The sequence below is a fragment of the Podarcis liolepis genome (assembly GCF_965112155.1).
Source record: "Podarcis liolepis genome assembly, chromosome: 7".
NCBI classification, from domain to species: domain Eukaryota; kingdom Metazoa; phylum Chordata; class Lepidosauria; order Squamata; family Lacertidae; genus Podarcis; species Podarcis liolepis.
In genome coordinates this window covers 90,446,027-90,586,530 of record NC_139561.1, presented here as the reverse complement: position 1 = coordinate 90,586,530, position 140,504 = coordinate 90,446,027, and the positions used below count along the sequence as shown (strand labels likewise).

General features: G+C 48.4%; 6 protein-coding genes and 1 long non-coding RNA gene across 12 annotated transcripts in view; 5 read left to right on the top strand and 2 right to left on the bottom strand.

The window, feature by feature from the left end:
* LOC310712891 (uncharacterized protein) overlaps positions 1–5,867 on the top strand; it is a 13,875-nt gene extending 8,008 nt beyond the window's left edge. Inside the window, exons 5-7 of the mRNA XM_083516333.1 lie at positions 2,718–2,887; positions 3,913–3,989; positions 5,491–5,867. Coding sequence (XP_083372459.1) covers positions 2,718–2,887; positions 3,913–3,989; positions 5,491–5,617 — 374 coding nt within the window. The 3' untranslated portion in view covers positions 5,618–5,867. The remainder of the gene's footprint in view (positions 1–2,717; positions 2,888–3,912; positions 3,990–5,490) is intronic.
* A 4,354-nt stretch (positions 5,868–10,221) lies between these two features.
* On the bottom strand, positions 10,222–26,589 carry LOC310712899 (uncharacterized protein). 2 transcript variants are annotated; one of them, XM_083516349.1, is made up of 5 exons: positions 25,819–26,589; positions 16,201–16,463; positions 14,336–14,365; positions 13,847–13,967; positions 10,222–11,397 (listed from the first exon to the last, which is right to left on the bottom strand). In XM_083516349.1, exons 1-5 carry the CDS (start codon positions 25,874–25,876, stop codon positions 11,090–11,092), a joined length of 780 nt encoding a protein of 259 aa, XP_083372475.1. In that variant the 5' UTR covers positions 25,877–26,589; the 3' UTR covers positions 10,222–11,089. The 2 variants fall into 2 exon arrangements, with proteins under 2 accessions (XP_083372475.1, XP_083372474.1); XM_083516348.1 differs by lacking the exon at positions 25,819–26,589 and adding an exon at positions 24,457–24,699 and having other exon boundaries at positions 14,336–14,369; positions 16,205–16,463.
* Positions 26,590–27,361: 772 nt separating this feature from the next.
* CIPC (CLOCK interacting pacemaker) lies at positions 27,362–52,926 on the top strand. 5 transcript variants are annotated; one of them, XM_083516263.1, is made up of 5 exons: positions 27,362–27,461; positions 30,303–30,480; positions 47,329–47,539; positions 50,893–51,074; positions 51,258–52,926. In XM_083516263.1, the coding sequence occupies exons 3-5, from the start codon at positions 47,350–47,352 to the stop codon at positions 52,134–52,136; spliced, it is 1,251 nt and encodes a 416-aa protein (XP_083372389.1). In that variant the 5' UTR covers positions 27,362–27,461; positions 30,303–30,480; positions 47,329–47,349; the 3' UTR covers positions 52,137–52,926. The 5 variants fall into 5 exon arrangements, with proteins under 5 accessions (XP_083372389.1, XP_083372390.1, XP_083372391.1 ...); XM_083516264.1 differs by lacking the exons at positions 27,362–27,461; positions 30,303–30,480 and adding an exon at positions 37,383–37,986; XM_083516265.1 differs by lacking the exons at positions 27,362–27,461; positions 30,303–30,480 and adding an exon at positions 37,383–38,011.
* Positions 52,927–80,211: 27,285 nt separating this feature from the next.
* Positions 80,212–82,746, top strand: LOC310712924 (cytochrome P450 2C31-like). Its single transcript, XM_083516387.1, has 3 exons — positions 80,212–80,453; positions 81,561–81,702; positions 82,391–82,746. The coding sequence occupies exons 1-3, from the start codon at positions 80,301–80,303 to the stop codon at positions 82,585–82,587; spliced, it is 492 nt and encodes a 163-aa protein (XP_083372513.1). The 5' UTR covers positions 80,212–80,300; the 3' UTR covers positions 82,588–82,746.
* A 1,348-nt stretch (positions 82,747–84,094) lies between these two features.
* On the top strand, positions 84,095–102,440 carry LOC310712848 (cytochrome P450 2G1-like). Its single transcript, XM_083516259.1, has 9 exons — positions 84,095–84,547; positions 86,102–86,264; positions 89,046–89,195; positions 93,811–93,971; positions 94,191–94,367; positions 96,716–96,857; positions 97,881–98,068; positions 98,981–99,122; positions 102,077–102,440. The coding sequence occupies exons 1-9, from the start codon at positions 84,371–84,373 to the stop codon at positions 102,256–102,258; spliced, it is 1,482 nt and encodes a 493-aa protein (XP_083372385.1). The 5' UTR covers positions 84,095–84,370; the 3' UTR covers positions 102,259–102,440.
* Positions 98,075–120,916, bottom strand: LOC310712940. The gene is made up of 3 exons (XR_014529022.1): positions 120,689–120,916; positions 98,346–98,540; positions 98,075–98,201 (listed from the first exon to the last, which is right to left on the bottom strand). It is a non-coding gene; the product is annotated as an uncharacterized lncRNA (long non-coding RNA).
* On the top strand, positions 106,473–123,925 carry LOC310712847 (cytochrome P450 2G1-like). The gene is made up of 9 exons (XM_083516258.1): positions 106,473–106,716; positions 108,272–108,434; positions 111,244–111,393; positions 115,611–115,771; positions 115,991–116,167; positions 118,497–118,638; positions 119,645–119,832; positions 121,141–121,282; positions 123,562–123,925. Exons 1-9 carry the CDS (start codon positions 106,540–106,542, stop codon positions 123,741–123,743), a joined length of 1,482 nt encoding a protein of 493 aa, XP_083372384.1. The 5' UTR covers positions 106,473–106,539; the 3' UTR covers positions 123,744–123,925.
* Positions 123,926–140,504: the final 16,579 nt, after the last annotated feature.

Here is a 140,504-nt window from a genome sequence, read left to right as displayed (position 1 = left end):
GGGACCGAGCAACGGGAGCTCACCCCGTCGCGGGGATTTGAACCACTGACCTTCTGATCGGCAAGCCCTGGGCTCTGTGGTTTAACCCACAGTGCCACCCGCGTCCCAGTACAGAACAGCATCACAAACAGAAGTGAAACTAACTTCCAACCGTACTCAGACTTTCTGTCTCACTCTCACTCAGACACTCACATGATGTATACAAAACACATTACAACAGTACCACTCGATGGAGCAGCTCAGATAGATGAAAATCCTAACATATGCATGGCTGCTGCATTGCACCACGTACTATTTCAGACATGCGGATGATGCACTCATTAGGCGCACTATATTTAGGACACTTTCATTAATTTTCCCGTAACGGGGTGATTCTTGCCCAGCAGAACCTGCACGCAAAAGACATGTGCTCACACTTCCTGCGCTGTCTGTGCGACGGCGGCTGAGCACTCTTCATGCTCTGATGCTCTAGCAATTGTGGGCGATGAGCTGCGTCTCTGCCTTCATTTTTGTTGTCAAAACTGCCATTTGTTCATTTCTTCTTAGCTGCTGATTTCTCCCTAATGGCCACCACTCCTTTGTTTTACTTACCAGTATCCCCCTGGAACACTGGTTTTCAACATTTTGAGCCCACAGCTCCCTTGACCAACCACATTCTTTCTGCAATCCCCACTTGCGCTGGGTTGCGGTTCGTGAATCACCAGAATGAGTTTCCCCTGTTCTGCCCCCACTGCAATGGGAGATTCCCTTTTACTAGTGCTTCCCAAACTAAAGAATCTTTCCATATTGCTGGTAAAGATAAAGGTAAAGGGACCCCTGACCATTAGGTCCAGTCGTGGCCGACTCGGGGGTTGCGGCGCTCATCTCCCTTTATTGGCCGAGGGAGCCAGCGTACAGCTTCCGGGTCATGTGGCCAGCAGGACTAAGCCGCTTCTGGCGAACCAGAGCAGCGCACGGAAACACCGTTTACCTTCCCGCTGGAGTGGTACCTATTTATCTACTTGCACTTGACGTGCTTTCGAACTGCTAGGTTGGCAGGAGCAGGGACCGAGCAACGGGAGCTCACCCCGTCGCAGGGATTCGAACCGCCAACCTTCTGATCAGCAAGTCCTAGGCTCTGTGGTTTAACCCATAGCGCCACCCGCGTCCCATATTGCTGGTACCCAGGGGCAAAAAATTATGGAAGCAGAATGAATAAAGCAGATCTTCCCAGATGCCCCTATTTTCCAGGGACGGTCCCGGATTTACAGAAGCCATCCCGGTTTCCGATTTGATCCCGGAATGTCCCTCTTTTCCTTGGGTCATCTCTATATTCATCAGATAAATGTTGGAGGGTCTGGAGTTATGTGACCCCTGAGCCAAGGAAATAAGTAACTGCACAACCTTTAGAAGACACCTGAAGGCAGCCCTGCATAGGCAAGGTTTTTTAAAATGTTTAATGTTTGATTATGTTTTTATCTATGCTGGAAGCCACCCAGAGTGGCTGCAACAATTGAGTCAGATGGGCAGGATATATAAAATAATTTTTTTAAAAATTATTATTATTATTATTATTATTATTATTATTATTATTATTATTGAATAGGACATCTCCATTTTCATCAGAGAAATGTTGGAGGGTATGATAAAGTAGCAAGCAATGTTAGGCCAGGGCAAACATCAGTTGGCCATAATGACTGGCTGTCATAGGAGAATTGCCATCCGGGTTAACACCTGCCTTGATTTTACAGTTTTATATCTTCTTTTTTACCCAAATTGTTTTATTTATTGCAAGATCTTTTGTTGTGCAGCATGCAAATAAGGGTAGTAATTGGGGTGTGTGTGTGTGTCTTATTTCTAGCCTGAGACAACCCTGGAGAGGAGCAACCTTTGTGGCTTTTGGGTTTCTGCTAATATTACCCAAGTATGGGCTCTGGGGTAAATTAAATGTCTCACTGATGCCTCCATCTGTCTAAATGCATGGCTTTATAGTCAAGCAAAGAGTGCATAAGGGTATGTTTTTTCCCCCTTTCCCCTGCAAAAACCCGCTCTTTAGTGCTGAATCGGTGCAAACAGCAATCTTTGGAATACCTGAATCGCCATTTGTTCCAATTCAGCATTAAAGAGTGGATTTTCCTGGGGGGGGGGAGTGACTTGGACACAGACTGGAAAAATTCTGCCTAGGAAGTGAGGGGCAAAAGGGTAGTGCAGATGAGTCCTTAAAAGGTAAAGGGACCCCTGATCATTAAGTCCAGTCGTGGCCGACTCTGGGGTTGTGGTGCTCATCTCGCTTTATTGGCCCTGTGGCCAGCAGGAATAAGCCGCTTCTGGCAAACCAGAGCAGCGCACGGAAATGCTGTGTACCTTCCCGCCAGAGCGGTACGTATTTATCTACTTGCACTTTGACGTGCTTTCAAACTGCTAGGATGGCAGGAGCAGGGACCGAGCAACGGGAGCTCACCCTGTTGCGGGAATTCGAACCGCCGACCTTCCGATCGGCAAGTCCTAGGCTCTGTGGTTTAACCCACAGCGCCACCCGCGTCCCGGATGAGTCCATAATTGTTCCCAAACGAGCCCTGCCACCCTGCAGACGTAGCACAGATCAGTTTCTGGAGCTTGTGGCCTCTGAACAAATAGGATCCCACCACATTGGCCGGGGGGTCTCTGAGGTGCCCTGAGCCCAGCTGGGAAGAGCTGCAGCCAAGACCCTCTCCTGGCCCTTTGTGTCTCCTTCCCAGGCTGCTGCCCCCCTCAGTGGAAGCTCTTCCGATGGAAATGCCTGTGGGTTTCAACGGAAAAGAGGACTTGGGCAGAAAGCAACTTTGACTGTGCGATGAAGAAATCCCTGCTGCTTGTTTTGAGAGATCCCTGGAGTGCTGAGGAGCTGCAGCGTTCCCAAGTCTTAATGGTCTGGTGAAAAAGGGTAGCATGGCCTAATGGGTGGGGTGAGGGAGGGAGGGGCTCCACCGTCAATCCTGAAGGGGGAACTTGAAGGCCACTCCATGCTCGCAGCACAGAAAGGGGAAAGGCGAGGGAAATGTGGCGTTCACAGCCAATCTTAAAAAGCGGAAGGGACCCTGTTGCAACTTGGCCATCTCTCTTGGGGCCGTCTGTTGAGGGATGCATACTGACTGCAGATCAGAGCAGGATTGGGCCCCTGCCTTCCTGCTTTTTCCCTTTATGTCACTCCTCCTTGCCACCCGCGAGAGCTGTGAAATGAGGCAAGGCTGTGATAAGGATGTGCAATTTTTGAGGCTTCTGCTGTCCTGTGGCTCCTCTTGTCCCAGAGGAGGCAAGGGGTGAGAAGGTGAGAAATGGCTTAGTCATGTATAATGAGATAAGAATCCAATGTCTCTGTTCAGACCAGGTCTCTCGATGGTTTTAAGAGAAACACTTCAATCTCCCAGGACATTCTATACAAGATCTCAAAGTAGCTGTTTTACTACAAAGGAATTTCAGAAATAGACTCGAAAGAGAAGCTGCTGAATTGCAACTCATTACCAAACTTAAAACCATCGAGAGACCTGGTCTGAACAGAGACATTGGATTCTTATCTCATTATACATGACTAAGCCATTTTTCACCTTCTCACCCCTTGCCTTTTCCTGTAAGACCTATTACAGTCGTTAAGAGTCGTCAACAGGCTCATCTCAGCTATCTGCCAATCTCCCATTCCCACCACCCTTCTGAGTAATACCCCTCCCCACCTTCCCACTATATAGAAGGATCTGGCAACTTCTGTTTCAGTGTATCTGAAGAAGTGTGCATGCACACGAAAGCTCATACCAAGAACTAACTTAGTTGGTCTTTAAGGTGCCCTTGGAAGCAGGCACTCCCACCCAGCCATCATACTAGCAGCCCCCTCTCTCAGTAGACATGGCGTGAGGCTGGTCATTCAGGACTCCAACACTTTGCTTCTTCTCCTAACTCTAGAACTCGCTGCGTTCAACGCCATTTTGGATTGGGCTGCAAGGAATATTGAGATGGGTGGATAATACACTCTATTCAGGGTAAGTAGAGAGGCACTGAGCTGTTTGCCACTCACTAAGGACCAGAACGTAACATATCTTCTGCCCGGACACTGAGGTCCAGTGCCAAGGGCCTTCTGGTGGCTCCCTCGCTGCGAGAAGCCAAGTTACAGGGAACCAGGCAGAGGGCCTTCTCGGTGGTGGCTCCCGCCTTGTGGAACTCCCTCCCAGCAGATGTCAAAGAGAAGAACTACTACCAGACTTTTAGAAGACATCTAAAGGCAGCCCTCTTTAGGGAAGCTTTTAATGTTTAGCAGACCACTGTGTTTTAATACTTTGTTGGAAGCCGCCCAGAGTGGCTGGGGAAGCCCAGCCAGATGGGCGGGGTATAAGTAATAAATGATGATGATGATGATGACTTGGTTCTGCCTCCTTTTAATGCCCAGCCAGACTCTTGGCCTTTTATAATCTAGCTTGAATGGTTGCCCTTCTCCATTCTCTCCCAAGCAGAGGCATTTGCAAGGATCGACAACTCAGTGCAAAATCTCCCTTTTCCCAGGGATAATCCCAGATTTACAGAAGCCGTCCCGGTTTCTGATTTGATCCTGGAATGTCCCGCTTTTCCTTAGGGCGTCCTTATTTTCATTGAAGAAGTGTTGGAGGGTCTGGAGTTATGTGGCCACCAAGTCAAGGAGATAAGTAACTATGCAACCTTTAGAAAACACCTGAAGGCAGCCCTGTATAGGGAAGGTTTTTTAAAATGTTTAATGTTTTATTATGTTTTTATATACAGTCATACCTTGGCTCTCAAACACCTTGGCTCCTGAACAAATCGGCTCCCGAATGACCGAAACCTGGTTTTCGAACAATTTTTGGAAGCCAAACGTCCGGCACAGCTTCCGCGGCTTCCGATTGGCTGCAGGACGCTCCTACAGCCAACTGGAAGCAGCGCCTTGGTTTTCGAACGGTTCCGGGAGTCGAACGGACTCCAGGAACGCATTCTGTTGGAGAACCAAGGTACGGCTGTATGTTGGAAGCCACCCAAAGTGTCTGGGTCAACCCAATCAGATGGACTGCGTAACAACAACAACAACAATGGAATAGGACGTCCCTATTTTCATCGGAGAAATGTTGGAGGGTATGAAAATAAGTATTGGCCTGTGCAAGGCCACTTTCCCCCAGGGAAACCTGATCTTTACTGCTGAATTGGAGCAAATATCATTTGGGTTTTCTCTGGACTGACATTTGCTCCAAATTCTCACTAATGAGCTGGTTTCCCCCCGTGAAAAGTGGTGGGGCAGGGGCAAAAGCACTTGGACCCATGCCTAGAAAGCGCAGGGCAGCTGCTTGGACTCAGGCCTTATAGATATGGGGCCAGAGGGAGTGGAGGTGAGCCCAGGGCAGCTGACCTGGGTCACATTTGAGCTGTTTGGAGATGGTCAAATCTGGCTTCCAAAGTCACTACAGATAATTCAGAATGTGAGCATTACAAACGGCGAGGCAAGCTGTGACCTTTTTGCTTTGTTGATTCATTTTCTTTCAGACCTCTGAAACATAAACCTAATAAGGGCTGTGTGCAAGTGAGCCAAGAAGGCCTGAAACAAGAATCCTGTGCCAGAAAGTCTCTGTACATCTGTCAAAAGATAGCCAGGTCCAGTCCCTGGTCATGAACAGCTGAGAGTCAGAAGCTTTTTGGATCTGCTGCAAATCACCCAGAGATCTTGCAGGAGGTCCAGATCTATCTCCTCCTAACCCCTGGTCTGTCTGGTGGTGTGACCCCTCTTCTTTTACAAGATCCTCCTCGCCCCAGCCCACGCACACACCTTTCCCAGTATTCAAACGAAGGCTAAAGACAGCAATCGATATCCGTGTTTTTATGATACTGCCTATTTTGTAAGGAGTTTAAAATAAACTGCTTATCTCAGAAGAAATTGGGACTTGTTGTTGTTACCGTATTTTTCGCTCTATAACACGCACCAGACCATAACACGCACGTAGTTTTTAGAGGTGGGAAACAAGAAAAAAATTATTCTAAACAAAATAGTGGGTATATGATTTTTATGGTTCATGCTGTGGCCACAGACATGTGATCTGACAGTGAGTTTGGAGTAGCCCAGTGCAAAAATCCTGAGGATCCATGTGGATCCATGCTTTGTAACCACGGAGGAGGGAAGGAAGGAGAACCATGGATCACGACTGCAGCAGCTCTCCCCTGCCACCCGCAGGCATTCTCTCCATAACACGCACAGACATTTCCCCTTACTTTCTAGGAGGAAAAAAGTGAGTGTTATGGTGCAAAAAATACGGTATTTAGTCGTTTAGTCGTGTCTGACTCTTTGTGACCCCCTGGACCAGAGCACGCCAAGCACTCCTGTCTTCCACTGCCTCCCACAAAAAAACTCCTAAAAACTCTGATACCCCATTTTTAAATGCAATATACTCCCATACAGACTCCTTAGGTAAAGGTAAAGGGACCCCTGACCATTAGGTCCTGTCACGGACGACTCGTTTGTCCGCAGACAGCTTCCGGGTCATATGGCCAGCAGGACTAAGCCGCTTCTGGCGAACCAGAGCAGCGCATGGAAATGCCATTTACCTTCCCGCCAGAGCGGTACCTATTTATCTACTTGCACTTTGACGTGCTTTCGAACTGCTAGGTTGGCAGGAGCAGGGACTGAGCAATGGGAGCTCACCCCGTCGCGGGGATTCAAACCATCGACCTTCTGATCGGCAAGCCCTAGGCTCTGTGGTTTAGACCACAGAGCCACCGGCGTCCCTCTTCTAATCTAAGAAGCATTTATTTACAGAAGCAATAAATCAGCATTCCGGGAGGTCATCAGCAAAACCGAAAGTATTCTGTCTCACAGAACAAAGAACAACCCCCCCCCCCTATATGGGACCACCACCCCCAGCGGGCAGGACACACACTCTGAGCTATTAACCCTGTAAGCTCTGGTTCTCTTCACACAGTCTTATTCATTTGTAACAAAAAGAAGTTTACTCACACCCACACAGAGCACAGTGTGCTCCCTGAAGGCAGGTTTTAGGCTTAAAGTTACAAATACAGTAGTATCTCGGGATGCGAACAGAATCCGTTCCGGAGCCCCGTTTGCATCCTGAATAGAACGTAAGAAGCGACTGCACGTCTGCGCGTGCACAGGTCGCGTATCGCCGCTTCCGCGCGTGAAGTCATTTTGACCGTTGGCGAAACCCGGAAGTAACATGCTCCGTTACTTCTGGGTCGCAGCGGAGCATAACCCGAAAATACTTACCCTGAAGCGTATTTATCCCGAGGTATGACTGTACATAGAAATAGGTTTACCCCATATGGGAGATAACCCAGGGACAGTGGCGAAGCTAGCTGCTCGGGTGCGGCGCGCATGTCCTGCAGCTGGGGGCGGGGCAATCCGCCCATGGGGGCGGGGCGCGCTGCGTGGAGCCTCTCCGCCGCCTCCCCCTCTGCTGTAGGGCGAGGCGGAGGGCAGGCGCAAGTCCCACGCTGCCGTTTCAGGCAGCGCGGAGCCTGCAGGCACCCAAGCCACCATGTCACTCCCAGGAGAGACGCATGGCTCGGGCACACTGCAGGCCCCAGGAGTAAGTGCCAGCCCCCGCGATGTGGCGCCCAGTGCCAGCGGCGTTTTGTTACGTTTGTTGACTGAACTAAAAAGTTTCATGAGCCCAATTTATTTTTAAATTCATATTTTTGTCATATTGTCACCCCCCCAGTGATGACACCTGGGGCAGCCCGTACACCCGCACCCCCTTCCTCCCCCACTGCCCAGGGACTGCTGGCTGAGAGCAGCAGTGCAGTCTAAGTGAAGCAGGAAACAGGCAGGACGAAAAAGAAGGGAGCTGGTTTCGTGACTTGGCCTTTTACCAGGTCTGGAAAGATCCCGCCCACCTACTGCAAAGGAAAGATGCTACAGCCAGGTGTAACAGGAAGTTCAACTGGCTGGACCAACAATCCCTGCATGTCCACTCTAGCAAAACAGGTGATGTTGTACTTGGACTGCTCCAGTGGATTACACCCATCAGCCCCAGTTTGAGAGCCAGTGTGGTGTAGTGGTTAAGAGCAGTGGACTCGTAATCTGGGGAACGGGGTTCGCGTCTCCGCTCCTCCACATGCAGCTGCTGGGTGACCTTGGGCCAGTCACACTTCTGTGAAGTCTCTCAGCCCCACTCACCTCACAGAGTGTTTGTTGTGGGGGAGGAAGGGAAAGGAGAATGTTAGCTGCTTTGAGACTCCTTAAAGGGAGTGAAAGGTGGGATATCAAATCCAAACTCCTCCTCTTCTTCTTCTTCTTCTTCTTCTTCTTCTTCTTCTTTGCACAGCCGTATGATTCTGGATCTGATGGGAGGGGCAGTCCAAAGCACTTGCTGTGGCTGAACAAGTCTGAGAAAACTCAATCAGCGGTGGAATTTAGACCAGGAGAGGTTGAGCACCCCACATCTGAATGAATGAATCACCCACCCACCCAGCAGCTGGAGGGCCTTACCAATGGGTTTTTGGTTTTTCAACAACAACAACAACGACACAACAATACCCCGCCCATCTGGCTGGGTTTCCCCAGCCACTTTGGGCAGCTTCCAACACAATATTAAAATACAATAGTCTATTAAACATCAAAAGCTTCCCTAAACAGGGCTGCCTTCAGATGTCTTCTAAAAGTCTGGTAGCTGTTTTTCTCTTTGACATCTGGTGGGAGGGTGTTCCACAGGGCAGGTGCCACTACCGAGAAGGCCCTCTGCCTGGTTTCCTGTAGCTTTGCTTCTCACAATGAGGGAACCGCCAGAAGGCCCTTGGAGCTGGACCTCAGTGTCCAGGCAGAACGATGGGGGTGGAGACGCTCCTTCAAGTATACTGGACCGAGGTCGTTTAGGGCTTTCAAGGTCAGCACCAACACTTTGTATTGTGCTTGGAAACGTATTGGGAGCCAATGTAGGTCTTTCAAGACCTGTGTCATGTGGTGTCGGCGGCTGCTCCCAGTCACCAGTCTTTCTAGGATAGAAAGGTTCTTTTTAGATCAAAATCTCCACACCAGGGATGCTATATTAATGGTAAAGTTTTGAGAAATTATTGAGAGATCTGACTTATTTTGAGCAGTTCTCCCATAGCGCTGCACCACTTAGGAGCACTGAGCATTACAACTACGAATTCTCGTGGTGTCTCAAAGGCAAACAGGTTCATTATGTGTTATTTGCAATTGGCCGGTCTATGTATGCTTTGCACACAATGTGCTTCTGCAGAATGGCAATGGAACGTGTGCCAACTCTATGTCAAGTTCATGATGCGTCTAGTGATGTTTCACAACAGCAGTAATTGCTAATAAGCGATGACACAATCACCCAAACATTGCTTAGTCAATCAATAGCTGTAGTAGTACACAGGGAACCATTATTTCAATGTAAGCCTGAGGCAATAGAATCGAACATCCATAAAAATTGCAATTCAGCAGTTTGATGCTGGAGTCTCTTCCGGGAAATCAAGAACTGCCACGCTGAGGTCAGCAACAGAGGGTTGTCCTGGGAGGAGGCAAGGTTTGTCAGATACTGCCATTTCCGATGTCAGATTTGTGTGCATTTATTCTGTTGTGCGAGAGACGCGGGTGGCGCTGTGGGTTAAACCACAGAGCCTAGGACTTGCCGATCAGAAGGTCGGTGGTTCAAATCCCCGCGACGGGGTGAGCTCCTGTTGCTCGGTCCCTGCTCCTGCCAACCTAGCAGTTCAAAAGCACATCAAAGAGCAAGTAGAGGTACCGCTCCAGCGGGAAGGTAAACGGCGTTTCCATGCGCTGCTCTGGTTCGCCAGAAGCGGCTTAGTCATGCTGGCCACATGACACGGAAGCTGTACGCCGGCTCCCTCGGCCAGTAAAGTGAGATGAGCGCCACAACCCCAGAGTCGGCCACGACTGGACCTAACGGTCAGGGGTCCCTTTCCCTTTATTCTGTTGTGCAAAGACTGGCCTGCTGGCCCTAAGCAGAATACAGAATAGAAGCCCTGCGCTAGAAAGCCCTGAGCTAGAAAAAAAAGGGAATTTGGAATGTCCTTTATGCATCTTAGACTGGGTGAAGGGTCCTTGGAATGCTCAGGAGGTGGCAGATTTTCCTTCCTTGGAGGTTTTCAAAGAGAGGATGGACGGCTACCTGTCAGGGACTCTTTAGCTGTGGTGGGGAAGATTCAGAGATTTGGCCCAAGCACCCCTTTACGACCTGGAACCTACAGCTACAGACCACAGCTCTCCTGATAACAAAGACTTTAAAACAGGGAGAGAGCAGGACCCTATCTCCCCCACTGGTGGCACTGCACCAAGGTTAAGAAAGTCTGGCTACTAGTTTTCAAAGAAACCAGGAAGATCATTGGAAAGGAAGTTTCTCCTATAACCGCCACCCACCCTTTAAAATCTGTTTAATGGGGAGCTTAAAGGGTTGATTTCCCATTTTCTTACCGCAGCCGGAGCCATTATAGCTCGTTTCCGGAAACCTCTGAAGCAGGTGGACCTGGCTGCTTTGTGCTCTAAAGGATGGGAGACGCCCCTGTTAGAAAAGTTAACACACCAGAGAACAGAGCAAGAAAAAGAAAAAGAAAATAATTTTCTTCTAGTTTGGTATGGATTTATTGCTCATGTTAACGACAAAAGGCATGGACAAGAAACCCCGGCCGAATGCAAATGGGCATGGTTAATTCCGTAAGAATTCACGGTCAAACCTTGTGGTAGTTTTGTAGCTACACAATGCTTAGTTTTAGTCCTTTTGCTTTATGCTCTCCCCCCCCCCCACCTGATGGAGAAAGTCCTTTGTGCTCATTTGAACCCTTCGTGATTTCCCCACTCTCTTTGTGGGGTGATCCCATTACTCTCTTCTGTATTTCGTTGGCTTGGTTTTAAAAATCCTTCAATAAAAAATATTTATTTAAAAAAATGGGGAGGGCGGGAAGGAAAAGGAGGTAAATCTCTGAAGCAGGAACCCCCACCCTTTCCAAACAAAGGGCATGTGTGGGAAATGTCTGTGAGGGGGTGCCAGACGAACGAGTCCTGGGGGAGAGGGAGGGAGCAGAGCATGCCCTTTTGCCAGTTCCGGATTAGAAGGCCCGCGATTTAGCCCTTTAAACCTCTCCCTTTGGGGCTCCCAGGCAACGACAGAGCCTAGAAGGCGAACCCCCCAAAATCCACCATGTCTAAGTCCTGCTCCATCCCGTCGTAATCCAGGGGTGCCTCGTACTGCGGTTCGGAATCACAGGCCGACGGGTGGTAGCCCAGCTCCTTGAAGTCCGGCGGGTGGGGGTCTGCAGGGGGTTCGGCTGTGGATGAGCTGACCATGTGACCCATGCTGGGACCAGCGGCGGCGCCCCCCACCAGGAGGCAGGCGGCCTTCACCCCTGTGTTGGGGGGCTTGGGGCCGTGGCGGAGGCAGTGCGGGGAGCAGGTTTCGTGGCACAGGCTGGACCTGGGAACTGGAGAGAGAAGCAAAGGGCAAGGGGGGGGGTGAGAGGGGATAACCAGCCTCATATAGCCATCATGCTTGAGTCTAGTTAGCACATGAAGGGGTTAACGCCATAGAGTAACCTGTCCTGCCAGGCTTTGCCTATGTCACTTCCTCTCACCTTGGGAGGAAATGGGCAACGAAGCCTTTTGTTGTACTCAGCCTACATGTGGATTTGGCATGTGAGGAGCTCTGACCTGCTCCCTCCAGCTGCATGGCTTTAACCAGCCTCTTTCGTTCCAGACAAGGATGGAGTCTGAAACTCCAGCCTTTTCCTCCTATCCTGATAGTTTAGCAACTTTTACCGTTTTGTTACCAACTAACGTTTTATTATGGAAGACAGGAGTGCCTGGCGTGCTCTGGTCCATGGGGTCACGAAGAGTTGGACATGACTAAACGACTAAACAACAACAACAACAACAAATGTTTTATTGCCTGTGCAACTTTTTATGACTGCTGTACGGAAAATCACATGAATCTGACCTTTGAAGAGTTTGGTAAGTAAACCGTTTCATAGCTGACCAAATGTGTGGTCTATTCACGTGCTAGGGAATACTTCGGGGTTCACTAGAAAACACATCTTTTTAAAGGTTTTGCAGCCAAAGTTCCATGCTTTCCTATGCTGCCTATTTTGTGATTGTTAAATCTCTGGAGAGGTTCTCTCACCAAAGATTACTTGCCCCAGACCTGGGCCTTGGCATCTGCAAGGAGACTGTGAGACCCAGGAAAGAGGATTGGAGGAGAGTTAGCCTAGCTGGGCAGTTGTGGTGGATGGTTGTTGTGGTAGCACCCGGAAGGCTATACAGCCTGCCTACCAATGGGAAACCCCCGAGCAGGATCCAAGCACGAGAGCCCTCTCCCCTTCTGTGGTTTCCAGTGTGATAGGAATTTTAAAGTCTTGGATATATAATAAATGTTCATAAATGTACCAACCAAGCACGTACATAGGTCAGCACAGGAAGACCGACCTGATACCATTTTTGATTCCCAAACTGACCAAATGTTTCCTCTGCAAGGTCAAAGGAAAATGGAAACGCCTCCCTATTGTCTTTTCCTTCACAAATCCTGTCTTAAGGGTATGTCTATGTTTGAATAGGGTGAGCCTGTGACCTGGCTCAGGAACTAAGTATTTAGCATTACAAAAGACTGGCCAGGCTCCCCAGGGTATCCAATCAAGTGAGCATTAACAGGTAACCTGCCAGGCAGGAGGTAAATAATGCACTCAGATTTCTGCTGTAGACCACCTCTTCTGTGATGTAGGTATGATGTTTGTGGGGGTGGTGGTCTTGGGTTACACCCCTTCTGTGATGTATGTATGATGTTTCTGGGGGTGGTCTTGATCTACAGGGTGGCAATTTCAAAAGTCTTTATAAGGCCTTGCGCGCCATTGTTCTGGGTTCCTCCTCCTTTCCTGCGTATGAGGGGAGCACCCTGTTGTAACAGATCAATAAAGATCAGGCTTACTAGCTGCTTTGCTTCTCAATATTCTCTGGTTGGCCTCTGTTATTTTCTCCGACCGATGGAGAACCTGCAAAGGACTCTATAAGGGCTCTTGGATACCCCATAAGGGAAAAAGGGCAGATTTTTGTTTACAACACCAGCAACTGGGATTCAGAAGCACTGCTGCCCTCCAACTGTGCAGGGCAGAGCACAGCCATTGATAGTCTTCTCCTCCATTAATTTGTCTTAATCCTCTTTTAAAGCCTTCTGGTTTGGTAGCCATCACTGCTTCCTGCGGTAGCCAGTTCCACAAGGAATTGGAGATACGGCTGGGCTGGCTGGGACATGTTGTCCCAAACATCTGGAAGGCACCAGTTTGGGGAATGTAAAGCAAACCGGCTTCCTCTGTGCTCATTATGGTTGCCACCCCTCCAGCTAATCCCGTCTGATTGGCATCTCTCTTGCCCTGACCCAAGAGGGGATGTTAGAATTCCTGCTCCGTGATTGCAGTCATGGGATTGTTGACTTTCACATGATGGTATGTTTTGACTCCACCGAGTGGGAAGTGAGGGAGACAGGATGTTTGTGTTACTGTGTTCCGTGAAGTGGGACTATTGTCCTTTGTTCTTTTCCTCTTTTCTGTCTGATGCTGGAGAGAGAGGGAGCCGTGTTGCAGTGCTCCGTGTGTGTTTATATGTAAATAAAGTAGATTAGCCAAAATGCTGAGTTTCTGAGGTCTGTCACGCGAACTGCGAAGACTCTGCGGATCCCTAAGTGTGCCGGTGTCTGTTGGCATCAGTCGCTGTGATGTTCAGGCTGAAGAAAGCTTATGAAGCTCCCGAACGATTGACCAGGAGGGAGCGAACATGGCAGTTGGGCATGTGTCTCTACCAGGGTCCTACTTGAGAGTAGGCTGAGCTCCTGACAGGGATGCCCATATGTGGCCCACTGGTGCCCCACACAACCCCTGGAACCGCTACCTTCTCGTCTCTCCGTGCTGGGGCTGGGAGACCCGCTGTCCCCAGCACCTTTCCAGAAGCGTTTTCTCACCGGCGAGTTGATGTGGAGCTTGCAGCTGGAGGGAGATCCCTGGGAGAAGCTCTGCAGAAAGAAGCCGAGAATCATAGTCATCACAGAGAGTCATCTAGATCATGGGTAGGCAAACTAAGGCCCAGGGGCCGGATCTGGCCCAATCGCCGTCTAAATCCATGTTTTTACATGAGTAGAATGTGCCCTTTTATTTAAAATGCATCTCTGGGTTATTTGTGGGGCATCGGAATGCGTTCATTTTTTTCCCTTCCAAAATATAGTCCAGCTATATATTTTGTGAATATATAGAATCAGCAAGACTTAACAGCAGTAGTAAGAGGCCAGTCAGACCAAAAACTGATAGAGGAGTGGACTCTTGGATGCCCCATAAAGGAAAAGGGCAATTTTTGTTTACAACAGTTTCCATTTCAAATCCTCACCTCTTTGACTTTTCTCAAGACGTTGAGCCACTGTCTGCAGGAAAAAAGGAAAACAGGATTTTGTGTTATGGATGCCGTTGTGCCTCATCACGTACTCTGCCCCTGCAAGCATCACTCCGTTGACCCATCTGGCATCTTACGGTGCTGTAACTGCCTTGGCCTAAGGGTCAGAGTGTTGGACCAGGACCTGGCAGAGACCAGGGTTCAAATTCCCCCACTCAGGGCTTATCCACACTTGATCTTTCAAGGCAGTCTGAGCTTTGAAGCTCAGTGTCAAAGCAGCCCCCCCCTTTTTTTGTTCTGGAACTTTCCTTGCGGTAATCTGCTCTTTAAAGCAGGCCAATGGCCAGCGGTGGAAAACCCAAATTGACATTTGCTCCGGTTGAGTGCGAAAGTGCAGGTTTTCATGGGGAAAGTTCTGGGGCAAAGCCAAGCAAATCAGACATACAGTGGTACCTCTGTTTACGAACTTAATCCGTTCCGGAAGTCCATTCTTAAACTGAAACCGTTCTTAAACCGAGCCACGCTTTCCCTAATGAGGCCTCCTGCCGCCAGTGCCCTTCCATCGTTCGGATTTCGTTCTTAGACCGAGGTAAAGTTCTCAAACCGGGACACTACTTCCGGTTTTGTGGAGTTTGTAAACCGAATCGTTCGTAAACAGGGCTGTTCTTAAACCGAGGTACCACTGTATATCCAAGCTAGAGCCTGGATAGCTCAGTTGGCTAGAGTGTGGCGCCGATAACGCCAAGGTTGCAGGTTCGAAGCGGCTTAGTCCTGCCTTGTGGGGGGTTGGAATGGATGATCCTTAAGGTCCTTTCCATCTCAACAAACAGTTTTATGATCCTATGTCGCTTTTAAGCGCACACATGTGCCTGGGGCAAAAAGTCAGAGTGGTGAGCCCTCAGCCATTTTTTATATTGGCTGCATATGAAAATCAAGTTTTGATGTGAAAATGTCAGCAACATTGGTATGAATAAAATGCTTCTAGGCTCTGTGCCAACTTTACACCATGTATTTCACTACTATTTAAAACTGTCCTCCATATTTGTGATATAATAATAATAATAATAATAATAATAATAATAATAATAATAAATTGCATAAAGGTGCAACGATAAGTAAAGGTAAGGGGACCCCTGACCATTAGGTCCATTCGTGGCCGACTCTGGGGTTGTGGCGCTCATCTCGCTTTACTGGCCGAGGGAGCTGGTGTCCAGCTTCCGGGTCATGTGGCCAGCATGACTAAGCCGCTTCTGGCGAACCAAAGCAGCACATGGAAATGCCGTTTACCTTTCTGCTGGAATGGTACCTCTGTGGTTTAACCCACAGCTCCATCCACGTCCCACTGGTTTGCTGAATGCATTCCTCCTTTTATCCTGTTTTATCTACCCCAGAATGTATGCATGCTCCAGTAGGAAATAGTTTCTTTGTAGTTAAAAGACTTTCTTCTGATCTGATTTTGTCTCACGTGGGGTTTTTGAAATGCTCAGAGGAAATCTGATTGGTTCTTAAGAACACTGTGTAAAAAATTCTTTGGTGAATAAAACGACCTGGGCCGAGGAATGGAGAGGATGGTTATTATTGGCACCCCTCCCAGCGTCTTGCTGGTCAAGCCTTGTGTGTATTTTATTAATCAGAGTCCAATCCTTCCTTGCTTTGGGAACGCTACAGCTAAGTCACACGCAACACCATTATGCAATTGCATGGTGTGCAACAATGCTAGGAATGTTGGAAATCGCCTCCGCAAGTTGTAGTGACGACAACCAACTTGAATGGCTTTGAAAGGGGACTGGATGAATTTGCGGAGGCCCCTCATGCAGCCACAGTTCCCAGCACCCGTCATGAACTACAGAAGGAGGGCAGACCCACCTGCACACTTGGCCGTCAGGGGCGAGGAAGAGGAGGAACTTGCCATCGCGGAGACTCAGCCCCAGGCAGCTGTCTGTCTGGGCCCCCAGAGGAAGGCGCGGCAGGTCGCAGATCTCGCTGCCCTCCAGGATGGCCTCGCAGCTGCTGCCCAGGGAGATGCCCAGCTCGGCCGGGGAGTCGGCATCTGGGCAGATGAGCAGGCTGCCGTCCAGCGAAACGACAAGGAACTTCTCCTTCCACTGCTTGAAAAGGAAGCCTCCTGCAAAGGACTACTTGAGGTCAAGGTTGGCAAGGAGATAGACGTCAGAAGCGTGAGAGCATTTGTTTTGGTTCAAGGCCAAGGAATCTCAGCCGACTAGCTTCGAGGGCGGAAGGTGTGACTCGCAGGCAGATATGAGCCCCAGGACCTTTCCATTGGCAACCCAATTTGGTTATAATAATAATATAATATAATAATTATTATTTATACCCCGCCCATCGGGCTGGGCTTCCCCAGCCACTCTGAGCGGCTTCTAACAAAATATTAAAATAAAGTAATGCATCAAACATTAAAAGCTTCCCTAAACAGGTCTGCCTTCAGATGTCTTCTAAAAGTCTGGTAGTTGTTTTTCTCTTTGACATCTGGAGGGAGGGCGTTCCACAGGGCGGGTGCCACCACCGAGAAGGCCCTCTGCCTGGTTCCCTGTAACTTGGCTTCTTGCAGTGAGGGAACCACCAGAAGGCCCTCGGAGTTGGACCTCAGTGTCCAGGCAGAACGATGGGGGTGGAGACGCTCCTTCAGGTATACAGGACCGAGGCCGTTTAGGGCTTTAAAGGTCAGCACCAACACTTTGAATTGTGCTCGGAAACGTACTGGGAGCCAATGCAGATCTCTCAGGACTGGTGTGATGTGGTCTCGGCGGCCACTTCCAGTCCCCAGTCTAGCTGCTGCATTCTGGATTAATTGCAGTTTCCGGGTCACCTTCAAAGGTAGCCCCACTACAGCGCATGGCAGTAGTCCAAGCGGGAGATAACCAGAGCATACACCACTCTGGCAAGACAGTCTGTGGGCAGGGAGGGTCTCATCCTGCGTACCAGATGCAGCTGGTAAACAGCTGCCCTGGACACAGAACTGACCTGCGCCTCCATGGACAGCTGTGAGTCCAGAATGACTCCCAGGCTGCACACCTGCTCCTTCAGGGGTACAGTTACCCCATTCAGGACCAGGGAGTCCCCCCCACCCGCCCACCTCCTGTCCCCCAAAAAGAGTACTTCTGTCTTGTCAGGATTCAACCTCAGTCTTATAGAATGGTAGGGTTCTATAACACCCTTGCCTCTTGGGGACTAGCAACTTCCTCTGCTCCCTTTTGGACGGAAGTGGGGATTATGCCTTCTTGCCCTCTCCTCCGCTGTTCATCAGGCTCTCTCATTACTGAGTGGACGGATGGCTCGTTTATCCCAGAGAGTAATTTGCTACTAAGGAGATTCCGTTTCCATCAATCTGTCGCAGGCCGACGACGGGACAAACATCATGCACAGCAACAAACAGATTAAAACAATGATTAAATTCTCTCGTGGGCGCTTTGGGATTAGGATTCAATCAAATGCTAGCGGCAATAATCCCAAAAGGCCGGGGGGGGGGGGGAGAGAATGCAGTTTCATACCCTGCAACATTTATCCGACGAAAATAGGGATGTCCGATTCCATACTACTACTACTACAACAACAAATAATTTTATTATATATACTCCGCCCATCTGACTAGGTTGCCCCAGCCGCTCTGGATGGCTTGCAACATATATAAAAACATAATAAAACATTAAGCATTAAACAAAACCAGAGCTGCCTTCAGATGTCATTTAAAAGTTGTATAGACATGTTGTTGTTTAGTCGTTTAGTCGTGTCCGACTCTATAGACATACCCAAGGACAAAAGGAATATATTTTTGTATATAACCGCAGCCGCAAGAATACTTATGGCAAAATACTGGAAAACAGAAAAAGTACCACAAATGATTTGTGAGTTTGCCGAGATGGCAAAAATGACTCCATCAATCATGGGCTGCTCCAATCAAAAATTCTATACAGATTGGGAATGTATAGGTGAATACATGAAGAAATATGGGGTTAAAGCAGAACTCTTAATAGGCAATTGTGTAAGGATGAAAGAAGTAATTATAATTTATAAGTTTTCATGTTATTTTATTTTGTTAAAGCAACTAGATAAAATATTATGTTGGGAAGATCTCACACAGGTGAAGGGAAGCAGTGGGGAGGAGGGGTTAGGTTGAATTTGGGAAATAAAATAATATATGGGACGGCAAAGGATATAATAGATTCTTACAGAATAGTAATATATTGTAACCAGAATAGAAGTTCAAAAGGGGAAGTAAATGTATTTTTAGTATTTTCACTATTGTAATAGTTATTACAATGTTCAGGGAAGTTTTTAATATTTAACGCTGTACTTTTTTTAACACTTGATTGGGAGCCGCCCAGAGTGACTGGGGAGACTCAGCCAGATGGGCGGGGTATAAATAATAAATTATTATTGTATTATTATTATTATTATTATTATTATTATTATTATTATTATTATTATTATTATAGTATTATTATTTCTGATTGGTAGAAGGCCATGTTAACTCAGACTTCTTTGTTTTGCTGTCTGTATAATTTTCTTCCAGTAGTGATGTATGGAAGTGAGAGCTGGACCATAAAGGCGGCTGACTGCTGAAGAATTGATGCTTTTGAATTCTGGTGCTGCAGGAGACTCTTGAGAGTCCCATGGGCTGCAAGAAGATCAAACCTCTCCATTCTAAAGGAAATCAGCCCTGAGTGCTCACTGGAAGGACAGATCCTGAAGCTGAGGCTCCAAGACTTTGGCCACCTCAGGAGAAGAGAAGACTCTGATATTGGGAAAGATGGAGGGCCCAAGGAGAAGGGGAGGACAGAGGACAAGATGGTGGTGTTGGCTTTTTGCAGTATGGTAGCGCTGCAGAGAGCTTGCTGGGGAGATCATGCATTAAAAAGAAAGGACTCAAAAATAACTTAAAGAAGGTTTTACTAAGAAAAACAAAAACTCCATTAACACTAAATATATTAACAAACAAACATGACCCAACCACCAACCCATTCCCCAGGGTAATGGGAGAGCTAGGTGCTGCTCCTTATATACTCTACCCAGATGCTGACACACCTTAATCAAATACAACTCAGCAGCACCTGCTATGTTACACAGCTGTAAAGCTGGGTCTCGTTATCTTGCTCTGGCCCTTGCTCTGGCCCCTTAAAGACATACACATGGAGTGGAACAATGATGAACCTTTACATTTAAAGAAACCATTCAACATTTCCCCTGCGGTTCATCATTGTGGAACAAAAACATAAAACATACTTTGTACATGTTTTTCATGTGTAACCTTTGGAAGTGCTTCTTGTAAACTGCAACCTATAATGTTTGGTATGTTTAAGGTACATTACCACTCTCTTAAGAGCAGAGAAACATTGTGTAGTGGGCTTTTCTACATTGTGATGCATCTTTTAACAAAAGCTTAACTGCTTCATATTTTACACTTGGTGAATAACACAAATCATAATCTTCGCCTGGAATTTGTTGAAAGCCCCTAGCAACTAGTCTTGCCTTGTACCTTACAACTTCATTTTTGTCATTCATTTTAACTCTATAAACCCATTTTGAATCAATAAGTCTCATATCTGGGGTTTGTGGTACAAGAGACCAAGTGTTATGCTCTTTTAAAGAAGCTATCTCAGAGTTCATAGCTTTATACCAATTTACAGCTTGGTGCTTAGGTAAATTCTGAACATCATTGTAGCTTTTTGGCTCAAAAACCGCCTTATTGGCATACACAGTATTAAAATGTTCATCTGCGAAACGTTGTGGCTTCTGCCTCTTTCTATCTGAACGTCTCAGTCCAGAAGGAGAGTCAGACTCCTCAGACTTAATGGGACTGAGTGAACTACTAGTTTCAGGTTGTAAATCATCATTGTCAGACTGAAGAGGTGCCTGTAGGCTAAGCTCACGGTCAGAAAACTCAAGAGAATCTAACCTCCCCTCAGGTGCCTGTGACTTTAAGTCAAACAAATTATCAGATTCAACAGGCTTTTTGTCTTTTTCTATTAATTCAGAATCACCATTTCCTCCTGCTGCTGCTGCTGCTTCCTCTTCTTCCTCAGTATCATTTCTACCATCAGTATCTTGGAAAACAGCAACCCCATTCCAATTTACAGTTTGTATCATGCTTCTGGTAATATGAAATTTGCCAGTTGCTGGTATGTAAATTCTGTACGCCCCCTGCTGGTAGCCCATTAATTTTCCCTGAACACTACGTTCACCCAATTTCTGCTTAGCAGGATAATGCATAATTACATCTGAACCCCAAATACGTAGGTATTTCAGATTAGGGCGTTTTTTTAAACAACTTCTCATAGGGGGTGACATCTAAACCAGAATGATAACTGCGATTTCTAACATAACAAAAAGCATGGAGTGCTTCAGCCCAAAAGACTTTGGGCAGATTAGCATCGTGCAGATAAGTTTTAACCCCTGCCTGCAGGTCACGCTGCACAACTTCAACAAGCCCATTTTGCCAGGGACTTCGGGGGCAAGATAACTCATGAGTAGTCCCCTGCGCTTCCAGGAATTTCTCAAAATCCTCAGAAACAAATTCCCCGCCCCGGTCAGAAAACAGGTTCTTAATTGGTTTGTTAAAGTGCGTTTTTACCCAGTTGCAAAAAACCTTGTACTTCTCAAATGCTTGGGACTTCTCAGCTATTGCATAAGTCCAACAATATCTACTATACTGGTCTATGAGAGTAAGCCAGTACTTAGAACCTCCTAATGATGGTGGGAGTGGCCCAACTAAATCACAATGTACACGCTCAAATGGCTCAGTTACTTTCCTATCTGAGCACCTACCCTTGCGTGCAACCTTAATCTTATTCTTGCAACAGGATAGACATTGCATAAAGAATTTGCATGGTTTTAAGTTGAGGCCATTGACAATATTCTTTGTCTTAATTACATCAGCAAAATTCAGGTGTCCCAGAATTCTGTGCGCCACGTGGATACACCCAGAATGTGGCCTTACATTCCTCAACCCCTGGCTTGACTGTGCTGCTCTGCAATTTATAGACGATTGTGAGTAGGTGTGAAAATACAGTCTATATAAACCATCAGATTCCCGGGCATACAATAGACGTTTGTTCCCCTCGAAAAACTCACACATAGACTTTAAGAAACGCACAGTTATGCCTTGACGGGCAAAGCACCTTACTGACAATAAATTGTCCACTGACGGGCAGTAAATGCAGTTCGCTATTGTAATGTTTAAAGAGTCAAGTTTAACGGTACCCCTGCCAAGTGACTGCAAGACTTGTGAATTGGCTAAATGTACATTACCAATTTCCTCTTCGAAAGAAATAAACAAGCTTCGATCATTGCAGACGTGCTGAGATGCTCCTGAGTCGATAACAAAAGACTTCCACTTGGCACCTTTAGGTCTTTTACGATCTGTTGTCCGAGCATGAAAAGCTCGCGGCTCGTTTCTGTCTCTACTATATGATGCCGGCTGCTGGGCTGACGACCGTGATTGACGAACAGAAACAGGCTTGGGAGTACTTTGCTTTCTTTTGGCTCTGCAGTCCCTTGCAAAATGTCCTTGCTTATTGCAGAACCAACAACGCTTTGCAGCTTTAAATGCAGTTGTATCACCACAGGTTTGCATATGGCGTTCCTCATTCTTTCTGGAAACAGGAGTGCTTATGGCACAAGCCTCCCTTCTATCCAACTCGCCCATTAATCTTGCCGTTACCCCTTCCACAGTTAATTGTGCTGGTGGAACAGCAGATATCTGGCTAGCTATACCATCAAAGTCCTCATTAAGGGAACAAAGGATGATAAAAACATACTGAATATCAGGTATCTCCATGTCCCTTCGAATTAACTCGCCGCGTATTGCCTCCAGACGTCTCAAGTGTGCTGCCAAATCACCACCAGGCTGCAACTTTGTCTGGTACAACTGCTTGAAAAACGTCAATGCAGACGCTGACTCTTTTCTAACATGCACTGCTGCAAGACTGTCCCACATTTCTTTGGCAGTTTTCTTATTTCTTATATAGACTACTTGCTGGTCGCTGACTGCCAAATTAATTATCGCCCTGGCTTTTGCATCTCCTTTCGACCAAGCATTAGTTACAGGGTCAGGAGGGTCATCAGTTACATAGGTCCATACTTCTCTAGAGGTCAAAAGCGCCTCCACCCGAAAAGACCATAAACTATAGTTCTCATCTGTTAGCTGTGGGAAGACCAGAGCCTTCTCAGCTTCAGGAACCCGGTCAACCATTCTGGAACTCTTCCAGACCCACAAAAACTACGCTAACAGGAGAAGGAGTTTTCAAACCTTTCTCAGAGTCCAAAAATATGCAGTCATCCACTCAGCAGCTGGGCCCATAACCAAAGATGTTGGCTTTTTGCAGTATGGTAGCGCTGCAGAGAGCTTGCTGGGGAGATCATGCATTAAAAAGAAAGGACTCAAAAATAACTTAAAGAAGGTTTTACTAAGAAAAACAAAAACTCCATTAACACTAAATATATTAACAAACAAACATGACCCAACCACCAACCCATTCCCCAGGGTAATGGGAGAGCTAGGTGCTGCTCCTTATATACTCTACCCAGATGCTGACACACCTTAATCAAATACAACTCAGCAGCACCTGCTATGTTACACAGCTGTAAAGCTGGGTCTCGTTATCTTGCTCTGGCCCTTGCTCTGGCCCCTTAAAGACATACACATGGAGTGGAACAATGATGAACCTTTACATTTAAAGAAACCATTCAACAGGTGGGACAGTGTTCTCAAAGCTACCAGCATGAGTTTGACCAAACTGCGGGAGGCAGTGGAAGACAGGAGTGCCTGGCGTGCTCTGGTCCAGGGGGATATCATAGAACGATAAAAAGCTTTGTTATTTCCTTTTGCAGGCCAGGAAGATTACCCAGCTGACCAGAGGAGCTGGGGCAACTCAGTCATATGGGCCGAGTACAAATAAGAAAATTATTATTGTTATTACTGTGCTAAATTTGGGCCTGGGGTACCCTCATCATCAGGGTTTGGGGTGAGCTGATCCTTTTGCACAGCTGGGAGATCTGGTGCTTTGGGTTTAATCAACTAAATTATGCAATTAATTAATTAAAGCTCTAGGAGCAGATTTTTTAAAAATGTAATTTAAAAGCATCCTGATTGACCTAGAAAGTTGTGTTTTTTTCTCCTGCTTGGTGAGAAAAACTCTTTGTGTTCATCTCCCCAAAATCCTCCCTATGAGAAATGGGACACACAACAAGGGCAGAATCAGCCAGTTGCATCCCTTGCCTGGTGGAAGAAGATGCAAGACTGGTGGGATTATAAACCAATGGTAGGGGTTTATTTATTTGTGCTGGGGCTCAATCCTGGCACCTGCTTCCACTCCAGTAGCAGGAATGAGCCCTGGAATGTATGAAAGAGGAGCCGTCCCTGCCTCTGAGCAGGTACAGAGTGTAAATCGCTCTCACTGAGGATGAGAGGGAGCGTTCACTGCTTTCTAGAAATTGCCACAATGCAAAATTAGCCCCCCTGTTGGGTGGAAGCTGCCTAGCTGTGGAATTTTTAAAATAAAGATGAAATAACCCACAAAGTGTGGCTGACAGAAATTCAACAGACACAGCTCATCACTATAACCATTCTGCTCCCCCCCTCAAGGCTGAAGGCATCCTCCACCTGTTGAATTTCTGCCTGCATAGCTGCTGGCACAACACTGACTTATTTACACTTAGCCAGGACTTTAGGAATCCCTGGAGTCTGGGAATCTCAAACGGCAGATTCAAAGGGAAGGGATCTCTTCTTCTTAATCTCAGTTCTAATTCTGAATATTCCCCAAACGCTAAATCAACAAACCTACTTCCAGGGCTGAGCCAGAGAACAAGTCTCCTCCAGGGCTGAATCCCATCGCCTCATTGTTCCTTTGCTTGCTTGCTTTTGTATATTTATCTATTTAAAGAAATATCTGTATACCGCCCTCTCATGAAATATCACGGCCGGCACAACAATATACGGAACAAAACTCATTAACAGAAGTACAGAGCAAGCTTCAGAACGAACAGCTACTTGGGAACAATCACATATCTATCCTCTTCTTTCTTGCAAAACACTGCATTTAGATGTCCCCACCCTCCAAAAAACACCCCCAGCTTTGATTAGAATTGAGAAAAAGAACAACCTTTACACATTTTAAGCTGGAGATTTTTAAGCAGCCTGAGCACCTGGGCTTCTGGTTGAGAAGTCATTAACCTGTTGTTATGGAAAAGACACAATGAACTGCTAGGAAAGATGAATGGGCCCTTTGAACATGTGCAGAGCGCTGTTTTGTGCAACCCTGAGTTCCTACACAGCCGGGATTAGGGAATGAAGCAGGCATCTTCTGGGGCAGAGAGGGTGCTACTTCCAGCTACTTTTGAGTCCCACTCCCCATAACTTTTGTCCCAGCGATTTCTCCGGGCTTGCATTTGCCTTTCCATATTCCTTAATCTAGACAGCATCTTAAAAAGCAGAGACATCACTTTGCCAACAAAGGTCCATATAGTTAAAGCCATGGTTTTCCCAGTAGTGATGTATGGAAGTGAGAGCTGGACCATAAAGAAGGCTGATCGCCGAAGAATGGATGCTTTTGAATTATGGTGCTGGAGGAGACTCTTGAGAGTCCCATGGACTGCAAGAAGATCAAACCTATCCATTCTGAAGGAAATCAGCCCTGAGTGCTCACTGGAAGGACAGATCGTGAAGCTGAGGCTCCATGACTTTGGTCACCTCATGAGAAGAGAAGACTCCCTGGAAAAGACCCTGATGTTGGGAAAGATGGAGGGCACAAGGAGAAGGGGACGACAGAGGACGAGATGGTGGGACAGTGTTCTCGAAGCTACCAACATGAGTTTGACCAAACTGCGGGAGGCAGTGGAAGACAGGAGTGCCTGGCGTGCTCTGGTCCATGGGGTCGCGAAGAGTCGGACACGACTAAACAACAGCAACATCCCTTAATCTAGACAGGGACTCTGCTAGCAACTGAAAAGTCCCACCAATTTGCATACCCACACATACACGTTTATACACAAATACAGGTTTTTGAGCCAATTAAGCTGGGAAGTGGCTGTGGGTGCCTCGTGCCTAGCTGTCAACTTTCCCCTTTCCTTGCGAGGAATCCTATTCGGAATACGGGAACAAAAAAAGGGAAACGTTGACAGCTATGGCCTAGTGGTTGGAGCCAGCCCCTCACTCTCAGCCTAACCTCCCTCACAGGACTGTCGTGAGGATGAAATGGGGAGAGGGAAAAGTATGCAAGCCACCCTGAGGTCTTTTGCAAAACGCTCAGCACCCCTGCAAGCAAAAGTGGTTTCTTTCTTTAAAAAGCAATTTTTAAAAGAGGGGGTGCGGAAAGAGCAGGAGAGCTAGGCAACAGCAACAACAACATGGATTCTTGTTCCCACCCCGCCCCCCAACAAGATGCCACGGGCAGGGTGGTGAACTTCTGCCCTGATGGAGCAGAGCGCCATGGTCGTGGGGGGGGGGGGGAGTTGGGGTAACTCACCATATTTGCGGAGGTAGCCCCGATGGATCCCTGTGGGGATCTCCGTGGCGCTGTTCATCCCGCCGGGAGCCACCCATCAGAGGGCAGCGTGGCGAGGAGGGGGCAGGCACAGGCAGGCAGAGGCTCTGAAAACAAGCCGATGCTGCTCTGATCGTCTAATCCCCGGAGCATCCCTGAAGCAGCATCCCTCTCAGCCAATCAGAGCCCAGCTGGGAGCAGCCTCTTCACCTATCCACAGAAGGCAGGCTGTGGGTATGGAGGGCGGCCTCCCAGTTCACCCAGTCTGGCCACTGGCTGGATTCTGCCTCCGTGTGTTGGACTGGGAGAGAGCAGGGATGCTGCCTCGATACGTGTGTGGGGTGAAGGGGGAGGAGACGGAGACTTTTCTGTGGTGGCTCCTCGCTTTCGCAAGGCACCCTCACCCTCACTGAGGCACCGGGCAGGGCCATTTCTACTCCCTGCTACTGGTTCTGTGACTTTTTCCTCTTTTTCTTAACTATTTATTTGATTTATTTCCATCCTGCTTTCCTCCAAGGAGCTCAGGCGGCAAGCATGGTGACCCTGCCTCTGTTTTATCCTCACAACAACCCTGTGCGGTAGGATGTGCTAAGAGGCAGTGATGGGCCCCCAAGGGCACGCCCACTGGTGGGGTTCGAACCCTGGTCTTTCCCGGGTCCTAGTGCCAAGCTTTAAGTTTAACCACTACAACACACTGGCTTTGCCAACTTGGTTGCTGTTTTAAGGTTTGCTATTAGTTTGTATTATTATTATTATTATTATTATTATTATTATTATTATTATTATTATTATTATTATTATTCTGGCCCCCTGCCAGGGATACTTTAGCTAATATTGCAGGGGCACGTGGGTATCCCTTTCCAATTCTACAATTCCAAGGTGATGATTCCAAATAATAACAATGATAATATTAATTTTATTATTTGAACCCTGCCCATCTGGCTGAAATGCACCCCTGCAATTTCTTTTCCTTTTCTACTTCTTTCTTCAACCCAGGAATAGCTCAGTCGTGGGAGCGTGAGACTATCAACCTCGGGGTCTTGGGTTCGAGTCCCACGTTGGGCAAAAATATTCCTGCCTTGCAGGGGGTTGGACTAGATGACCCTCCAGCTGGGTCCCTTCCAGCTACGTACTGTATACGATTCTATGAATGAGTTTGCAAGATTATAAGGAGGGGCGCGGAGCGGGGTCGGGGCAGGACATGGGCAGCCTGAGGATACGGCGGGTGGTCGCTGGGCGACGCCTTCCGCCTCTCGCCTGGGAAATCCACGCGTCGGCGCTCGCGTAACGTCGGAACGCTCTTTGTACACGTGAACGGGGCGCCGCCGAGACCCCTCCCCGCGCCGCCGCTCGCCCTCCTGCACGTGCCTCCCCGCCCGGCCCCGCCCCCGCACATGTCTCCGCGTTCTGTCCCCGCCCCGTCACGTGCCTGCGCACCGGGCTCCTCGCCTCGCACGTGGCTGGCGGAGCCGCCCGGGCCACCCGGGCGCCTGGCAAGGGCCTAGCCCATTGGCTGGCGGGGCCGCCGCTCAGAGCCGAGGGGCGGGGCTACGGCCGCCGCCGCCGCCGCTGCTGCCGGGACCTTTGTGTCGGGGAAGGAAGGAAGAGCGGGCAGGAGGGCGCAGGTAAAGACCCCCCCCCATCTCCGCCTCGGGTGCGTGGCTCCGGGGAGGGCGCGGGGGAAGGGGGCGCCTTGCAGGGGGGAGGAGGACCGCCCCCGCGCCTGGGCCACCATTGCACAGACCCCTCCCGGCAGCATCCTCAATGAGGGCTAGAACCGTCCCGTGTCATGGGCCATGATTTGACATGCTCCCCCCTTCAGGATCCTCAGTGAGGGCTAGAAGCACCCCCATGTCACGGGCCATAATTTGACAGGCTCCCCCCTAGCTCACCTCCAGCATCCTCAATGAGGGCTAGAAGCACCCCCATGTCACGGGCCATAATTTGACAGGCTCCCCCCTAGCTCACCTCCAGCATCCTCAATGAGGGCTAGAAGCACCCCCATGTCATGGGCCATGATTTGACAGGCTCCCCCCTTTAGGATCCTCAGTGAGGGCTAGAAGCATCCCCATGTCACGGGCCATAATTTGACAGGCTCCCCCCTAGCTCACCTCCAGCATCCTCAATGAGGGCTAGAAGCACCCCCATGTCACGGGCCATAATTTGACAGGCTCCCCCCTAGCTCACCTCCAGCATCCTCAATGAGGGCTAGAAGCACCCCCATGTCATGGGCCATGATTTGACAGGCTCCCCCCAGCTCACCTCCAGCATCCTCAATGAGGGCTAGAACCGTCCCGTGTCATGGGCCATGATTAGATAGGCTAACCCAAATCATCATCCTCAATGGGGGCTAGAAGCACCCCCATGTCACGGGCCATAATTTGACAGGCTTCCCACTTCAGCATCCTCAATGAGGGCTAGAAGCACCCCCATGTCATGGGCCGTAATTTGACAGGCTCCCTGCTTCAGGATCCTCAATGAGGGCTAGAACCACCCCCATGTCATGGGCCGTAATTTGACAGGCTCCCCCCTTCAGCATCCTCAATGAGGGCTAGAAGCACCCCCATGTCATGGGCCGTAATTTGACAGGCTCCCCCCTTCAGCATCCTCAATGAGGGCTAGAACCACCCCCATGTCATGGGCCGTAATTTGACAGGCTCCCTGCTTCAGGATCCTCAATGAGGGCTAGAACCACCCCCATGTCATGGACTATAATTTGAGATGCTCCCCACTTCAACATCCTCAATGAGGACTAGAACCATCCCTGTGTTGCAGGGGCTGATTTGACAGGCTCCCCCCTTCAGTATGCTCAGTGAGGGCTAGAAGCACCCCCATGTCATGGGCCATAATTTGGCAGCCCCCCCCCCACAGCATCCTCAATGAGAGCTAGAACCGTCCCGTGTCATGGGCCATGATTAGATAGGCTCCCCCCATCATCATCCTCATTGGAGCTAGAAGCCCCCCCCCATGTCATGGGCCATGATTTGACAGGCTCCCCACTTCAGCATCCTCAATGAGGGATAGAACCATCCCCATGTTGTGGGGCCTGATTTGACAGCTCACCTCCAGCATCCTCAGTGAGGGCTAGAAGCACCCCATGTCACGGAGTCTGATCAGACAGTCCCCCTCTCAAAGAGTGTTAGAAGCACCCCATATTACAGGGGCTGATTTAACAGGCTCCCCCTTCAAGCACCCCATGTTGTGGGCCCTCATTTGACAGCCTCTCTCATCCTCAGTGGGGGCTAGAACCGCCCCAGGTTAAAGGCTCTGATCCGTCCTCAGTGAGGACTAGAGCTACAGGGTCTGGTTTGACAACCCACCTCCTCCGGCCCCATGGACTCCCTCCAAAGGTGGTGGGCCTTCCTTCCTTGCCTGCTTTTAAGCAGAGGTTGGGCTGCCATCTACCAGAGATTCTTCAGCCGCGATTCCTGCAAGGCCCGGGGGTTGGACTAGATGACCCCCAGTTCCCACCCTCTTGATTCTATGATTCGCCTTCCTCCATGAGGACTAGGGAGCCCCTTTCCAGAAAAGGGGGCTGCTGGCTTGGCACTGCTGATGGACAGACCGTTGCCAGGGTCAAATACCCTCCTAGGTCTCTTGCCTCCCCCAATAATAACAGTTTTCCAAACGCCCCCCTTCAAATTCATCTTCTACCCGTCCTTCCTGGACTGAGATGCTGCTGGTGATGCCTGGATTTTGGACCATAAACAGCAACACCCTAGAGGTCCCGGGCCCTAAGGAAGTCAGATTAGCCACAACCAGAGCCAGGGCCTTTTCAGTGATGGCTCCGGCCTGGTGGAACGCTCTGTCTCCTGAGACCAGGGCCCTGCGGGATCAGACAGAGTTGTTCCACCTGGCCTTCGGCTTAGAATCAGTTTGATTCCCTTCCCCTCTTTCTTTGTCCTTTCTCCTCCTGTGAAGAGGCTGCATCCTAATGTTTTAATGTTGTATTTTAATCTTGTTTTTTAAATTGTGTTTTAATCAACATGTTTTTATTTTTGCTTGTTAGCCGCCATGAGCCCGGTCTTGGCTGGGGAGGGCGGGGTATAAATAAAAGTTATCATTATCATCATCATCATCATCATTATTATTATTACTACCCCAGATGCCCCCACTGCCGTTCAGCTAAATGCCCCCTATGCCCGCCCTGTGCTCTGGGAGTGGTGGTGTTCCGTGAGGGGTTTTTTTGGGGGGGGTGGGCTCTGTGGTTGTTCCTGGTTATAACCCTGGGAGAAGTGTCCGCTTTGTGGCTCAGGACTGGGGGAACCTCTTAAGGGAGGGGGCGGGTGAGGGCACCCATTGCGAGGACCCCTTGGTGGTGGTGGGCGGAAGCAGGAATCGTGGATTTCAAAAAACCTCGTAAAACTGTTGAGTTGGAAGGGACTCCAAAGGGTCATCTAGCCCAACCCGCTGCAATGTCGGTGTCTCAGCTAAATGTCTTATAGAAGCTGCTGTCCTTGTCTCAGGGTGGCTGTGCTCTCCTGCCAACCTGCCTGAAACCCAGGACCCTTCCAGGTCGGTAGAAAAGGATGGAGCTCTGGGGGAAGCTTGTTTCCTGCTGCTCCAGAGGGCAGGACCTGGACCGGTGAATTCAGATTGCAAGAAAGGAGATTCTGTCTAAACATCAAAAAGAACTTTTTGAGGGTAAGAGTTGTTCAGCTGTGGAATGGACTCCCTTGCAACATGAGGGGATATTTGAAGATGGCTCTCCTTTCTTCTCTCAGTCTCTTCTCCAGGCTAAACATACCCAGCTCCTTCAACCGTTCCTCATCAGGCTTGCTTTCCAGACCCTTGATCATCTTGGTTGCCCTCCTCTGCCCACATTCTACCTTGTCAACATCCTTCTTAAATTGTGGTGCCCAGAACTGAACACATTATTCCAGGTGTGGTCTGACCAAGGCAGAATAGACTGGGACTATTACTCCCCTTACGCAGGTGGCTCTGTGGGTTAAACCACAGAGCCTAGGACTTGCCAGTCAGAAGGTTGGCGGTTCGAATCCCCGTGACGGGGTGAGCTCCCGTTGCTCGGTCCCTGCTCCTGCCAACCTAGCAGTTCGAAAGCACGTCAAAGTGCAAGTAGATAAATAGGTACCGCTCCGGCGGGAAGGTAAACGGCGTTTCCATGCGCTGCTCTGGTTCGCCAGAAGCGGTTTAGTCATGCTGGCCACATGACCTGGAAGCTGTACGCTGGCTCCCTCGGCCAGTAAAGCGAGATGAGCGCCGCAACCCCAGAGTCGGTCACGACTGGACCTAATGGTCAGGGGTCCCTTTACCTTTATTACTTCCCTTGATCTGGACACTAAACTTCTGTTGATGCAGCCTAGAATAGCATTAGCTTCTTTTGCTGCTGCATCACACGGTTGACTTATGTTTAACTGGTGGTCCACCAAGACCCCTAGATACTTTCCACATGTGCTGCTAATAAGCCAGGTGTCCCCCATCCTATATTTGTGCATCTGGTTGTTCTTGCCTAAGTGCAGACCCTCACTCTTGTCCCTGATGAAACTCTCCAATCTGTGAAGGTCATTTTGAATTCTGATTCTGTCTTCTGTGGCATTAGCTACCCCACCCCCAAGTTTGGTGTCACCTGCATCCCCTCAGCTGCTTAACTGCCCCTCCCCATTTTATTCATTGAAACCCAAGAAAACATGATCACTTCCCTCCAAGATTCCTGGTGCTTCCACCTTGTGGATTGGTTCCTCTATGTTGGTGAGGACCAGGTCCAAGATAGATGACCCCCTTGTTGCTGCTTCTACCTTCTGGGATATGAAATTGTCAGCAAGGCAATGGAGGAATTTGTGGGATCTTACATTCTTGGCAGAGTTTGCGTTCCAACATATATCGGGGTAGTCAAAGTCTCCTATGACTACAATATCTTTCATTTTTGAATGTTTGGTAACATGTTCTAGTTAGGCATCATCTATATCAGACACCCACAGTAAGATCAGTGTTGATTCTTTCTCCTACAGTTTTTACCCATATACTCTCAATTTGTTTTTCATGCTCCAGGTCATGGATTTTTTCACAAGTGCACACATTCTTTACATATAATGCTCCTCTTCCTCCCTTCCTTTTGATCTATTTCTTTTGATCACCTCAATTCCTACATTCCAGTCATTAGTCTTATCCTACCAGGTTTCAGTGCTGTTTGTTAGGTCATATTTGCCAACCTGGAGTAAGTGATCAAATTTGTCTTGCTTGTTTCCCATACACTGTGCATTAGTATAGACACAGCTGAAATCACGAGTCCTTCCTCTGCACGCTGCTGCCTCTCTCCCCCTCAGTATGGAGTCACCTGCCAGCACTGCATGTCTCTTCCTTTTTCTGGGGAGCAGCAGGAACTGCAACCTTTGTTTGTTCTGGGGTTTGAAACTACTGTACTTGCTCTCTTCTGGCCGAAAACCGGTGTCTGAGGTGAGGGCGTGGAATCAGTTTTGTAGTTCCAGAGACACAGCAAGGCTCCAGACAGTTTTGCCTTTTTGGGTCACATTCCTCCAGGGTTGGGCGATCTTCTTTCTCCCTAGGGCACCCCACCTGCGACTCTTTTCCAGGTCAGTCCATTCCTGTCTAGTGAGAATTTCGTCATCTTGCCTGGTGGCTCGAAGTGTAAATAGGTGGCACTGAAGTCGCTGTACCTTCTCTTCCAGGAAGGCAGCCAGGTTGCACTTGCTCCAGGTGTGGTTTTGCACGTTCTCGGGCAGGAAGACAAACATGGCACACAAGTTGCGCATGCCACAAGCAACCCGATTGTCCTACGTGCACCTTTAAGGCTTGGTTGCAAGAAATCAACAGGAGCCCTGTGAATATTGCTGAGCTTAGTGTCATTGACAGTATGGGATCAGACCTGTTGTATTTTGTGTCCTAGGCCTGTTTTTCCATGTGTTTATGTATGTTTGGGCCTGCACCAGCCTTTTGGACTACAACTCCCATCAGCCCCAGCCAGTGCGCCAAGATGGGAATTGTAGTTTCTGCCAAGGGGTGATGTGTACCCCTTGATTCCTTTACCTTTGAATCTGGGAATCTGGGTGTATTCAGGGTGATGTGAGGTCACACCCGTGCTGCCCAGTTCACATGCACAAGTCGACGCTTCTCTTTGCAGGCGCCCTAGTTTTGGAGTGTGCACGGATCATGGCCAATACCCGAGCACACACACACACACACCCCGTCGAAATAGAAGGATCCACACCCTTCCTTAGCATGTGGGGCTGGTGGAAGCCCTGAGCTTTTCTTCACAAATGCATAGCCATTCATCAGACCGTGTCTTGTTTCCCCAGCTCTGCCTGTGGGCCAGTAGCCCAGGACTGCCTCTTCCAGCCGCCTCTGCTGTGCCTGATCTCGCACTCGTAACCAGGGTTGCGTCATGTGGGTCCTGTTTAGTGGAACCAGTTGAACCAGAAGACAGCTTTTGGGCAGGGGCGAGCCCCGGGCGAGCAGAAGGAGGTTGAAGAAAGTTCTGGGAACCAGACAGGCAGCTCTCACGTCGACTCCAGGACTATTTTAAATTTCCCTGCTTAGCTTGCTGCAAACAGGCAGTATCTCTGGTGTCCTCAAAGGGCCGTCAGAATGATTTCCATGCCAGATTGATCAAGGCCCCGATTAACACCACAACTAGCTTTGTGCCGCTGTAAGTTGGCTCTTTCCCCCGATGGGTATGAGGCCCCCGCACCCCAAATGCTCCAATCCTTTTCGGCGATGCAGGGGGTTGGACTAGATGACCGCTGGGGTCCCTTCCAACTCTACAATTCCATGAATTCCATGAATTCCTGGCTAGATTCTGAGTTGCCGCTTTGTGCGCTGTGTGGCTCTTCTTCCTTTCTCGCGGTGAGGTCTTTTGGGTGCAAGGCCACAGGTGTTTGTCGTCGGGCGGAATAAGATGTTCGTCGCAAGAGGCTGTTGTCACCTGCTCCGTCACCAGCTCATCACCGGGTTTGGCAGCCCTCCATCCCCAACGCCAGTTGCCATGTTGAGTTAAGACGTGGCACATTCAGGACAGATAAAAGAAGAGGAAGTCCTTGCACAGTTAATCTGTGGAACTCCCTCCCACAGGAGGCAGCCGTGGTCCCCAGCCTAGATGGCTTTAAAAGAGGATTGGACAAATTCATGGAGGAGGAGAGGGCTATCGGTGGCTACTACCCACAATGGCTTTGCTCTGTGCTTCACAGTCAGACGCAGTGGTGCTTCTGAATCCCAGTTGCTGGAAACCACAGGAGGGGAGAGTTGCTCTTGTGGTCGGATCCTGCTTGGGGGTTTCCCTTTGGGGCATCTGTTTGGTGACTTGGCAAGTGCATGTGCGAAAGGCCTCTGTTGAGTAGAAAGCTCTCTGCTTGAGGTGCCACCATTCCTCTGCTTCAAGGAATCTATTAAGCTGGGGTATTTGATATTGGCTCCCTTGGCCAATAAAGTGAGATGAGCGCCGTAACCCCAGAGTCGGTCACGACTGGACCTAATGGTCAGGGGTCCCTTTACCTTTATTTGATATTAAATAATAATAATTATTATTTATAACCCGCCCTCCCCAGCCAGAGCCGGGCTCAGGGCGGCTAACACCTGTAAAATTACAGTAAAAACATAATAAGAAAAAAAAACCAATTTGAAATACAGGTTAAAATGCAATTTAAAATGCAGCCTCATTTTAAAAGTAGCCCATAGATCAAAACCATAAGGGGAGGGAAGCCTAAGGGTCAGGCTGAGTCCAAACCAAAGGCCGGGCGGAACAGCTCTGTCTTGCAGGCTCTGTGGAAAGATGTCAAGTCCTGCAGGACCCTAGTCTCTTGTGACAGAGCGTTCCACCAAGTCGGGGCCAGTACTGAAAAGGCCCTGGCCCTAATTGAGACCAGTCTAACCACCTTGCGACCTGGGACCTCCAAAATGTTGTCATTTGTGGACCTTAAGGTCCTCCGCACCACATACCAGGAGAGGCGGTCCCGTAGGTACGTGGGCCCTAGGCCACAATTTGCATCACCATCACCTTTTCCTTTAGCTTACTGATCTGCATGGATGACCCAGGAGTGTTGCTCTTTGCCGTCTCCTTGGATATTTTGAATTTGCTCTTCTTCTTTTTTGCAGTTCTTGTGAGATGTGAGTTCAGATCCTCCCTCTACCGTGGTTTGGGTTTTGTGACCCCGGTCAGTGCTGCATCTGTCAGCCTCGGTTTCCTTCCTGCAAATTATAGAAATGCGTCATGATGTTGCAGGAAGGAGCAAATTCCATACAGGTTAAAGGAAAATGCTTTGCAAATGGAAATTGCTGCATGAGGGATTCATTATAATGGGCTGGGCTAGACTTTGCTTGTTTTTTCTGCGCTGCATTTTTCATTGCCCTGGATTTTGGGTTCCTGCTGAATCGCTGGCAGCAACTGGCTGCTTACTGTGCCTCTTTTGGTGCAGACTACGAGTAGCCACACACCTGCTTAGGCTGGGGGTTGGGGGGTTGGGGTGGTAATGGCCCAGAGCTGACCGAGCTTAACAGAAGCTCTCGCAGGACAAAATCCTCTTTCTTGCTCCAGGAATAGTCCGGGGCGGCCAAGGGCCGTTCCCTACGTGCTTCCTCTTCTTACAAGTTGAAAGGCCAGCCCAGAAAAGTTGTCCACGTTGTTGTGGGCTGGGAAAACCACTGCGTTAAAAATGCGGCTCCAGCAATTCTGGGGGCACAACGACATTCACCCCCATCGTTCTGCCCGGACACTGAGGTCCAGCCTTCTGGCGGTTCCCTCGCTGTGAGAAGCCAAGTTACAGGGAACCAGGCAGAGGGCCTTCTTGGTGGTGGCACCCGCCCTGTGGAATGCCCTCCCACCAGATGTCAAAGAGACAAACAACTACCAGACTTTTAGAAGACATCTGAAGGCAGCCCTGATTAGGGAAGCTTTTAATGTTTAATAGGTTATTGTATTTTAGTGTTCTGTTGGAAGCCGCCCAGAGTGGCTTGGGAAACCCAGCCAGATGGGTGGGGTATAAACAACATATTACTATTATTATTATTATTATTATTATTATTATTATTATTATTATTATCATCATCATCATCATCATCATCATCATCATCATCATCATCACTGTACAGTCTGGGGGCTGCAAGCATGGCCTGGGTCTGGCATCCTGTACCTCCAGATCACACCTTTCTGTCCCCAGAATCTGACGCGTGGCTTTGCATTTTGATTTTGCGAACCCTGGGGCTGCTTCCTGGTTTGAGGCATAGGAGCCAACTCCTAAGGGCTGAGGTCCCTGTGACCCCCCTCAATAGAATATTTGAGCCCTCCCCCTTTCCCCAAGTTGATGGACATTGCCATTCAAATGGTGTGTGTCTTGTTAGCGATTTTGCAGGGTGGGGCTTATTTGCTCCCACCCCCAATATTTTATTCAAGTTGGCACTTCTGGTTTCAGGACAGGACAGGGAAAAGGAATGACCTCTTCAGGAATGGGCACCAAGCTAGATGGAGGAAGCAGCAGTGATTCTGAATATCTCCTGACCTGTAGGCTTTTGTGCTCGGATCCTGGTTGCAGGTTTCCCACAGGCGTCTTAGTCGGGACGCTGGACTAGATGGGCCCCCTTGGCCTGATCCAGAAGGCTCTTCTTAGGATCCTGGTGGAACTGTGGATACGCACAGCTGGCCCAGGCTTTTCTCTGGGAATTCCCAGCAGCAAGAGGGACTGCCCCACCAAAGGCACCTCCTTCGCCTCATACCCCCCAATCCTGTTACGGGTGGGACAATCCAAGCGGCTTGGCTGCCTGTTCATATCCAGGCATCCTTTGCGTTTCAAATCCCGGAGGGTCTCGGAAAGTTTGCTGCTGAGACGAGGCGTTTCGAAAAGCTTCACTGATTTGAACAATAGAATCCTGGAACTGTAGAGTTGGAAAAGGACCCTGAGAGTAATCTAGTCCATGGGTAGGCAAACGTAAGGCCCAATTGCCTTCTAAATCCGGCCCACAGATGGTCCGAATCAGCGTGTTTTTACATGAGTAAAATGTGTCCTTTTATTTAAAATGCATCTCTGGGTTATTTGTGGGACCTGCCTGGTGTTTTTATATGAGTAGAATGTGTGCTTTTATTTAAAATGCATATCTGGGTTATTTGTGGGACGTAGGAATTCGTTCATTTTTTTCCCCTTCCAAAATATAGTCCGGCCCCCTTGCAAGGTCTGAGGGACAGAGGACCGGCCCCCTGCTGAAAAAGTTTGCTGACTCCTGATCTATCCCAACCTCCTGCAATGCAGGAATCACAACTAAGGGAAAGAAAGAAAGAAAGAAAGAAAGAAAGAAAGAAAGAAAGAGGAAGGAAGGAAGGAAGGAAGGAAGGAAGGAGGAAGGAAGGAAGGAAGGAAGGAAGGAAGGAAGGAAAGAAAAAGGAAGGAAGGAAGGAAGGAAGGAAGGAAGGAAGGAAGGAAGGAAAAAGGAAGGAAGGAAGGAAGGAAGGAAGGAAGGAAGGAAAAGGAAGCAAGGAAGGAAAGAAAGAGAAAGGAAGGGAGGGAGGGAGGGAGGGAGGGAGGGAGGGAGGGAGGAAGGAAGGAAGGAAGGAAGGAAGGAAGGAAGGAAGAAAGAGGAAGGAAGGAAGGAATCTAGCTTGTTTGGCATTGCTTGTGTTTTTCAGAAACCCATGCTGGGTCTTCAGAACTATTTTATTTTTTGTGCGCCTGGAACAACACAAAACCGTTGGGACCGGAAGCGAAAGCCGGAAGATGCGTCCGCCTTCCCCGTCAGGAGGGAAGGGGGACTCTTCCTTTGTCTGCCCGTGTCTCATGCCTGATCCAGATTTAGTTCTGCCTGCCTCCTGCTCCCTTTGCCTGGGTGGGAGGGAGGTGTGGCAAGGGTGCGTGGGGAGAAGATGATGAATGGAGCGCTCTCTCTCTCTCCCTTCCTCCAGCTGCGCCTCGTGTGTGTGCTGCTCCATGTGACGCCGCGCTTCTAAGCCGTGTCCATATTTAGACAGCGGAGTCTCTGCCTCCCACCCCCCCCATGTGCAGGCACGCATGAGAGGGGGGGGGCGCCTCTCTCCCCTCCCCTCTCCCACAACTTTCCCATGGCCGATCGGACGGCCCGGCCCCTAGACACCTCCCCGCATGTCCAGTTATGGCGGAAAGGTTATTTTCTCCCCGGCTTGGCTGGAGAGGGGAGCTGAGCCCTCACCACAGATGATGGAGAGACGAAGCCTTTGAGGTTTTGGACGGCAAAGTTTCTCCCGGTCCTGAGCAGGTACGTGGGGCTCCGTGGAGTGAAGGAGGGGAGGCTGGCGGCTTGTGGGGTTGCGATATATCGATGGTGGACCTTTGGGTATGGCTGGCGTCGTGGGCATGCCTTGTTCTTCGACATCTCATTCTCACTGCGGCTTTTGGGAATGTGTGGGTTGTGGGGGGGGGGCACCCAGACCCGCGCATCTTCCCGGCTGACCCCCAGATCTCCTCTGCGTCGCCCGCTAATTTTTTATTTTATTCCTTGCACTTATATGCCAGCTTTTATTACCTCCTAGGAGCCCAAGGGGGGCACCCATGCCTCTCCCCCACAACATTTAAACCCCACAACAACCCTTTGAGGTAGGCTAGGGCCACATGGTCACACCCAGTGAGCTTCATGCCTGAGTAGGGGGATTCGAACCCTGCTTTCCCAAGTCTTATTCTGGCGCTCTAACCATTACACTACACCACCTTTCCCGATTTTTTTTCCTCCTAGAAGCTTGGAGATGTACGGAAGCTCCGGGTATGGCGTTCTTACGGCCATTTCTTTTGCCAGACGGACAATGGGCTGGTTCTGTGCCAAGTTTCTGTGCACCTGCCTAATACACCATCCCCACAATTTAGGTGCGACCTCGTTCTTGGCGCCCCGGAATTGTGGCAGAGTTCCCAGAACGCCACAGGGGCCGAGAGTATGGGAGCACACCCTTGGCTTGCGGGCAGCGGGTGAATTTTGCTTTTTAAGGTGGTTGTGGGGGGGTGCAAGGCAGAAGAGGCGGAACCCGTCTGGGAGGTCTGCCCTGGTGGTTTTGGACCAGGGTTTCCGCCAGCCCTGCAGGGAACAACCTGAGCGCACACACCTGCCTACACCAGCTGCCGCTTTCCTGCATTGCAAAGGGGTTGGACTAGATGACTCTTGGGGGTCCCTTCCATAGCTGCCAACTTTCCCCTTTTTTAAAGGGAAATTCCCTTATTCCCAATAGGATTCCTCGCAAGAAAAGGGAAAAGTTATGGTCCCTTCCCAGCTCTGCAGTTCTGCGGCACGCCTCCACCCTGGCCGGATCCATAAAATTATAACCGTGGCACTGGGGCAGGGGTGGGGCAGGGGCTGAGCTCCACAGAGTGCAGCCTCCCTCCCTTCCCCCAAGGAAGGTGGCGGCGGTGGGGGGTGGGGACAGGGATGCATGCCTATATGCGAGGTGCGTGTGGGTCTCCGTGTACTGGGAACACGCTGTACATTGCGTAATCTTTGGCTCTGTTCGGGAAAACGTAGTAATTGAGCCCGCCTCTCTCCTGCCACCTCCCCCCAGTCTGGGCGGGGGTGTAAACAAAAGCACATGGCTGGCCAGCTGACTGTGGCTGGCGAGGAACCCTTGGCTGCTGCGTGTGGCATGAGGAAGCATGTGGACTGGAGGGAGGAGGAGGAGGGAGGAAGGAGCACGCTCCCCGCTCGATAGAAAGTCCAATATCGTGGTTGAATTCTGCAGGAAAGAGGGGGGGTGGAATAAGTGCCTGAGGACATAGTTGTTTGTTGAATAATAATAATAATAATAATAATAATAATAATAATAATAATAATTTATTATTTATACCCGGCCCATCTGGCTGGGTTCCCCAGCTGCTCTGGGCTGCTTCCAACAAAAGATTAAAAAATATGTTAAAACATCAGTCATTCGAAACTTCCCTGAACAGGGCTGCCTCCATCTATAAGGACTTAAGGGCAGCCTTGCTCAAAGATTTAATTCTCCCAGCTGACAAGGTACTTGATTATTCACTTTTCTCCATTTTATTTATTTATTTATTTATTTATTTATTTATTTATTTATTCATTCATTCATTCATTCATTCATTTATACCTACCTACCTACCTACCTACCTACCTACCTACACAGGGACTCAAGGCAGCTTACAAATAAAATAAGAGGAGCTAAAAACATAGAGAAAGAAGAAAAACCATTTTTTTAAAAAAAATCAACATCAATTCAATTAAAACTGTGTTTGATATATAAATAATATGCACATATAATATATATGGAAGTGGCATTGCAAGGGGTTGGACTAGATGGCCCCTCGGGTCCCTTTCCACTTCTACAATTCTTTGATTCTATGAAAATATAATTGCAAGAAATAATAATAATAATAATGCTAATGCTAATTTTAATATTTATATTCTGCCCCTCTGACTGGCTTGCCCCAGCCACTCTGGGCAGCTCCCAACAAAATATTAAAAACATGCTGAAACTCTTAAAAAACTTTCCTGAACAGGGCTGCCTTCAGGTGTCTTCTAAAAGCCACCTGAAAAATAGCACAGCGCCAGCCCTTTCACTCAAACCAGTCCATCCCCCAAAGGCCTCTTGGAATAAAAGAGTTTTCACCTGCCGGCGGAAGGAAAAGGAGGAGGGAGCCAGTCTGACTTCTCTTGGAGCAGCCACCACCGAGAAGGCCGTGTCCGGTGCTGAGGTCCAGCGCCGAGGGCCTTCTGGAGGTTTCCTCATTGCGAGAAGCAAAGCTACAGGGAACCAGGCAGAGGGCCTTCTCGGTAGTGGCACCCGCCCTGTGGAATGCCCTCCCATCAGATGTCAAAGCGATAAATAACTACCTGACATTTAGAAGACATCTTAAGGCAGCCCTGTTCAGGGAAGTTTTTAATGTGTGATATTTTACTGTATTTTTGGTTTCTATGGAAGCCGCCCAGAGTGGCTGGGGAAACCCAGCCACATGGGCGGGGTACAAATAATAAATTATTATTATTATTATTATTATTATTATTATTATTATTATTATTATCCTGCATCCCCACCAAGGGGACCTGAGAAGGTGCGGGGGCTGAGAGAAGGGCCTCCAGCAAACATCCCCAAACCCGGGCAAGGTTCCTATGTGGGAATAGGGTCTTTCAGGCACCTTCGACCTAAGCGGTGTAGGACTTTGTAGGTCATAAGGAGCTCCAAAAGTTAAATCCTTCAGGAGAGCAATTTTTTATTTGAGGGAATGCATAGTTAGCTTAACTGTGCAATGCTTTCTTTTGGTGGTGGTGGTTGTATCTTTGGCCACACGGATTAATTAATTAATTAGTAATAAAGTATTGGTGCAACACTGCAGGGTGGGCGGGCTGGATGGATGTAGGCAAATTTAACGCAGGTGTCACTTAGAAGCAGTTTTGACGTGTGCTGGGGAAAGTTGTCCTACTGGCTACCAGTGCCAGGGTTGCATGCAACCTGAGTCCAGCGTGAACCCTGTGATTCCTGTATGGCAGGGGGTTGGACTAGATGACCGTTGGGGGTCCCCTTCCACCCCCCTCCCGCAGTTCTGTGATTCTATGAATCGCCATCTGTGGTGGGGAAGTGTCTTCTTCCCCTTCTTCTGAGTCCTCTCTGAGATTCTCTTTATTTATTGATTGTGTTTCTACCCGACCTTTTCCCACAAGGAGCTCAAGGTGGTAAAACATGGGTATAATGGGTTGGGAGTTACTCGTGCGTAATCCTGCTCCGTTTGAGCATTAGATTGCCTGGTTAAACCCTCCGGACTGCACAGCCCATCTCAGCGTGGCTGCCCTTAGTCACTCGTAGAATCTGTCTGTGGGCGTTTCTTAAAGCGCTGCCAACATAAGAGTTGTTTGACGCCCAATCGTCTCCGCCTCTCGCTGCGCGGGAGTCTCCTGCGCAGGGTGGGCGTGGGCAGCGGGGTGCTTGGGCTCTCCTCACTAACTTCCAACGAAGAGTCCTGGAGCCCCTGCACCTCCCTGTCCCGTTGCTCTCCTGAATCCCTGGTGTTACACTCATTCTCTTCCCCTTCTTCCCGGCTGAGTCTCCCTCTAGCGCTTGGACCTTCCCCTGCAGAATCAGAGACCCTCTCCTTCTCCCGTGCCTCTGATGGCAGTTCCCTGACAATGGGTTTCCGCCCCACAACAACCCTGTGAGGTAGATTAGACTGGGAGGCAGGGACAGGGCGACCAGGGCCGCCCAGTGACTTGGCTTAATTTATTTATTCTTTGTTTTATAAAGCTTATACACGGATCGACATTTTTAAAAGCAAAACAAAAAAACATCAAACCAGTTTAAAAAAAGGTAAAACGGTAAAAGCAAGGAAAGCAAACAACCACACATTTATGCGTACAAAAGACAAAATGCTGAAACAAATTATTCATGGCCGAGTCGGATTTGAATCCTGGTCTCTACCAGGTCAAGAGTCCAGCGCTCTGGCCACTATGCGGCACTGCCTCTCTTAGGTGTGCAAGGAAAACTTGTGAGCAAGGTGCCTTGCGCATTCACCTGCACAAATCCCCTTCTTACAGGTGCGGAAGGTGTGAACGTTTGCATGCGTTTGTGGCCGTGTGTTTGCATCCTCTGAAACAAAGTTCCCTATTGTGTCAGGAACCGTATTGCATGTGACAACCCTTTAGATATATGATAGCCACCTTCGGATCCCTGCAGGGGAGGAGACGGAGAGAAGATAGGCATCTGAAGGGCTGTCACATGGAATTTGGATCACGCTTGTTTCCTGCTGCTCGGGAGGGTGGGACCTGAACCGAGGGATTAAAATGTCCAGAAAGGAGATTCTGATGGAACGTTAGTAAAAACTGTAAGAGCCTTTCAAGAGTGGGACAGATTACCTTGGAAGTGTGGAGGTTGCCCCTTTAAGCAGAGGTTGGATGGCTGTCTGCCGCGGATGCTTTAGCTGTGATTTTAGCATTGCAGGGGGCTGGACTAGATGCCCCTCAGAGGTCCCTTCCAGCTGTAGAATTCCACATGTCTATAACACAAAGCAGGGACGCGGGTGGCGCTGTGGGTTAAACCACAGAGCCTAGGGCTTGCCGATCAGAAGGTTGGCGGTTTGAATCCCCGTGACGGAGTGAGCTCCCGTTGCTCGGTCCCTGCTCCTGCCAACCTAGCAGTTTGAAAGCACATCAAAGTGCAAGTAGATAAATAGGTATCGCTCCGGTGGGAAGGTAAACGGCGTTTCCATGCGCTGCTCTGGCTCGCCAGAAGCGGCTTAGTCCTGCTGGCCACATGACCTGGAAGCTGTACGCCGGCTCCCTCGGCCAGTAAAGCGAGATGAGCGCGGCAACCCCAGAGTCGGCCACGACTGGACCTAATGGTCAGGGGTCCCTTTACCTTTATAACACGAAGACAATTGTGCCTTCAAGGAAGAATGGGAACTTTTTACAAATTACTTAAAATGACAACAAAATGATCTGGACTCCTTGGCAGGTTTTGAATAAACACCCACAAATTTATTAGTTGAACGCATGATAGATAAGGGAAGAATATGTACAATTTTATAGCATGCAGAGAACAATACTGTATGTGCAAAGAAACCAGAGAGGGGAGCAGAGGAAAGTCCGGGGTGGGGGGGGGGAGAGGGAGGGATGGGGGAGAAGGGGGGGAAATAATGCAATTGATAATTTGGACTGATAATTTGTTAGGTTGAAATTGTTTAATGAAAATATTTTAAAAAGAAAAAGAAAATTTAAAATGTGCCCATGACCACCCCCCCCCCCAAGGCCCAGAGGAACCCTTCATTTCACATTGCTAGCCAGGAACATTCTCCTAGAATCATAGAATCCTAGAGTTGGAAGAGACCACAAGGGCCATCGAGTCCAACCCCCTGCCAAGCAGGAAACACCATCAGAGCCCTCCTGACATATGGTTGTCAAGCCTCTGCTTAAAGACCTCCAAAGCAGGAGACTCCACCACACTCCTTGGCAGCAAATTCCACTGTCAAACAGCTCTTACTGTCAGGAAGTTCTTCCTAATGTTTAGGTGGAATCTTCTTTCTTGTAGTTTGGATCCATTGCTCCGTGTCCACTTCTCTGGAGTCGATTGAAACTGTGGCACTCCCTTTGGGGCCCGGATCCTGCTAGCAGGTTTCCCAATAAGGGCATCCGGTCAGCCACTGCAAGAGCAGGATGCTGGATTAAGTGGGCCGCTAGCCTGATCATCAGCCGGGCTCTTCTTATGGAGCTTCCAGGTCCAGAGGCAGTCTACCTGGACTTGCCACTTCTTGAGGTTGTTTGGCCACTGCGAGACCAGGACGCTGGGCAGGATGGGCCCTGACCCAGCAGCCAGGCTCTTTCCCACGTTCTCAGCTGCGTGCTCCCTACGCAAGCATGACGCTTGTTTCCTCTTTCCTTCCGGGCGAGGTTGTGTGGCCAAGCCCCAGAAAGCATCCGCCCAGCTAGGTGTGAAGCTCTGAAGCAGCAGCAGCAGCAGCCTCCTTGTTATGTAATAGCTAGCCCTCCCTGTTTCAGTGCAGGAGGAGCAAGGCAGAGCAGCTGCTTCTAATCTGCAGCCTGCTCCCGCTTTTGGTTTTCTGCCGCCTGGCCCTTCCTTCCGTGTGTCCTCGAGCACATGGCAAGGCAAAAGGCGGAGGAGGAGGAGGAGGCAGACACATTGCGGGCCGTGTGCCCCTGGCGCTGGCAAGGTGGAACTTTGCACTGACACACATTCTCATGCATAGAGTGCTTCTGCCAAAACCAGGTTGCTGTGCTCATCCTGGAGAGCAGGCAAAGGGAGTCGAGGCGGCAGCTAAATGCCTCGTGGGCCTCCTCAAGAGTCACCGTGTTGTGGAGTTGGAAGGGACCACTCCTCGAACCTGCAAGTCAGGAATATTTTGCCCAACCCACAGCCCTGAGAATGCGGCAGCTAGACTGGTGACTGGGAGCGGCCGCCAAGACCACATAACACCCATCTTGAAATACCTACATTGGCTCCCAGGACGTTTCCGAGCACAATTCAAAGTGTTGGTGCTGACCTTGAAAGCCCTAAACGGCCTCGGTCCAGTATACCTGAAGGAGCGTCTCCACCTCCATCGCTCAGCCCGGATACTGAGGTCCAGCTCCGAGGGCCTTCTGGCGGTTCCCTCCCTGCGAGAAGCCAAGTTACAGGGAACCAGGCAGAGGGCCTTCTCGGTAGTGGCACCAGCCCTGTGGAATGCCCTCCCACCAGATGTCAAAGAGAACAACAACTACTAGACTTTTAGAAGACATCTGAAGGCAGCCCTGTTTAGGGAAGCTTTTAATGTTTGATGCATTACTGTATTTTAATATTGTGTTGAAAGCTGCCCAGAGTGGCTGGGGAAGCCCAGCCAGATGGGCGGGGTATAAATAATAAATTATTATAATAATAATGAATGATTTATAGAGCGTTGTTTGTGCTGTACTTTTGTACTGTTTTGTTGTTGTTAGCCGCCCTGAGCCCGGCTTCGGCTGGGGAGGGCGGGATATAAATAATAATAATAATAATAATAATTATTATTATTATTATTATTAGGAGTCTCATGCTCTACCAATTAAATGAGCCATGATCATTTACTTTCCATTTGCATGGTTCTCCTCCCCGTTTCCCTTTAAACCACCACAAAAGCGACAACCCTGCGAGGTATGTCAGGCCGAGAGCAAGTGACAATCTCGGTGAGCGTATGGCCGAGTTGGGGATCTGAACCCCGGTCTCTACTCCCGCCATTCTAGCCACTATGCCACGCTGCTTCCATTCAGCCCTGGAGGTCACCGGGCACCACCTCCCTGCCCCTTAGGCCAGCCCACCTTGCAGGACTGTTGTGAGCATAAAGACTGTGGTGTTTACAGGATGGAGAACAAAGTTCAATGCATTGAGCTCCTTGGAGGAAAGAATAATGAGTAAATGCTAAGCCTGTTTGTCCAGTGTAGTCCTGATGCTTATCTGAATTCTCCCCCCTCCCAGTTTCAGCCTGTTCTGGCTTGTCTGCAGGTAAGGGGAACAATGAACTCCCCCCCCCCCTTCGCCTCCTGCCACACTTTCTTGGCAGCAGCAGAAGCCGCTATCGATTTCTCTCTCTGACCTCTTTTCTCCCAAAATAGCAGAGAAGGAAGTGAAGAAGCCTGTTTCTGGAAGACCTTTCCGTGACAGCTTGCTCCTCCGTACAAAATGAAACCTGTCAGTAGGGGGGAAATCGTGGGGAGCCAAGGGCATCCAGCACGGTCACTTCCCCCGCCGTGCAAATCTTCTGCGTGCAAAGGGGTTGGGCTGGATGACCCCTGGGTTCCCTCCTGACGACACCGTTCTGTGATTCGAGGAGTCTTTGGTCCTGGAAGCACATGCATGCTCCCAGCTTTTAAGTGCCAAGCACTGCGTTGACCTCCACCTCCTCGCAGAGTTAAACTATGGAACTCCCTGCCACAGGAGGCAGCCGTGGCCACCAGTCTAGATGACTTTAAAAGAGGATTGGACAGATTCATGGAGAAGGAGAGGGCTATCGATGGCTACTAGCTAGGGTGGCTCTGCTCTGAAAACCAGTTGCAGAAAGCCACAGGAGGGGAGAGTTACTTTTGTGCTCAGATCCTGCCTGCTGGCATCCCATAATGGGCATCTGATTGGCCACTGTGAGAACAGGACGCTGGACTAGCCCTTTGGCCTGATCCAGCATCAGAGCTCTTCTTAAGTTTCCCAACCTACAGTGGTACCTCCGGATGCGAATGGGATCCATTCTGGAGCCCCGTTCACATCCCGAGTAGAGTTTAACCAGTGACTGCGTGTGCATGAGTCGCGATCCGCCACTACTGCGCATGCGCACAACGTCATTTTGAGCGCCTGCGCACACACAAGCGGCGAAACCAGGAAGTAACGCACTCCGTTACTTCCGGGTCAACCTGAAAATGCTCAACCTGAAGCACATTTATCCCGAGGTATGTCTGTAGTTTCTTCTTCTTTAATGAATAAGGCTGCTGGTTTCCCCAAGGTTAGTGAATCTGCAGATCCCTAAAGCATGGGTAGGCAAACTAAGGCCTGGGGCATGGATCCGGCCCAGTCGTCTTCTCAATCCGGCCCATGGACGGTCTGGGAATCAGCGTGTTTTTTACATGAGCAGAATATGTCCTTTTATTTAAAGTGCACCTCTGGGTTATTTGTGGGGCCTGCCTGGTGTTTTTACATGAGTAGAATGTGTGCTTTTATTTAAAACGCATCTCTGAGTTATTTGTGGGGCCTGCCTGGTGTTTTTACATGAGTAGTGTGTGTGCTTTTATTTATAATGCATCTCTGGGTTATTGGTGGGGCATAGGAATTCGTTCATTCCCCCTCCCCCCCAAAATATAGTCCGGCCCCCCGCAAGGTCTGAGGGACAGTGGACCGGCCCCCTGCTGAAAAGGTTTGCTGGCCCCTGCCTTATAGACTCCCTCGAGAGGTTGTGGTCTCTACTTCCTTGGAGGTTTCTAAGCAGAGGTCAGGTGGTCATCTGTCAGGGATTCATGGCAGGGCTTGGACTGGATGACCCTCGGGGTCCCTTCCAACTCGACAGTTCTATGGTGCTAAGTTCTCCTGTTCCACTAACACCCTGCTTTTGTCTCTCTGCCCCTCAGGAACCCAGGAGAGTCTCAGCCATGCCTTCGGACAAGACCTCGCCGCTTGTGCTCCCTTCTAAGCCTGGGAAGGAGAAGACCGCCCTGCCTGGGTCCCTGAAGGCAGGCTCTGAGGGCCACACGGAGCAGTCCAAACCCACAATGACAAGAGGCTCTGGCAGGAGGCCTCGCCCCCCTGCGAGCGAAGGGGAGAAGGACTCTGGATTTTCAGGTACAGACCCCCCCCAGTGGCTGCCCCCTTGCTGTCAGGCTGAGAGCCGGACCGTGGGGCTGCAGTTTGAGCAGAAAATGAGGTCCCTTTCCCCACTTCCTGCTTTAGCTCTGGGATTCGAGAGGCCTCCTTGTCTAGCTCCTTGCAGCCCGGAGGCAGAAAGACTGGCTACCCAAGCATGGCAGCATCTTCCTTGGCCGGCATTTTTTATTTATTTTATTTATAATTTTTTTACACCTCTTGAGAGTGTAAGTACAGGGTCATAAAGACTTCAGCGAGAATAATTGGGTGCACTCTTCCCACCTTAGAGCAAATCTACGCTCCCAGGTGCCATAAGAAAGCTGCAGAGATAGCGCAGGATAGTACGCACCCCGGAAATGATCTCTTTCAGCTTCTGCCTTCTGGAAGAAGGCATAGGGTTATAAAGACCAGGACTAGCGGCCTGAGAAACAGTTTCTACGCAAATGCAATTCTGGTTCTAAAGGCAGCATAAGGAGTTGCTATAGTCTATTGTATTTTTAAAATGGGGTTTCAGAGTTTTTAGGGGTTTTTGAATGTTTTATGTAGATTTCCAATTTCATTGTTCTGAATGGGACAATGACAATAAAGATACTGTATATCGTACAAGCAAACTTTAAAGCGGTTTACAAGAAAAGATAAAGCAGTACACTTGTCACCAAGAAAAAGAAACGGCAACAACAATTTAAAACTTTTCAAAAAGTTAAAATAACGGTAAAAACAGATTGGAACTCTCATCTGGCTTGCCCAAGTGAGAAGGTTTTTAGCAGGTGCCGAAAAGTGCACCGTGAAGGCGCCTGCCTGATTTCATGAGGCAGGGAGTTCCAAAGCTGCATTTGTATGTGGCTCCCACCAGCATGTCTCAGCCTGAGCACGTGCGGAAAGGGGGCGGCCAGAGACAGGCCCCGGAATGAATGTCATCCTGTGTCAGAGCTGCTTCCAGATCCTAGCTCACAGAGGATCACGCTAGCCAGCGGTCACTTGTAAAAGTCTTTTATTGAGTTACAGTTTCCATTCTCAAGCTGCTGCGCGCAGCTCTACGTCTTAAGGGTTAGACCGGCGAAGCTCCGTCTGAGTCTCCGCCCCCTGTACACCAACTTAATACCCTAGCCTTACTCCACCTTTTCCGCCTGACTGTTCTTCTCTGGGTCCCTCTGCCCCCCGGGGTCTCTTCCTTCCGGGATTCTTCTGTCGCTGACCCCCCGGACCCTCCTGTCTCCTTGCGCCGGGCTTTAGGACCTGGCTCCCTTTCCGGGCTGCTTACTGCGCCACCTTCCTGTGCATTTGAACTTGGCGCGCGCGCCCAACCTTCCACTTTCCGTCTGACCGTTTCTTCGCTCCCCGATGGAGGTGTGGCCACTCCTGACTCGTGCCCTCCCTCCTGTTGTGAGCTTCCAGCGCTTGATACCTGGCGCCCTTCCTCTCCCCTGCTCTCTGTTGGTGACGCTGGTCCCGATTTCCAACTGCTCCCCTCTGAGCCCCCTCTGGCCCTTTCTTCCTGGGGTGTCCCCCTAGGCTCCCCCCTTGCCCTGGCCACTGGTGCTCCTTTCTGTGAATCTTCTGATTCACTGGAAAGACTCGGAGATCTCGGGTCGTCGTCATCACTCATCTTTTCTTCTGCCTCCTCCCCCTCGCTCTCTGTTTCCTCCCTTGCCCTTGCCTCTGCTCCTGAACCCCTGACATCCTGGAAAGACGGTTTGGTTCCTCGATGGCCTGCTTCTAAGGAGAGGAATCTGGATAATTTGAGAGGGGATTGTTAGTTCATGTTAATATCAGCTGATATTTACTTGAGAAGGGAGCAAAGAATTTCCTTGTCAATCCTGCAACACCGACCTGAGAAAGTGCCGCTGTCGAGAAAAAGAGAGAGCAAGCAACTTCAGAGATTGATTTGCTGCAATTATGGGTGCTATTCATGGGTCTCCTGTGTTGCACCCTTTCCAAAGCTTTTGTTGTCTGACCAACGTTTTGCATAAACCACACAAGTGCAACTACAACTGGGTGAAGGTGTTTTGTGTTTTTTTTAAATTCACATCTTGTGGGTCAACTAGGTTGTTGAGCAAGTTCACCTTGCAAATCACAGGTTTCCTTTCGCAGCTTGGTGCTTTGCTAAGAAGAGGGGTTCTTTCCAGTCTCAGAGGTTGGTGTAGCGATATTCGTAGGGATAGCCTCTGCTCAAAAGAGAGTTTCATACTTAAGACGCTCCTAGATTGGCAGTCTCCTTAAGTCAGAGCAATTCCACCTGGGTAAACGGCGATGAGGATGTGAACTGTCAAAGTCTTAGATTTGGCATTCTGGTCTGTCGACTCCCTTTATAATGTAGCACTGGATTTTATTTTATTTCTTACATTTACATCGCATCTTCCCGATCAAGGAGCCCAAGGTGGTGCATGTGGTTCCCCATTCAGTCCCCACAACAACAACCCTGCGAGGTGGTTTAGGCTAAGAGTGGAGTGTCAACACAAGGGGGCTTGTGAAGAAGGCGCAGCAGAGACTGTACTCTTTGAGAATACTAAGGAAAAGCCATCTTCCGCAGAAACGGCTGCTTGCCTTCTATCACTGTGCCATTGAGAGCGTGCTCACTTATGGCTTATGTGTGCGGTACGGAAGCTGTACTGCCCAGGACAGGATGGGGTTGTGCAGGGTTGTTAAGGCAGCAGAGAGCATTGTTGGCTGCCCACTCTCCACCTTAGAGCAGATTTATGCCACAAGGTGCCATAGGAAGGCATTGGACATAGTAAAAGATCCATCGCATCCTGGTCACTGTCTCTTCGAGCTCTTGCCGTCGGGACGGAGATACAGGACGATGAAGACAAGAACGAGCCGTCTTAAGAACAGCTTCTTCTCCAGAGCGATCTCGGCCCTGAATGGGAAGCCTGGACTTTGAAAGTCATCTAATCTCCCTTGCTGTATTATACTGTATTGTTTAATTAGTGTTTTTATGGAGCAGTCAAGTAATTTTGTTGTCCCCGAAGGGGACAATGACAATAAAGATATTATTATTATTAAGAGGCAGTGACTGGCCCAAGGCTTCATGGCTAAGTGGGGATTCGAACCCAGGTCTCTCAGGTCCTAGTCCAGCACTCTTAACCACTGCACCACACTGGTTCTCAGATATGTTTCTGCCTGGTTTAGATCGGAGGAGAGGCTCCTGTCTCTGGAAAGCCGTCCTCTGTTCTCCCTCCTTGGGGGTTAACGCCGGTGCTTCTCAGCAGGCAGGGGTCAGGGGCTCCTGGGTGAGGGAATGAGGAAAGTTTGCTGCTGAGGGTTTACTGATTGTCCTGCTTTTCCCTTCCTGACTGCCTTAACCCCTCCTCTCCCCCATCCCTCTTTGGCAGACGAGAGCTCGGAGCACCTGAGCGGCGTGGAGCAGACGGACGCAGAAGACCAGCCTGCCTACCCATTGCGCCAGGGCGTCGTGTTGCAGCGGGCGGCGCAGAAAGGGCACGGGGGGCTTGCGGGCGGCGCCTTCCCTGGCCTCACCCCTGTTTACATCGTCAAAAACGTTATCCTCAAACAGGTAGCCCCTTTTCGCTCCCACTCATCGCCGTGGTCCGCTTTGCAAAGTACAGGAGGGAAGGTCCCTGCCCCGAGGGGTGTGCAAGTCACGGGAGCCCCCAGTGGATTACGGGGAGGGACGGAGTTTCATCCACCCGGTGGCCTTTTTTCCTGACTTTTTGTTCTCTGCTCTTCCTCCTCGCAGCCCCACACAGCGTCCCCCGCCACCCAGCTCTTGGCCTGGAACGGCCAGCACCGTCTCAGCAGCACCCAGGGCTCTCCCACCCATGTTCTCTTGATCCAGCCGCCGTCGGGACCCTTGAAGCCGCTGCTTCCCAGCCAGAAGTCTCCCACCAAGGACGCTGCCTACCTCCCCATCCTCAGCACCTACCCCAAAATCGCTCCTCACCCGGGCTGTGACCCGCAGGCCAAGGTCCTGGGAGGGTCCACCCCGGCAGGAGGGGCCAGTAAGAACAAACGCTTCTGCCTGGAGGAGGCCTGGGTGTCGTCTTCTGAAGCTGCCGCCCCGAAAGGCAGCAGGGAGAAGCAGCGCAAGGAAGCGCCCGCCGCTTCCCCCGGCCAGCTCCTCGGCCCAGAGGTGCTTTCCCAGAACACGGTGTCCTCCTCCACGGGACTGGACTCGGCTGAGGGCAGGATGATCTCCCGAGCCTCCAAAAAGCTGGGCTGCAGCAGCTCGGGGAAGCAGCGCCGCTTCCACAACACGGTGGAGGCCCTGCGGAAGTCAGGCCTGCTGGGCATCACGTTGAGGACCAAGGAGCTGATCCGGCAGAACAACAGCACCCGGTGGGAGCTGGCCGAGCTGCGAGAGCACGCCCAGCTCCTGTGCGAGGCCGTCCAGAGCAATGACCTCCGCGCCTGGGCCCGCCTCCAGGAGGCCATGGACCGCTCTGCCAGCTACTGGGCCAAAAAGGGGGCCAGATCCTCTTACGCACACGCGTGGCAGCAGAGGCCGGCGGCCGAGCCCACAGGCCCCACCACGGAGACCGCCGGGGAGCCGCTGCCCAGCTCGCCCATGAGCCTGTCGCCCACGCCGGACACTTCAGAGCACGTGGCGCTGCCTTAGCTCCTCTGCCATCATGCCCTGGGCTTGAAGGGTGTTGCTCCGGAAGAAAACCTCTTCGCAAGAATTTGTGTCTTGGCCACCCATCCCTCAGCATTCCCAGCCTCTTGCCGTTGGTGAGGCTGAAGAGGCCAGTGTAGAAGGCCGGATTCGGCCCCTCCTGACTGGACTGCTGACCTTTCAGTGGGTTTGTTGGCTGTTGAAGCCTGCTGTGCGCTTGCGGAGGGTTCCTGAGATAATCTTTGGGCTCCGATAAAATAATCTCAGCATGGGGAATCGGGTTGGGCCGGGCTCTCCTGGCCCACTTTAGGATTGAAATAGCAGAGGAATTGTGTTCCTAGAGGCCGACAGGGCGAGGCCTTGGGCAGCCGGCACGGAAAGCTGCAGCTGCTTTTGTATCGATTCATCCCATTTGCTCTCACCTGGGATTTCGGAGCAGCAAATCTTTTAATATTTGAAACAGCCAGCCCTGAGAGGAAGATGGAGAGAGCAATGTGGCCAAGGCCCGTCTAAGGAAGTGTTGTATTTTAACTCATGCCTCCCTGGTAAGGATCGCTCTCTCCTGCCCACTAAGTTGCTCCTTTGCTAAAAAAAGGAGTCTGTTTCCGTCTTGACAGAATAGCCTCCGCTCACCCATTTTCTGGTTTTGGGGGAAGCGATTCAATGATGCTCCGACTGAAGGGTCTAGCGAGCGACATTCTGCCCCGTTAGGAGTTCTGCCTCACTAAAAGCTTGTTTTGCTCCGCTGCCGACAGAAGATGGTCCAATAATAATAAAGAAATGATGATGGTGATGATGATAATCTGGTGTGTTATTAACTGTAAAAGGTCACCTTTCCATTGCTGTTTGTGGTGAGAAAGAGTTTGCCCCTTTGGGGGCTTTCCTCTAGGTCAGGACCCATGGAAGCCTGGCAGTCTCTCTAGTGAAATGGGATGGCGGGAGGGTAAGACGCTGGATTTCTTCCCTCTACCTTTGCCAGTGGATGTTGCAAAGAAAACAAATGGGGACTATTTCCATTTCTGTCTTCACCTTCATTTGTTTGACGCCTAATGTGATTGAAATCGAATGCAAATAGTGTGTTGTGGATTTCTTCAGCCACTGCACCAGTCAGCTTTATTTTGGTCTGAGGAAAAGCATGTCTGCGTTATCAGTGCTGGATGCCTGATTTAGCAAGAAGATACCGGATCCAGTTTGCATTTGAAGGTGTACCTACGCAATTCACAATTTCCAAAACAACATGTGGAAACTACGATTTTATGGCACCATAAAACCTTTTAAATGTTTGCAGTGTGGAAAGAGCTTCATTCGGAGTAGTCACCTCTCTAGACATAAAGTAACTCACACAAAGAACAAACCTTACAAATGTTTGGTGTACAGTGGAACCTCGTGTTATGGACGGGATCTGTTCTGGAGGCCCGTCCGTAACATGGAACTGACGCAAGCCGAAGTGCTGCGTCTGTGCATGCGCATGGTGCAATTCAGTGCTTCTGCGCATGTGCAAGCAGCGAAACCTGGAAGTAACCCGTTCTGGTACTTCTGGGTTGCCACGGGACGCAACACGAAAACACGTAACCTGAAGCAGACGCAACATGAGGTATGACTGTAGTGTGACAAGAGCTTTCGTCACAGTAGCTCCCTGACTAAGCATCAAAGAACTCATAGGGAAACATCTTAGAAGGGGTTGGAGTGGGTAAAGATCTTCAGTCACACCAAGAGCTCCTACAATAAGCAAACCCAAAATTATGCTCAGTGTTAGAATTTGCTTCTGTATCTTTGATTTTAATTTTGCTCACCTCACTCTTTTTACTCATAGGCTTTTGCTAGTCCTGAGGCCTTTTGAGTCCAGTTTGCCTCCAGGCCGCCAAATGTAATGCAGGTGGAGAAAAGGATTATTATTATTCATTTCATTTCTGTACCGCTTTATATTCTGAAGAAAAATCTCAAAGCAGTTTACAGCATATTAAATCAATAAAACAATCCAGACAAACATTTCTGAAGAAAGTCAAATATAAAGCTCTGTCCCTGCTCCTGCCTACCTAGCAGTTTGAAAGCACACCAGTGCAAGTAGATAAATAGGTACCACTGCGGTGGGAAGGTAAACGGCGTTTCCGTGCGCTTTGGTTTCCGTCAGAGTCCCATTGTGCCAGAAGTGGTTTGGTCCTGCTGGCCACATGACCCGGAAATCTGTCTGTGGACAAACCCCGGCTCCCTTGGCCAGAAAGCGAGATGAGTGCTGCAACCCCAGAGTCGCCTTTGAATGGACTTAACCGTCCATGCAGTGGCAGAGGAAGAGGTGTGTGTGGGTGCAGCCTGCCCCGGGTGTCATCACTGAGGGGTGTGTGACAAAATGAGTTAATTTTTTAAAGAACTGGGCTCATGAAACTTTAGGAGTGACGTGGTGGTTTAGGCACCTGTAGGCTCTGTGCTGCCTGAAATGGCAGTGTGGAGTTTGCGTCTGTCTACTGCCTCTCCCTCAGCTGTCCTACAACTGAGGGAGAGGCGATGATGGAACTTGCCGAACTGACCGGGAGACTCCAAGACCAGAGAGAAGAGATGGTGGAAGAAGACTGGAAGAAGTTTAAGGAATATTAAACCTTAGAATAGCTTTGGAAGTGGATATAGGCTGTAGGGTTAGAAGTAGAAGATAGGGTATTTTAAAATAGTATTATTTGTAAGTGATAAAATGTGAAGTTATTTTAAGTACAGTGGTGCCTCGCAAGACAAAAAGAATCCGTTCTGTGATTCTCTTCGTCTAGCGGTTTTTTCGTCTTGCAAAGCAAGCCCATTGACGGATTAGCGGATTAGCGCTATTAGCGGCTTTTAGCGACTTATCTGCTGATCGGATCAGCTGATAAGCAGCTTAGCGGCTTAGAAAAAGGGGGGGGGGAGGAAAAAAACCAGCAGGAACTCGCAAGACATTGTCATCTTGTAAAGCAAGCCCATAGGAGATTCGTTTTCCAAGTCCACAAGTGTTTTTTGTTTTGTTTTGTTGTTGTTTAGTCATTTAGTCGTGTCCGACTCTTCGTGACCCCATGGACCAGAGCACGCCAGGCACTCCTGTCTTCCACTGCCTCCCGCAGTTTGGTCAAACTCATGTTAGCAGCTTCAAGAACACTGTCCCACCATCTTGTCCTCTGTCGTCCCCTTCTCCTTGTGCCCTCCATCTTTCCCAACATCAGGCTCTTTTCCAGGGAGTCTTCTCTTCTCCTGAGGTGGCCGAAGTACTGGAGCCTCAGCTTCAGGATCTGTCCTTCCAGTGAGCACTCAGGGCTGATTTCATTCAGAATGGATAGGTTTGATCTTCTTGCAGTCCATGGGACTCTCAAGAGTCTCCTCCAGCACCAGAATTCAAAAGCATCAATTCTTCGGCGATCAGCCACCTTTATGGTCCAGCGGCAAATCTAGTCAGCATGGTGCACTTAGACTTTCAAAAAGCTTAGGAAGCCCCCTGCTGGCAGCTTCTGAGTCAACTACTAGTAGGGATGTTACAGAGGCAGTGATTGCATCCTGAATTCGTTGCAATCTCTGCCGTTTCCACCCTGCTGCAGTTCAGCTAAAACATTAGTCGGCCTTGCTATCTGCAACGACTGAAACTGATGCAACAGATTCCATAAGCAATTTCCATGGCCCGGAAGCATCAAAAGCAATGCAGAAGGTAACTGAATAAAAATAATAAATGATTGTTATTTGCTCCCTTCCTTTCACCTTGAAGTCCCAGAGCAGGTCACCACATTGGAAACTTGCCCAGAACAACCTGCAATCATAAAAGCAAGGTGGGTCCTAAAAACAGAGACATCGAGTGACAAAAGGCCAGGGTAAAGGAGGTGTGTGGCATCTTCCGCATCCTCTGGAAGCTGAAGGTGCAGGTACCCTCCTATGTTCCTCAGGAGAAAATAGGGACATTTCTCTGGTGACTGGGGGCGGCCGCCGAGACCACATAACACCGGTCTTGAAAGACCTACATTGGCTCCCAGGACGTTTCCGAGCACAATTCAGAGTCTTGGTGTTGACCTTTAAAGCCCTAAACGGCCTCGGCCCAGTATACCTGAAGGAGTGTCTCCACCCCCATCGTTCTGCCCGGACACTGAGGTCTAGCGCCAAGGGTTTTCTGGCGGTTCCCTCACTGCGAGAAGCAAAGCTACAGGGAACCAGGCAGAGGGCCTTCTCGGTAGTGGCCCCCTCCCTGTGGAACACCCTCCCATCAGATGTCAAAGAGATAAACAACTACCTGACATTCAGAAGACATCTTAAGGCAGCCCTGTTCAGGGAAGTTTTTAAACTTTGATATTTTACTGTATTTTTGGTTTCTATGGAAGCTGCCCAGAGTGGCTGGGGAAACCCAGCCAGATGGGCGGAGTACAAATTATTATTATTATTATTATTATTATTATTATTATTATCCACACACACCCCACAACTGACCCTATTTGACTCTCATTTTTTGTCCCCCACCCACAGAGCATTCCCTATCAGAAGAAGTGCCAGCACTACTACACCAATGGGGCACAGCTCACATGCCCTCCTGAGAAAGCCCCTTAATCCTGATTTTATTTCACTTTACTCTTTGGTAGATTTGCAAGAAGAAAAATGCACACCAATAAATTTTAGAAAGGGACAAGGTAAGACATGGGTGCACAAAGCATTTAAAAAAAAACGATAAGAAGACTCTTTGCGCTCCGCTCCCCCTTCCTTCCCACCTGGGGATGCCCTGCCCTCTGCCTGGCTCTCAGAGCTGGTGCATCATGTGGGGCTGGATCTCGGGCGGCCGCAGCCTCTCCTCCTCCTTGTCCAGTCTCCAGCAGCTGCCCCAAGCTGACCAAGGGAAGAGGCCGACAGTGGTGCCTAGGGAGAGGCCATGGGAAGCTGGCCATTGAATCCTTCCGGGTAGGAAGGCATAGAAAAGGCTTTGCCCCACAGCCCGGATTGGAAGATTGGAATGGAGTCAGGGGAAGCTGCGCTGGCAAATAGACAGTTGGAAAAATATAAATATACCGTATTTTTCGCCCTATAGGATGCACTTTTTCCCCTCCAAAAATGAAGGGGAAATGTGTGTGCGTCCTATGGGGCGAATGCAGGCTTTCGCTGAAGCCTGGAGAGCCTCTCACTCTCCAGGCTTCAGGAGAGCCCCGCCGCCAGCCCTGCAAGCTCCGGAGACAGCTGGGAGGCGCCCCGCGTCTCCCTGCTGTCCCCGGACCTGATCTGAAGGCGGGCGGCGGGGAGAAGAGCGCTTCTCCCTGCTGCCGGCCTCGCAAGCTCTGGGGACAGCGGGGAGGCGCAGCGCTTCTCTCCGCTGTCCGCGGACCTGATCTGAAGGCGGGTGGCGGGGAGAAGAGCGCTTCTCCCCGCTGCCGGCCCCACAAGCGCCTGGGGGGGGAATAATTCCCCCCTTTATTTCCCCCCAAAAAACTTGATGCGTCCTATGGGCCGGTGTGTCCTAAGGGGCGAAAAATACGGTACGTAAAGAAAGCTGTATTCGACGGACGAAAGGATGTATTATTTCTGACGTGATTGAGAATCGTAGAGCCAGGGACGGAGAACTTTAAAGCATTAAAATCGGGATGTGGAAAATATGAAAACAACGAGGAGAGGCAGGACTGAAGATTTGGAGATACGCTTCAGAGGTCCAGACTATGGGGAGCCCCAAAAAATTAATAATTACAATTTGGATTATAATTTGATCTTTAAAAAAAAAAGTTTCTTGTTTTAATTGCATTAAAACCAATTGATTGGTTGTTTTTTATTGGGAAATGTTACGTACTGAGTTGAATAGGATCCAGAATGCAGCAGTCTGATTGGTCCCAGAACAATAGGATCCAGAATGCAACAGTCTGATTGGTCCTAGAACAATAGGATTCAGAAGTCGGATTGGTCCCAGAACAATAGGATTCAGAATGCAGCAGTCTGATTGGTCCCAGAACAATAGGATTCAGAATGCAGCAGTCTGATTGGTCCCAGAACAATAGGATTCAGAATGCAACAGTCTGATTGGTCCCAGAACAATAGGATTCAGAATGCAGCAGTCTGATTGGTCCCAGAACAATAGGATCCAGAATGCAGCAGTCTGATTGGTCCCAGAACAATAGGATTCAGAATGCAGCAGTCTGATTGGTCCCAGAACAATAGGATCTAGAATGCAGCAGTCTGATTGGTCTGCAGGAGTCACCCAATCCAACTCCAGGTGGAAGTGAATCCGCAACCTGATTGGCCTACAGGAGAATCCCGGAATTAGCCAATCATGGGGCCCATTGTGTAAATAATATAAAGAAAGCAGACATTTCGGGGGAACTGGCATTCCTCACTATTATGAGCTGAATAAAGAGCATGAAATCCATACTCGACTCCAAGTATATTTCAGGAAACTAATAAAAATGGTTTTTTTTAAAAAAGAAAAGGCTTTGCCCCCCACCCCGAGCCTCCAGCTGAGCCTTGTTTAAGCAGTGAGGTCTTCCTGGGCTCTGGCATGTTTCTGCATCTTTGGTTAGTGTTTGATTGTGACTTGCTCTTCTTTAGCAGTGACCACTGGCTTGTCCCAAATCTCCTGGTTTCCCTCAGTCTGCTATAATCATGTAGGCGGGGACGGATCTACTCTGAAACAAATGGAGCTTAAGCTTCGGGGCCCTTAATCCTAGAGAGGCCCCAGAAGCGACTTTATTCCACACTGCTATAAAACTTGGGGTCTAGTAGACCCAGTTTGAGTGACATGACTCAAATTGATTTTGTTGTTGTTGCATATATTTCAACAATTCAGTTGCGAATTCGCTGGAGGAGACTCTTGAGAGTCCCATGGACTGCAAGAAGATCAAACCTCTCCATTCTGAAGGAAATCAGCCCTGAGTGCTCACTGGAAGGACAGATCCTGAAGCTGAGGCTCCAAGACTTTGGCCACCTCATGAGAAGAGAAGACTCCCTGGAAAAGACCCTGATGTTGGGAAAGATGGAGGGCCCAAGGAGAAGGGGATGACAGAGGACGAGATGGTGGGACAGTGTTCTCGAAGCTACCAGCATGAGTTTGACCAAAGTGCGGGAGGCAGTGGAAGACAGGAGTGCCTGGCATGCTCTGGTCCAGGGGGTCACAAAGAGGCGGACACGACTAAACGACTAAACAACAACAACAACATATTTCAACAATCCCAAAGTTTGAGAGTCAGTAGCATAGATGTTGTAAGAATGCCATGATCCGTCATGGAAAAGCGGCATTGAAGAAGAGGACAGGGGTTACCCAGACTTGGTGGCTGCTTGCAAGGGCCCCCCAAGTTTCAGGGCCCCCAAAATGTAGGTCCGCTGCTACATGTGGGAATGTTTCTGAGATAACGTTTCATAATGTGGCCCTAACAGGAATCCTGTCACAAATCGATTGGTGCCTTCTCACCATCTAAAGCAAGCAGGGGGAGATCAAACACGTTCAAATGATTTTAAAGTTGCATCACACCACAAAAGTAAAGAATAAGGAAGAACAAGCTATTAATGGGTTCTAAGCTTGCAGACTCAGATGACGTCTGATTGCTTCAGGTCTCACCCTCTGCCCTGTTTCCCCATACCTTGTTTGCGAGCCCAGGGGCTAAACCCTGTCTCTGGTGCCCAACACACCCCTAAGAGATGAGACATGACCACAATGTATAGGTATAAATTAGGCCACAACTTTAATTTCAGGTGTAGGAACCTTGGCTTAGGGCTCGGAAGGTATCCCTCTCATACCCAACAGGGGCTGAGGATGGGCAGGACAATCAGGTGTTGTGAATCTCTCTTGCACTCGCAACCATGTTTTCTAGACTTGCACGTTCTCTTATTCCTGCGGTGCACTTTGTGCGAGACGGGGCTGGAGGAACTGCTGGAAGAACGTATTGCCGGTGACCTATGATTACGCCTGTTGACTTTGTCCATGGAGTTTTCTTGGCAGGGATACTGGAGTGGCTTGCCGGTTCCTCCTCCAGGTGGATCACGTTTGGTCCAAACTCTCCACTATGACCTGTCCATCTTGGGTGCCCTGCTTGGCATAGTTCATAGCTTCTCTGTGTTATTCAAGCCCCTTTGCCACGGCAAGGCAGTGATCCATGAAGGGGATCACCAAAGAATTTATGCTTTTGAATTCTGGTGCCGGAGGAGACTCTTGAGAGTCCCATGGACTGCAAGAAGATCAAACCTCTCCATTCTTGTCAGGGGTTTAGGAGCAGAGGCACGGGCAAGGGAGGAAACAGAGAGCGAAGGGGAGGAGGCAGAAGAAAAGATGAGTGATGACGACGACCCGAGATCTCCTAGTCTTTCCAGTGAATCAGAGGATTCACAGAAAGGAGCACCAGTGGCCAGGGCAAGGGGGGAGTCTAGGGGGGCACCCCAGGAAGATAGAGCCAGAGGGGACTCAGGGGGGAGCAGCTGGAAATCGGGACCAGCGTCACCGCCAGGAAGCAGGGAAGAGGAAGGGAGCCAGGGGGGAAGCGCTGGCAGCTCACCACAGGAGGGAGGGCATGAGTCAGGAGTGGCCACACCTCCATCGGGGAGCGAAGAAACGGTTAAGAGGAAAGTGGAAGGTTGGGCGCGCGCGCCAAGTTCAAATGCAGAGGAAGGCGGCGCAGTAAGCAGCCCCGAAAGGGAACCAGGTCCTAAAGCCCGGCGCAAGGAGGCAGGAGGGTCCGGGTCAGCGTCAGAAGAATCCCGGAAGGAAGAAGCCCCGGGGGGTAGAGGGACCCAGAGGAGGACAGTCAGGCGGAAAAGGTGGAGCAAGGCTAGGATATTAAGTTGGTGCACACGGGGCGGAGACTCAGACGGAGCTTCGCCGACCTAGCTACTAGGCGTAGAGTTGCGCGCAGCAGCGTGAGAATGGAAACTGTAATTCAATAAAGACTTTTACTTAATGATCGCTGGCTAGCGTGATCCTCCGTGAGCTAGGATCTTCAAGCAGCTCTGACAGTAAGCTCCGTCTCGCGCTCTTGTGGGCATCTACAGCCTCGAGGAGGGGAGAGAAACAGGTGCCTACTAGCGAGCTCACGAACGACAGACGACATGACGGCTGAGCAGCAGATAGAGGAACTCAGAAACGCAGTGGCACAACTGAACGCCGAGGCTCTCGCATCCAGGAAGAGAGAGGAGGAGGCAGCCGCCGCCTGCAGGGATCTCCAGGTCAGGTTAGACGTGCTGACAAAGCAGACACCCCGGCAGGAGGGAATTGGGTTGGCGAGACGGACAGGCGGGCTGGTCTCTCACTTCGATGGGAACCTGCAACAGTATCCCAACTTTAGAGCCGACGTACTGTGCGCACTGCAACTGCTGCATAAAGACTTTAGAGATGAACAAGAGAGAGTGGGGTTCATCATGTCCCATTTGCATGGGGATGCGAAAGCATGGCTACGCAATTTATGGAGAGATAAGGATCCGGCGCTCCAGAATGCAGATGCCTTTATTAAAGCGATGGATGGGTGTTTTTTATCAAGTATTGACGTGGATCTTGCACGGAAGGAGGTGCATGGGCTGAGACAAGGGAGGGCCAGCGTCAGGCAGTATCATGCCCGCTTTTTCGCCTTGGTCAGTGCCCTGGAATGGGACAGAGATTCGGCTCCTGTAAGAGACCTCTTTTGGGAGGGGCTGCACAACTCGATTAAAGATGAGATTGCGAGGGGGGAGAGACCCCGAACCACCCAGGAGGTCGTTCAGAGGGCACTGGCAGTGGGGGTGAGGCTGGAAGGACGTCCGTGGAGCAGGGACGAAGGGCGTGGAGGGCGCGAACCAGCCGGGGGCCCCTCCTTCCTTCCCAGAGAAGCAGCGCGGGCGCAATCCACGCCTCCGCCAGGAGGAGGAGCCGAACCTATGGAGGTTGGAGGTGCAAGGGCTCAGTCAGCAACCAGAGCCCTAGCACCGGCAGCAGTGAAAGCGAAGCCTCCTAGAGGGAACAGGAAGTGTTACGTCTGTGAGGAGCCAGGGCATATGGCAAAAGAGTGTCCCCAGAGGCCCCACAAGCTCACTGCAGCCTCAGCAATGGTGACTGCAGCAACGCAGCAAGGAGGACCACAGCAGGGAAACGATGCTGTCTGGCTGGAGGAAGAGGCACTGGGGCCCAGCCAGACGTGTTAGTGACGCAGTCCCCAGAGATTTTACAGCCCGTGAACCCCCTCCCGCCCAAACCAGTAGTGAGGCTCACAGCATCTCTCCAGCTGCCCAATGGAATCACCATGGACGTGCCAATCACCATTGACTCAGGCAGCAATGCGGACTTTATAGGGCAGGACTTTGTCGACAGGCACGCTGTGCAGTTGCTGCCGGCCACACTGCCCCTGCAGGTTGTCACGGTGGATGGCAGGGAGCTGCTCGGGGGGCAAGTGGTGAAGCAGACGCCACCAATGGTGATGCGACTTGGGAATCACAGAGAAATCATCAGCTTCAACGTCACTCAACTATCTGACACGCCCATTGTATTGGGCATGAGTTGGCTGGACAAGCACAGCCCAACGATGGCTTGGTACCAGAGGCAGCTGACCTTCGGCTCTTCCTTTTGTGCTGAACACTGCATCGTGCCCAGGCAGGAAGGAGAGGAAGAGGAGTCACAGCTGCTGCTAGGCACGCTGCAAGCGATTCCCCACAAGTACGCTGAATTTTTGGAAGTTTTCTGCGAGAAGGAGGCAGACAGGCTACCCCCTCACAGACCATATGACTGCAAAATTGACCTGCTGCCGGGGGCGGCGCTGCCTAAAGGGAAACTGTATTCCATGTCAGAGGACGAACTGCAAGAACTCAAGGAGTTCATTGATCATAATTTGCAGCGCGGCTTCATCCGGGAGTCCAGGGCAGTGGGGGGCAGTCCCGTATTCTTTGTTAAGAAGCGGGACACGCCCCAAAAGAGACTCGTAGTGGATTACAGGATTTTGAACAGTGTGACTAGGCCATCGGACTTCCCCATGCCCCGAATTGACGACCTCCTCGCAAAGGTACGGAAGGGCAGAGTGTTCACCAAGTTGGACCTGCGGGGGGCGTACAACCTCATTCGCATGCGGGAGGGTGATGAGTGGAAGACAGCCATGTTCACGCCACTGGGGACCTACGAATATAGAGTTATGCCTTTTGGATTGCAAAATGGCTCCCACGTTTTTCAAGCATTTATGCATCACGTGTTGGCGGGACTTCTCTACAAGACGTGCGTCTGTTTCTTAGATGACATCCTGATCTTTTCGGAGTCGCAGCAGGAGCATGACAAACACGTCAAGGAAGTGCTGAGCAGGCTAAAGCAACATAGGCTCTACGCCAAGCTGGAGAAGTGCCAATTTGACGTGCCGGAGGTGGATTTTCTGGGCTACAAGCTGTCTGACAAGGGGCTCGCCATGGACAGCGCCAAGGTTCGAGCGGTGTTGGATTGGAAGAGCCCGCGCAACCGGAAGGAGGTCCAACGGTTTGTCGGCTTTGCGAACTTCTATCGCAAGTTTATCAAGGGCTTCGCGATGCAGACGGCGGCCATCACTGACACGCTTAGCTCCAAGAAAAAGAAGTTCATTTGGACAGAGCAGGCGGAGCAGTCCTTTCAGGCACTCAAGCGTCTCTTCGCGTCGGAAGAGCAGCTGCTTCATGTCAACCCCAGCAAGCCGATGAGGGTGGAGACAGACGCCTCGGACAGAGCCGTGTGGGCGGTCCTGCTGCAGAAAGACCCGCAGGGGGTGTGGCGACCGGGAGCGTTTTACTCCAGGAAGCTCAGCAAGTCCGAGCAGAACTACACCATATGGGACAGGGAGTTGCTGGCCATTCACGCAGCGTTCAAGGCGTGGAGACACTTTCTGATCGGCGCCAAGCACACGGTGCAGGTTTGCACGGACCACAAGAATCTAGAGCACTGGCGCACGGCACAGTTCCTGAACCAGAGGCAGATACGTTGGGCTGAGTTCTTTGCGAACTTCGACTTCCGAATAGAGTATGTCCCGGGGGACACCAACATCATGGCAGACGCTCTCTCCCGTAAGCCACAGTATCTGGAGGACGCAACACCAGCGGCCGCCATGCACATCTTCGCACCAACAGTGTGGGCGTGCGCCGCGGCGACCGTGGACCTAGAGGCGGTGCGACGAGCGTTGCAGGGGGACTCCTTCGCACAAGCAAAGATGGCAGAGGTGCAAAGGGGCAAGGCAGCGGCCGACGGTTTCCAGCTAAGAGATGGATTGCTCATCCGTAAAGGGGCCATCTACGTGCCGGGAGACGACCTTCGCGCCAAGGTGCTGCAGCAGCTGCACGACGCGCCCACGGCCGGGCACTTTGGCAAGGAGAAGACGGTGGAATTAGTAGCCAGGGATTTCTGGTGGCCTGGAATGAGAGGGGAGGTCGCAGACTACGTGGCGAGGTGTGACACCTGCCAGAGGGCCAAACCAGTGCACAAACCGCCGGCCGGACTGTTGGAACCGCTGCAAACTCCGGTCGAACCTTGGGAAAGGGTGGCCCTGGACTTTGTCACGGATCTGCCCAGCTCGAGGGGCAAGACGGCAGTGCTGGTGGTGGTGGACCTGTTTTCCAAGATGGCGCATTTCATTCCGTGTGCTAAGGTGGCCACGGCGGAGCAAACCGCCAAACTGTTCATAGACCACGTGTTCAAGGTTCACGGTCTGCCACGGTCTATTCTGTCCGACCGGGGGCGGCAGTTCATCTCGAATTTCTGGCAGAAGCTGATGGGCTTCCTGAACGTCAAGATCAACCTGGCGTCGGCGAGACACCCGCAGACCAACGGGCAAGCGGAACGGGTCAATGCCATCATGCAGCAGTACCTGAGATGTTATGCAAATCAACAGCCTGCGACGTGGGTGGATTACCTGCCGCTTGCCGAGTTCGCCTACAACAACACGAAGCACGTGTCCACGGGGGTCACGCCGTTCTTCGCCAACAACGGGAGGCACCCCAGAACCTTCCCGGGACTGGAAAGAATGGGGGAGGGGGAGCCGCAGACAGCAGATGCGTTCGCGTCGGAGCTGCAGGAAGTCCACGATCAGCTGAGGCGCCACCTGGAGCTGGCCAAGCACGCATACAAGGTACAAGCAGACAAGCACAGAAGGGTTGGAGAAGAGCTCCACGTGGGAGACTGGGTTTGGTTAGCAGCCCACGCAGTGCCGGCCAGGTCGTTGGCCAAGAAGAAACTAGGGCATAAACAACTGGGGCCCTACCAAGTCGAAGAGCAGGTCAACCCGGTAGCTTTCAGACTGGCACTTCCGGAGGGTTCCAGAATGCATCCGGTATTCCACAGATCGGTGCTCACTCCCTACAAGGCACCGCACAGGTTCCAGGAACCCGGAACGGCGCCGAGTCCGGCCAGAGACAGAACAGGGCACGCGGGAGTGGCACAGAAGGAGCGCATCAACGAAGTCACGGAGATTTTGGACTCCAGATGGGGGGAAGAGGGGGTAGAATACTTTCTCGCCAAGGAGGGCACCCCGGCCAGTGCGAACAGCTGGGTGCCGGGCTACGCCTTAGACGAACCTCTGCTCAAAGACGAGTTTCATGCCCTCTTCCCACATAGACCTATGCCAGCAGACTTTTTCGACGACTGGCTTTTCACGCCCACGCTTTCGGCCAGCACGTTCCGGGGGTTCGACTCGGACGAGGAACCGACACGAGACGTCCGTTCCCCGGAGGGGTCACCCTCGGGATCTGCCTCAGAACCCTCGTATTGGTGGGACGATAGGCCAGAGGAGCAGTTCCGCAGAAAGTGGCTGGAATGCTCAGGACGAGCAACGCCGCCAGGAGGAAGTGAGGGAGAGACGGACATGGACATTTTCGGGGACGACCCTGGTTTTGAGCACGGCGGCACAGAGATGGAAGCGGAGGTGACCGTCGTCGACGAGAGCAGGGAGGAAGACCCGGGAGAGTTCAGATGGAGGCCCGCCACGGGAAGCGACCGATATCCGACGTTCGTCACTTTGCAACAGCAGCCCCCAGCTCCAGCACCGGAAGGAGGGGAGGGGGGAATGGGGGGCTTCGAGGGGGGGATGGATGTCAGGGGTTTAGGAGCAGAGGCACGGGCAAGGGAGGAAACAGAGAGCGAAGGGGAGGAGGCAGAAGAAAAGATGAGTGATGACGACGACCCGAGATCTCCTAGTCTTTCCAGTGAATCAGAGGATTCACAGAAAGGAGCACCAGTGGCCAGGGCAAGGGGGGAGTCTAGGGGGGCACCCCAGGAAGATAGAGCCAGAGGGGACTCAGGGGGGAGCAGCTGGAAATCGGGACCAGCGTCACCGCCAGGAAGCAGGGAAGAGGAAGGGAGCCAGGGGGGAAGCGCTGGCAGCTCACCACAGGAGGGAGGGCATGAGTCAGGAGTGGCCACACCTCCATCGGGGAGCGAAGAAACGGTTAAGAGGAAAGTGGAAGGTTGGGCGCGCGCGCCAAGTTCAAATGCAGAGGAAGGCGGCGCAGTAAGCAGCCCCGAAAGGGAACCAGGTCCTAAAGCCCGGCGCAAGGAGGCAGGAGGGTCCGGGTCAGCGTCAGAAGAATCCCGGAAGGAAGAAGCCCCGGGGGGTAGAGGGACCCAGAGGAGGACAGTCAGGCGGAAAAGGTGGAGCAAGGCTAGGATATTAAGTTGGTGCACACGGGGCGGAGACTCAGACGGAGCTTCGCCGACCTAGCTACTAGGCGTAGAGTTGCGCGCAGCAGCGTGAGAATGGAAACTGTAATTCAATAAAGACTTTTACTTAATGATCGCTGGCTAGCGTGATCCTCCGTGAGCTAGGATCTTCAAGCAGCTCTGACAATTCTGAAGGAAATCAGCCCTGAGTGCTCACTGGAAGGACAGATCCTGAAGCTGAGGCTCTAAGACTTCAGCCACCTCAGGAGAAGAGAAGACTCCCTGGAAAAGACCCTGATGTTGGGAAGGATGGGAAGAAGGAGAAGGGGACGACAGAGGACGAGATGGTTGGATAGTGTTCTCGAAGCTACCAGCATGAGTTTGACCAAAGTGCGGGAGGCAGTGGAAGACAGGAGTGCCTGGCGTGCTCTGGTCCATGGGGTTACGAAGAGTCGGACACGACTAAACGACTAAACAACAACAACAAATGCTTACGCCTACCGATGCTAGAGCGTTGGCGCGGGGACTTATCTAAGTGGGCCTCAACCCTTGCCAAACGCTGCTGCAAGCAGCCATTTATACGCTTAAAGTCGAGATCTTCCTCCAGGATGCGGCAATCTGGGGAGATATCAGTTGACTGACTATTCCGCTGACAGTGGCCAGTGGCCAGCTTCTTAAATGAACGGCTTTTCTTGCCAGGCCCCACATCTCAGGTGGGAGGGGGCTGTTAAGTTGTGGGTGAACATATCAGACGACACAGCGATTCTTCAAAACAGCTCTTGTTTATTCACAGGCCTGAACTGAACTGAACTGAAGGGTTCAGTCAGCCTGCTTATATAGAGCTCCACTACAACGCAACTGTAACAACTTTCTGTAACTATCCAATCACTGAACATCACTTTCAATTCCTTATTTGCATATGTGGACCTGAGTGAAAACTATCTACAGTATCCCCCTGCTGGCCCAGGGTGAGAACTTCAGTACATAACAGGGGCCATCTAGCAAGGCGTACTTCCCCTTGCCCGTAGGTGGGGTCCTGTTATGTACTGACTTGAATAGGATCCAAAATGCAGCAGTCTGATTGGTCCTAGAACAATAGGATTCAGAATACAGCAGTCTGATTGGTCCTAGAACAATAGGATCCAGAATGCAGCAGTCTGATTGGTCCACAGGAGCCACCCAATCCAGCTCCAGGTGGAAGTGAATCCGCGACGTGATTGGCCTACAGGAGAATCCCGGAATTAGCCAATCAGGTGGGGCCCATTGTGTAAATAATGTATATAAAGCAGACATTCTGGGGGAACTTCCATTCCTCCTCCTCACCACTAGGAGCTGAATAAAGAGCATGAAATCCACTCTCGACTCCGAGTATATTTCAGGCCCGCATGGTAGGCGAGTAGGAAGGTGATGGAATATCACTATGTCGGTGGTGTGCGGCCGCCCTCTTGGTTAGTTGGCCCAGCCCCCGCTGGTTGTGGGCCATCTAGGGAGGTGTCATTGCCCTTGGCCATGGCACGTGGGATGGGGGAGGGGAGGCTTCCTGCCGGTAGACAGGACCCTTTTCTGCTAGGGGTGCCCCTCACTGTACACCTACATGTGTGGGGAGGGGAGGTCTCACCATGTTCAGTTGCCATAGCAGGAGACATGATGGTGTAAGCAGCGTGTAAGGACAAGCCATTACCAGCTACTCGACGATATACCACTGCGGAAGCAAGCTGAATTCTAATACCTTATTTTTTGCTCTATAAGACTCACCTTTTCCCTCCTAAAAAGTAAGGGGAAATGTGTGTGCGTCTTATGGAGCGAATGCAGGCTGCGCAGCTATCCCAGAAGCCAGAACAGCAAGAGGGATTGCTGCTTTCACTGCGCAGCGATCCCTCTTGCTGTTCTGGCTTCTGAGATTCAGAATATTTTTTTACTTGTTTTCCTCCTCCAAAAACTAGGTGCGTCTTGTGATCTGGTGCGTCTTATAGAGCGAAAAATACGGTAGTTGGGTAACTACACTAAAGTCAAACAGACAGAACCAGCAACCTACTGCGTATGTGCCGCTAAAGGAAATACTGAAAAGCAAGCAAAATAATATGTTAGATTCCCGCAAACTCGACGCTTGGAGCCAAAACTGCGCCACCCAAGCCGTGTGCTGGTGGTCAGAACTGTAGGCCATCTGGTTTCCTCCATCTTCTGTCCCTAGATCTCAATCTCCCCCTAGGCACCATACTTTTGCACAGTTCCCGACTTTTTCCTGTCATGCACACGAATATATTGTGTAATCACATCCTCTAGCACAACACATCCTGCTCTGCAATTCTATCTTCAGTCTGGACACTTGTCAGCCTGCGCTTGTAAACATTTCTGAGTTAAGCATACCGATGGCTGAAATTTGTAATTATATGTTTAAAATCTTGCCCAGCCATTTTCTGTGTGCTTTATTTCCAATTACATTGCAAGTTCCTAACTGCTTTCAGCTACGATTCTGTGTTAGCCTCCTGATTCTGTGTCTCCATGATTTTGGGTCCTTTCAATTTCTCTTCTTTATTTACGTCATAAAATCTATACATCACTTGATTGTAAAAACAAAACGACACCCAACAACTCTCAAAGTGGTTTACAAAACAATAGCAACAATAATTTAAGATTTTCAAGATAGCAACAGACTGAAAAGAAGATTAAACCTGCATCAATTTTCTAAACATCTGGGTAGGTTTGTCTAACAAAAAACATTTTTAGCAGCTCTATAAATATATGAATGTGAATATATGCACATTATAATAGTCCTACACTGTAACCAAGCCCTGACACTGTGACCCATTGTCCATCTGGATTCAGCCTCCCTTTATCAACCCACATCCAATCCATTACAGGGTTTACAAGTTCCAGTGGTTCTCTGATATCATATCTGTATGTTGATGGCACCGCTAACCTCAGATCCCAAGCTAAATTCTCCTAGCAATTTTATATAGTTGTCAAAGGCATGGGAGACAGGATGCAACCCCAGGGTGGGAGCTGCATAGACCCAGAGGTCATAATAATAATAATTTATTATTTGTACCCCGCCCATCTGGCTGGGTTTCCCCAGCCACTCTGGGTGGCTTCCAACAAAGATGAAAAACACACTAAAATGTCACATATTAAAAACTTCCCTGAACAGGGCTGCCTTCAGATGCCTTCTGAATGTCAGGTAGTTGTTTATCGCTTTGACATCTGATGGGAGGGCGTTCCACAGGGCGGGCGCCACTACCGAGAAGGCCCTCTGCCTGGTTCCCTGTAACTTGGCCTCTCGCAGTGAGGGAACCGCCAGAAGGCCCTCGGAGCTGGACCTCAGTGTCCGGGCAGAACAATGGGGGTGGAGACGCTCCTTCAGATATACTGGACCGAGGCCGTTTAGGGCTTTAAAGGTCAGCACCAACACTTTGAATTGTGCTCGGAAACGTACTGGGAGCCAATGTAGGTCTTTCAAGACCGGTGTTATATGGTCTTGGCGGCCGCTCCCAGTCACCAGTCTAGCTGCCGCATTCTGGATTAGTTGTTGTTTCCAGGTCACCTTCAAAGGTAGCCCCACGTAGAGCACATTGCAGTAGTCCAAGCGGGAGATAACCAGAGCATGCACCACTCTGGCGAGACAGTCTGCAGGCAAATAGGGTCTCAGCCTACGTACCAGATGGAGCTGGTAAACAGCTGCCCTGGATACAGATTTGACCTGTGCCTCCATGGACAGCTGTGAGTCCAAAATGACTCCCAGGCTGCACACCTGGTCCTTCAGGGGCACAGTTACCCCATTCAAGACCAGGGAATCCCCCACACCAACCCGCTCCCTGTCCCCCAAAAACAGTACTTCTGTCTTGTCAGGATTCAACCTCAATCTGTTAGCCACCATCCATCCTCCAACTGCCTCCAGGCACTCACACAGGTCAAGCAGGAGTCCCCCAGCACCACCGTGGGATCTGCCAATCAGATGGGATGAGAGAGCCACAGCAAAGTGAGACTCCCACCCCACGGAAGAGTATATAGAAAATTACTTTTTAAGGCATGATCCTGATCCAGGGGCCTATCTTACTGTTTCGCAACAGAATGCAAAATGTAAAATAATAACAGAAAACCAAAACATTCGCAAAAGCAATAAAGCTTCTTACAAAATTTTCTGGAGCTTTAGAAGCTGTCGAAACAAATATTGCCATTGCTAAATGAATTCCAATTCTTTTCCTATTCCCTTTCTGTGCTGGTTTCCGACTTATGGAATGCTGTCCCCGGGGGTCTCACCTGACATCTTCACAAATTCTCCTGAAGCAATATAGCAAACACTGTTCAGAGGCAAGGCCCTAGCTAAAGTTTAAGAAGAGGAGATGTGGAAGAACCAGTTCCTGCTCACAATATAGGAAAAACTACACGCTTTGCATGCAACTTTCCCCTTCTTAATTCTTTCAGTTTCTTTTATAGCAAAACTGAATAAGGAAGACGGCTTCACAACTCTGTATTCGACAATAATTTGCATCTAAACACTCTCTCTTCCCCCACCAAATAGTTATTAAACATATGGTCAAATAATGCAATACACAGGTCAGGTGTCCTGCATAATGCATTATTAAACCTTTTACTTCATCATGTTTCTATAGTGACATTTCAAGCCACAAACATGTTTTGTTGCTTTTAAATCATTGTGTATTGACATGGTTTTGCATTTTTTAAAATAAATAAATACTGCCATTGCAAGAAGAAGAAGAAGCAGAAGGGGATGGAGGAGACAGTTATTGATGGCTGCTAGCCAGGATGCCTAGGGATGCGGGTGGCGCTGTGGGTTAAACCACAGAGCCTAGGGCTTGCCGATCAGAAGGTCGGCGGTTCGAATCCCCGCGACGGGGTGAGCTCCTGTTGCTCGGTCCCTGCTCCTGCCAACCTAGCAGTGCGAAAGCACGTTAAAGTGCAAGTAGATAAATAGGTACCACTCTGGCGGGAAGGTAAACGGTGTTTCCGTGCGCTGCTCTGGTTCGCCAGAAGCTGCTTAGCCATGCTGGCCACATGACCCGGAAGCTGTACGCCGGCTCCCTCGGCCAATAAAGCGAGATGAGCGCGCAACCCCAGAGTCGGCCGCGACTGGACCTAATGGTCAGGGGCCCCTTTACCTTTACCTAGCCAGGATGCCTATGCTTTGCCTCCACAGAGCATCTGAATCTCAGTTGCTGGAAAAACACAGGAGCGGGAGAAGAGGATGCTAGACTAAGTGGGCCATTGGCCACATCCAGCATGTCCTTCTTATGTTTTTAAATGGGACCAATGTAAACAAACATACGTGCATATACTGTCACCCAGAGTGAACAGCGGTTGAATGGCTGCCCACAATGCACCCACAGAGCATAATGGTGTGGCCTTGGAGACTGATGGAATCTGAGAGATTCCTAATCGCTCTGGGGGGATCTTTCAGTGGATTGAGCAGGTGATCTTGCTGAGGCCCTAGTTCTGTTTTGCTTAAAAGGTAAAGGAACCCCTGACAGTTAAGTCCAGTCGCAAATGGCCGAGGGAGCCGACGTACAGCTTCCAGGTCATATGGCCAGCATGACTAAGCTGCTTCTGGCGAACCATAGCAGTGCACGGAAACGCTGCTTACCTTCCCGCCAGAGCGGTACCTATTTATCTACTTGCACTTTGAGGTGCTTTCGAACTGCTAGGTTGGCAGGAGCAGGGACCGAGCAACGGTAGCTCACCCCGTCGCGGGGCTTTGAACCGCCGACCTTCCAGTCGGCAAGCCCTAGGCTCAGTGGCTTAGACCATAGCGCCACCTGCGCCTGCTTTGCTTAGGGGGTGGCTATATGGCAATGAGCATGCACCCTGATTTGATTGCAAGGCTTTCACAAACCTTCCTGACAATGATTTGTTCATTCTACACTTTGCAATGCACTTCCCTGTTGCTTTCCAAACAGCAAAATGGACCTCCCCCTCTATTTAAAGTGGATTTGTTGCTTCAATCCACTCCATTTGCACAGACTTAAAAGTTTTGAATCCCTCTATAAACTGAGATAATAATAATAAAATTATTATTAATAATAATATAAAATAATAATAGCTGGACCATAAAGAAGGCTGATCGCCGAAGAATGGATGCTTTTGAATTATGGTGCTGGAGGAGGCTCTTGAGAGTCCCATGGACTGCAAGAAGATCAAACCGATCCATTCTTAAGGAAATCAGCCCTGAGTGCTCACTGGAAGGGCAGATCCTGAAGCTGAGGATCCAAGACTTTGGCCACCTCATGAGAAGAGAAGACTCCCTGGAAAAGACCCTGATGTTGGGAAAGATGGAGGGCACAAGGAGAAGGGGACGACGGAGGACGAGATGGTGGGACAGTGTTCTCGAAGCTACCAGCATGAGTTTGACCAAACTGCGGGAGGCAGTGGAAGACAGAAGTGCCTGGAGTGCTCTGGTCCGTGGGGTCACAAAGAGTCGGACACGGCTAAATGACTAAACAACATCAAAATAATAATATTAATTTATTATTCATGCTCTGCCCATCTGGCTGCCCCCCCCAGCCACTCTGGGTGGCTCCCAACAGAACAAAAAAGCGATAAAATATCAAACATTAAAAACTTCCCTAAACAGAGCTGCCATCAGATGTCTTCTAAAAGTCAGATACTTGCTTATTTCCTTGACGTCTGATGAGAAGGCGTTCCACAGGATGGACGCCACTACTGAAAAGGCCCTTTGCTGCAGGCATCTTGAGTTTCTAATGTTTCTAATCTTCCTTCCTCATTCATGGACAGGTAGGGAGAGTCCCATAGGGGCATGTAAGTTTCTAGCATCATTGCCCAGAAAAATGCTTGTGCAATTCGAAATTCCCCTGAATTACAGGTTTCTATTCTTTCTGGTTGCACTTTTACCAAAAAACAATTGTCCATCTCTGTGAGGGGGAGGCTTCTTGGATTTATAGGCAGCGCTTGGGATGCCCATCCACTTCTTTGCAGAACCAAAGTACCGGGAGCAGCAAAGTCAACGACGGCCGCCAGCTCCCAAATGGGCCTCTTTGGAGTGTTGCCCTTCTTGCTGGTCTCCTGCATCACCTTCTTGCTTATCCTAATCCGGAAGAGAGGTGCCACAAAGGGCAAACTGCCCCCGGGCCCCACCCCATTGCCTTTGGTGGGCAATTTGCTCCAGTTGAATATTTGGAACATCATCGCGTCTTTTCAGAAGGTGAGTGTGGGTCTCTGCTGCGTAGTGTTGGGGGGAAACAAGGGGGCCATGGCCCAAGGCTCACAATTTTGAGGGGGTGCGAACCAGATGCCCCCATGCAGGGATCCCCGTCCTGAGGTGTGATTGATTGATTGATTGGTCTCTTGATTTATTACTGCAGAAAAAGAGGAAACTGCCTTATACAGATTCAGACTATTGATCCATCTAATCATGTTTTTTTCTGCTCTGCACTGTCCGGCAGTAGCTCTCCAGGGCTTTAGATGGCAGGGACTGGACCTGGCTCCTTCTGCATGGAAAGCTCGTGGTCTTCCGCTGAATCACACCCTTTCACGCTGTCGCTTTCCCTTCAAGTATCAGGTGTGTTCTTTGTCTCTTGGCAGCTCCGGGAGCAGTATGGTCCAGTCTTCACTGTCTACATGGGCTCCCGGCCAATTGTGGTGCTGTGCGGTTATAAAGTCATCAAGGAAGCGCTTGTTGATAATGCAGAAACATTTGGAGGAAGGGGACCAATACCGGTCTTGGATGAAACCTTGACAAAATACGGTGAGTGGCAGCATGCAAACAGAAATTTGCCTTGCAATGTTAGAGGAAGGCTTTTAATTAACTAATTAATTACCATATTTTTCGCTCTATAAGATGCGCCTTTCCCCTCCTAAAAAGTAGGGGGAAATGTGTGTGCGTCTTATGGAGTAAATGCAGGCGGGAGGCTCTGCTCAGCGCTCCCTTTAAAGAGCCGTGTGGAGTGTGTGCTCCTTGGGGGCTTTTCCCCCAGGAGGGAGAAGGGCTGCCCTTCTCCCTCCTTGAGGAAAAGCCCCCAAGAGCCGCACACACACACGCTCCATGCGCTCTTTAAAGGGAGTGCGGCTCTTGGGGGAGCCTTAGCCACACGCAGCCTCTCCCAGACAGGGGATGAAGGCTCCCCTTGCCCGGGAGAGGTTGTGTGCGGCTATCCCATAAGCCAGGACAGCAAGCAGGATCGCTGCGCAGCGATCCCGCTTGCTGTCCTGGCTTATGGGATTCAGAATTCCCCCCCCCCCCCGTTTTCCTCTTCCAAAAACTAGGTGCGTCTTATGGTCTGGTGCGTCTTATAAAGCAAAAATATGGTGATTAATCAATCTGTATACCACTCTATACCCCTAAACCTCAGGGTAGTTCAGGAAGGGCTGTGGTGGAGTACCTGCTTTTGCATGCAGAATGTCCCAACTGCAGTCTTTGGCGTTTGCACGAGACCCTGGAGAGCAGCTGCCAGTCAGTTTGCTGAGTTAGATGGACCAGGAGGTCTGACCCGGTGGAAGGCATTCCTGCATTGCTGAGGGTTGTTCCAGAAGACCAGGGGGATCCCTTCCAACTCTATGTATCTAAGGAAGATTTCTATGTTCCTTTTCTTCCTGTTATCCCTTTCCGGCTTTGTGAATGTGCCGGGAGTGATGGGAGACAAGGGCGAGGCTTAAAGAATCACGAGCTCTCTGAAGAGAGGTGCAGGCATGAATTTGTCTTGTTCCGTTGTGCCATCTCCAGGGGTAGCACTACAAAACTTGATTTCCTCTGGATGACAGAAATCCAAAGATTTTTTAGGTCTTCTATGACAGTGCTTCCTAATTACCTAATTCCTAAGGAACACCATGGAGTTTTCTTGGCAGGGATACTGGAGTGGCTTGCCGGTTCCTGCTCCAGGTGGATCACGTTTGGTCAAAACTCTCCACTATGACCTGTCCATCTTGGGTGGCCCTGCACGGCATAGCTCATAGCTTCTCTGAGTTATTCAAGCTCCTTCGCCACGGCAAGGCAGTGATCCATGAAGGGCAAGGCAGTGATCCAGGAGTTTGACCAAATTGCGGGAGGCAGTGGAAGATAGGAATGCCTGGCATGCTCTGGTCCAGGGGGTCACGAAGAGTCGGAAACGACTAAACAACAACAACAAGGAACACCTGTTTTTCAAAAGCCAAGCTACGAAGCCCCTACTTTTGAAAATTTTGATAAGTCTATGGTAGTTACCTGTGCAAAGCAATCTTTTGAACAAAATGTGGGGTAGCCTAGCCTAATAAACTAATAATAATAATAATAATAATAATAATAATAATAATAATAATAATAATTTTTTATTTATATCCCACCCTCCCCAGCCGAAGCTGGGCTCAGAGCGGCTAACAACAGTAAAATGATAAAACATTCTAAAATCATTTCATTATAAAATTAATTCCAATCAAATTAATGGCAACCATTTGGCTAGAAGTTCAGTGAGGATTGCTAAAGGAGGGAGTCAGGCTGTGCCTTGGCCAAAGGCCTGGTGGGACAGCTCTGTCTTGCAGGCCCTGCGGAAAGATGTCAAGTCCCGCAGGGCCCTGGTCTCTTGTGACAGAGCGTTCCACCAGATCGGAGCTACAGCCGAAAAAGCCCTGGCTCTAGTTGAGGCCAGCCTAACCTCTCTGTGGCCTGGGACCTTCAAAGCATTTTAGGTATACTAAAAACAGACTAGGACTGAGCGATATCTGGTTTTCAACATCATGATAAACTAGGAACTAAAGACTGCAAAATTCTGATATATCACGATGTCTGAAATTGGAGAACAGGCGTGGGGATGATGGAAGGATCGGATGAGTGGTTCTGGGCACCACAGTTCAAGAAGGACACTGACAAACTGGAACGTGTCCAGAGGAGGGCAACCAAAATGGTCAAAGGCCTGGAAACGATGCCTTATGAGGAACGGCTAAGGGAGCTGGGCATGTTTAGCCTGGAGAAGAGGAGGTTAAGGGGTGATATGATAGCCATGTTCCAATATATAAAAGGATGTCACATAGAGGAGGGAGAAAGGTTGTTTTCTGCTGCTCCAGAGAAGCGGACACGGAGCAATGGATCCAAACTACAAGAAAGAAGATTCCACCCAAACATTAGGAAGAACTTCCTGACAGTAAGAGCTGTTCGACAGTGGAATTTGCTGCCAAGGAGTGTGGTGGAGTCTCCTCCTTTGGAGGTCTTTCAGCAGAGGCTTGACAACCATATGTCAGGAGTGCTCTGATGGTGTTTCCTGCTTGGCAGGGGGTTGGACTCGATGGCCCTTGTGGTCTCTTCCAACTCTAGGATTCTATGATTCTATGAGTGCACCAAGCCTCTGTCAGCGGGAAGCTAGTGAAGAAGCACATCCTCTGTGGCTGCTGCTGCTTTCCTGCTGGCAGAGAAAAGTTGCTCTGCCTTCTGGTAGTGCCATGGTGCCTTGAAGTGAAGGCGATCAGCTGCCCTGTTCTCCATCAGTGTGAGGGGAAGGGAGAGCTTTGCAATAGCCTGCCTTGTTTTCCCTCAGTGTGAGGCAACTAAGATTAGCAGCGTTATCGGTATATTGCTGTGCATTGCTGGGTCAAAATCATGATTGCAGTGTGATTTCAAAACTGATTTTGGCCAATAAACTGAAAAATTGCGCAGCGCTAAAACAGTCCATAAAATCTGTTATGATACCATGCAAAAATGGCATTAAATTAGTTTGGGGGAAGGCAAGGGATGGGGCCGCAGTCTCCCTGGGTACGTTCCACAGACCTCCAGGGGTCCCGGGACCCTGAATTGGGAGCTCTTTTCAGCCTGAAAACTGCATTCCCCCATAGGGGGGACTTTCCAAGGATGTTCACGACACTGGTGGGTGGAGCTGCAACCAGGAGACGGATGGACAACAGGAAAAGGTTTCCAAGGCCAAACATCTCCCAACTCGTTCCATTCTTAATCTACCCCTGCTTCACTTTCACCTCCTTTATTTCTAAATAAAAAAAATCCTTCCAGTAGCACCTTAAAGACCAACTAAGTTAGTTCTTGGTATGAGCTTTCGTGTGCATGCACACTTCTTCAGATACCTTTATTTCTATTTCTATTATTTTACTGCTCTGCTACTCCTTTCATTCTGTCATTTTTCTCTTCTGGTGTTTTCCGTGTTGCCTTCTCTGATTTGTGGAGCGTCTCTCCATTTCCAGGAGTGGTTCCAACCAACGGAGAACGTTGGAGGCAGCTTCGTCGCTTCTCCCTTCTAACACTGCGGAACTTTGGGATGGGGAAGAGGTCCATCGACGAGCGGATCCAGGAGGAGGCCCAATTCCTTGTGCAAGTGCTGCGGAAAATGGAAGGTGAATGTTCTTGCCACTCGTCTATGCTTTCCCTCAACAGGCTGAAAAGGTTTAATATTGCCACAGTAGCCAAGAGAAGGAGTGCTCTTTTTTCTAAGAAAACAAAATGGAATTCTGTTCAGATTTGGCGAATCTCCCAGATACATGCCTTTTGATTCTTTTGCTGAATGTCCTTCCATCTTCCTAAAGTTAGGGCTGCCATACACCTGTATTTTCCCAGACACAACTGGGATTTGGGCAGCAGAGTGGCGTCTAGGCAGATTTTTGGCGAATTGGCAAAATGTCTGGGAAAACCCAGGTATATGGCAAGGCACAGCTGTCAACGTTTCCCTTTTTTAAGGGAAATTCCCTTATGCCGAATAGGATTCCTTGCAAGAAAAGGCAAAAGTTGACAGCTATGATGGCAAGGGAGGGGTAATTAAAAAAATCCATAAAAATTACCAAAAAGCCCCCAAACTTAATATTTTGGGGGAGATGTTCCCCAAAACTCAACAACTTTGTCTGGATCTTTTGGGAATATGGCAACCCTACTAAAAAGCCCATTCATGATTTTTAACTGAGTTGAGTTTTTAGGTGCAGAATGTTCGTGTGTACACACAGACTAGATAGATTTCAGTTAAGACTCAGGGTCTGTGTTCCTTTGGAGAATTGAGACATGGCGGAGACCATTGTAGCTTTAAGGAAGTCCAGATCTTGCAGCATGATCCTTCAAGAGGATCCTGCCCAAGATGGATCCCAGTCTTTCTTCTTCCTTCTTCTTCCCAGCAACCCTTGCTGAAGTCACCCTTTTCCTGTCACCTCACACCCAGTTCCCTGGCCACCTTCCATATCCCCAGTCTCCGTTCCCACCTCAAGGCAAGGGGTGGGGGCAGTTCACAAATTTCAGAGGAAGGAAAGGAATAGAACCATAGCAAAACTGTTATGTACTGAGTTGAATAGGATCCAAACTGCAGCAGTCTGATTGGTCCTAGAACAATAGGATCCAAATTGCAGCAGTCTGATTGGTCCTAGAACAATAGGATTCAGAATGCAGCAGTCTGATTGGTCCTAGAACAATGCAGCAGTATGATTGGTTGGCAGGAACCACCCAATCCTGCTCCAGATAGAAGTGAATCCACAACCTGATTGGCTTACAGTAGAATTCCGGGATTAGCCAATCATGTGCAGCCCATTGTGTAAATAATGTATATAAAGCAGATACTGTGAGGGGACATTCATTCATTCCTCCTCACCACTATGAGCTGAATAAAGAGCATGAAATCACTTTGCGACTCTGAGTATATTTCAAAAACCAACACTGTTTTTCTGAGGAGCTCATCCTCATGAGCATTACCACCCCAAGACATTCTGACACATGACTAAAAGACCAAGATGGTGCCCCACCCTTTTCACATAAAGAAATCAACCAAACCGGCCATTGACTCTTATTTTAAGACTAGTCACCATGACCATGATGCTTGAAACAACAATAAACTAAGGTGTTTCAAGACTAGCTACAAGATCATTTTCTCCATTACACTTGAAGGATACCAGGGTGAGGTAAGCCTGACAGGACAGCTTACTCTATGGTCTTAAGCCCTTCATGTGTTAATTAGACTTAATCATGTTGGTTATATGAGGCTGGTTATCTCACAACCTTGCTATGTACGGCACAGCTGCAGATATCTGAACAGCCCGAGTTTGCCCACTCTGCAGCAGCCATGTTCCAGCAGAAACCATGCATGGAGGGAGGGAGAGCGGTTGGATAAATCAGAGAGTAGTAAGGATTGGACAAATCCGCTTTTGCTTTGACTCTCTTTTGCTGGTTAGCAGCAGCCATTTCAAGAAGAAACTATGGAGGGGTGGGGGCCAGAGACACTGGACAAATCACAGATCAGAAATGATTGCATAGGAAAGAATGGAAATTTTCAGCCCATTATGTGAAAACTCCTTTCCCCCTCCGCAGGGCACCCGTTTGATCCAACCATTCACCTCAGTCATGCCGCCTCTAACGTTATCTGCTCCATTGTTTTTGGTAACCGGTTTGAATATGAGGACAAGGACTTCATCTTTTTACTTGACACGATTAAGAAAGCCTCATCAATTATGTTGTCCACCTGGTTACAGGTAAGGAAGTGGTGGGAGGTCTCTTGGGTGTCACAGGCTGCTTCCTGTATAACCACAGGAAGGAAGAGTGTTAGCTGGTTCATGCCCTCAGCTGCCTCTGCCTCTATTTCTCATAAACCTAATTGCTCAGTTTGCTTCTGGAGGATGGGACATGGTTCAGGAGCTGAATATTAAGGTCCAGACCATGGGGTGCATGGCAATAAGGAAGGGTAGGTCTTGATGAGGCTACATGTCCTTTTCCTTCACAGATCTGCAATTTTTTCCCAAGCTTAATGCGAATCCTGCCTGGGCCTCAGCAAGAATTGCCCAGGTACATGAAGAAGTTAACACACTTCATCTCTCAGAGGATCGAGATGCACAAAGAGTCCTTCGATCTAAATTGTCCTCGGGACTTCATTGACTGCTTCCTGGCCAAAATGGAGCAGGTAGCAGCATTTGGGATTTGTATGCTAACACTATTGTTTTATGACATTGCTGTGTCTTCCTCATCTCCCCTGTGACTCGAGGACCTTTGTGGTCTCTTCCAACCTACAATTCCATGATTCCCTAGGTTCTGCCAAGCTCTCCCTAGCTCTCATTTCTTTTGTAGAAGACACAACTGGGGAACCAGCACAACATGCTAGATATGCCCTCAAACACTTAGAATCATAGAATCATAGAGTTGGAAGAGACCACAAGGGCCATCGAGTCCACTTGCCACCACTCTTTGAATTAACACCTTCCCTGCTCAATGGCTAGGTTCTACCTGCACAGTTCTCCACTTGTTGTAGTTTCACCTGGTTCCCGAGCTTGTGCTGGTCCCGGGGGGAGGTTACCGTGAGGCGTGTTCAGAGTCCGGTCCTGGGTCGAGGGTCTGGAGACTGTCCACCAAGGGCGAAGCGAGGTCCAAAGCGAGGGGCCGGGCAAGGTCGGGAACTCTGGAAGAACAGGTCTGGGTGCTGGCTGAAACAGGTTTCCAACGACGTTGCTCCTGCAACCTGGGACCGGGCTGCCTGGCCTTTATCTTCTTTAAGGCCAGGGGCGGTCCCGGCCCACAGGTGACCCGCCTCTCCTGGCCTTAAGGCGAGCACTCCTCCTGAGAGAACCCAGTTCCCTCCGCCTCTCTGGCCTGAGCCTCTGCAGCTCAGGAGAGGCTGGAGGGTTACTGGACACAGGTGGAGGCTCATCTTCCCCTGACAGGGCTGGGAGAGGCGCACCTGTAGGCAATGGGTCCTCAATCACCTTCGGAGCCAGAGTGGATTCATCTGGAGGCAGGGACTCCTGTGCAGGCTGGGATTCCTCAGGTTCAGCCTCTGAATCAGATTCCCAGGCCATCACATGGCATCTGTTTGGTCATTGTGAGATGCTGGACTTGATGGGCCAGCAGGATGCTGCTTCTCATACCTCTGTAATTCAGCGTTATTTTTTATCAGACTATCCTGTGATACTTTGAAATCTTGCCAGCCAGCTTTCCATAAAACCATGCTGTAGATGTACAAATTAGCCCCAGGTTTGATAACATTGCTCTTTTCTTCTTCTTCTTTCTGTGTCAGGAGAAAACAAACCCAGCTTCAGAATTCATTCATGAAAACTTGGTTGCTACAGTTCTCAACCTGTTCTTTGCAGGGACAGATACAACCAGCAACACCATCAGACAGGGGCTTCTTGTCCTCCTCCGATACCCAGAAATGCAAGGTAAAAAAGCAAAGTCAAATCTGTCGCGCTCACTCTTGTTTCCTGTCTGTGTGGATGGCTGATGGGTTCCTCCCTTGCTAAACAAACCAGGACTCTCTTTTTCCAGCCCTAACTGATGGGATCTTCTCCCTTCAACTGGGTCAGAACCCTAGTTCCTTCCTTTGATCACACTGGGACTTATAGGAACCAACTTGAAGAAAATATTGGAGGTGGGCAACCAGGGTTTTTATTCCAGGGGGAACTCACAGGAACTCCGTTCTGGCACTTCAGGTGGCTGCCATTGCCATTCTAAGAGAACAAGCTGAGTTCCGGCACCTTTTTTCCTATAAAAATAGCACTGAGGGCAACCTTCCACTCCTGTACTTCCCCTGCCTCCACACTGCTGCAGAGCACGTCTTCCTTTGCCATGTGCAACTGTCTGTAGGCCTCTCCTGTTCCCTGACTGCGTGCAAGAATGGTCCTTTCCATCTCCTCCTACATTCTTCTGGTAACTGGAGAAGCCAGAGAACAAGCCTTCTACATGCAAAGCAGGGAGGTCCATCTTCCTCATACTTTCTATGCTGCCTTGATATTAAATTGATGAGGGTTTTACAAACCTCTAAACTACTGAGCCATGTTTCCCCCTCCTATAATTATACCTAACAATTCCTATGGCCTGTTAGCTCTAATCCCACTGTATTGTTTATAGCAAACATCCAAGAGGAGATAGAGTGGGTCATCGGGAGGAACCGCAGCCCCTCCTATGAGGACCGGAATCAGATGCCCTACACAGAAGCCTTCATCAGTGAGATCCAGCGGTTTCTAGACCTCTCACCAGTGGCAGCTCCTCATATGGTCACCCAGGAAGCACATTTCCGAGGGTTCACCATTCCCAAGGTAAAGTGAGTCGTGTGGCTAACAGAAATATTAGTTCAGATTTACGCCTGCAGCTTAGGGCTTGTCCACACTTCGCTTTTGCCCCACTCTTTCCAGACAAACGTCTGCGTTTAGAAGCTCCATGTTTGGGTTTTGTCGCTCTTTGCTGCACAAAAACCTGCTCTTTGCCGCTCAGTTGGAGAAAACATCCATTTGGGTTTTCTGTGGGTTGCCATTTGCTCCAATTGAGCTTTAAAGAGTGGTTTTTCACACGGAAAGTTCCCGAGCAGCAACAACAACATGAAGAACAAGAACACAACATTCAGACATGGAACATGTACCGTGTCTGGAAAGAGCGGAGGAAAGGTAAGTTTGGATAAGACCTTAGAGATAGAGGTGTGCGCGTCTGCTTTCCAAACAATAGCCAGGTATTCACATCACCATGAGTTCAAAATCTACAGTGGCCCAGATGTAGAGGAAGCAGAAGGAGGAAGCATCTAGAGGAAGAAGGAGTTGTCAGTTTGCAGCACCCAAAGGACTAAGTGGAGAGTTCAGATTTCCCCTAATTGCCTAAAAGCAATCCCTCATCAGTGGGAAAGGACGCGGCAGCTAAAAAAGCCAATGCAATTCTGGGCTGCATTAATAGGAGTATAGCATCTAGATCAAGGGAAGTAATAGTGCCACTGTATTCTGCTCTGGTCAGACCTCACCTGGAGTACTGTGTCCAGTTCTGGGCCCCACAGTTCAAGAAGGACACTGACAAACTGGAACGTGTCCAGAGGAGGGCAACCAAAATGGTCAAAGGCCTGGAAACGATGCCTTATGAGGAACGGCTAAGGGAGCTGGGCATGTTTAGCCTGGAGAAGAGGAGGTTAAGGGGTGATATGATAGCCATGTTCAAATATATAAAAGGATGTCACATAGAGGAGGGAGAAAGGTTGTTTTCTGCTGCTCCAGAGAAGCAGACACGGAGCAATGGATCCAAACTACAAGAAAGAAGATTCCACCTAAACGTTAGGAAGAACTTCCTGACAGTAAGAGCTGTTCGACAGTGGAATTTGCTGCCAAGGAGTGTGGTGGAGTCTCCTACTTTGGAGGTCTTTAAGCAGAGGCTTGACAACCATATGTCAGGAGTGCTCTGATGGTGTTTCCTGCTTGGCAGGGGGTTGGACTCGATGGCCCTTGTGGTCTCTTCCAACTCTAGGATTCTATGATTCTATGATCTGCAAACAACAACATCCTGGAGATCCTGGGCCTCGGGGAGAAAAGGCTGGCCTTGAATTTCAGTAAGGCTCAGAAGCTCTGTGCCTGGTATGACCTCACTGGATACAGTCCTCTAGAGTCGCCTCTGCGCGCTGAACCCAGAGGTACTGCTATTGCTGGGAACAGACTCAGCCTCCCCTATGCAGCAAAGGTCTGGCCAATGAACAGCCCAAATACATGAAACTATGTAGACTTTCTCCCCAAAATAATGTCACTGAATGAACTTTTCTTCACTCAGATCATTGCCCTGGGGCAATCAGGGGGGAAAATTAACCTCTCTAGTCATGAGGAGTGTCCTCTGTTGCCTTCCTTGCTGATACCAAAGTGGAGAGGACACCAAAGTGTGCTGGCAAAACTCATAATAGATAAGTTATGCAAACTGACCTTTCTCCCTGTTATTCTTAACACAGGCTCATTCGTGGAAAATAGTTAATCTTTAAATGAGTTCAGGCTCCTTGGATTTATAGGCAGCGCTTGGGATGCCCATCCACTTCCTTGCAGAACCAAAGTACCAGGAGCAGCAAAGTCAACGACGGCCGTCAGCTCCCAAATGGGCCTCTTTGGAGTGTTGCCCTTCTTGCTGGTCTCCTGCATCACCTTCTTGCTTATCCTAATCCGGAGGAGAGGTGCCACAAAGGGCAAGCTGCCCCCAGGCCCCACCCCGTTGCCTTTGCTGGGCAATTTGCTCCAGTTGGATGTTCGGAACATCGTAACATCTTTTCAGAAGGTGAGTGTGGGTCTCTGCTGCCAGCAGGGCTGGGGGCTGCTATGTGAAGGAGGTGTCCCAGTGCCACTCGGAGTGGAAGAGGAGGACCTACCCCTAGGCAGGATTTGTTACTGCGGAAAAAGAGGAAACGGCCTTATACAGATTCAGACTATTGAGTCATCTAGTCATGTTTTCTTCTGCTCTGCACTGTCCGGCAGTAGCTCTCCAGGGCTTTAGATGGCAGGGACTGGACCTGGCTCCTTCTGCATGCAAAGCATGTGGTCTTCCACTGAATCACACTGTGCTGGTCCCAGGGGGGTTACCGTGCGGCGTGGTCTGAGTCCGGTCCTGGGTCGAGGGTCTGGAGGCTGTCTGTCAAGGGCGAAGCGGGGTCCAAGGCAAGGAGCCGGGCGTGGTCAGGAACTCCGGAAGAACAGGTCAGGGTGCTGACAGGAACAGGTTTCCAGCGATGTTGCTCCTGCAACCTGGGACTGGGCTGACTGGCCTTTATCTCCTCTAAGGCCTTGTAGCACGTGAAAGTTAGTGGTTTTGGCAAAGTGCAAAAATAAGGATCAAACAGATGCAGCAATGGAGAATAAGAAGGTGAAGTTTATTGCCAGGCAATAAGGACCCAGTTGGAATATCTTCCAAAGAACTGGGACCCCGATTGACAGAAATCCAGGGGTCTTTATACCTGAGCAAATCACAGCAAATCATAGATCATAAGACAATCATGAGGGACTCATAATATTGTCAGCAAGAATCAGCCAATCAGCAAGCAGTTGTCACGCTACCTCTCCTGGTCTAGCACTGGATTCTAGTTCTGCTTTCCAATGCTTGTGGTGACGCTCTGTCTAACCTTTCCCCTAATTATGACAGGACAGGGAGCTTGGACATTTTGTGGCTTTGCTCTTCCTGTTCTGTGGATTTATTTAGCCTGTATCTGAGGGGAATTTGTACCAGAATCTCTGATTCATGTCTTTCCTCTTTGTCCGGGGTACACAGATGTTTTTAGGGGAAAGGTCGGTTCCTAACTTTGCTGTTTCAAGCAGTTTGCAGTTAGCTAAGGCACAGCTTCCCTTTTGATTCAAAATGGATTATAAAGTACTGTAATCCTTGATTTGTGTAAGCATATATGAATATATATTGAATATATTGATTACTGATAACTGATTATATGGATAGCATAGGGGTAGCCCTTCTTCCTTGCCTCAGCCTAGGGCGGCCCCGGTCCACAGGTGACTCACCTCTCCTGGCCTGGAGGCGAGCACTCCTGCGGGAACTTAGTTCCCTCTGCCTCTCTGCCCTGAGCCTCTGCAGCTCAGGAGAGGCTGGAGGGTTACTGGACCTAGAGGCAACCTCACCTTCCCCTGACAGGGCTGGGAGAGGAGCACCTGCAGGCGATGGGTCCTCAATCACCTCCGAAGCCAGAGTGGATTCATCTGGTGTCTGCTCCTGAGGTGCGGGCCCTTCAGAGTCAAGCCCCTGCCCCAGCTCAGCCGGCCCTGGAGGTGGGGACTCCTCACGCTGTTGCTTTCCATCCAAGTATCAGGTGTGTTCTTTGTCTCTTGGCAGTTCCAGGAGCAGTATGGCTCAATCTTCACTGTCTACATGGGCTCCCGGCCAATTGTGGTGCTGTGCGGTTATGGAACCATAAAGGAAGCACTCATAGATAATGCAGAAGCATTTGGAGGGAGAGGACCGATGATGGGTGTGGATGAAAGCATCAGGGATTATGGTAAGTGGCAGCTTGAAAATAGAGTGTTTGTAGCAGAAATGAATGCAACCGAAGGCTGGGATGGGATAAATTTATCTTGCAATATTAGAGGAAGGGCCATAGCTCAGTGTCAAGAGTACCTGCTCTGAATGCCGAATGTCCCAGCTACAGTCTCTGGCATTTACTTGAAACAATGGAGAGCCGGTGCCAGTCAGTATACTGAGCTGGATGGACCACATGCCTGACTCGATAGAAGGCAGCTTTCTATGATCCCTGTCTTTGTCTTCTTATTTTTGAACATTATCCATATAAACCCAATAATAAAATAGAACTTTATGAGTCAAACATATAAAAAGTAAATCAAACCAAGCCCAGCCTGGGATTCTACATTCACAAGAAGCAATAATAAAGCAATTTATCTGGATATTTGCGATGAGATAACATACAAGTGGAGAGTACCATCATAATAAATGAGAAAACAAGAGGTGTGGTGCACTTGATTTACAAGATATACCAAAACATGAACCTACAGTGGTGCCCCGCAAGACGAATGCCTCGCAAGACGGAAAACCCGCTAGACGAAAGGGTTTTCCGTTTTTGAGCTGCTTCGCAAGACGAATTTCCCTATGGGCTTGCTTTGCAAGACGAAAACGTCTTGCAAGTCTTGAGATTTTTTTCGCTCCCCCCCTTTTTCTAAGCTGCTAAGCCGCTAATAACCTTTTAGCAGCTAAGCTGCTAAGCCGCTAAGCCTTTAATAGCCGCTAAACCGCTAATAGCGCTAAGCCGCTAATAGGGTTGCTTCGCAAGACGAAAAAACTGCTAGACGAAGAGACTCATGGAACGGATTAATTTCGTCTTGCAAGGCACCACTGTATAACTGAAGCCACCAGAGGGAGAAGGAGCACTGTGATTCTATAATTTAATATAGCTCAGGACTACTTTTAGCCTGAAAATTGCATTCCACTATAGGAGACTTTTCAGTGATGTGAATGACTGTGGTAAGTGGTGCTGGAGCCAAGGTGTGGGGGGAAAGAAGAGGAAAAGGTTTGCATGGCCTTTCCTCCCTCCCTCCCTCCCTCCCTCCCTCCCTCCCCCCTTTCGCCTTCTTTCTGCCAAACACACTTCATCCTTCCATCTGTTATCAGTATTTTCTGAGCTAGATGGACTAAGTGGTCTGACTCAGTATTCCTGCATTCTTGCATGGCAGGGGGTTGGACTAGATACAGGGGTGTCAAACTCAAATTCATCGGGGGCCGCATCAGCAGTTTGGTCACCCTCAAAGGGCCGGTTGTATCTGTAGGACTTACAGTACAGGAGAGAAGGGTTCAGGCAGCCGTTGGATCTGTCACATCACAGGATGGCATGTGCTCAATATAAAAACAAGTGGAGGTTTCCTGTGTAGAACGGCCGGCGCCGCTAGAGGGCAGACGTTCTCTGGCTTGTAGGCTGAAGCGCATGCGGCTTTCTTGTGTCAAAAAAAAAGCGAGAATAAAAGGTGAAGGCTGGCGGCCGGCGGCGGCTACACGGGCCACATGACGAGGTCTGGCAGGCTGGATTCGGCCCGTGGGCCTTGTGTTTGACACCCGTGGACTAGACGTTCATGGGGATCCCTTCCAACTCTATCATTCTAAGGCAGCTTTCCTATCTTCCTTTTTTAGGGATGGGGGAGAAATTAGACTCACTTTCGATTTTCTCACTTTCCAGTGTTCTCACTTTCCCCCATTTCACTCCTAGGAATGGCAAGGTCAACCAATTTGGCTTTTCTAGACTTCTCATTTTTCCACTTGTCCACATTTTCACACCACTTTTCTTTAAAAACAGCAACAAACGTCTCCAAAATTCTCCAGTGTTTTAGTTCGGATTTCTCCTAGTAAGCACATTTTTGTGTGCCAAAATGTGACTAATGTACACATTTTATCTTTGCAAGCAATTTCCCCCAATACAATGCATTTTGATGTTATTTTCACTGTTTCACGAATATATTTTAATGTCTGCTTTCCACTGTTTTTATAAATATTGGCTGGAGAAGCGCACTGCAAAATTTGGACAAGTGCAAGTGCAAATTTTGAAGTATGGCTGTGTTTCAGTTCTCCTATTGTTTTGCAAAGTATAAATGAGTGTGAATTAAATGTGAACCGAATCCTATTTAATGTAGGTAAGCTGCTTCTTCTCTCTCCCTTCACAGCTGCCTCTTCCTCCCTGCCCTCATTCTCAACTTCTCTCTCTCCATCTTCCATTTCTTTCTTGTTACCATTTGCACCAATGGAAGCGACTGGAAAGCCGAACTCTTGTTGGGATGGTTGGGAGGACCCAAGAAGGAGAGCCATAGGCCTGGTGGTTGGTTCCTGTGGTCCAGAGGCCTGCCACCCCTGAGCTGATTCAAGGCGGTGAAATTATGACGAAAATCTGCTTCCCCTCAGCTCATGCCAACTGTCCCTCCATCTTTCTGTGCGGTGACTTCCATGTCAGGGCTTCCTCTATAACTGCTGCAATGCAGGGGGTTGGACTAGAGGACCCCTGGGGTCCCTTCCATGTCTACAATACTGTGATTCTATCCCTCTTCATCTCAGAGAAACCAGAAAAAACATTGCTCTTTCCATTGTTCTCTGTGTGGCCCTTCCATCTTCTTTTGGACCTGACTTGTAGTGAAGAAAATGTCCCCCCGGCACATATGGCTGTCCCTGTGAGAACGGGATTGTTAAACTAGAAGGAGGTTCTGTGTGCCATTCTTTTCCGTGTAGCGCCTCCATCTTTTCTCCCCCAGTCTTCTGCCTTTTCTGTGGCGTTTTTCTCCATTTCCAGGCGTGGTTTCCACCAACGGGGAACGGTGGAGGCAGCTGCGTCGCTTCTCCCTCACAACCCTGAGGAACTTTGGGATGGGGAAGAGATCCATCGAGGAGCGGATCCAGGAGGAGGCCCAGTTCCTGGTGGAAGCGCTGAGGAAAACGGAAGGTGAACGTTTCCCCTCAGAAGGGGTGTGCTTTTGGACATTGTTGCAGCAGGAGGCGAGGAAAACAATGTTGTAACTGAGGAATGGCTGCACATCCTGCCAAAACACCCGCCATGCTTTCCTCACAATCGTTCAGTCCCCTGTCAGATAAGTGGGTCCGGCTTTCATCCTTTGCACCTGCCGCTTTGCCCACAGAGTTTGTCATCTGGTTTCAGGAGATGGTGTTAGTCCCTTAGGAAGATTGTGGCATATACAGTGGTACCTCGGGTTACATACGCTTCAGGTTACATACGCTTCAGGTTACAGACTCCGCTAACCCAGAAATAGTACCTCGGCTTAAGAACTTTGCTTCAGGATGAGAACAGAAATCGTGCTCCAGTGGTGCGGCGGCAGCAGGAGGCCCCATTAGCTAAAGTGGTGCTTCAGGTTAAGAACAGTTTCAGGTTAAGAACGGACCTCCAGAACGAATTACCGTATTTTTCGCCCTATAGGACGCACTTTTCCCCCTCCAAAAATGAAGGGGAAATCTGGGTGCGTCCTATGGGGCGAATGCAGGCTTTCGCTGAAGCTTGGAGAGCGAGAGGGGTCTGTGCGCACCGACCCCTCTCGCTCTCCAGGCTTCAGGAAGACATCCGCAGCCTAGGCAGCCCTGCAGGAGTTCCCGCAGGGCTGTCTAGGCTGCGGATAGTAGCTTGCTGCCCGGAGTGCCGGGCGCGCTGAACGCAGAGCGCCCGGCGCTTCGGGAACACCTCCGCAGCCTAGCTTTGACTGCTTTGCTCTTGGAGGTGAACAACTTTTCTCAGCAGATCTTGGTCGCTTGCCATGACCCATTTGTCGCTGTCTCACTAACTACGAAGGTTCAAAGTAGAGGTAAACGGAGATAAAAGAGATAAAAGAGAACTTATCTTTATGGACGCAACTCCTCTGCTACTCCTCGTCCACTGCTCAACATAACCCAGTCTTCAAGGCGGCGTTACTAATCAGCAGCAGGCTTTCTCAGCAGGGGGTTTGAATATCCTTGTTGATACGTATGTGGCCCCGACAGGCCAACCATAGAAGTGAAACGATTAAAAACTTCCAACAGAGGTAAAATAATTTAAAAGTCAAATAAAAACAGCTATAAAGACGGCTGTAAAAGGCTATAAAAGGCAATAAAAGGTTTGTAATCCGGAGGGTTCACGAAGGAGAAGTTGTTACAGCCGCCATCTTCTTTCGCCTAGGCAGCCCTGCGGGAATTCCCCGCAAGGCTCCCCACGCTGCGGATGGCAGCCCGCCGCCCGGCGCGCAGGGCACCCTGAAGCAGGGCGCCCCTTGCGCCGGGCAGACATCGGCCAGCCCCACAAGGTCGGGGGACAGCAGGGAGGCGCAGCGCCGCCACCCCGCTGTTCCTCGACCTGGTTTGGTTTCCCCGACCTGCTTTTGGGGGGGGGGGGGAATAAAGAAAAGATTTTTTCCTTTATTTCCCCCCCAAAACTAGGTGCGTCCTATGGGACGGAGCGTCCTATGGGACGAAAAATACGGGAAGTACTTAACCCGAGGTACCACTGTAAAGGATCGCCTTCCTCCTTGTGTTCCAGCCCAGATGTGCAAAAAAAGGGTTTAATCACCACAGAGGGGTCAATTGCGGTGCCAGATTCTGTGGTTTTCTGAGCACCCGGCGCCTTCCCTCAGAAACTCAGCCAGATGAGTGGGGTAGAAATAATAAATTATCATCATTATTATAAACCATGGCAAACTAAGGCCTGGGGGCTGGATCCGGCCCAATCGCCTTCTCAATCTGGCCCACGGACAGTCCAGGAAGCAGCGTGTTTTTACATGAGTAGGATGTGTCTAGGGGCCTAGGAATTCGTTCATTTCTCCCTCATAAAATATAGTCCGGCCCCCGACAAGGTCTGAGGGAGAGTGGACCGGCCCCCTGCTGAAAAAATTTCCTGAGCCCTGTATAAACCTTGGGCTTGTCTGCCTCCGTTCCCTCTTCCCTCAGAGACTCAAGGGGTGAGACATCTGGTGAGGAACCAAACGAGTCCCAGGATTGTTTCTGTGGAGAAATAAGACCCATTTTTCTTTCTCCTCAGACCAGACAAGGGATGTAAGCAAACTGAGCAGAGGCAATAGAGCCGTCCTCTTGCGGAGTCCTTTTCCCGCCTTTTTCCACTCTCCCGCCATGAAGAGGCTAGATGAACGCCAGGCTCAAAATGGCCGCCTTTCTGCCAGGAGCTGCCTCTTCCTTTCTCCCTTTCTCTCTCTCCTCAAGGCCTGGAGGGTCAGGGGAGCCTTTCCAAGGCCATGGGCCTTTAGAGGGCCACAGGAGTTGCCTCAGGATTTTGTTTTTTAAGGAGGATTCAAAAGGTTCTCCTGCCCTCTCCCCCCCCCCCCCGCCCCCAGAGTAAGCCCTGCTCAACCATCCAAAATAAATTAATGACTAGACATGCCTTGTTCTGGAATAAATTAATCACTAAACATGCCTCATGAGTCCCTGAGGAATTTGGAAGTTCCCCCCTAGAAGATGGCTTGGAATTGCCTTGCTGGGTGAAACTGCAAGATGGCCTTGAAAAGGCAAAGCTGCCTCTCTTTTACCACAGCTTTCCAAGTCATTGTCTTAAGGATCTCTTGAAATTCACATGTGTAGCCTTTTTAGGCCCTTTAAACCATGGGTAGGAAAAATGTTGCACCCGAGCTGGGAAGAAAAGGAGCCAAACGACACCAAGGGTTTAAATCCAGAGAAAGAGCTTTATTCTGCCATCCCGGGTGGGCAGAGGAGCAAGTGTGATAAATCACAAACAAGCACGAAGTTCACAGGCATTGCACAGAGTTTATATCCCCCTTTCTAGTTCCCTCCCCCTTCTTCAAGAGTCCTGCCCAGGAGTTCCTCTGAGCACGAACAGAAAGCTGTCTTGGGATCATTTTTGGATTTCCCCCAGGGTTTTCAGAGTGTTCCCGTTGTTTCATTCTTGTGCTTTGGCTTGGTTCCCGGACAGAAAGCAAGTTGCAATGTGGTTCTTTAGCAAGGCCAAAGGCTCTGAGAAAGGCCTGAGAAGACAAGGGGCTCTGTTCTCTACAGTGGTGCCCCGCAAGACGAATGCCTCGCAAGTCGGAAAACTCGCTAGACAAAAGAGTTTTCCGTTTTGGAGGTGCTTCGCAAAACAAATCTCCTATGGGCTTGCTTCGCAAGACGACAATGTCTTGCGAGTTCCTGCAGGGTTCCCCCCCCCTTTTTCTAAGCCGCTAAGCCGCTTATCAGCTGAACTGATCAGCAGATAAGCCGCTAAAAGCCGCTAATAGCGCTAATCCGCTAATCCGTCAATGGGCTTGCTTCGCAAGACGAAAAAACCGCTGGACGAAGAGAATCACAGAACGGATTCTTTTCGTCTTGCGAGGCACCACTGTACCTTGTTACAATCTCTTTTTTTAGTTACAGCAAGCGCGGAATGCTTAGCTAATGTATTTTGTCTTAGAGGAAAATGCAGTTTTTTAAATGCTCGAGGCGAGGCTTTTGAGGCCTGGCTGGGGGGGAATTCACAGACAGTTTTTAGGGCTTTCTGGGGTAACCCTAACTGTACCCATTCACTATATAGAGTTTCATTTTCTGGGGCACAGTTTGCCCATGAGGGTGGATATAACCCTCTGTGTTTTCTGCCTACGCCTTAACAGTTTAATATGAAATAAGAGTGCATTCTTTAAATGTAAAATAATTTTTCTTCTTTCCTTTCTCTGTCCCTCTGGAAAGTTTTTAATAGAATTGAGGAAAATTTCTATATCTTGCCTAATTAAGAGGAAGGACAGCCCCCAAGCTTTCTAGTATTCTGTGGCATGGCAAGATCCTGCCCATGTGCAGAGGTTTATTTGGCTTCATCTAGCTGGAGAAGCTCGTTTGCATATTTCTGGATGCTGTTAAAACATTCAGGAGCCATTTTTAGCTAAATGCACCAGTGTCCATTGTTGTTGTTTGTTGTTTATTCGTTTAGTCGTGTCCGCCTCTTCGTGACCCCATGGACCAGAGCACACCAGGCACTCCTGTCTTCCACTGCCTCCCGCAGTTTGGTCAGACTCATGTTTGTAGCTTCGAGAACACTGTCCATCCATCTCGTCCAATCCTCTGGCCACTGCTGAGTTTTCCAAATTTGCTGGCATATTGAATGTAGCACCTTAACAGCATCATCGTTTAAAATTTTAAATAGTTCAGCTGGAATATCATCACTTCCACTGGCCTTGTTGTTAGCAGTGCTTTCTAAGGCCCATTTGACTTCACTCTCCAGGATGTCTGGCTCAAGGTCAGGAACCACACTACCTGGGGTACACGAGACATCCATATCTTTCTGGTATAATTCCTCTGTGTTTACTCCATGGACAAAAGCAACAGGCATATAAAAGTGTCCATTAGGTATATTATTTCTCCTGAGGAAGGCAGCCCTGCTTAGGGAATTTTTTAATGTTGGATGTTTTATTGTGTTTTTAATATTTTTTTGGGAGCTGCCAGAGTGGCTGGAGAAACCCAGCCAGATGGGTGGGGTATAAGTAAATTATTACTATTACTATTACTATTATTATTACTCCTTTAAACCACAGGATGCATCCTGGCATCTTAGGTGATGTTGTCCCCATTTTCCACCTCCGCAGGGCACCCATTTGATCCGACCTTCTACCTCAGCCATGCCGTCTCCAATGTTATCTGCTCTGTGGTTTTTGGCCAGCGGTTCGAATATGAAGACAAACAGTTTGTCTTTTTACTTGATGTGATCAACAAATCCTTCCGGCTCGTGAATTCCGCACCATCGCAGGTAATGGAGGCACCTGCTCACCTGGGACAAGAGAATGCATCCATAGTCTCCCGTAACCTGGTTATTTCATGCCCTCCACTTTTTAAAAAAATGGCTCATTTTTATTTGGGTGTGGGTTGGGAGGGCATAGTACAGGGCCTGGGCATTAAGGGGTCCGGACCATGGGGTGCAAGACAATGAGGAAGCTTAGACAGTTATGTCTGTTATTTTTCTTCAAAGATGAAGAATTTTTTCCCAGGCCTGATGAGGATCCTGCCTGGGCCTCACCAAGAAGCGCCCAAGTACACGAAGGAGTTAATGAACTTCATCTCTCAGAGGGTCGAGATGCACAAGGAGTCCTTCGATCCAAATTGCCCCCGGGACTTCATTGACTGTTTCCTGGCCAAAATGAAGCAGGTACTTGTTGGGGGGAAACCGTGTGTCTCCCAGTTATTGGAGGTTGACCTTTCTCACCAGTCTTTGTTCTGACATAAAGGGCTCATCCAGACTTCCTTTTGTTCTGCATTTCTAGGTACAGGTCCACACTTGAAAGCACCGTGTCTGAATGCTCCCCCCTTTTCTTTTTGGTCCTATGATTTCTCCGTTACAATCTACTCTTTGCCAATGAATCGGAGCAATCAGCAATCCATGGAAAAACCCAAATTGCCATTTGTTCTGGTCCAGCATCAGGGGCGGAGCAAGGGGTGTGCGGTGGGTGTGGACCGCCCTGGGTGTCACCACTGAGGGGGGTGACAAAATGCTGGGCGGCACTCACCATGGGGCTTGCAGTGCGCCCAAGCCACGCATTTCTCCTGGGAGAGACACGGTGGCTTGGGTGCCAGCAGGCTCTGCGCTGCCCAAACAGTACACCCGCTGCCTCCCCCCCCAGCTGTAGGGCAGCTGAGTGGGAGGAGGTAGGCAGACTCCGGAGGCCCCACGGTGCACCCTGCCCTATGGGCAGCTCGCCCCGCCCCTGGGCACACCGCCCCAGGCGCCTGAGTGGCTTCCTCCACCAATGTCCAGCATTGAAAAGCAGGTTTTCTTGGGGAAAGTGGCAGGGCTAACAAACAATCAAAAAGTGATTGGCCCTGGAGCTTTAAAGCACAGACCTCTGCCTAGAAGGCAGGGGCAAAAGGTAAGTTTGGAAGACCCCCAAGTGTGGCTTCCTTCATGCAAGGGGCATAGAAGAAGAAGAAGAAGAGTTTGGATTTGATATCCCGCCTTTCACTCCCTTTAAGGAGTCTCAAAGCGGCTAACATTCTCCTTTCCCTTCCTCCCCCACAACAAACACTCTGTGAGGTGAGTGGGGCTGAGAGACTTCAAAGAAGTGTGACTGGCCCAAGGTCACCCAGCAGCTGCAAGTGGAGGAGCGGAGACGCGAACCCGGTTCCCCAGATTACGAGACTACCGCTCTTAACCACTACACCACACTGGCTCTCTCACATAGGATGAGAAAGAGCCCAGAAAGTGAGACGTCTGTGGGACTTACACTGTGCTTTCTCCACTGAAGAATGATGTACACACAAACAGGAAGCATTCGAGGATGATGTTCAAAAAACAACGTCTCTTTCCCCAAAAGATGGGTTCTTAATTTACATAATTTGCCCAACGTGGTTTGGCCGAAAATACCTTTGTCAACGGCTTATCCAAAAAGATAATAATATAGTATTTATTAAACTACAGTGGTACCTTGGGTTAACTTAATTTGTTCTGGAGGTCCGTTCTTAACCTGAAACTGTTCTTAACCTGAGGTACCACTTTAGCTAACGGGGACTCCCGCTGCACGATTTCCGTTCTCATCCTGAAGCAAAGTTCTTAACCCCAGGGACTATTTCTGGGTTAGCGGAGTCTGTAACCTGAAGCGTCTGTAACCTGACTGTATTGTTCAACCATACTTTACAAAAGTTTAAAAACTTACAATGGATTAGAATAAAAATTCTATTGAGTCAGATATCTAAGGTGAGGGGGACTAGGAACAGCTGCCATAATACAGTGTAAAAATGAAAAATAGAAAACTAAGGCCAAACACTTCTTGGTTCCTTACCAAACCAATCTTAAAGGTAAAGGTAAAGGGACCCCTGACCATTAGGTCCAGTCGTGACTGGCTCTGGGGTTGCGGTGCTCATCTCGCTTTATTGGCGGAGGAAGCCGGTGTACAGCTTCTGGGTCATGTGGCCAGCATGACTAAGCCGCTTCTGGCGAGCCAGAACAGCGCATGGAAACACTGTTTACCTTCCCGCCGGAGTGGTACCTATTTATCTACTTGCACTTTGACGTGCTTTCGAACTGCTAGGTTGGCAGGAGCCGGGACTGAGCAACGGGAGCTTACCCCGTTGCGGGGATTCGAACCACCAACCTTCTGATCGGCAAGTCCTAGGCTCTGTGGTTTAACCCACAGCGCCACCCGCATCCCAGAATCTCAAAAGTATCTGCTGTTAAAATAAATTGATAGGGCAAAATCTCGTAGGACGACCACCTCAACCTGTACACTTAAATATTTTCTGTCAAGCACAGATGTCTTCATTTTCATTAACTCCTATCCAGTCAATCTCATTCAGGGAATGCATAAATCAAAATATTTCTATATAATAGAGGGTGACAATATACAGCATAATTGATCTTTCATAATTGATCTAAATATACGGAAAGGAAATCCTGCTGGCCATACACCAGCCTTCCATAAAATATTTGTGTAGGCATGCTGATTGGCTCCTGGTTGTATAACTTGCTCTCTTCTTTCCTCCTCTTCTTCCTCCCTGCGCCAGGAGAAAGAGAACCCAACTTCGGAATTCCGTAATGAGAACTTGGCTGTTACGGTTCTTAACCTGTTCTTTGCAGGGACAGAGACAGTCAGCACCACCCTCAGATACGGGCTTCTCATCCTCCTCCGATACCCAGAGATAGAAGGTGAAAAAACAAGACCAAATCTTCCTCATTCAGTCTTGTTGCCCGTCTTTTGGGCTGCCTTATGGGTTCCTTCCTTGCCAAATAAACCAGGACTCCCTCTTAGCTCTAGCCTATGAAAGTTCCACTGGGACAAAACCCGAACTTTAGCCTGCCCAGGTCCTTTCTTTGATCACCCCGGGGCCAGAACATCTATGGCAAGCACTCCTACTATTCTAGGGTTCACACTGGAACAGTGGTGGTTTGATGTGAAATTGCTGCTGGGAATAATCTGGAGTAGTTTTAGACCATTCCTAGCAGCTTCTTGAGATGATGGGGCAGGTTGTTGGCTTTTGCATGACTGGAAGGTAGCCGACTGTCCAGCGTTAAGAGAGTCACACCTGTTGCTCCATCCACTTTTGGCTTTGGTTCTACCCACCATTGTCATGTGGTCCCTGAAAGGTTCTATACAAAAGACTACGGTCCCTGCTTTCCAAAAGGTCTTCCTTACCCCCAGTCTAGCCCCTTATTATCTGCTTTGAGTGGCAGCAGCACCCCAGGCTCTCAGGTGGAGAATGGTTTTTTCTATCAGCTCCTACATTAATCCTTTAATTGGAGATGCCAGAAACAGACCCTTCTGTATGCAAAGCATGAGCTCCATTTTGATTTTACTTTCTACACTGCTCTGATATATATCAGAATTGGAGAATAGCCTCTACCAAAGGCATCATGGAACTTTGAAGAAGCACAAACTCAGGATGAAAGGGAGACACGTTTGGCAAATTCTCACCACGATCAACTCCCGCCCAGAAACCTATGTCCCTAATGTGGAAGGATGTGTGGATCTAGAATTGGCCTCCACAGTCACTTATGGACACACTGTTAAGACCATATTCATGGAAGACAATCTTAATCAGCCAAGAGTGATCGCCAAGGAAAGAAAGGCTATCAAAAATCTTTCCTCCTCCTATAAATGCGTATATCTAACCACCTCCCACCGCCTGGGTACCACAGTTTATAGTTTTAACCCTTCTCTCTTCTTTACAGCTAAGGTCCAAGAGGAGATTGACCGGGTCATTGGGAGGAACCGCAGCCCCTCCTTAGAGGACCGGAGTCAGATGCCCTTCACGGATGCTGTCATTCATGAGATCCAGCGCTTTGTAGACGTCTCCCCACTGGCACCTCCTCATTCGGTGACCTGTGACACGCATTTCCGGGGCTTCACCATTCCCAAGGTGCGGTGAGCCATGTGGCCAACAGAAGCATTAGTGACAGGTCCAAAATCCTACCTGCAGGTGTACAGATGGAGCTGTGCACATGTGTGTTCGCACCCCCCCCCCCCGTGAAAGAGTAGGAAGCTGCAGTGGCCTAGACCAGGCATAGGCAAACTCCGGAACTCCAAATGTTTGGGACTACAATTCCCATCATCCGTAGCTAATAGGACCAGTGGTCAGGGGTGATGGGAATTGTAGTCCGAAACATTTGGAGGGCTGGAGTTTGCCTATGTCTGGCCTAGATGGTTGTGGTTCCACTTTCCATCATTTACAGGAAGCAGAAGGAGATGTGCGTCTGTGCAGTGCAGCAAACTCGAGGACTAATCAGTGAGGCAGGATGCCTGTGGTGCAAATCACGGGTGATGGACAGAAAAGCAGTCCCTCATCATTGTGGAAGGACTTTAGTATGGCAGCAAACTCAGTCACACACATCCTGTTATAATTGTGCTGTCTTACCTTAAATAACCTAAGCCATCTCCACTCCTGCATTTGAGCAGGTTTGAACTAACTACGTTTCTTATTGTGTTATCAATGCAGAAAGTTCAAGAGGTTTAAGCTGTAGGTGGGTCTGGCACAGGGCGAAAGGCCAAATGCAGGATAAAGAGGAAACAGAAGGCCCTGAACTGAATCAGTTGCAGTAATAATAATAATAATAATAATAATAATAATAATAATAATAATAATAATAATAATTTCGTATTTCTACTCCACCCATATGGCTGGGTTTCCACTCTGGGTGGCTTTCAACAGAACATTAAAAACATTTAAAACCTTCAAATTCCATGCCGCCTTTGGTAGAGGCTACTCTCCAATTCTGATATATTTTATATATCAGCAACCGTTGCTTTTGGGGTCTCTGTCTTTCCTCTTCAGGGAACCACAGTGGTGCCATTTCTGTCGTCCTGCATGCATGACCCCCAGCACTTTGAGACACCAAGGAAGTTCAATCCTCGTCACTTCCTGGATGAGAGAGGGTCCTTCAAGAAGAATGAGGCCTCCCTCCCATTTTCAACAGGTATTGCACATCAGCTTCATGGTAGGGAGGAACGCATGGGAGGGCAGGCTCGGCTAAACCTTAGAAGGAATTAAGGATGTGAAGGAGGAAAGAAAGAGTGAGAAGGGCAAGGATGTCGGGTTAATTAATAGGAAAATAAGTCTTGGATTGAGCATTGTGTTAGTGTAGCGGGAATCGTTGCCAATAAAACAGACATGGGTTCTTCCAAGGAAACAACAACACCACAAACTGGCTAGAATAGAGATAGACTTGTAACCATTCAAGCAACAAACATACTAAGGTGCCATGTGCAAGACAAAGCCTGGAGATATTGTAAACATGGAGTGGATAAATGTACAACTTTATTTTAACAAGTTACAGTGGTGCCTCGCAAGACGAAAAGAATCTGCTCTGTGATTCTCTTCGTCTATCGGTTTTTTCGTCTTGCGAAGCAAGCCCATTGACAGATTAGTGGATTAGCGCTATTAGCGGCTTTTAGCGGCTTATCTGATGATCGGATCAGCTGATAAGCGGCTTAGCGGCTTAGCAAAGGGGGGGGGGGAGGAAAAAAACCCAGCAGGAACTCGCAAGACATTGTTGTCTTGCGAAGCAAGCCCATAGGAAATTCGTTTTGCGAAGCACCTCCAAAATGGAAAACCCTTGCGTCTAGCGGGTTTTCCGTCTTGCGAGGCATTCGTCTTGCGGGGCACCACTGTACATGTGCAGTAAACGTTATACAGACTGGATAAATGAACCGTTCAACAAGTAGCGTAAGTCCAATCACAGAACGGCAACCCTGTGCCACCACAACGGCAAGGGGAGCACACTGGAGAATATGAAAGTTTTTCAAAGCTGTTTTTCAAAGACTGAACGGGATGAGATGTTCTTTAATGGGTCTTGAGTTGGAAACACAAAGTCGTATGCATGGATTAATCACGGGAAGGCAAATCAAAGCCACCACCCTGGTGAGAATAACGCAAGTGGGCAACAGTTTTCTCAGTATAAAGAAAGGTATTCACAGGCACAGCTAGTGTTCAGACTCATAACAAGCAGTTAAATACAATACAGGTGTATAGAATCAATCATCACATGATTACATGGTGCAGCATCACTTTTCTGTTACAACCAAACAACAGTATACATATTAACTCATACACAGCATCCCAGATCGAATTCAGTATTCAAACCCTTTGGATATAAGGTTCCTAACTGAAATATTAATCTATACTCCTTTTGCAGCTGGGCATTTATAGTACTGAACAAACAACTTGTCACGTGACATAATATATGTGCATGTCCAAAGCAAGATTATAAACTGCTACATAAGCAAAAACTGAAGTCCCAAGAATCCCACCCCCACCAGTACATGATTGTCAACGCTGTTGTAAATAACTTTTTTTGGGGGGGGGGCATTCTCAAGCAGAGTCTGTCTGCTCACAAAGAACCGGTGGGATAGCCATGGACCACTGGGGCAGGTAAATCCCACCGTGTTCTGTTACATGGATAGTATGCATGCTGGGGACCCGCATTACATGTAGCCATTTGCACCATGTAGCAACCCATGTCCCAGCTGTGAGCTAAATCTCTGTGATTCACCTATTAGCTGTATTCCTGCCCCAATGGAACAGCCTGCAAAATCATCAGTTTCATAAGGCAACAGATTACCATAACTCCTCTATTAGAAACACACTCAAGGAGTTACAGGGATACACATTATCACATTTATTGTGGCCCTCTGGGCCACCACCACAGTTGGAGGAATATCGTTCTAATATTATTATTACTATTATAATTATCAGGGACGCGGGTGGCGCTGTGGGTAAAACCTCAGTGCCTAAGACTTGCTGATCATAAGGTCGGCGGTTCGAATCCCCGCGACGGGGTGAGCTCCCGTCGTTCGGTCCCAGCTCCTGCCCACCTAGCAGTTCGAAAGCACCCCTAAGTGCAAGTAGATAAATAGGGACTGCTTTATAGCAGGAAGGTAAACAGCGTTTCCGTGTGCTGCACTGTTGCTGGCTCGCCAGATGCAGCTTCGTCACGCTGGCCACATGACCCGGAAGTGTCTTCGGACAGCGCCGGCTCCCGGCCTCTTGAGCGAGATGAGTGCGCAACCCTAGAGTCGGTCACGACTGGCCCGGACGGGCAGGGGTACCTTTACCTTTATTATAATTATCAGGCCAATGCAGAGCTTGTCTGTGGTTCTCGGTCATCTGGGGATAACAGGGTGTTCCTGGCATGGCAGCGTAAGTCTGGCGGGGCCCCCTGGACAGCTTATCATTCGGAAGCCCAGGGCAAGTTTCCCCAGCTGCCCCTCCCACCCTTTGCACGGGCCTGAATAGTATTATTATTAAATTTGTATACTGCCTGAAATATACTCGGAGTCGAGAGTGGATTTCATGCTCTTTATTCAGCTCATAGCGGTGAGGAGGAATGGAAGTTCCCCCAGAATGTCTGCTTTATATACATTATTTACACAATGGGCCCCACGTGACTGGCTAATTCCAGGATTCACCTGTAGGCCAATCAGGTTGCGGATTCACTTCCACCTGGAGCTGGATTGGGTGGCTCCTGTGGACCAATCAGACTCCTGCATTCTGGACCCTATTATTCTAGGACCAATCAGACTGCTGCCTTTTGGATCCTATTCAACTCAGTACATAACACTGCCCTTCCCGAAGATCTTACGGCAGTTCACAACATAAAAAATACAAAATGAAAACACAAAATACATAATAAAATCCTACAGTGGTACCTTGGTTAAGAACTTAATTCGTTTCGGAGGTCTGTTCTTAACCAGAAACTGTTCTTAACCTGAAGCACCACTTTAGCTAATGGGGCCTCCCGCTGCCGCCTTGCGATTTCTGTTTCCATCCTGAGGTAAAGTTCTTAACCCGAGGTACTATTTCTGGGTTAGTGGAGTCTGTAACTTGAAGCGTCTGTAACCTGAGGTACCACTGTCTTTCTTGTTTCTCAAGGGAAAAGGGTCTGCCTTGGTGAAGGTTTGGCCCGTATGGAGCTCTTCCTATTCTTCACAGCGGTGTTGCAAAACTTCCACCTAAAATCCCTCCAGGAGAGGGAGGAAATAGACATTTCAGCGGATGTGCGAGGCAGTTCAAAGCTTCCCCGGCCTTATAATCTTTGCGTGGTTCCACGGTAAATGGTCCCTGCTGCATGAGCACTGAAATATTTGGGGGTTTGCAGGTGCCTCTTCTATGTCTCTCTCTCTGATTGGGAGATAATATTAACACAAAGAAGGTTCGTGGCTGGAAAACTGCTTTGAAAATCACTGTGACTAAAGTGTGTTATGTGTAGAACTCAATATAAAAGGAGTCTGCCCTGCTTGTGCTTCTTCTGTTTTTGATTTTTCTCATGGTAGTGTTGTAAATAAAAATATGCCCTTTTCCCCTTATGGGGTATCCAAGAGCCCATATAGAGTCCTTACATAGGTTCCCTATTGGTAGGAGAGAATAACAGAGGCCAACCAGAGAATATTGAGAAGCAAAGCAGCTAGTAAGCTTGATCTTTGTTGATCTGTTGCAACAGGGTGCTCCCCTCACACGCAGGAAAGGAGGAGGATCCAGAAAAATGGTGTGCAAGGCCTTATAAAGACAATTGAAATTGCCACCCTGTAGATCAAGACCACCCCCAGAAACATCATACATACATCACAGAAGGGGTGTAACCTAAGACCACCCCTCAGATACATCACAGAAAAGGTGGTCTTAAAACAGAAATTTCAATATTGTTTTTCTCTTGTTCTTGTTTATCTCCTGTCTGGCAGGTTACTTGATTGGATTGCCTGCAGAGCCTGGCCAGTCTTTTGTAGTGATAAATACTTAGTTCCTGGGCCATGTCACACGCTCATAACCCTATTCAAACACAGACATACCCTTAAGACAGGATTTGTGAAGGAAAAGACAATGGGGAGGCTTTTCCAGTTTGACCTTGCAGAGAAAAATTTGCTCAATTTAGGAATCAAAATGGTTCCAGGTTGCCCTTCCTGTGTATGTGCGGTTATGAACATTACCATATATCTAAGACCTCAAAATTCCTATCACAGTAGAAAAAGAAAAGAGTATTAACCAGGAGAAGAAAGCAACAAATAGGTGAGGTGGCTCACTCAATATTTTATTCTGTGGGAGAAACGCAGAATGTCTTAAGAGGAGAATTTAAGATCTTTATAGAAGATATATGTGAGTACACAGACACATTGGAGGAAGTGCCTGGGGTATGCAGCGTTCTGCATGCTTCAGTTTAGTCTAAACACCTTCTCTCTGTCTCTGAATGGAAGATAACACAGTACATACCGGTACCTTGGCTGTGAGTCCTGGAAGACCTGCTCGCTGCCTTGCAGGATTTTCCCCACCTTGCTTGGCAGGGCAAGGCCCTGACTGACTCCAGCTCCAAGAGCTGTGGCTGCTGAGGAGGCCAGAGGCCATCTGTAGTGCAGAACCAGGTCATCAAGCCTGATCCTGAGCTTCCACAACTGCCACCAGCCATGAACCACCCCATAAAACGCAGTAATCTAACCTAGAAGTTAACAGCAGAAGTCGGCTGAAGCCTTGTTTTTCTGCAATGGGTGGAGATGGAATTAAAATTGGGGTTTCACCCTGACACAGGGCTCATCCACACTTCTGTTTCCCCATGTTTTCTAGCCATGGGGCTGAGAGGTTTTTGGTTTCCCTCACGGCTTTCCCTGGGAAAACCCCCTGCTCCCCCCTGTATCATAACAAACATCAACCAGGTTTTCTGCATTGCATCCATTGCATTTTTCAACAAAGACTTTGCTGAAGAAACATAGGAAGGCAACAGGGAAAACCCAGAGGAATCTTCTGGGTTTAGATGTCACCGCTGATGAATTACTATTTTCTCAGTCAGCAGCTGGGATCGAGCAACGGGAGCTCACCCAGGGATTCGAACTGTCGACCTTCTGATCAGCAAGCCCTAGGCTCTGTGGTTTAGACCACAACGCCACCTGCTGGTAGTCCAGTATAAATCCCTTGAGAATGCATTATTATTGCATAAATGGCATGCTGCAGAATACACCCACAAAAAAGCACCAGTCTGGGGAGCAATCTTAAATTCCAGACAACAAAGCATAGTTCAGAAATGGCAGGTGCTGCCCCACTTCATCAGTAGCCGGAGAGGGAGACACCATATCAGTAACACTGACCAAAAACCAGTTCCGAGAACAATCTTGACTTCCATACAACAAAGGTTCATTGTCATCATGTTAAAGAAAAGCCATCCAAAGACTAAAGATTTGGGAGTACCGCCTTCTGTTGCTGGGAAAACAAAAGAAAGTAATTATTAAATTGTTTAAAGCAAAGCAGAAAGCTTGATTGATGGTGGAAATAAAGATTTCAATGGATGATAGAAATTCCAGTATCATTTTTTGTTCCCTGCCACTAAAGAACATGAGAAAATGAAAGTGGAGCAATCATTGCTAGTTGTGAGAAAAAGAATACGAAGCAGGAACACAAGAAGTGTGAAGGTGCCCCGTCTCCCTTGATTAATATGATTCGATAAATATATGAATCAATGGTACAATTGCCCTTGGAATACTATGTGCGATTCTGTTTGCCTGACCTCCAAAAGGAAATTGTAGAACTGGAGAAAGTTGTTATTATTATTAACAACAACAACAATTTACTTATACCTCAGCTTTCCCCCCTGACAGGGACTCAAGGCAGCTTTTGGATAAAATAAAACAATTAAACATTAATAAAATTAAAACCCCACCCACCCCACCCACATCACATACAATCACAGCTAAAGCAGAACGGCAGCAGCCCGTTTGTTAAAAGCAGTCGGTTTCCAAAATGGAAGTCAGTGCAATTGAAATGAAACTAAGCTTTCTCCAGGGCAGGAGTGTTTCTCTGTGGGATGACAGCAGGGGGGAAATCAACGAGTAGAATTGTTTTAAGAGGGCTTTTTCCCTAGGGGATACTGAAGGGCACGCAGTACCCGTACCCCTCTCTCTCTTGCTTAAAAAATGTGGTACTTAGTGTAACAATTTCATGGTGAGTACCGGCACCTATTTTTCTAGGAAAAAAGCATTAGTTTTAAGAGTTGTCTTAAATGTCAGAGCTCAAGTTTTTTTATTTTTTGGAAGGAGGTAAGAGGCGATAGGCAGATCCTCTGGATACTGGGGGAAGTTGAATTTCTCAGAAATTTCAGAGTGTAGGGTTGGCTCAGCTATGTCCAGACCAGCAGTGGGGCATCTTCAATTAGGCCTATCAGACTTTACCTTTTGGCCCCGGAAGCCCTTTTGGCCAAGCCAGACATCCCACCCTACCTTTGGCATCATGCATGATGTCAGGTGTGGGGCAGTGTGGTATGCCCCACCAAAGGACATTGCGACAAACATTGTCTCAAGAAGGACACTGACAAACTGGAACGTGTCCAGAGGAGGGCAACCAAAATGGTCAAAGGCCTGGAAACGATGCCTTTTGAGGAACGGCTAAGGGAGCTGGGCATGTTTAGCCTGGAGAAGAGGAGGTTAAGGGGTGATATGATAGCCATGTTCAAATATATAAAAGGATGTCACATAGAGGAGGGAGAAAGGTTGTTTTCTGCTGCTCCAGAGAAGCGGACACGGAGCAATGGATCCAAACTACAAGAAAGAAGATTCCACCTAAACATTAGGAAGAACTTCCTGACAGTAAGAGCTGTTCGACAGTGGAATTTGCTGCCAAGGAGTGTGGTGGAGTCTCCTGCTTTGGAGGTCTTTAAGCAGAGGCTTGACAACCATATGTCAGGAGTGCTCTGATGGTGTTTCCTGCTTGGCAGGGGGTTGGACTCGATGGCCCTTGTGGTCTCTTCCAACTCTAGGATTCTATGATCTGCAAACAACAACATCCTGGAGATCCTGGGCCTCGGGGAGAAAAGGCTGGCCTTGAATTTCAGTAAGGCTCAGAAGCTCTGTGCCTGGTATGACCTCACTGGATACAGTCCTCTAGAGTCGCCTCTGCGCGCTGAACCCAGAGGCGCTGCTATTGCTGGGAACAGACTCAGCCTCCCCTATGCAGCAAAGGTCTGGTCAATGAACAGCCCAAATACGTGAAACTATGTAGACTTTCTCCCCAAAATAATGTCACTGAATGAATTTTTCTTCACTCAGATCATTGCCCTGGGGCAATCATTGGGGGGGGGGATTAACCTCTCTAGTCACGAGGAGTGTCCTCTGTTGCCTTCCTTGCTGATACCAATGTGGAGAGGACACCAAAGTGCGCTGGCAAAACTCATAATAAATAAGTTATGCAAACTTACCTTTATCCCTGTTATCCTTAACACAGGCTAATTCGTGGAAAATAGTTAATCTTTAAATGAGTTCAGGCTCCTTGGATTTATAGGCAGAGCTTCGGATGCCCATCCACTTCTTTGCGGAACCAAAGTACCAGGAGCAGCAAAGTCAACGACGGCCGTCAGCTCCCAAATGGGCCTCTTTGGAGTGTTGCCCTTCTTGCTGGTCTCCTGCATCACCTTCTTGCTTATCCTAATCCGGAGGAGAGGTGCCACAAAGGGCAAGCTGCCCCCAGGCCCCACCCCGTTGCCTTTGCTGGGCAATTTGCTCCAGTTGGATGTTCGGAACATCGTAACATCTTTTCAGAAGGTGAGTGTGGGTCTCTGCTGCCAGCAGGGCTGGGGGCTGCTATGTGAAGGAGGTGTCCCAGTGCCATTCGGAGTGGAAGAGGAGCAGCTACCCCTAGGCAGGATTTGTTACTGCGGAAAAAGAGGAAACGGCCTTATACAGATTCAGACTATTGAGTCATCTAGTCATGTTTTCTTCTGCTCTGCACTGTCCGGCAGTAGCTCTCCAGGGTTTTAGATGGCAGGGACTGGACCTGGCTCCTTCTGCATGCAAAGCATGTGGTCTTCCACTGAATCACACTGTGCTGGTCCCAGGGGGGTTACCGTGCGGCGTGGTCTGAGTCCGGTCCTGGGTCGAGGGTCTGGAGGCTGTCTGTCAAGGGCGAAGCGGGGTCCAAGGCAAGGAGCCGGGCGTGGTCAGGAACTCCGGAAGAACAGGTCAGGGTGCTGACAGGAACAGGTTTCCAGCGATGTTGCTCCTGCAACCTGGGACTGGGCTGACTGGCCTTTATCTCCTCTAAGGCCTTGTAGCACGTGAAAGTTAGTGGTTTTGGCAAAGTGCAAAAATAAGGATCAAACAGATGCAGCAATGGAGAATAAGAAGGTGAAGTTTATTGCCAGGCTATAAGGACCCAGTTGGAATATCTTCCAAAGAACTGGGACCCCGATTGACAGAAATCCAGGGGTCTTTATACCTGAGCAAATCACAGCAAATCATAGATCATAAGACAATCATGAGGGACTCATAATATTGTCAGCAAGAATCAGCCAATCAGCAAGCAGTTGTCACGCTACCTCTCCTGGTCTAGCACTGGATTCTAGTTCTGCTTTCCGATGCTTGTGGTGACGCTCTGTCTAACCTTTCCCCTAATTATGACAGGACAGGGAGCTTGGACATTTTGTGGCTTTGCTCTTCCTGTTCTGTGGATTTATTTAGCCTGTATCTGAGGGGAATTTGTACCAGAATCTCTGATTCATGTCTTTCCCCTTTGTCCGGGGTACACAGATGTTTTTAGGGGAAAGGTCGGTTCCTAACTTTGCTGTTTCAAGCAGTTTGCAGTTAGCTAAGGCACAGCTTCCCTTTTGATTCAAAATGGATTATAAAGTACTGTAATCCTTGATTTGTGTAAACATATATGGATATATATTGAATATATTGATTACTGATAACTGATTATATGGATAGCATAGGGGTAGCCCTTCTTCCTTGCCCTCAGCCTAGGGCGGTCCTGGCCCACAGGTGACTCACCTCTCCTGGCCTGGAGGCGAGCACTCCTGCGGGAACTTAGTTCCCTCTGCCTCTCTGCCCTGAGCCTCTGCAGCTCAGGAGAGGCTGGAGGGTTACTGGACCTAGAGGCAACCTCACCTTCCCCTGACAGGGCTGGGAGAGGAGCATCTGCAGGCAATGGGTCCTCAATCACCTCCGAAGCCAGAGTGGATTCAGCTGGTGTCTGCTCCTGAGGTGCGGGCCCTTCAGATTGAAGCCCCTGCCCCAGCTCAGCCGGCCCTGGAGGTGGGGACTCCTCACGCTGTTGCTTTCCATCCAAGTATCAGGTGTGTTCTTTGCCTCTTGGCAGTTCCAGGAGCAGTATGGCTCAGTCTTCACTGTCTACATGGGCTCCCGGCCAATTGTGGTGCTGTGCGGTTATGGAACCATAAAGGAAGCACTCATAGATAATGCAGAAGCATTTGGAGGGAGAGGACCGATGATGGGTGTGGATGAAAGCATCAGGGATTATGGTAAGTGGCAGCTTGAAAATAGAGTGTTTGTAGCAGAAATGAATGCAACCGAAAGCTGGGATGGGATAAATTTATCTTGCAATATTAGAGGAAGGGCCATAGCTCAGTGTCAAGAGTACCTGCTCTGAATGCCGAATGTCCCAGCTACAGTCTCTGGCATTTACTTGAAACAATGGAGAGCCGGTGCCAGTCAGTATACTGAGCTGGATGGACCACATGCCTGACTCGATAGAAGGCAGCTTTCTATGATCCCTGTCTTTTTCTTCTTATTTTTGAACATTATCCATATAAACCCAATAATAAAATAGAACTTTATGAGTCAAATATATAAAAAGTAAATCAAACCAAGCCCAGCCCAGCCTGGGATTCTACATTCACAAGAAGCAATAATAAAGCAATTTATCTGGATATTTGCGATGAGATAACATACAAGTGGAGAGTACCATCATAATAAATGAGAAAACAAGAGGTGTGGTGCACTTGATTTACAAGATATACCAAAACATGAACCTACAGTGGTGCCCCGCAAGACGAATGCCTCGCAAGACGGAAAACCCGCTAGACGAAAGGGTTTTCCGTTTTTGAGCTGCTTCACAAGACGAATTTCCCTATGGGCTTGCTTTGCAAGACGAAAACGTCTTGCAAGTCTTGAGATTTTTTTCGCTCCCCCCTTTTTCTAAGCTGCTAAGCCGCTAATAGCCTTTTAGCAGCTAAGCTGCTAAGCCGCTAAGCCTTTAATAGCTGCTAAACCGCTAATAGCGCTAAGATGCTAATAGGGTTGCTTCGCAAGACGAAAAAACCGCTAGACGAAGAGACTCATGGAATGGATTAATTTCGTCTTGCAAGGCACCACTGTATAACTGAAGCCACCAGAGGGAGAAGGAGCACTGTGATTCTATAATTTAATATAGCTCAGGACTACTTTTAGCCTGAAAATTGCATTCCACTATAGGAAACTTTTCAGTGATGTGAATAACTGTGGTAAGTGGTGCTGGAGCCTTTCCTCCTTCCTTCCTTCCTTCCTTCCTTCCTTCCTTCCTTCCTTCCTTCCTCCCTCCCTCCCTCCCTCCCTCCCTCCCTCCCTCCCTCCCTCCCCCCTTTCGCCTTCTTTCTGCCACACACACTTCATCCTTCCATCTGTTATCAGTATTTTCTGAGCTAGATGGACTAAGTGGTCTGACTCAGTATTCCTGCATTCCTGCATGGCAGGGGGTTAGACTAGAACAGGGGTGTCAAACTCAAATTCATTGGGGGCCGCATCAGCAGTTTGGTCACCCTCAAAGGGCCGGTTGTATCTGTAGGACTTACAGTACAGGAGAGAAGGGTTCAGGCAGCCGTTGGATCTGTCACATCACAGGATGGCATGCGCTCAATATAAAAACAAGTGGAGGTTTCCTGTGTAGAACGGCCGGCGCCGCTAGAGGGCAGACGTTCTCTGGCTTGTAGGCTGAAGCGCATGCGGCTTTCTTGTGTCAAAAAAAAAAAAAAAAAAAGGCGAGAATAAAAGGTGAAGGCTGGCGGCCGCCGGCGGCTACACGGGCCACATGACGAGGTCTGGCGGGCCGGATTTGGCCCGCGGGCCTTGTGTTTGACACCCGTGGACTAGACGTTCATGGGGATCCCTTCCAACTCTATCATTCTAAGGCAGCTTTCCTATCTTCCTTTTCTAGGGATGGGGGAGAAATTAGACTCACTTTCGATTTTCTCACTTTCCAGTGTTCTCACTTTCCCCCATTTCACTCCTAGGAATGGCAAGGTCAACCAATTTGGCTTTTCTAGACTTCTCATTTTTCCACTTGTCCACATTTTCACACCACTTTTCTTTAAAAACAGCAACAAACCTCTCCAAAATTCTCCAGTGTTTTAGTTCGGATTTCTCCTAGTAAGCACATTTTTGTGTGCCATTGTGACTAATGTACACATTTTATCATTGCAAGCAATTTCCCCCAATACAATGCATTTTGATGTTGTTTTCACTGTTTCATGAATATATTTTAATGTCTGCTTTCCACTGTTTTTATAAATATTGGCTGGAGAACCGCACTGCAAAATTTGGACAAGTGCGGATTTTGAAGTGTGGCTGTGTTTCAGCTCTCCTATTGTTTTGCAAAGTATAAATGAGTGTGAATTAAATGTGAACCGAATCCTATTTAATGTAGGTAAGCTGCTTCTTCTCTCTCCCTTCACAGCTGCCTCTTCCTCCCTGCCCTCATTCTCAACTTCTCTCTCTCCATCTTCCATTTCTTTCCTGTTACCATTTGCACCAATGGAAGCCACTGGAAAGCCGAACTCTTGTTGGGATGGTTGGGAAGTCCGAAGAAGGAGAGCCATAGGCCTGGTGGTTGATTCCTGCGGTCCAGAGGCCTGCTGCCCTGGAGCTGATTCAAGGGGGTGAAATTATGCCGAAAGTCTGCTTCCCCTCAGCTCATGCCAACTGTCCCTCCATCTTTCTGTGCGGTGACTTCCATGCCAGGGCTTCCTCTATAACTGCTGCAATGCAGGGGGTTGGACTAGAGGACCCCTGGGGTCCCTTCCATGTCTACAATACTGTGATTCTATCCCTCTTCATCTCAGAGAAACCAGAAACACATTGCTTTTTCCACTGTTCTCTGTGTGGCCCTTCCCTTCCATCTTCTTTTGGACCGGACTTGTAGTGAAGAAAATGTCCCCCCGGCACATATGGCTGCCCCTGTGAGAATGGGATTGTTAAACTAGAGGGAGGCTCTGTGTGCCATTGTTTTCCGTGTAGCGCCTCCATCTTTTCTCCCCCAGTCTTCTGCCTTTTTTGTGGCGTTTTCTCCATATCCAGGCGTGGTTTCCACCAACGGAGAACGGTGGAGGCAGCTGCGTCGCTTCTCCCTCACAACCCTGAGGAACTTTGGGATGGGGAAGAGATCCATCGAGGAGCGGATCCAGGAGGAGGCCCAGTTCCTGGTGGAAGCGCTGAGGAAAACGGAAGGTGAACGTTTCCCCTCAGAAGGGGTGTGCTTTTGGACATTGTCGCAGCAGGAGGCGAGGAAAACGATGTTGTAACTGAGGAATGGCCGCGCATCCTGCCAAAACAGCCGCCATGCTTTCCTCACAATCGTTCAGTCCCTTGTCAGATAAGTGGGTCCGGCTTTCCTCCTTTGCACCTGCCGCTTTGCCCACAGAGTTTGTCATCTGGTTTCAGGAGATGGTTAGTCCCTTAGGAAGATTGTGGCATATACAGTGGTACCTTGGGTTACATACGCTTCAGGTTACATACGCTTCAGGTTACAGACTCCGCTAACCCAGAAATAGTGCTTCAGGTTAAGAACTTTGCTTCAGAATAAGAACAGCAATCGTGCTCCAGCGGCGCGGCGGCAGCAGGAGGCCCCATTAGCTAAAGTGGTGCTTCAGGTTAAGAACAGTTTCAGGTTAAGAACGGACCTCCAGAACGAATTACCGCATTTTTCGCCCTATAGGACACACTTCCCCCCCTCCAAAAATGAAGGGGAAATCTGGGTGCGTCCTATGGGGCGAATGCAGGCTTTCGCTGAAGCTTGGAGAGCGAGAGGGGTCGCTTCAGGCTTCAGGAAGACATCCGCAGCCTAGGCAGCCCTGCGGGAATTCCCGCAGGGCTGTCTAGGCTGCGGATAGTAGCTTGCTTCCCGGAGTGCCGGGCGCGCTGAAAGCAGAGTGCCCGGCGCTTCGGGAACACCTCCGCAGCCTGCCGCCCGGTGCAAGGGGCGCCCAGAAGCAGAGCGCCCCACGCGCCGGACAGACATCCACAGCGTGGGGGGCCCTGCAGGAGTTCCCCGCAAGGCTCCCCACGCTGCGGATGGCAGCCTGCCACCCGGTGGGCATGGCGCCCTGAAGCAGGGCGCCCCTCGCGCCAGACAGATATCGGCCAGCCCCACAAGCTCGGGGGACAGCAGGGAGGCGCAGCGCCGCCATCCCGCTGTTCCTCGACCTGGTTCGGTTTCCCCGACCTGCTTTTGGGGGGGAAATAAAGGAAAGATTTTTTTCCTTTATTTCCCCCCCAAAAAACTAGGTGCGTCCTATGGGACGGAGCGTCCTATGGGACGAAAAATACGGAAAGTACTTAACCCGAGGTACCACTGTAAAGGATCGCCTTCCTCCTTGTCTTCCAGCCCAGATGTGCAAAAAAGGGTTTAATCACCACAGAGGGGTCAATTGCGGTGCCAGATTCTGTGGTTTTCTGAGCACCCGGCGCCTTCCCTCAGAAACTCAGCCAGATGAGTGGGGTATAAATAATAAATTATCATCATTATTATAAACCATGGCAACCTAAGGCCTGGGGGCTGGATCCGGCCCAATCGCCTTCTCAATCTGGCCCACGGACAGTCCGGGAAGCAGCGTGTTTTTACATGAGCAGGATGTGTCTAGGGGCCTAGGGGCATAGGAATTCGTTCATTTCTCCCTCATAAAATATAGTCTGGCCCCCGACAAGGTCTGAGGGACAGTGGACCGGCCCCCTGCTGAAAAAATTTCCTGAGCCCTGTATAAACCTTGGGCTTGTCTGCCTCCGTTCCCTCTTCCCTCAGAGACTCCAGGGGTGAGACATCTGGTGAGGAACCAAACGAGTCCCAGGATTGTTTCTGTGGAGAAATAAGACCCATTTTTCTTTCTCCTCAGACCAGACAAGGGATGTAAGCAAACTAAGCAGAGGCAATGGAGCCGTCCTCTTGCGGAGTCCTTTTCCCGCCTTTCCCGCTCCCCTGCCATGAAGAGGCTAGATGAACGCCAGGCTCAAAATGGCCGCCTTTCTGCCAGGAGCTGCCTCTTCCTTTCTCCCTTTCTCTCTCTCCTCAAGGCCTGGAGGGTCAGGGGAGCCTTTCCAAGGCCATGGGCCTATAGAGGGCCACAGGAGTTGCCTCAGGATTTTGTTTTTTAAGGAGGATTTAAGGCGGATTCTCCTGCCCTCTCCCCCCGCCCCCAGAGTAAGCCCTGCTCAACCATCCAAAATAAATGAATGACTAGACATGCCTTGTTCTGGAATAAATTAATCACTAAACATGCCTCACGAGTCCCTGAGGAATTTGGAAGTTCCCCCCTAGAGGATGGCTTGGAATTGCCTTGCTGGGTGCAACTGCAAGATGGCCTTGAAAAGGCAAAGCTGCCTCTCTTTTACCACAGCTTTCCAAGTCATTGTCTTAAGGATCTCTTGAAATTCACATATGTAGCCTTTTTAGGCCCTTTAAACCATGGGTAGGAAAAATGTTGCACCCGAGCTGGGACGAAAAGGAGCCAAACGACACCAAGGGGTTGAATCCAGAGAAAGAGCTTTATTCTGCCATCCCGGGTGGGCAGAGGAGCAAGTGTGATAAATCACAAACAAGCACGAAGTTCACAGGCATTGCACAGAGTTTATATCCCCCTTTCTAGTTCCCTCCCCCTTCTTCAAGAGTCCTGCCCAGGAGTTCCTCTGAGCACGAACAGAAAGCTGTCTTGGGATCATTTTTGGATTTCCCCCAGGGTTTTCAGAGTGTTCCCGTTGTTTCATTCTTGTGCTTTGGCTTGGTTCCCGGACAGAAAGCAAGTTGCAATGTGGTTCTTTAGCAAGGCCAAAGGCTCTGAGAAAGGCCTGAGAAGACAAGGGGCTCTGTTCTCTACAGTGGTGCCCCGCAAGACGAATGCCTCGCAAGACGGAAAACTCGCTAGACAAAAGAGTTTTCCGTTTTGGAGGTGCTTCGCAAAACAAATCTCCTATGGGCTTGCTTCGCAAGACGACAATGTCTTGCGAGTTCCTGCGGGTTTTTTTTCCTCCCCCCCCTTTTTCTAAGCCGCTAAGCCGCTTATCAGCTGAACTGATCAGCAGATAAGCCGCTAAAAGCCGCTAATAGCGCTAATCCGCTAATCCGTCAATGGGCTTGCTTCGCAAGACGAAAAAACCGCTGGACGAAGAGAATCACAGAACGGATTCTTTTCGTCTTGCGAGGCACCACTGTACCTTGTTACAATCTTTTTTTTTAGTTACAGCAAGCGCGGAATGCTTAGCTAATGTATTTTGTCTTAGAGGAAAATGCAGTTTTTAAAATGCTCGAGGCGAGGCTTTTGAGGCCTGGCTGGGGGGGAATTCACAGACAGTTTTTAGGGCTTTCTGGGGTAACCCTAACTGTACCCCTTCACCATATAGAGTTTCATTTTCTGGGGCACAGTTTGCCCATGAGGGTGGATATAACCCTCTGTGTTTTCTGCCTACGCCTTGACAGTTTAATATTAAATAAGAGTGCATTCTTTAAATGTAAAATAATTTTTCTTCTTTCCTTTCTCTGTCCCTCTGGAAAGTTTTTAATAGAATTGAGGAGAATTTCTATATCTTGCCTAATTAAGAGGAAGGACAGCCCCCAAGCTTTCTAGTATTCCACGGCATGGCGAGATCCTGACCATGTGCAGAGGTTTATTTGGCTTCATCTAGCTGGAGAAGCATCGTTTGCATATTTCTGGATGCTGTTAAAACATTCAGGAGCTATTTTTAGCTAAATGCACCAGTGTCCATTGTTGTTGTTTGTTGTTTATTCGTTTAGTCGTGTCCGCCTCTTCGTGACCCCCTGGACCAGAGCACGCCAGGCACTCCTGTCTTCCACTGCCTCCCGCAGTTTGGTCAGACTCATGTTTGTAGATTCGAGAACACTGTCCATCCATCTCGTCCAATCCTCTGGCCACTGCTGAGTTTTCCAAATTTGCTGGCATATTGAATGTAGCACCTTAACAGCATCATTGTTTAAAATTTTAAATAGTTCAGCTGGAATATCATCACTTCCACTGGCCTTGTTGTTAGCAGTGCTTTCTAAGGCCCATTTGACTTCACTCTCCAGGATGTCTGGCTCAAGGTCAGGAACATCCATATCTTTCTGGTATAATTCCTCTGTGTTTACTCCATGGACAAAAGCAACAGGCATATAAAAGTGTCCATTAGGTATATTATTTCTCCTGAGGAAGGCAGCCCTGCTTAGGGAAATTTTTAATGTTGGATGTTTTATTGTGTTTTTAATATTTTTTTGGGAGCTGCCAGAGTGGCTGGAGAAACCCAGCCAGATGGGTGGGGTATAAGTAAATTATTACTATTACTATTACTATTACTATTACTATTACTATTACTATTACTATTACTATTACTATTACTCCTTTAAACCACAGGATGCATCCTGGCATCTTAGGTGATGTTGTCCCCATTTTCCACCTCCGCAGGGCACCCATTTGATCCGACCTTCTACCTCAGCCATGCCGTCTCCAATGTTATCTGCTCTGTGGTTTTTGGCCAGCGGTTCGAATATGAAGACAAACAGTTTGTCTTTTTACTTGATGTGATCAACAAATCCTTCCGGCTCGTGAATTCCGCACCATCGCAGGTAATGGAGGCACCTGCTCACCTGGGACAAGAGAATGCATCCATAGCCTCCCGTAACCTGGTTATTTCATGCCCTCCACTTTTTAAAGAAATGGCTCATTTTTATTTGGGTGTGGGTTGGGAGGGCATAGTACAGGGCCTGGGCATTAAGGGGTCCAGACCATGGGGTGCAAGACAATGAGGAAGCTTAGACAGTTATGTCTGTTATTTTTCTTCAAAGATGAAGAATTTTTTCCCAGGCCTGATGCGGATCCTGCCCGGGCCTCACCAAGAAGCGCCCAAGTACACGAAGGAGTTAATGAACTTCATCTCTCAGAGGGTCGAGATGCACAAGGAGTCCTTCGATCCAAATTGCCCCCGGGACTTCATTGACTGTTTCCTGGCCAAAATGAAGCAGGTACTTGTTGGGGGGAACCGTGTGTCTCCCAGTTATTGGAGGTTGACCTTTCTCACCAGTCTTTGTTCTGACATAAAGGGCTCATCCAGACTTCCTTTTGTTCTGCATTTCTAGGCACAGGTCCACACTTGAAAGCACTGTGTCTAAATGCCCCCCCTTTTTTCTTTTTGGTCCTATGATTTCTCCGTTACAATCTACTCTTTGCCAATGAATCGGAGCAAACAGCAATCCATGGAAAAACCCAAATTGCCATTTGTTCTGGTCCAGCATCAGGGGCGGAGCAAGGGGTGTGCGGTGGGTGTGGACCGCCCTGGGTGTCACCACTGAGGGGGGTGACAAAATGCTGGGCGGCACTCACCATGGGGCTTGCAGTGCGCCCAAGCCACGCATTTCTCCTGGGAGAGACACGGTGGCTTGGGTGCCAGCAGACTCTGCGCTGCCCAAACAGTACACCCGCTGCCTCCCCCCCCAGCTGTAGGGCAGCTGAGTGGGAGGAGGTAGGCAGACTCCGGATGCCCCACGGTGCACCCTGCCCTATGGGCGGCTCGCCCTGCCCCTGGGCACACCGCCCCAGGCGCCTGAGTGGCTTCCTCCACCAATGTCCAGCATTGAAAAGCAGGGAAAGTGGCAGGGCTAACAAACAATCAAAAAGTGGTTGGCCCTGGAGCTTTAAAGCACAGACCTCTGCCTAGAAGGCAAAAGGTAAGTTTGGAAGATCCCCAAGTGTGGCTTCCTTCATGCAAGGGGCATAGAAGAAGAAGAAGAGTTTGGATTTGATATCCCGCCTTTCACTCCCTTTAAGGAGTCTCAACGCGGCTAACATTCTCCTTTCCCTTCCTTCCCCACAACAAACACTCTGTGAGGTGAGTGGGGCTGAGAGACTTCAAAGAAGTGTGACTGGCCCAAGGTCACCCAGCAGCTGCATGTGGAGGAGTGGAGACCCGAACCCGCTTCCCCAGATTACGAGACTACCGCTCTTAACCACTACACCACACTGGCTCTCTCACATAGGATGAGAAAGAGCCCAGAAAGTGAGACGTCTGTGGGACTTACACTGTGCTTTCTCCACTGAAGAATGATGTACACACAAACAGGAAGCATCCGAGGATGATGTTCAAAAAAGAACGTCTCTTTCCCCAAAAGATGGGTTCTTAATTTACATAATTTGCCCAACGTGGTTTGGCCGAAAATGCCTTTGTCAACGGCTTATCCAAAAAGATAATAATATAGTATTTATTAAACTACAGTGGTACCTTGGGTTAACTTAATTTGTTCTGGAGGTCCGTTCTTAACCTGAAACTGTTCTTAACCTGAGGTACCACTTTAGCTAACGGGGACTCCCGCTGCACGATTTCCGTTCTCATCCTGAAGCAAAGTTCTTAACCCCAGGGACTATTTCTGGGTTAGCGGAGTCTGTAACCTGAAGCGTCTGTAACCTGACTGTATTGTTCAACCATACTTTACAAAAGTTTAAAAACTTACAATGGATTAGAATAAAAATTCTATTGAGTCAGATATCTAAGGTGAGGGGGACTAGGAACAGCTGCCATAATACAGTGTAAAAATGAAAAATAGAAAACTAAGGCCAAACACTTCTTGGTTCCTTACCAAACCAATCTTAAAGGTAAAGGTAAAGGGACCCCTGACCATTAGGTCCAGTCGTGACTGGCTCTGGGGTTGCGGTGCTCATCTCGCTTTATTGGCGGAGGAAGCCGGTGTACAGCTTCTGGGTCATGTGGCCAGCATGACTAAGCCGCTTCTGGCGAGCCAGAACAGCGCATGGAAACACTGTTTACCTTCCCGCCGGAGTGGTACCTATTTATCTACTTGCACTTTGACGTGCTTTCGAACTGCTAGGTTGGCAGGAGCAGGGACTGAGCAATGGGAGCTTACCCCGTTGCGGGGATTCGAACCACCAACCTTCTGATCGGCAAGTCCTAGGCTCTGTGGTTTAACCCACAGCGCCACCCGCATCCCAGAATCTCAAAAGTATCTGCTGTTAAAATAAATTGATAGGGCAAAATCTCGTAGGACGACCACCTCAACCTGTACACTTAAATATTTTCTGTCAAGCACAGATGTCTTCATTTTCATTAACTCCTATCCAGTCAATCTCATTCAGGGAATGCATAAATCAAAATATTTCTATATAATAGAGGGTGACAATATACAGCATAATTGATCTTTCATAATTGATCTAAATATACGAAAAGGAAATCCTGCTGGCCGTACACCAGCCTTCCATAAAATATTTGTGTAGGCATGCTGATTGGCTCCTGGTTGTATAACTTGCTCTCTTCTTTCCTCCTCTTCTTCCTCCCTGCGCCAGGAGAAAGAGAACCCAACTTCGGAATTCCGTAATGAGAACTTGGCTGTTACGGTTCTTAACCTGTTCTTTGCAGGGACAGAGACAGTCAGCACCACCCTCAGATACGGGCTTCTCATCCTCCTCCGATACCCAGAGATAGAAGGTGAAAAAACAAGACCAAATCTTCCTCATTCAGTCTTGTTGCCCGTCTTTTGGGTTGCCTTATGGGTTCCTTCCTTGCCAAATAAACCAGGACTCCCTCTTAGCTCTAGCCTATGAAAGTTCCACTGGGACAAAACCCGAACTTTAGCCTGCCCAGGTCCTTTCTTTGATCACCCCGGGGCCAGAACATCTATGGCAAGCACTCCTACTATTCTAGGGTTCACACTGGAACAGTGGTGGTTTGATGTGAAATTGCTGCTGGGAATAAGCTGGAGTAGTTTTAGACCATTCCTAGCAGCTTCTTGAGATGATGGGGCGGGTTGTTGTCTTTTGCATGACTGGAAGGTAGCCGACTGTCCAGTGTTAAGAGAGTCACACCTGTTGCTCCATCCACTTTTGCTCCATCCATTGTCATGTGGTCCCTGAAAGGTTCTATACAAAAGACTACGGTCCCTGCTTTCCAAAAGGTCTTCCTTACCCCCAGTCTAGCCCCTTCTTATCTGTTTTGACTGGCAGCCAGGCTCTCAGGTGGAGAATGGTTCTTTTCATCAGCTTCTACATTAATCCTTTAATTGGAGATGCCAGAAACAGACCCTTCTGTATGCAAAGCATGAGCTCCATTTTGATTTTACTTTCTACACTGTTCTGATATATATCAGAATTGGAGAATAGCCTCTACCAAAGGCATCATGGAACTTTGAAGAAGCACAAACTCAGGATGAAAGGGAGACACGTTTGGCAAATTCTCACCACGATCAACTCCCGCCCAGAAACCTATGTCCCTAATGTGGAAGGATGTGTGGATCCAGAATTGGCCTCCACAGTCACTTACGGACACACTGTTAAGACCATATTCATGGAAGACAATCTTAATCAGCCAAGAGTGATCGCCAAGGAAAGAAAGGCTATCAAAAATCTTTCCTCCTCCTATAAATGCATATATCTAACCACCTCCCACCGCCTGGGTACCACAGTATATCGTTTTAACCCTTCTCTCTTCTTTCCAGCTAAGGTCCAAGAGGAGATTGACCGGGTCATTGGGAGGAACCGCAGCCCCTCCTTAGAGGACCGGAGTCAGATGCCCTTCACGGATGCTGTCATTCATGAGATCCAGCGGTTTGTAGACGTCTCCCCACTGGCACCTCCTCATTTGGTGACCTGTGACACGCATTTCCGGGGCTTCACCATTCCCAAGGTGCGGTGAGCCATGTGGCCAACAGAAGCATTAGTGACAGGTCCAAAATCCTACATGCAGGTGTACAGATGGAGCTGTGCACATGTGTGTTCGCACCCCCCCCCTGTGAAAGAGTAGGAAGCTGCAGTGGCCTAGACCAGGCATAGGCAAACTCCAGCCCTCCAAATGTTTGGGACTACAATTCCCATCATCCGTAGCTAATAGGACCAGTGGTCAGGGGTGATGGGAATTGTAGTCCCGAACATTTGGAGGGCTGGAGTTTGCCTATGCCTGGCCTAGATGGTTGTGCTTCCTCTTTCCGTCATTTACAGGAAGCAGAAGGAGATGTGCGTCTGTGTAGTGCAGCAAACTCGAGGAGTAATCAGTGAGGCAGGATAGCTGTGGTAGAAATGTTGGGATACTGCCAGGGAGACAGAGGCAATCAGGCAGGCCTCCATCGTCGTCTCCGGACGATCACCTGTCTCCCGTGGAAACAGCATCAGTCAATTAGCGACACGAGCCTCAGACACATTCCGAGACTCATGCATGGCCTTCTCAGCACTCTCCGCAACGGAAGATTCAGACAGAAGAGCAGATTTACAGCTTTATTCAACGTAGGTCAGAAGAAAGGAAAAACATGACTGCTTGCATCCGTGTCGAGGAAACAGCCAGAACAAAAGCTATATACAAAACGGAAATTCCAAGCGAGAACAGTGCTGGGAGTAAACAGGCATGTGGCACACAACAATCATGCCTGACTCTTTTAAGGAGGAACGGAAACTATATCCTAACATCAAATCCCGCCTAAAGACAGAAAAGCAGTCCCTCATCACTGTGGAAGGACTTTAGTATGGCAGCAAACTCAGCCACACACAACATCCTGTTATAATTGTGCTGTCTTACCTTAAATAACCTGAGCCATCTCCACTCTTGCCGTTGAGGAGGTTTGAACTAACTATGTTTCTTATTGTATTATTAATGCAGAAAGTTCAAGAGGTTTAAGCTGTAGGTGGGTCTGGCACAGGGCGAAAGGCCAAATGCAGGATAAAGAGGAAACAGAAGGCCCTGAACTGAATCAGTTGCAGTAATAATAAATATTATTATTATTATTATTATTATTATTATTATTATTATTATTATTATTATTATTTCGTATTTCTACTCCACCCATATGGCTGGGTTTCCACTCTGGGCGGCTTTCAACAGAACATTAAAAACATTTAAAACCTTCAAAGTCCATGCCGCCTTTGATAGAGGCTACTCTCCAATTCTGATATATTTTATATATCAGCAACCGTTGCTTTTGGGGTCTCTGTCTTTCCTCTCCAGGGAACCACAGTAGTGCCATTCCTGTCGTCCTGCCTGCATGACCCCCAGCACTTTGAGACACCGAGGAAGTTCAATCCTCAGCACTTCCTGGATGAGAGAGGGTCCTTCAAGAAGAATGAGGCCTCCCTCCCGTTTTCAACAGGTATTGCACATCAGCTTCATGGTAGGGAGGAACGCATGGGAGGGCTGGCTCGGCTAAACCTTAAGAAGGAATTAAGGATGTGAAGGAGGAAAGAAAGAGTGAGAAGGGCAAGGATGTCAGGTTAATTAATAGGAAAATTAGTCTTGGATTGAGCATTGTGTTAGTGTAGCAGGAATCTTTGCGTGGCAAGTCCCCTCCCCCATGTGAAATGAAGACACCGGACACAGTATTTAAGGTTAATGGGCATAAAAGGCCACAACTTTATTGATTACAGAATTGGAAGGTATTGGCCTTAGGCATTGGCTCCTATTGACTACCCGGCATGGGGACCGGGAAGGGTTGTCCACAAGCCATGGGAGTCCTGTTGAAGTACGCCAACTAGGATCCCAACGGGTGTCACCGCTCTGGGGCGTGCCGGAGTCCCTTACCTCCCTAGGTTTCGGACAAGGCAACGCCCCCCCCCGGAGTCCTCTACCGGACTACCCTTTTCTTTTGGGGAAGGTGATGGCGTTTCCTTCCCCCTTTTATTAGCATAACAATTGACCCCTGCCAATGCCTAACCGCCAACACCGAATAAGTTGTGACGTTTGCTACGAGGTAGGCGAAAAAACCAAAAGGCTCGAAGAATGCCAACTTGGAAAAATTCCTACCAGGCCCCTTGCGGCGACCAACCGAAGTCCATAGCAAGGTCAGAGCTACCTAAAACCTAAGGGGTGGGTGGGATGGGGGAAAACCGCTCAGCTGGAAAGGGGCAAAGAGGGCGGTCCCCGGGCGTGCCTAGCCTTAAATAGGCTAGGCCACGCCTCCCTGGTCCGCCGATTGGCGGGCCGAGTCGCAGACACGCCCGGGGATTCCCTAATCTCGCGGGGGCAAAGGCCAGCCCCCGCGTGGAATGTGGGAGGGATTTCTGCCCGCAACCCCCTCTCCTCCCAGGTCGGAAATGGCTTTGCCAATAAAGCAGACACGGGTTCTTCCGAGAAAAGCCTTTATTTGCCGCAGCAGGCTTTTCGTGGGATCTTTTCCCAAAAGCAAAAAGCCCCAACTTCAACCAGAGCTGGGTATTTATAGTACTGAACAAACAACTTGTCACGTGACAGAATAGATGTGCATGTCCAAAGCGAGATTATAAACTGCTACATAAGCAAAAGCTAAAGTCCCAGGAATCCAACCCCCACCAGTACATGATTGTCAACCCTGCTGTAAATAACTCTCGGGCGGGAGGGGGGGGGGAGAATTCTCAAGCAGACTCTGTCTGCTCACAAAGAACCGGTGGGATAGCCATGGACCACTGGGGCAGGTAAATCCCACTGTGTTCTGTGTTCGGATTACATGTAGCCATTTGCACCATGTCCCAGCTGTGAGCTAAATCTTTGTGATTCACCTATTAGCTGTATTCTTGCCCCAATGGGGCAGCCTGCAAAACCATCAGTTTCATAAGGCAACAGATTACCATAACTCCTCTATTAGAAACACACTCAAGGAGTTACAGGGATACACATTATCACATTTATTGTGGCCCTCTGGGCCACCACCATATTCGAAGAATAATGTTTTAAAATTAATATTACTATTAATTGTGAGGCCAGTGCAGAGCTTGTCGATGGCCCGGGGCAGGGGTCCACGGTCAGCTGGGAGTAACACAGGGTGTTCCTGGCATGGCAGCATAAGTCTGGCAGGGCCCCCTGGCCAGCTTATCATTCAGAAGCTCAGGGCAAGTGTTCCCAGCTGCCCCTCCCACCCTTTGCACTGGCCCGCATGTGGAGGAGCGGAGACGCAAACCTAGTTCACCAGATTACGAGTCTACCACTCTTAACCACTATACCATACTGGCTCTCTCACTGGCTTACTATCAAATTTGTATACAGTGGTGCCTCGCAAGACGAAAAGAATCCGTTCTGTGATTCTCTTCGTCTAGCGATTTTTTTGTCTTGCGAAGCAAGCCCATTGACGGATTAGCGGATTAGCGCTATTAGCGGCTTTTAGCGGCTTATCGGATTAGCTGATAAGCGGCTTAGAAAAAGGGGGGGAGGGGAAAAAACCGCAGGAACTCGCAAGACATTGTCGTCTTGCGAAGCAAGCCCATAGGAGATTCGTTTTGCGAAGCACCTCCAAAACGGAAAACTCTTTCGTCTAGCGAGTTTTCCGTCTTGCGAGGCATTCGTCTTGCGGGGCACCACTGTACTGCCCTTCACCCGAAGATCATAGGGCAGTTCACAACATAAAAAATACAAAATGAAAACACAAAATGCATAACAAAATCCTATTTTTTGTTTCTCCAGGGAAAAGGGTCTGCCTTGGCGAAGGTTTGGCCCGTATGGAGCTCTTCCTATTCTTCACAGTGGTGTTGCAAAACTTCCACCTAAAATCCCTCCAGGAGAGGGAGGAAATAGACATTTCAGCGGATGTGCGAGGCAGTTCAAAGCTTCCCCGGCCTTATAATCTTTGCGTGGTTCCACGGTAAATGGTCCCTGCTGCATGAGCACTGAAATATTTGGGGGTTTGCAGGTGCCTCTTCTATGTCTCTCTCTCTGATTGGGAGATAATATGAACACAAAGAAGGTTCGTGGCTGGAAAACTGATTTGAAAATCACTGTGACTAAAGTGTGTTATGTGTAGAACTCAATATAAAAGGAGTCTGCCCTGCTTGTGCTTCTTCTGTTCTTGATTTTTCTCATGGTAGAAAAAGAAAAGAGTATTAACCGGGAGACGAAAGCAACAAATAGGTGAGGTGGCTCACTCAATATTTTATACTGTGGGAGAAACGCAGAATGTCTTAAGAGGAGAATTTAAGATCTTTAAAGAAGATATAAGTGAGTACACAGACACACTGGAGGAAGTGCCTGGGATATGCAGGGTTGTGTATGCGTCAGTTTAGTCTAAACACCTTCTCTCTGTCTCTGAATGGAAGATAACACAGTAGATACTGTTAAGTTGTGATTTTATTTTTCATCTCAAGATCTCCCTGCGCATCTTGTACATCTGGAGGGCCACAGGCTCCCTACCACTGACCTAAAAGAGAGAGGTCCTGCCTCAAACCAGGAACCAATTCCTTCCCTTTGTAGAGTACCTTTCCTCAGAACAGGAACAAATGCTTTCCTTGTGGAAGACATTGTGTTAGCGCCCTGGGCACAAGGGCCCCATTCACACAGTGCATGTTGCTTAGTCGTGTCCGACTCTTCATGACCCCATGGACCCGAGCACGCCAGGCACTCCTGTCTTCCACTGCCTCCCGCAGTTGGGTCAAACTCATGCTGGTAGCTTCGAGAACACTGTCCCACCATCTCATCCTCCGTCGTCCCCTTCTCCTTGTGCCCTCCATCTTTCCCAACATCAGAGTCTTTTCCAGGGAGTCTTCTCTTCTCCTGAGGTGGCCAAAGTCTTGGAGCCTCAGCTTCAGGATCTGTCCTTCCAGTGAGCACTCAGGGCTGATTTCCTTCAGAATGGAGAGGTTTGATCTTCTTGCAGTCCATGGGACTCTCAAGAGTCTCCTCCAGCACCAGAATTCAAAAGCATCCATTCTTCGGCGATCAGCCTTCTTTATGGCCCAGCTCTCACTTCCCCTTCACGGATCAATGCCTTGCCATGGTGAAGGGGCTTGAATAACTGAGAGAAGCTATGAGCTATGCCGTGCAGGGCCACCCAAGATGGACAGATCATAGTGGAGAGTTTTGACCAAATGTGATCCACCTGGAGCAGGAACCGGCAAGACACTCCAGTATCCCTGCCAAGAAAACTCCATGGACAAAGACAACAGGCACACAGTGCATATAAAACATTATTGCACCACTTGAAACAACAAGGCTTCCCCCAAAGAATCCTGGGAACCTTAGTTTGTTCTGGGTGCTAAGAATTGTTAGGAGAACCCCTATTACTTGGGGATGGGGGAACAGTTGCAGTAACAACTTTATTGTCGCTCATCCTTATTCCAAAAGACCAGGTGGGAACCTTTTGAAAAGTAGTTAAGGCAACAACTCTGAATGAATTTCCTTATTCCAGTTAAACTGAAAAGTTGCCACATTGTTCTCAAAGAGGAAGATATTAATTTTGATAGCCATTAAATCAAAATCTGAATCAATATAATCCATTACAGTGGTACCTCGGGTTACATACGCTTCAGGTTACATACGCTTCAGGTTACAGACTCCTCTAACCCAGAAATATTACCTTGGGTTAAGAACTTTGCTTCAGGATGAGAACAGAAATCATGGTCCGGCGGCACAGCGGCAGCGGGAGGCTCCATTAGCTAAAGTGATGCTTCAGGTTAAGAACAGTTTCAGGTTAAGAACGGACCTCCGGAACGAATTAAGTACTTAACCCGAAGTACCACTGTACAAGAATTAGCACATCAGAGATGCTGAATTATTATTTAGGGTTTTTTCCTCAATGAACAGCAACAATGCTTTCAACTAAAAGAGTATCATTTCTTAAAATAATGCAGCAAGTATTCAGCTATGTAAATAGGATAAAAAATTAATTGTGTAATTCTGTTCATGTCTGCTCAGAAGCAGTGTTTTTTTCCCTAAAAGTTTAGGGGGTACTCTCATTTTGACTCAAGAAAATCACCATTTTATATTTCAAATTGGGAAAACAAAATACAGTAAATGGACAAAAGTACGAAGATTCACAAAATGTTTAGGAGTATGTGTATCCCTGCGTACCACCAGAAAAAGCACTGCTCAGACGTAAGCCTCATTGAATTAAATGGAACTTTCTTCCAACTTATTCAAAGGGAACATTAGCAAAGAAATAGTCCCACCCATTTTCCTGGGAGTAAACCCTGTGGGAAATTGTGGGATTTGACTTCTGAGCCAAGGGCATAGCTGTCAACTTTTGCCTTTTCTTGCGAGGAATCTTATTCGGAATAAGGGAATTTCCCTTTAAAAAAAGGGAAACGTTGACAGCTATGCCCAAGGGCGTTTGGAAACCAGACTGCAAGACTGTAATCTGACAGGCTAACAATTCCGGTTGCACCGCTGAAATCAGTATGTCTTTCTGTTGAGTAACCACCAGGCGTCCTCCCTTAGAAGATTTTTAAAAACCCATGATTCAAGCCTAAACTCCACAGCCAGATTTTGCTCCCCTTAGGAGAACTTGCTTGTTTTATTCTGCATGGATTGCGGAAATGCTGGTGCTTTGTACACGGCAGTGGGTCTTTTGGACGAGAACGCAATTCCTGTGCACCTTTTACTCAGAAGCAAGCCCATCAGCGCTCCTTGCCTCCTTCGTAAACGGGGCTTGGCAGCTGAGGTAGCCCCACAACCCAAAACACCTGTTCTATAAGCGCAGGGTTCCTCCAAGGATCGCAACGGGGTCAAGCGCACGTGAAGCGCCTGGAAGACGCGTAATGATGCAGAAACAAGCCCCGTTGCAATCTAGGGGCTTGGGTTGCTGCAGCATCCAACAGGAGGGTCTTACTCGAGAGTAAGTCCCGTTGGTGTCATTGGAGGCTGATGCAGAAATCATAGGCAGTAACACAGCCATTCCACTAAATCATTTCCAGCTGCCGACGCAGAGCAGAGCCAAGCGGCTCTCCCTTTCCTTCCTGATTTTGCCCCCTTCTTCATTCGCTACACCTGTGCAGGTGATAGGAGGAACGCGATTGGAGGAGAGGTGAGGGCGGGGTCGGAGTCCTCTGACGTCCCAACGCTCCGTGTTTGCTATAAAAGGCTGTGCAGGGAGCAGAGTTCTCCATTTGCTTTGTGCGGGGGAGGCTAGAGGGAGGGAGGATGTGTGGAATTGCGTTTGCTAGGTAACAAAATAGCTTGGTGGTCTAAGGCTTCTGAAAAGTAGAGAGGGATTAATTCAGCAAGGGACTCGTTTTGCAGCCTCTCTTTAACATAGAAGTTTCTGCTCTAGCCTTTGAGGTGGTTTTTTTTTCTTTGATAAACTTGTTTGAAAACACTTTTTGAAGGACTGCAGATAATTTTTTTTAAAGCTTTAAAAAAACTGGGAGTGGGAAGCTCGAGCTTGAAATTTCCTATCAAAAAACATTAAGGGGTATTCCTTTAATAGAGGTAGCTACTTTAAAAGTGAGTTTTTACTTGAAATAAATCTCTAGGCGGTTTACAATATTGCAAAAACATCCCTGAAAATGGGGGGGGAGGCACAGTTTAAAACAAAGCTTTTTAATTAGCTAACCAGAAAGGAAGCTTTAAAAGCTGGAACTTGGTTTTCCTCACCAAGAATCAACAGCAGTGCACCCAGCAAAGAGGTGCAATTTACAGAGGAAAGATTGTGCTCTTCTAGAACTAGGGAAAAAATTGATGTGCCTATAAGGTTATAGCTGATGGGTCAAAGGACCTTTCCAGCTGTGGTATATATGCAAGATAATAGGCTGTGAAGTTTGGCTCTCTTACACAAGAGTCAGAAAGTTTGCTGTCTGGAAGGGGCTGAAATCTGAAGAATGGCAACTTCAATTGCAGAGTTTCTGAGACCCACTGGGCTTGCCTGAAAGAGCTGAAAGTTACTGAGGTCTACCAGTTCCCAAACAAAATGGCAATAGACGGAGGTGGGGTTTGGCATAACCAGCTGGAAATCGCGAGTTCATACTGACTCTAATCCAACTTCAGAAATAGCCATAGTGTTTAATAATAATAATAAATTTTTATTTATATCCCGCCCTCCCCAGCCAAAGCCGGGCTCAGGGCGGCTAACAACAATAAAATAATACAACATTCTAAAATCATTTCATTATAAAATTAATTCAAATCAAATTAATGGCAACCATTGGGCTAGAGTTCTGTGAAGATTGCCAAAGGATGGAGTCAGGCTGTGCCTTGGCCAAAGGCCAAGCGGAACAGCCCTGTCAAGTCCCGCAGGGCCCTAGTCTCTTGTGGCAGAGCGGGGGACCCCTAAAATCCCAGGCGCTGAAGCCTGAGAACAAGGAGACTCGGTGGGCACCTTTGCGCCCCCCGGTACCGTGAAAGAGCCTTTTTAAAGGCTACGGATCGACATCGGGAGTGAGCGCGGTGCTGAGAGTCGCTACCCAGCCTGCGAAGTGAAGCCGCGTCGCCATAAGCGGAGAGCGCCGACTTCTTCCTGAAAAGAAAATTTGGACTGAATCCCCGTGAGTAAGAGCTGAAATATAACCGGGACCTTTTAATTTTCAAAAATTGGGCTAAAAACGGGGGAGAGCTAAACAAAGGAAGTCTGCCTCCCCCCGACTGCATGAAAGTGAAAGCAACGGAGCTTTAAACCTGCATCCGTTTAAACCTGCTACTTGACTAGCTTAACCGGACATTTAGACCCTTTGATCTCCCCTCTAGCTAGCAGGGCAGAGGGGAGGTGAATTTGAACAACAACTGCATGATTTGTTAGAAGTAAAAAAAACCTCTGCTGTCTCATCTATCTGAAAATGAAACGGTCTGCCTTTGTACCATACTGAACTGACTTTTCCCTGTGAAGTGATACTTTGATACAAAGTTTCCACAGTGCCTGGCTACTGTACAATACAAGAAGAAGTAGCATAAATTGGGCAACTGTGGCAATCTAAAGCAACAAGTTTTTAGTAATACTGACTTTGACTGACTTTGACTGTGTTAACTTCCCTTTTTACATTCTGGACAGACTCCTTTGTTTTTATACTTGGAAACTTTGTTCTATGGCCATTTTGATTTGCTCCCTCTAGAGGACAAAGTGAGGCCCGGCACGGCCTAAGACAGTGGAATTTTCCAAGGGAGAATAAATCTCGTGGGAACTGACCTTGACATGAGTGGCGCACAAGAGGAGATAGTCACAAGAGCCAAAACCAAGCAACAACAACAACAGCTGCAGCAGTTACAGGCAAAGAAAAGAGGCTCAATCTCAGGCGCAACAGTTGGATCAACAGGAACAACAGGACAAGACAAAGGAGCAGCCGTTTCCATGGAAGCTGTGACAGATGCTTTGCTCAAGATAAATCAAACTCTGGAGTCTCTGACAAAACAGACTTCAGAGAATACACTAAAACTAACAGAAATTTCAGCAAGACTAAACCAGAATACAGAATCCATAAATAAATTGGTGGAGGAAAACGCCACTACGCGTCAAATTGCCGAAGACGCCAAAGCTACTGCGGGAGAGACACAGGAGAAGTTAGAGCCGATCGCCAAGAAGGTCTATGAGCATGATGCAACTTTGGCCTTGTGGGAGTTACAGAGGAAAGAGAGGAATTTAAAAATAAGACTGATTCCGGAGAATGAAGGAGACAACCTTGTGGAATACTTGACAAGGGAGTTTGTGGACTGTTGGGACCTCCAGGAAGACGAATTCAAAATCACGACTGCCTTTAGATTGGGCAAAAAGCAAAACAGAAAGACCCCGAGAGACTGTTTGATCACACTCAGATCCAAGGAGGAAAGAGACAAAATATTGGGACTACACTTTGAAAAGGCCTTGCAAATTGGAAACTCAGCTGTACAGATCTTCAAAGACATCCCAAAATATATTCTGGATTTAAGAAACTTTTATAAGGATTTAGCCCTTCTACTAAAGAAAAATTCTATCCGCTTCAGGTGGGAATTCCCACAAGGGCTGTCATTTGACTACAAGGCAAACAAGGTGAAAATAAAGACAATTCAAGATAAAGACAAATTTTTGGCAAGATACCAGGAGGATCTACAGAAGGGGACTGTGGACGTACTTGCAGAACAGAGGAGAGCGTTGGACATCCTGAATCTCTCGTTTGGACAAAAACCACCACCATCAGAAGAAGAGCAACAACTGGGAGCTGTTGGAGGAGCCTCAGAAAAATAGCAAGATGGCTCTGCAATTCCTCAGTTGGAATTGTAATGGGCTCAATGGGCCTTTGAAGAGAAGACAAGTATTTCATGTATTAAATAGAGAACAACTGGACTTGATATGCTTACAAGAAACTCATATAACTAGAGCCCACAGGAGATTACTTACAAACAAAAGGCTAGGACAAGAATTTATCTCATCAGACAAAGTTAAGAAGAGAGGAGTGGTAATATATGTGAAAGAGAAATGGGCTCCAAAAATGATATTCAAAGATGAACAAGGGAGATATCTGGCTGTGGAGATACAAGTACAAGGAGAAAAATTTCTAGTTGTTGGAATTTACGCACCAAATGAAGGCAAATCCGACTTCTTCAAGAGACTTCATGAAACGTTGATGGATTATTTGGATTACAATATGATAATCATGGGAGACATGAATGGCGTGGTCTCCACCAATATGGACAAGGCACAAAGACTAACAGTCACCAAAGAAGGGAGACTCCCTAAGACTTTTTTTGAAATGACTGAAAACATGGACTTGATAGACATTTGGAGAACAAGGAACCCTCTGGAAAGAGAGGGAACCTTTTTCTCCCAAGCAATGATGACCTGGACCAGAATCGATCAAATCTGGGTTACTAGTGGAATGGCTCCAAAGATTAAGAAAGTGGAAATCTGCCCAAAAACTTGCTCCGACCATAACGCCGTGAAGATGGAGATGAAGCTCACAATAACTGGTCAATTTAGATGGAGAATGAATGACACCCTCTTTCATGATAAGGAGATCCTCGCGAAGGCCCAAAAGACTCTAAAAGACTATTTTGAAATAAATTTGAGGACCGACGTGGAGAAAAGAGTGATCTGGGATGCAAGTAAAGCGGTTATGAGAGGATTTTTGATTCAACAAAATTCAATAAAGAGGAAAAAACAAAATGAGAAAAAAGAGAAGATTTTGGAAATGATAAAGGAAGGAGAGAGGAAATTAAGAACAAAACCAAAGTCTCAAGACATTCTAAGAGAGATCAAGTTATATCAAACACAATACATGGAATTGATGAACCAAGAGATTGAATGGAAGATAAAGCAAATGAAGCAAAAGACCTTTGAATCAGCAAATAAATGTGGTAAACTTTTGGCATGGCAACTGAAGAAAAGGCAGAAACTAAATACAGTTACAAGCCTTGAGGTGGATGGAAAGAACATATCTAAGCCCAATGAAATTAGAAATTGCTTTTTAAGTTACTTCAAAAAACTCTACACTCAAGGCCCGCAAAATGAAGAAGATATAGACAAATTCCTTGGAAAATATGGATTACAAAACATCTCTCATCAAAGTAAGATGGATTTGAACCAGAGAATCTCAGAACAAGAGATAGAGGCTGCCATTCAGAATATGCAACTGGGCAAATCTCCGGGACCAGATGGACTGACTTCCAGATACTACAAATCGCTGAAGGAATGGTTGACTCAACCACTAAGAGAAGTTTGTAATGAGATCCTTGAGGGAAAAAGGGCGCCTGAATCGTGGAAAGAGGCATATATTTCACTCATACCAAAGTCAGAGACTGAAAAGACCCAACTCAAGAACTACCGCCCAATATCACTCCTTAATGTGGATTACAAAATTTTTGCAGACATTTTGGCAAAAAGATTTAAAAGAGTTTTGATGGAGAAGATTCATAAGGACCAAGCAGGCTTTCTCCCTAAAAGACACCTGGCAGACAATGTAAGGAATGTAATAGACATTTTGGAAAAGCTAGAGGTGAATATAAACACTAAGGCAGTATTGATCTTTGTGGATGCGGAGAAAGCCTTTGACAATATTTCTTGGAGTTTTATGAAGAAGAATCTTCATGGGATGGGGGTAGGCCGGGGTTTTGAGAATGGTATGGCTGCAATATATTCTGAACAAAAAGCTAAACTGATTGTAAACAATGTTGTGACTGAGGAACTTAAGATAGAGAAAGGAACACGACAGGGGTGCCCGATTTCCCCATTACTTTTTATTTCAGTTCTGGAGGTGTTGCTGAACATGATAAGAAATGACCAGCAGGTTAAAGGTGTGCAGGTCGGAGCTAAACATTATAAGTTAAGAGCGTTCGCAGATGACCTAGTATTGACTTTGCAAGAGCCAAACACTAGTACGAAAAAGGTATTAGAAATAATACAACAGTTTGGCCAGGTAGCTGGATTTAAGTTGAACAAGCAAAAAACCAAAGTTTTAGGGAAAAACCTAACAGATATGGAAAAGGAGAAATTTCAAGAGGAAACAGGTTTGACTGTGGTCAAGAAGGTCAAATACCTAGGGGTTTACTTAACATCTAAGAATCAGAATTTGTATAAGGACAACTATGAAAAATGTTGGTCAGAAATCAAAAAAGATTTAGAAATATGGTCAAATTTGAAACTGTCAATGTTAGGCCGAATTGCAGTAATTAAAATGAATGTACTGCCTAGAATGTTATTTCTGTTTCAGACCTTGCAGATTATTGATAAGATGGAATGTCTTAAGAGGTGGCACAAAGACATTTCGAAATTTGTCTGGCAGGGCAAAAAGCCCCGAATTAAATTTAAAATATTGACAGATGCTAAAGAAAGAGGGGGTTTTGCCCTGCCGGACCTAAAACTGTACTATGAGGCAGCAGCTTTTTGCTGGCTCAAAGAATGGATGCTCCTCGAGAACACGGACATCTTGGATCTGGAAGGTTTCAATAATGCTTTTGGTTGGCATGCATATCTTTGGTATGATAAAGTTAACAGTGCCTTTAAAAATCACATTGTCAGAAAAGCATTGTTTAATGTTTGGATAAGATATAAAGATCTATTGGAAAACAAAACCCCTAGATGGGTGTCACCAGTGGAGGCTAAAGCAGTGAAGAAACTCAATATGGAGGTCGGATGGCCGAAGTATCGGGAAATTTTAGAACAGGATGGAGATAAGTTCAAACTACAAAGTCAGGAGAAATTGAAGCATAAAGTAGAAAATTGGTTCCAATATCGCCAAATAATGGAATTTTTTAAACAGGACAGGAAAGTCGGTTTCCAGGTGGAAAAATCAAAATTAGAAACCGAACTGTTAGAACCCAATACTAAGAATTTATCTAGAATGTACAGCTTGTTGTTGAAATGGAACACACAGGATGAAACAGTTAAATCGGCTATGATTAAGTGGGCTCAGGATGTTGGACATAACATTATGTCAGCTGACTGGGAATGGTTATGGAACACCGGTATAAAATTTACGGCATGTAATGCCTTAAAGGAAAACATTATGAAAATGGTATACAGGTGGTACATGACCCCAGTCAAGCTAGCAAAAATCTATCATTTGCCCGATAACAAATGTTGGAAGTGTAAAGAGACTGAAGGTACCTTTTATCACCTTTGGTGGACATGCCCGAAGATTAAGGCCTTCTGGGAAATGATCTATAATGAAATGAAAAAGGTACTTAAATGTACCTTTCCTAAAAAACCAGAGGCCTTTCTCTTGGGCATTGTCGGCCAACTGGTGACAAAGAAAGATAGAGCTTTTTTCATGTATGCCACAACAGCAGCAAGAATACTCATCGCAAAGTATTGGAAGACACAAGATTTACCCACTTTGGAAGAATGGCAGATGAAAGTGATGGACTATATGACACTGGCCGAGATGACAGGCAGAATCCGTGACCAACGAAAAGAGACGGTGGAAGAAGAATGGAGAAAATTTAAAAGCTATCTTAAGGAATACTATAAACTTAATGAATGCTAAAATGTCGTGGTTTTCAGAAACAAAGGGGTACAGGGATATAAGGTTAGACTATAAAAGAGGACTAAGATGATAGAGATTGGAAAGTAACAATTGGGAGTTGCTAGTTGAACTATGGACATTGGGATGCAGAGAGGGGGGGTATGGGGAAGTCCAAGAAAAGAGGTTTATGAAAGTATGTTTGAAACTATACGTGTATGTTTGTCATTTTTAGTGTTTGTCTGTTTTTCTTAAAAATTTTGTAAAACCAATAAAAATTTTATAAAAAAAAAAAAGTTTAGGGGGTACTCTCATTTTGACTCAAGAAAATCACCATTTTATATTTCAAATTGGGAAAACAAAATACAGTAAATGGACAAAAGTACGAAGATTCACAAAATGTTTAGGAGTATGTGTATCCCTGCGTACCACCAGAAAAAGCACTGCTCAGACGTAAGCCTCATTGAATTAAATGGAACTTTCTTCCAACTTATTCAAAGGGAACATTAGCAAAGAAATAGTCCCACCCATTTTCCTGGGAGTAAACCCTGTGGGAAATTGTGGGATTTGACTTCTGAGCCAAGGGCATAGCTGTCAACTTTTGCCTTTTCTTGCGAGGAATCTTATTCGGAATAAGGGAATTTCCCTTTAAAAAAAGGGAAACGTTGACAGCTATGCCCAAGGGCGTTTGGAAACCAGACTGCAAGACTGTAATCTGACAGGCTAACAATTCCGGTTGCACCGCTGAAATCAGTATGTCTTTCTGTTGAGTAACCACCAGGCGTCCTCCCTTAGAAGATTTTTAAAAACCCATGATTCAAGCCTAAACTCCACAGCCAGATTTTGCTCCCCTTAGGAGAACTTGCTTGTTTTATTCTGCATGGATTGCGGAAATGCTGGTGCTTTGTACACGGCAGTGGGTCTTTTGGACGAGAACGCAATTCCTGTGCACCTTTTACTCAGAAGCAAGCCCATCAGCGCTCCTTGCCTCCTTCGTAAACGGGGCTTGGCAGCTGAGGTAGCCCCACAACCCAAAACACCTGTTCTATAAGCGCAGGGTTCCTCCAAGGATCGCAACGGGGTCAAGCGCACGTGAAGCGCCTGGAAGACGCGTAATGATGCAGAAACAAGCCCCGTTGCAATCTAGGGGCTTGGGTTGCTGCAGCATCCAACAGGAGGGTCTTACTCGAGAGTAAGTCCCGTTGGTGTCATTGGAGGCTGATGCAGAAATCATAGGCAGTAACACAGCCATTCCACTAAATCATTTCCAGCTGCCGACGCAGAGCAGAGCCAAGCGGCTCTCCCTTTCCTTCCTGATTTTGCCCCCTTCTTCATTCGCTACACCTGTGCAGGTGATAGGAGGAACGCGATTGGAGGAGAGGTGAGGGCGGGGTCGGAGTCCTCTGACGTCCCAACGCTCCGTGTTTGCTATAAAAGGCTGTGCAGGGAGCAGAGTTCTCCATTTGCTTTGTGCGGGGGAGGCTAGAGGGAGGGAGGATGTGTGGAATTGCGTTTGCTAGGTAACAAAATAGCTTGGTGGTCTAAGGCTTCTGAAAAGTAGAGAGGGATTAATTCAGCAAGGGACTCGTTTTGCAGCCTCTCTTTAACATAGAAGTTTCTGCTCTAGCCTTTGAGGTGGTTTTTTTTTCTTTGATAAACTTGTTTGAAAACACTTTTTGAAGGACTGCAGATAATTTTTTTTAAAGCTTTAAAAAAACTGGGAGTGGGAAGCTCGAGCTTGAAATTTCCTATCAAAAAACATTAAGGGGTATTCCTTTAATAGAGGTAGCTACTTTAAAAGTGAGTTTTTACTTGAAATAAATCTCTAGGCGGTTTACAATATTGCAAAAACATCCCTGAAAATGGGGGGGGAGGCACAGTTTAAAACAAAGCTTTTTAATTAGCTAACCAGAAAGGAAGCTTTAAAAGCTGGAACTGAAAGCAGTTTTCGTTTTCCTCACCAAGAATCAACAGCAGTGCACCCAGCAAAGAGGTGCAATTTACAGAGGAAAGATTGTGCTCTTCTAGAACTAGGGAAAAAATTGATGTGCCTATAAGGTTATAGCTGATGGGTCAAAGGACCTTTCCAGCTGTGGTATATATGCAAGATAATAGGCTGTGAAGTTTGGCTCTCTTACACAAGAGTCAGAAAGTTTGCTGTCTGGAAGGGGCTGAAATCTGAAGAATGGCAACTTCAATTGCAGAGTTTCTGAGACCCACTGGGCTTGCCTGAAAGAGCTGAAAGTTACTGAGGTCTACCAGTTCCCAAACAAAATGGCAATAGACGGAGGTGGGGTTTGGCATAACCAGCTGGAAATCGCGAGTTCATACTGACTCTAATCCAACTTCAGAAATAGCCATAGTGTTTAATAATAATAATAAATTTTTATTTATATCCCGCCCTCCCCAGCCAAAGCCGGGCTCAGGGCGGCTAACAACAATAAAATAATACAACATTCTAAAATCATTTCATTATAAAATTAATTCAAATCAAATTAATGGCAACCATTGGGCTAGAGTTCTGTGAAGATTGCCAAAGGATGGAGTCAGGCTGTGCCTTGGCCAAAGGCCAAGCGGAACAGCCCTGTCAAGTCCCGCAGGGCCCTAGTCTCTTGTGGCAGAGCGTTCCACCAGATTGGAGCCACAGCCGAAAAAGCCCTGGCTCTGGTGGAGGCCAGCCTAACCTCTCTGTGGCCTGGGACCTTCAGAATGTTTTTATTTGCAGACAGTAGGTTCCTCTGTGGGACATACCAGGAGAGGCGGTCCCGTAGGTATTGAGTTCCATATATCAGCTTGTTCTCTTAGACATTTGCTCTGGGGCACTGGGTATTGAGAGTTTCCCCATTTTAGGCAGTTTGCTGACCCAGAGGCTCCTGAGTGGAGAAGGCTTTTTCTTTTACTGCCGCCACCTCATTTGCAGCCAACAAGCCTTGTAAACATTTCGTAACAATTTTATAACTACTAACATGATTGAAAAATGCAATACATTTGAAGCAATGCAATTTAAAAACCACACAATTACAATGCTGGACAGTATGTGTTATTGCTCCAGGTCTCCAGAAAGTCAAGGAACAGAGGGGAAAGTTGTTGCATATGGCCATCCATATAACATCACATATGATTGCCATAATACATGGCAGTGTATTAGAAGTTACCATCAGTGCTGGTTTTTTTTGGGGGGGGGGTACGCAGGGGTACGCATACCCCTAAACATTTTCTGAATCTTCATACTTTTGTCCATTTACTGTATTTTACCAGATTTGAACTATGAAATAGTGAATATCTTTGAGTAAAAATGAGTGCCCCTAAACATTTTTAAAGAAAAAAACATACTGGCTACCATCCACACACTTTGGCTGCGCAGATACTGTTGGTGTTTTGCAACTTTGACCTGCTGCAGGACCTTAGCCAGACCTTAGCAGAGCATACGCAGAGTTCCTCAAAAGCAATCAGTTGCAGGCAGGATGGACGAACCAGTAACTTGTTACTTGTAGGTGTGTTTATTATTTACAGCTGACTTCAAGTTACTATGTACAAGAACAGATACACAGATCTTAACTAACTCTCTCTTACACCAAACAACTCTTAGACTCCGCACTGACCAAACCACTAACACATTCCAGTCAGTAGGTCATAAATCATTACGCCTGTGTGAGACCTTGACCAATGGTAGAGCTGTTTCCAGGCCTCTATATCTCCAGGCAGAAATCCTCCTTTCTGCGCAGTCATTGTTGGCTGTCGGCCAACTCTTAATTAGCTCTGTGTGAAGCCGCACAGAATTTCACGTAGTCAAAAACCCAACACCCCCTCACAGCTCACACAGTGCAATTAACTTCTGAGCTCATACAAAGTATTTCACCCAACTTTGTTCTGCAAACCCAAGCATTCACACATTTGCTTGTTTCTTACAAACGACGACGGTTTCATCAAGATGTCAGCAACATTTTGAGCACTCTGAACATATTCACATGCAATGACATTTCTCTGTACATTACACAAAACATTTTGGTATTTTACCGCCACATGTTTGGATTTAGACTTAAACTGTTCAGTTTTACTGAGTGTAATACAAGCTTGATTGTCAACATATACCTGAATTGGAGAATTGCATTGTATGCCCGAATCTCTCAGCAACTGCTTGTAATACACTAATTCACTGCAGAACTCACTTAATGCTGAAAATTCAGCTTCAGTGGATGACACACTGACTATACTTTGGTTCCTGGACTTCCATCCAATTAGTGACCCACCAAAAAAACCACTAGCCCTGTATGGTGTAGTGGTTAAGAGCGGTAGTCTCGTAATCTGGGGAACCGGGTTCGCATCTCTGCTCCTCCACCTGCAGCTGCTGGGTGACCTTGGGCTAGTCACACTTTTCTGAAGTCTCTCAGCCCCACTCACCTCACAGAGTGTTTGTTGTGGGGGAGGAAGGGAAAGGAGAATGTGAGCCACTTTGAGACTCCTTACAGGGAGTGAAAGGCGGGATATCAAATCCAAACTCTTCTTCTTCTTCTAATTGATTTTCAGTCAGGTAAATTTGCCTAGTTGCTATCTGAGTAGCACGCAAGTATTTCATCACCTGCTGAGCTTAACTTTAAAATACTACCAGCAGTATGCTTCAGATACCTCAGAACACGTTTTACTGCCTTCCAGGCGCTCACAGTAGGTTTAGACACTTGCCTGCTCAAAATCCCTACTGCGTAGCTGATATCAGGCCTACACCACTGCGATATGTATAGCAGACTCCTAATAGCTGATTGATATAAATCAGGTCTCTCAAACACTCTGCTTTCATCAGCTTGCAAAGACTTAACAAAACCTAGATCCACAGGAGTATTTGCCCCTCTGCAGTCCTGCATTCCGTATGCTGTTAGCAGTTGTTTGATTTTCTTTTCCTGGCTAAGCAACAAACTGCCATCATCTGCCCAGCACGCTTCCAGACCCAGATAACTTTTTGCAGAACCAAGGTCTTTTACTTTGAACCTTTTGGCTAACTGCGTGGAAAACGCTTTGATTTGTTTACCTGTCTTAGAAAGATGGAGCAAATCATCTACAAAGACCAAACGGAACTCTTGTTTGTCATTAGCGCCACACACATACAGACAACTGTCTGCAACGCTGCATTGGAAACCTAGAGAAACCAAAGTCTCATCTAAACACTTGTTCCAATTTTTCGCAGATTGCTGTAAACCATACAGTGCCTTGTGTAGCTTGTACGCGTCGCCCGACCCAGACTCAAAACCAGGGGGTTCTGCTAAATAGGGTTCCTCATTCAAACTAGCATGTAAATAGGCTGTCTGGATGTCAAAATGGTTTACTTTCAGCTTGTGCTTTGCCGCAAGTGCCAGCAACAGACACAGACTTTCGCTTCTAGCTGTAGGAGTGAACACTTCGTCAAAATCAAGCCTGGACTCTGGGAAAAACCCTGAGCCACTAAGTGTGCCTTGTACTTAAAATTACCAGTGGCTAAAGGCTCGAGCTTGTAAACTCACCTGTACCCCACTATTTTATTTTTTTTAATAAGGATTTTCTCAAATTTTTTAGACAAACACAAAAACATAAACATACACATCAACACTACACACAAATAACACATATAATTTTAAAACCTTATTTTCTTAACCACTTTCCCGGACTTCCCCCACCTCTCCTTCTTGAATCCCAATACCAAAATTAAGCTCAGCAAGTTCTTTATACCCAACTTATCCCTTATTAATATTTTGCTTAATTCGTCTTAATTAGTCAATTTTAAACTTCTAAACCTCATTTTAATACTCGACATTAGCCCCTTTTTCTAAGGTCGACCCAAGTTCCCTTTCACGAAGTTCCCAATTATTAAAATAATTACAAGACAACCTATCAAGTAAAACATATAATTATACCCCTTTGGATTCCAAATCCTTCTCCCCTCCTCCCCCAGTTTCGATCCCCAGAAATTGTCCTTCAGTCTGTCGGCTCTCAGCCTGGATCTATCACGTCCGAGGCTCTTAAATCTCTCTCAGTCCCTTTCAGCTGGTTTTGTTGACAGTCCATTGTGTTGAACATCGGATCTGGGAGCATCTTTGACCCAATAGGGTCTGTATTTTTTCCAGCCAGACCACCATATTCGAAGAAAGAGTCCAGGTCTTGCTTCTTACTCTTTCTAAGTCCAAATGTCCCAAATGTTCCAAACATTCCAATTTTCGCCTTGATCAAATTTGTAATCCATAGGTCTTCTGGACTCCCCATAGGGAAAAGTCCCCAGTCCTCATTCTCCATTTCAAACCAAATTTTCGTCATCCAAACCTTGCTTTCCTTATATTCCAACTTAACAGGCCTCTGGCTGTCCTTTTTCACTTGTAGCGTCTCAGCTCCTCCTTCGCATTCTTCCAAAACAGCACATGTATCTTCCTTTCCAGCTGCAGATTTTTCTTGAGTCAAGTCCTTAACCGCTTCAGCAGATTTGTTTATTTTAAGATTCAAGGTTATAAGATTTGTAGCCATGACATCACTCTGCTCTTGCAGCTTTCCCAGGAAATCGAACACCCTGTCCAATTCTGCCTGTAATTTTCCATCTGTAGCCATTGTAATGTCTCAGAACCCCCTCTAGAGGGATTCTGGTTACAAAGTATTCTTTCTCCAACAATCAGGTTATTTTGTTCTTATTTCCTCTCTTTTTTCAAAAACTCACAGTCCAATGTAACAAAAATAACCGGCACAAGTAGCAACAAATAAAATTTCCTGACTTTGACAGCTCATTTGACAGCTGTCAAACTCTGTAAATATCTTCTGCAGGCT

Bases quoted from the DNA above. Each gene is read 5' to 3' on its own strand.
- LOC310712924 (XM_083516387.1), top strand. From the start codon at position 80,301: ATGCGAATCCTGCCTGGGCCTCAGCAAGAATTGCCCAGGTACATGAAG. The intron at 80,454-81,560 runs GTAGCAGCATTT...TTTCTGTGTCAG, and splicing joins TCCTGGCCAAAATGGAGCAG to GAGAAAACAAACCCAGCTTC. The intron at 81,703-82,390 runs GTAAAAAAGCAA...TATTGTTTATAG, and splicing joins CCGATACCCAGAAATGCAAG to CAAACATCCAAGAGGAGATA.
- LOC310712848 (XM_083516259.1), top strand. From the start codon at position 84,371: ATGGGCCTCTTTGGAGTGTTGCCCTTCTTGCTGGTCTCCTGCATCACC. The intron at 96,858-97,880 runs GTGAAAAAACAA...TCTTCTTTACAG, and splicing joins CCGATACCCAGAGATAGAAG to CTAAGGTCCAAGAGGAGATT. The intron at 99,123-102,076 runs GTATTGCACATC...TTGTTTCTCAAG, and splicing joins CTCCCTCCCATTTTCAACAG to GGAAAAGGGTCTGCCTTGGT.
- LOC310712847 (XM_083516258.1), top strand. From the start codon at position 106,540: ATGGGCCTCTTTGGAGTGTTGCCCTTCTTGCTGGTCTCCTGCATCACC. The intron at 118,639-119,644 runs GTGAAAAAACAA...TCTTCTTTCCAG, and splicing joins CCGATACCCAGAGATAGAAG to CTAAGGTCCAAGAGGAGATT. The intron at 121,283-123,561 runs GTATTGCACATC...TTGTTTCTCCAG, and splicing joins CTCCCTCCCGTTTTCAACAG to GGAAAAGGGTCTGCCTTGGC.
- CIPC (XM_083516262.1), top strand. From the start codon at position 44,446: ATGCATAGAGTGCTTCTGCCAAAACCAGGTTGCTGTGCTCATCCTGGA. The intron at 44,647-47,328 runs GTGACTGGGAGC...TCTGCCCCTCAG, and splicing joins AGAATGCGGCAGCTAGACTG to GAACCCAGGAGAGTCTCAGC. The intron at 47,540-50,892 runs GTACAGACCCCC...CCTCTTTGGCAG, and splicing joins GAAGGACTCTGGATTTTCAG to ACGAGAGCTCGGAGCACCTG.
- LOC310712899 (XM_083516348.1), bottom strand. From the start codon at position 24,523: ATGACTTCTCAACCAGAAGCCCAGGTGCTCAGGCTGCTTAAAAATCTC. The intron at 14,370-16,204 runs GTGGGTCTGCCC...TTTTTCCTGCAG, and splicing joins CCTGACGGCCAAGTGTGCAG to ACAGTGGCTCAACGTCTTGA. The intron at 11,398-13,846 runs GTAGCGGTTCCA...TTCTCTCTCCAG, and splicing joins CAGCACGGAGAGACGAGAAG to TTCCCAGGTCCAGCCTGTGC.